Genomic DNA, 144,179 nt, shown 5'->3' with positions numbered 1-144,179 from the left:
GCTCAGTCACACACACGCACACACCTGTGCGCACACTCACACACACACACATGCACACACATGCACACATACATGCACACACATGCACACACATGCACACATACATGCACACACATGCACACATACATGCACACGTGCACACTCATGCATGCATACACACGTATGTGCACATATACATGCACACACGTGCACACACTTTCATACACAGATGCAGACACACATATGATGTGAAAATAAAAGTGAGCGACTGGCTGGCACGAGAAAGGAGGTTAACTGCTGTGGAAGGCGAACACGGTGAGGTGAATATGATTGACATGTATATACGTGTATGAAAATGTCATGATGATATGTACCCATTATAACGCATAATTACAATATGTGAATTAAAACGTCAGGACTAGGTCTGGAGGCCCATGCTGTGTGAGGCTCCCTGCATGGTTAGGACAGCACCGCACACTTACGTGTGTCTTTGTCACAGTAAAGATTCTCTATGGTGGTTGTTTAGGAACTACTGACCTCATAGCTTTGGGGGAAGGACACTGAGGACGCTCAGCCACCTTCTGTCCCTGACAGATCTTACCCTGCTGGGAAGTTCCACTTTCTCTCTCTCTGGGGGAGGGGCCAGGGAGTCTAATTAGTGAGAAAGTACAGAGAGCACAGTGGGTCTCTTCCAGCCGCGTCCTTGTCCACACTCGCAGCTGGCCTATGCTGGGTGTCATCGCTGCTGACGGTTTCCTGTACTGAAAACTGTTTGCAGAAACCATTTAGGGTTTGCTGAGGCAGTCATCCCTCAGCGTCCACCAGGCGTTCTCCATGCCTCACACTGTAGGAAGTCACACAAGGACCCAGTCCTTGGCAGTCTTCACTAGTCAGGGACTCCTGTGTGGCCCCAGTTTCCCCGCAAACACCCAGAGCCTCTGCTGCTGGCACAAGCCACACTTTGAACACTGGTGCCTTCCAAAGGCTGTGCTGTTTTCTCGTCTATAGTCCATCTGGAATGTTCCCCTGACAAAGTTGCCCTCTATTGTGACCTTGACTCCCACTAAGGGCCAGTATTGGGTAGGCCGTGTTTCTGGCTCCTTACAGACATTCCTCATGACCTCTGATCTCCAAGAGGTCATTCCTGGGTCAGAGGTCTGGAATCAGCTCAACATTTCCTAATGAAATGGTACACTCCTGGCAGATGGCGACAATTTTCTGTGACCATTTTTTTTCCTTACGCTTTCTGGAACTGAGATCCTCTTAATTTTTACTCAAAAAAAAAAAAAAAAAAAAAATCTTCAGATGCTTCTGTCGACTCAGCATAATTTCTCCTTTTTGCCACTTCATTTTATACTTTCATCTATTTTTTTTTTTTTTTTAAACTGGAGGCCTGGGGACATAGTGCATTTGGTAAAGTGCATGCCTGAGGTCTTGGACGTGAGCCCTGCAGGCTTGATGGAACACTACTATAATCTTAGTGCTAAGAGGTGGAGGCAGGAGGATTAGGAGTTCAATGGCTCCATGGTGAGTTTCAGGCCAGTCTAGGCTATATGAGACCCTGTCTCCAAATGAAAAATAACAAACCCTGAAGCACTGGGAGAGAACCCGGAGCCTCTCACTTGGGAACACGGGTCATTGAGCGAGCCACTTCTCTCTGCGGTGTGCGGAACTGAGCTGACATTTTTCCTAGGCGCGCTGCCTGCCTCTGGCTTCCGTCTCCAAGGATTTAGCTTCATCCTGGTTTATTTGCTCCAGCCGCACCCGAGAATGGGAGAGCAGGTTTCCCTCTGTGAGCTCCACCGCCCTTAATCGTGTTTTCATACCATGTCTTGTCTTTCCTACTTTCAAAGTAAACATGTGCTTATGGCAAAGTGAATGCGCAGTGGCTGCTTTAGACTTCATATTTAATTAGGGTACGCGCAGTCGCACGTGGACTATAAAGGGTCTTGGAGGTTAACGTTTTCACATCACAAAGATTGGAGTGAACTTTATCTGTGGCTGTTCTCCTGTCTCATGGGCACCTCTTCCCTTCAAGACATGGTGTGGGCTCGTGTGTGCTCAGCCTTCATTTCCCTCAGGCAGTTTCTAGAAACATCTAATTAATGTAGATCCAATCCTAGATATAGACTTACCAGGGCTAGTGAGGATGAGATGGGCGGGAGTTGTTAGCGGGGACAGGGGAAACTGACAGTTGTTTCCTAAGCGGTGTGGCCCTGGGTCCCTGTTTCCAAGGGGTTTGGTTCATCTCCGGGCTGTCTGCTTTCTGCCACTCCTCTGACTCCTCCATCCTCCAGCCACAGCCCAGAGGGAGAAGAGTTCCTTCCTAGGGACCCTCCTGTCGGCATCTGTGCTTATAAGGGACCACACCAGGCAGCTGCCTATGCCTCAACTCTAAGAGTCGCCGCATTCTGCCCCTTGGGATCTGCACCCCACCCCATAGTACCTTCCCTCATATAACCAAACAGCGTGCAGCTTATGTTCAGAACAGGAGTCCTCAATGTATTGTCATCTCATTTTCCTAAAATGAGTGAACGCATGGCTTTGCTCGGATCCCCAACGGCTTGCTTGTCTTATGGGTAGTTCCCTGAGTTGCTTCCCAACCCAAGATGCTGTCTTATAGTCAGGCCTTATATTGCTGTGATGAAACACCACGACCAAAAGCAAGTTGGAGAGGGAAGGATTTATTCGGCTTCCATAGTTTATTATTGAAGGATGTCAGGGCAGGAACCGGAGGCAGGAGCTGATGCAGAGGCCATGGAGGTGCTGCTTACTGGCTTGCCCCTCATGGCTTGCTCAGTCTGCTTTCTTAAAGATCTCAGGACCAGCAGCCCAGGGATGGCCCCACCCACAGCGGGCAGAGCCCTTGCCCAACAATCACTAATTAAGAAATTTTATTTTAGGCCTGCCTACAACCCAACCTTATGGAGGCAATGTCTTTCTTAGCTGAGGCTTACTCCTCTTAGAAGACCTTAGCTTGTATCAAGTTGACATAAAACTACCCAGCACAGGTGGGATCAGTGGAAGGACTGACAGACAGACTCTGGACCTTAGCTTGCTTTTTCTTCCCCCTTTGGCAATTGCAGAGAATTGATAGCAATGCATCCTGGGTGGATTTAACTACCTTCATGAATGCTCCCGTCCTCTTGGAGGAGAGAGAGCTACATGGCTGAGGTCAAGCGATGGCTTTTAGGAGGTAAAGCCAGTAAGATATTGGGTGTAATTTGAGAGTGGGGATTGGGGGTGACTGGTGGGGGAGACCTGTGTCTCACTTTTGTTTCCAAGAGGAAAGAAGGAACATCAGGGAGGCAGGAGGTGGAGGGAGCTTTGCTCCGACTGTTCCTGTTGCATTGAGAAGCAGTGGCCATCCAGAGATGCCAGCCGGGCTGCAGGGTACGGATGCCACAGAAGGAGTCAGTCTATAAGGGGAAAAGAAAACCAGGAGCCATGACATTGGCTTTGCACATGGCTGGATCTCACGGCAGAGATGTGGACCATGAGATCCAATCCAGAGAGGTGGTAGAGGGGCCCCAGGGGACATGGGGTATGATCTGCATGTCACAGTGGTAGGAAAGAGCCTCAAGAACCATCTGGGCCATCTCTACTCACCCACTTGTGTTCCCATCTTGTTTCTACAGTGGATATTCTGGTCTTGTGTAATGACAGCTGCTGTCTGTTCTGTGTGAAGCCTCACTCATTGCAAGAGCCACTTAATGCAATGTTGTTGTCAGCACTGGGTGATTCTTACCCTTTAAAAGCATACATTAATTATATTAAATAATAGGTTCACTATGGCATTTTCGTACAATGTGCCCTCTTTTTTGTGTTTTCTCTCTCTCCCTCTCCCTCCCCCCTTCCTCTTTCCAGGACAAAAACCAATCTGGATGTCCTTCCTGTCCGTGCCATTCTTTGAGACAGGGTCTCTCACTGCCCCGGAGTGTATTGATCTCACTAAGCTAGATGGACAGCAAGCTGAGCTCAAAGGATCTGCTGGTCTCCAAGCGTTGGGATTTTAATCATATGATAGCCTTTTTAAAAACCAAGGTTTTGAGGGTCGAAGGCAGGGTTTCTTGCTTGCAGGCTTAGCGTGTCGTGGACTGAGCTAAATCTTTAGTCCAGGGGGCGTATTCTTGGTTTGTGGCCAGTGGTCTCACTGCTGTATGACCTGATTCTGCATTTTTTGTAGGAAGCGTTGCCCACGGGGGCTGGAGGATTCTGGTGCCATGGTGTGCCAGTGGTCACTGCTGACCTTCCACCACCAAGAGGTCATCCTCTCCTCGTAGGCTTTTGAACCTTTCCCAAATAAAAGACACCGTTTCTGCATCAGGAAGCCCTCACCGTTAGCTCTTTAAATTGTTACACAGTTTCTGTCTACCTCAGGAAAGGAAAGCTCTGACTTCCTGGTTTTCAGTCGTATAGTATTTCATATAAGCTTTCCTGTACTTTATTTTAAACTTTCAGTGATATAGCTCACCCTACTTTTGAGCTAGAGCAGAAGTCAGTGGCCCACTCCTGTAGCTGACGCAGAGCAGCACCCACCTGAGGCCCAGTGAGTTACAGGGAGGGGGAGCCTGGCTCCTTGGTGCCTCCAGAGCCCCCTCATCCGAGAGCATCGGCAGAGATGTGTGTTGACTGTGTTCCAAGCAAGCCATGGCTGTATCACTTTTCCCTGTCTGGTGGTCGGCTCGCTGCTGCCACTTTGTGTCACATTTAAATTTATTCTCTGTTTATAGAAATCCAAGCCAGAAAGACTCATAGTATTGGCAGTTGATGAAGGCAATTCAAGCTTGATTTTTTGACACCAGGATTCAGTGTGAGTTCAAGTCAAACAGTGCGTTTCATCTCTCTTCCCAGCGGGCAGGGCTTTGTGGCTGGCGAAGTCACGGTCTAGCTTGGGTCAGGTCTCAGGGCTTCCAAAGAGAGCTTTGACTGAGAAATGATGGGGTTTGAAAGGCGCCATCCAAAATACAACTTTCAGAGGTATGAACTAAAAAATAAAATAAAATAAATGCAAGAAAATTGGATTAGTTCTTATAATTTTACCACTCTGATTCTAAGTTTACAAAAAGAAAACGCCCCTTAAAGAAAGCCAAGCCTTGACTCCAGACATGAAGACCAGGGGAAGCTTGAGGGGGCCGAGGGCCCTGAGGGGAGACCTATCTGAGAGACCTTCAGGCCCTAATAGTGATGGCTGGGCTCTGCGGAACTTTCCTTGTGAACTCCTTTGAAATTATGTTTTTTGAAACCAGATCTTGGCCCTGTCTGCTGTTGACTGTTTTCATGTGAAATAACATGGAAACCGAGTAGCGAGTCAGACTGAAACCCAACGTGTTTTCCCCATCGGTGATGAGTGTCGGCCTGAAAATTCCACTGGCACGTAGGGTGAGAACCAGAGCTCGGGTGTGCAGCTCAAGGACGAAGCTCAAGCCAGCAGTGCAAAGCGTCCAGGTTCCTGCTCCAGCTCGGCGCCTCCCTCTCTGACTCTGAGCAAAGGGCTTGGCCTGGAGGCTCAGCAAGCATCCTCACCGTGCGATGGGAGGAAAGACGCCAGCCAGGCTTGGTTAGTTTCTCTTGTCATCTGGACACACCCAAGAGTCACGTGGGTAGAAGAAATCTCACCTGAGGGATGGGCCTGTGGTCACGTCTGTGGAGAACCGTCCTGACTGTTGACTAATGATGAGAGTGCACGGCCCACAGTGGGCGGCGCCACCATGGGTGGGAATCCCTGGGTTGTCTACGATGGTTTTGTTCCTGATTGGGTTCCTGCTTTGACTTCACTTATTGACTGAAACCTGGAATGGGTGAGGAAACACACCCTTTACCCTACAGGTTGCATTTGATAAAATGTTTTATCATAGCAACGAAAAACAAATTGTGGTATGGCCTTGTGATGGGCACTGACCATCAGGCGTGTGCAACATATTGGCATGGCAGCAGGACACCTTCATCTACAAAGTTCCTGCCCGAGTTAAACCATGTGACAAAATTAAAGCAAAAACACCTCCAAGCACACACAAAAGCACACAATGCCAGTGTTTTACCCAAGTGTATACTTTCGTTTTGAGCCGTGTTCATAGCGTCATGTCGTTGGCAGTGCCTCATAGTTCATCAGGCATGTCCTGTGACTTCCAGCCCATGATAAACTAGAACAGGAAACCCCATAGCCACAGCCGGCAGGCAGCCTTCCTCCACACAGGAAATAGAGGAGAGATGATCTTACGCAGACACACGTGGTCACATGATCTGTAATGCGCTGCCTTCTGACGCCACAAGTGCTCCTCTGCTGGAGAATACCCTGCACTCCCATCCCTCATTCCACGCCTGTGATCAGAAAGGAGCCATGCCGAAGGCAGATGGGATGTGGGTGTGAGTCCGCATGGTTTGGGGCACGGTTTTCCCACCGCCCCAGCCCCGGGATTTTAAGGACTCTAGATTGTGGGGCAAAGGGTGGGATTCAGACAGGGAGCCGGGGTGTGTGTGTGATTCAGTGGCATTTATAAAAATGGTGTTGGGTGGAAATCTGGTCCTTTCTAGACACAAAGCTTTCTTTCTTTCTTTCTTTCTTTCTTTCTTTCTTTCTTTCTTTCTTTCTTTCAAGATGGGGTTCCTCTGTGTAGCCTTGGCTGTCCTAGATTCACTTTGTAGACCAGGCTGGCCTTGAACTCACAGCGATCGCCTGCCTCTACCTCCCGAGTGCTGGGATTAAAGGCGTGCGCCACCACGCCCGGCACAAAGCTTTCTTTTTATATTTTTGACTAGGTGTCTATGTGCATATGTGCACACAAGCATGGCGCCACCACGCCCGGCACAAAGCTTTCTTTTTATATTTTTGACTAGGTGTCTATGTGCATATGTGCACACAAGCATGGGGCCTGCAGAGGCCAGAGGCCGCGCATTCCACAGAAGCCACAGTTACAGACAGTTTTGAGCAGCTTGACAAGGGTGCTGGAGACAGAACACGGGTCCTCTGTGAGAGCAGTACATCTTCTCAGTTGAGTTGCCCCCGTGATTCCTTTTATAAACACTTTCACTTTCAGAGCCACATGAGAAATGAGTGTGCTGGTCCACAGGGAATGGCAGTGTGAGGCCCACGGAAGCTGGCTAGTGGAGCTTGGGCCTTGCTCTGTTTCGGTCCCTTAGTGGTCTGAGAAGAGTTGATGGAGCAGGGCTGCCCGGGTTTCACATCACAAGAAGCCAAAAGCCAGTCAAGACCGGTGTGAAAAATGATGAAATAAACAAGAACGTATTTTTGCCTTTGCCTTGTATGAAGCTGATTTATGAGATGGGGCCTGCATTGAACTTTGATAAATAACCAGAGTTCTTTGAGTCCAGTCTTCATGTTGCATTGTGAACCGATATGTAGGTAATTGCTTGCTCAGAAGGAAATATTTTCACATATACCGGTCGTGCTGTGCACTGCTCATTAAAGATAGAGTGTTTTGAACTTGGCCAGTAGAGCAGTTATGGCAGAACCAGCTTATAATTTAAACCCACTAACTGGTTGTGATTTTGCACAGCCATTTATCATATTGTAAATAAGATAATAGATTTGGCACCCAGATTTGAATTTATGATGTGTCTTCTTGAGGTTCTGATACATTCTATCTTTTCCAGTGTTAGGAAATCAAGATAAAACACCTTATTAATAAATTTATAGATGATAGGAAAAGTGGAAATGCATATCTTGTAAAAATGCGTTGCTTCAGACTTAAATCTTTCCCTGCATTTGAATAAAGGTACAAATCTTATACCTTTAAATTTTATTAATTTTTACCAAAATGTATATTTGAAGAAGCTCATGATTATACTGTGTCTTCAAAGCAATTTTTTTTCCAGGCAGTACAATCATTTGCTGGGAACATATAGAGAAAAATTACTGATTCTATCCTTAGTTCACATTCAGACAATTTTCCTATAATAGAAAATTTTCATTTTACAATGTTTTTATCTGTAGATGTTGCCAGTAAGAAGAAATTATGATCTCACACAATGGGAGTTTCTGCTGATATGAAGGATAATTGTCAATTTGCACTGAGATTCTTGAGTTTTTAAAACTTATCTTTCATTTAATTTATTATTATTATTATTATTATTATTATTATTATTATTATTATTATTATTATTATTATTTGTATGTGGGTGAAGGCAGGTACATATGCACGTAGAGGTCAGAGGAAACTTCGTTGTTGGAATCAGCTCTCTTCCTCCATCAGTGAGTCCCAGGTATGGATTCAGGCCATCAGGCTTTCATGGCAAGAACCTCGTCTCACCAAGCCACCAGCCTGAGATATCTGAATTTTATGGGCATTAATTATTTTATACTCTAAAGGGATGACATGGTGAGAAAGGCATTAACTGCACCAGGCTGATGAGAGGATTTAGGTCCCCAGAGCCTACGTAAAGGCTTAAAAAGCCAGATGCAGCACTGCACATCTGTAATACTGGATTCCTGCAGGGAGGTGACAGACAGGCAAGCGAATCATCTGGAAGCACTCAGCTCAGCTGGCCTGCAGCAGCAGCAACAGTAAACGAGACCCTTCCTCAAAAAGATGGAAGGAGAGTCGCCTTCTGAAGGCTGCCCTCTGACCTCATGCACCTAATGGTGTGAGGACACACAAATAAACCAAGCTTAAAAAAAAGCACGTTTTTCTTTTCTCAAAGATTTATTTTATTTGTAAATTATGTGAATGTATTATTTGCGTGAATGCAGCTGCTCTTAGAGGCCAGAGCAGACCATAAGACACCTGGAATTAACAGATGGTGGTGAGCTGCCCAACTTGGGTGCTGGGAACTGAACCCAGGTCCTTTGCAAGAGTAGTGCATGCTCTTGGCTGTTGAGTTACTTTTTATTCTTCCTACGTTAATTAGCACAGTAAATTATTAAGGCAGTAGTTTTCTTTAACCAGCTAGTTCCCAAAGGACAGACACAGTGGCTACGGTTTATTTTTAAGCTGCAAGCACTATGCTGGGCAGAATCTGAGCTACTCTAATCCTGATACCCTTAAAACCCGTATCTAAACCAACTTCCTTGCCAGTCTGACGACTCCAGGGCTGGCGGCTTCTACTTCAACAGTCTCTTGCTCCCGCCTGTTCCGCCACCCTCCTCCAGTTCCCCTCCCTTCTCCCCAGAAGCCCCGCCTTCCACTTCCTGTCCTTCTGCCCAGCTGATTGGCCAAAAAGCTCTTTATTGACAACTGCTACACCCACTCAAGGCATTCCTCCACGCTTGACCCCTGAGCCTTCTTTCTAGTCCCCCAAAGGCGCCTTATCATAGGCAGATAATTGAATTTTATTACTTATACGTCTTTTGCTTCAAATTATTTGAATTTTCTTTCGAATATCTGTTTGTCAATTTATCGTACACCGATTCAAACAACGTCTCATCTTTGATTAAATCCAATTTTGTCACAGAATAGATTTTCTGCTTCAGGCAGTGTTGGGCTTGCTTTTCTGTGTCACAGGATGACTCACCTGTGATGGTGGCCTGCACCTTCTTTCTAACCAAATGGTGGCGGTATTGTGGCCCTGTCTCTGTGTCAAACTCACTCCCTTTTCGCTGACTAAGTTGGCATCAGTTGTTTGTTAGATTTTAGGATTTGCCGATAAATAAAAGAGTGCTTTTTCTTTTCTCCTTTTCTTGTTGGCTTATTCCTTTAAGAGCAATTTAAAGGCATCCAACCTCGTTAGTAGTTAGAGGAGCACAGACTTTCCAGACTGTTTACTGGCTCAAAGAAGGAGAATGAGACAGGCTGAGCTGTGTTTAAATTAAGAAAAATCTGAGTTTTAAAAAGTGTGTGTGTGTGAGAGAGAGGGGGGGGGAGGGCAAGGGAGGGAGGGGGGAGAGACACACACACATACAGAGAGAGAGAGAGAGAGAGAGAACACAGAGAGATTTTGATTGATTCATAGTTTTACAGGAGGTCAATCTTACTTTTCTAAGAAATCTAGGCCAAGTGTGGTGGTGAACACCCAAAATTCTACCTCTTGGGAGGCCAAAGCAGGATTGTGAGTTCCAGGTCAGCTTGGGCTAATAAGTGAGAAAATGTCTCTAAGAAAATGAAAATGTGATTTCTTGTAGGCTTTTGCATTTGTAGATAGAGTGTTGAATAAAATGTGCTGCCAGTTAGCCATAACCTCTTCAATCTTCAACTTTGATTATTTTAATCCTCACTATTTAATTGTATTCAACAGTGGTTTCTAAATAATCTTTTAAAACAACCAGGTGTGTGTGTGTGTGTGTGTGTGTGTGTGTGTGTGTGTACACACATGCCATGCATGTGTGCACTCATACATGGGGTGCCAGGGATTTGAACTCATATTCTCAGGCTTGCACACCGATGTCTGTTACCCCCTGGACCATCTCTCTGGCTCAGATTTGGCAATGTTAACCTTCTCTGATGTACACTCATTTTCTAAAGGTTTTATTTTCCTGTTTCTTCCTTTGTGTTTTTCTACCTTTTTGATTTTGAAGCTGTTTCCCACGGGCGAGGGGTCAACTGCGTCCTGTCCTCTGAGCATGACCACTAAGAAGATCATCCTCCTGTTTTTTATTTCCTGAGTCATGTTTGTTTGAGTAAAAGCACAAACAATGGCTGCAGATGCAGAACATTCTCCAGGCAAATTGCTATGCATCTCTTCCTTTGAATTCTCCTGATCCAGAAGGAAGCCCTTGTCTGCGGATGTCAGTACTGCCCCAGTTGGTGAATCTTCCTGGGGCTGCCTCACTTGGGGCTTCTTTGTTCCTTTCATGTTGAACCAGATCCTTTGCCCAAGGCTTCCGAGTCCATCCTACTGACTGATCCTGGCGCTTCCCCTGCAGTCTGAGGGTCCTGCTTCTTTGATACCCAGCTCAAGTTTCGTTTTCCTCATGAGTCCTACTGATGTGTCTCATTTGCTGTTTACGATAGTGTGTTTCATAAGCTAGGTCTCAGTAAACACAAGTCTCCGGCTCTATTAATAGTTATTTGGTATTCCATAAAGTTTATATGATAGCTGGATATGTTTTAATGAATATGTCAGTAGACAAAATACAGTGTAAGGTTGTTTCTGTTATCACACTGATGATAGTAGCTTGTGCATTTCATCCAGTAATATATTTTCTTAAAATATGAATTATACCCAACTTTCCCAGTTGTATTTACAAATACTTGCTGACCATATCCCAAACTTTCCCCAAGCACTTGACTTAAAAGATGCCATTCGCCTCCTGATCTCAACCTCTAAGATGCAGTGGGGATTTCCAGGGATTTGCCATTGTACACGTGACAAACTTTCAAGCAGCTTGAGGTGTTGCCTATAAAGCCCATTTTCATCTGCCACATTCCTCTCATTTGCTCATTTCATACACTGTAGACTGAGCACAGGGCATAAGCAATATTCCCAATTCTGGTTTTGCTTTTAACCTTGAGACAGGGCCTCTCTGAGTTGTCCTGGCTGGCCTCGAGCTTGCAGCTCTCCTGCTGGAAGAGCTAATGTCGTCTGGTTGTTGTTGCAGTTTCTCTTCTTGTTGTGACAAAAGCAACGTCAGGGGCAGCAGGTTCATCCTGGCTGTTGTTCAAGTCCGCAGCAGGCAAAATAGCTGCTTTCTATTGTTAGGATAAACCATGGCCAAGGCAGGTTACAGTACAGTACGAGGGGCTTATTTGGGCTTATGGTTCCAGAGGGTGAAGAGCCCGTCACTATCATGGCATGAAGGTGTGGCAGCAGGCAGGCGTGTGTGTGTGTGTGTGTGTGTGTGTGTGTGTGTGTGTGTGTGTGCGCACATAGAGTATTCTCACCTCTTCACACTTCCTCACACATACATGCACATCTATGCCCCCACCCAAATCTCTACACCTACAACCCCTTCACATCTCTCCCTCCACCCACACCCAACCCTCCACGTCCACTCCCCCACAACCCTCCATCCTCACACCCCTCCCTCCATGCACGCATGTCCCATACCCTCATGTCCCCCATCCCCCATGCCTCCCCGCTCCCTCACCCCTACACATGCACACCCCTTGCATCTACCCCCAGGACCCCCCACATCTGTCCCCTTCACAACCTCCACCACATTTTCAGTTCCCAGCATACACTAATTGTACTGTGACACTGTCTAAGTCCACATCACCCTCTGCCTGTGGATATTCCCGGGACAGGTTTGCCTTTAACTGCAGACACGTGGCAGTGTCTAAAGACAGTTTTGTGTCAGTGTCGCTGAAACAGGGGGAGCAGGACTGATGTCCTGTTAGCAGAAGTCAAGAAGCTGCAGCATTGGTGTGCTCTGCAGTGTCCCCACAGCCAAGTGTACAAATGCTGAGTGTGGCGAGGCTGAGAAGTCTGTGGCGGTTCTGAGGACAGGTTTTTTTTTTTTTTTTTTTTTTTTCTCCCTTGATTTTACAACACTGTGTCAGTGAGAGAGAGTAGAACCTCTCACAACGGACTGGAAAGAGTTATGGTCAGTTCTGATCCGTAGAATTAGTATTTCTTAGAGACATGGGAAACCATGGCAGGCTTTTACCTCACTACCCACACTTGATTTGATGGACTAGGATAATATGGCTGCTGTGCCTTACCTGTTATCTGTTACCTTCACACACACACACACACACACACACACCTAGTTTCAGTCCAGGAAGAAGAAGAAGCCCATCCATGGGCTGTTGTCTGTGTAGTTGCTGTATTTGTGGTCATTAAAATCCAATCGGTGGCTTGTGAGAAAACGGTTCAACTGGGAAGGGAGGGAGCTTGCGGTGCAGCCTGGGTTTGAACTCTGGATGCAGGTAAGGGAAGAAGGGCAGAAAGAAGTCCACAGGGCTGTCTTCTGGCTTCCACACCATGTGTGCTCTAATAATAAAAGTTTAAAAAGGAAAGCAGTGTTTATATGTGTGTCTATCTGTATTTTACACATGTCGAAGGCAACATGTACTATTCAACATGTAATCTTCCTTTTGATTTTATTATAGTAGATAGATGTGCTATTGATGGAGTGGTGAAAACGGCCCCTAATTGATTTCTTCATTTGAGCCATTTCTGAATTTTTGGTTCTTCTCTTTTACTTATATTTATTCCATTGAAATTCAGGAAAATCGTTGCAAATTAAGCAGTTTTATTGCCAGAGACACATTCCTAGAGTCGTTAGAACCTTGCGGGGAGACGACCAGTGTTTTCTTAACTCATACAGTCTGACGGTCCAGAGAGCGCTGGGAAGAGGGCGTGACCAGGGCGTCTGATGTTCAGCATAACTTCTTCTAAATCTTGCTTCATTAAAGGTGATAACTACTTGTACCCCATCACAATCAGGCGGTAGTGGCGCAGCTTCCTGGAAAGGGCCTCAATTGCCGTTCTTATCAGACAGGATCTATCTATATGTGGTCAGATGGGAACAGACTCCAACGTGGGCTGTCAATTCTTGTTTGTAAGCGAGGGAAAAAAAAAAACCCTGAGATGGTTTAAGGGTGGCAGTTTTGAGTTGTTAAGAATGGCTGGATTGGCCTGAGCCTCCCTGGGTCATTCCAAGGTAGCGGCTGGTGCTACACATCTGGTTTTGGTTTGCACTAGCTGACAAAGGAGTGTTGTGTATCCACGGCCTCTTTGTTAATAGTCTCCGCTCTTTTAGGGACAAAGGGCTCCTTGCTCCAAAGGTAATAGAAATACTTTTAACTCCAATTTACAGATTAGGCAAAATCTCCTAGGTTAAAGGTCACCTAAAGAAGGTTGAAAATTGTCTTTGTGAACCTCCCCATTTTCTGGCTATTAAATAAAATAATAAAATAGCAAGCGTTCTCTGTCTAGGCATTCCATAGAAGAGAGAGGTGTGTGAGGCACACTAATGCTTTCCAGTCCCCATGAAGGCAGCTCTGAGTCACGTGATTTCAAACCCTGGCTCAGCCTGTGAGGAGAGAGTCAGGTGTCCGGCCACTACCTGTCTGGAATTGGGGCCTCACTGCTTCCCAACAACGATGACACTTGACAGTGTGGCATTGAGCTAGGCCCTCGGGGCGGCAAGCATCCGTGCTAGGGGCTGCTTGGAAGACCGAGGCAGGATGACTGCTTGAGTTCAGGAGTTCTAGGCCAGTTCAACAAACTTGCTCAAGAGGAACAAAAGGCAATGCAATCCTCTTCCAAGAAACCTCTAGGTTGGGCAGAGTCTTTCTGACTATTGCTAGGTTTGGCGAGATGGGGGCCTGCTGTGTGTAACTGAACATACTATCTTTGCTCACAGTGAGGTTGGACCCCACCACTAGTTTCCTTCAGACACCTCTCAGTATAGTCCAGTTGCCCGGTGGAGTCTCCACCACACCATGGGAACCTCGGAGACCACAGCGAGGAAGAGAGTCCCTGGTGTTTCAGAGAACAAAATGGCAGCCCCTCTGCCCACTCCGGAGTCCTTCCATATAATAATAGCGTAGAGCAATGGGTCGTCATGCCTTCTCTGGCTGCTCACTCAGCACCTCTGCCTCTGTGGATGCTGTGGGAAGAGTTTACTACCTCTGAGGACTGAGGACAATAAAGGTGTGACCCTTGGGGCCCTGTGCCATTGATGGGTAGAAGTGGAACAGAAAGAGTTAGTGATGGTCACTTCTGTCCCCTTTTCCTTGAGTCTAAATGCTGCTATGATATTGACACATTTTCTCTCAAACTGATAGGTAAGTTTTCACAAGAACAGCTTTCCTTACGGCCTGGCCCAATGCTTAGCATGTAGCTAATGCCAATAAGCATTCATAGGCAGATGAATGACCTCATGGGAGGGCTCCTTCTGCCTGAACAACCTGGCAAGCCAGACACTGTCCCATGGTGTTCTGAACACCTCTGGCTGCAAGGACTCCTCACGGCCACAGCGATCCCTCCGTGGTTTGTCTTCTTGCAGAAAGCAGGTCTGCACTCGCTGTCTTGCTAGTTTTGTGGTCAAGTGGCATTTGGGCCTGGAGTCCTCTGGGAGCCTCCTTCACTTACATCTGGGGTCAGCTGTCACGGCTGGCGCTAAGAACACTCACCCTCATCTCTCCATGTGGCCCCAGCTTTTTCCTGCTGTGGAGGCTGAGGCCTATGAATGGTTGTTACCAAGGAAACCAGCAGATACAGCTTTGGAGCTCTGGTAGCTGAACCTATGCCGTAGACACAAGCCCGCCAGATGTGAGGTGTGGGTACCTGGCCCCCACCATGGAGCAAAATCAATGTCAGCTTTCAGATGGGTCTGGGGTGGACCATCTTAGGCAGTGGAGTTGCCATGACGGTATGGCTAGTGTGTAGAAGGCAATGGATGCTCCGTGCTCTTGGTCTCTACGGACACGTAGAACCAGCTCTTATATGAAAACAGTGTGGCTGAGCATGGTTTTAGGCGCTGCAGAAAGTTGTAAGTTGCTTTCAGGGTGATGGCATTGAGACTTGGGGAAGGGAGGGAGGCACAGTGACAGACTGCTCCTCTGAACATGCCTACATGGGGCATGATGGGAGTGATGACTTTCCATAGACATCCAGGTGACTCTGCCACCAGCTCATCATGATACACAGAAAATGTAGGGGACTGTGTATATTCGTGTGTCATGCGTGTCCACTTGCAGCGGGGTGTGGTGTGGATACTGTGGGAGGTCTCATGTGATACAGAGTTGGAAGTCCTCACAGAGCCCACCAGAGATTCTTACTTGCAAATGCTTTGGTCAGAGTAGTTGCTCAAAAGGCTCCCACCAAAATGACCAAAGATCTGGAGGTCTGCAACTGAACACTCCCAGTGGAAAAAGGTTGTTGGGGGAATTATGGAGCAGGGGCCTTTCTCTTTGTTTCTGTCTTGTATATGTGTGTGCACACGCGTGTGCATGTGTGATGTGTATGTGTGTAACTGCTGTGTGTGTGCATGTGTGTCACGTGTGTGTGTATGAGTACATATGCATGCTTGTGTGGGGTGTGTGTGTGTGTGTGTGTGTGTGTGTGTGTGTGTGTGTGTATAGGACTATGGGTGATTCACAAACTTAGTTCCAGCTGTTGTCTTGTTTTTCAGTGAAAGCCTTAGCATGGGGTATGCTCAGACAGAAGCCAGACATGGTGAAGACACTGGGTATGTCCTACACAGATGTGGAGGAGGGATGGCCACCACTAGTCTTCCCTCAGGTGAACCGTAGCATCTCAGGCGTGAAGCATGTAAGGCCCTCTCGAGCCCTCCTCTGACCAGGGTGCTTCGCCCAGACCCTGGGGCCCCCACTCCTGTCAAGCTCTTGATCTTGAGCAGCCTGTCCTGACTAGATAGACACTGATTCCCATATTGCCCTCTGCTGATGCTCCTGAGATTTGATTAAATCGTGCATGCGCGCATGCGTGTATGTGTGCGTGCGTGCGTGTGTGCATGCGTTCATTCAGAACATGCTGTTTGAGAACACTGAGACTCGGGGATGAGACAGCGGCACAGTCGTAGAATCCTCCTCTGAACATATCTGCAGATATGTGCGTGGGTCATACGTGAGTTAAATGGTAGTTTGGAGTCACTGACCTGACCTGACCCACAGCCTCTGGGATGAGCGCAGTCTGGTCTCCTGCTCTTGTTCTGCAGCCTGCCTTGGAGGACCGGCTCCTGTAGCATGTTGGCACAGCGTCATTTGTGGAGGCAGAAGGTGGCTCTAGACTTGCTTTTCCCGGTCTCTGCTTAAGCCATGGGAATCCTGGGCTGGTGATTCGGTGCCTTGGTGCCTGCAGTTCTCCAGGCCTCTATGACACTCAGCTGTGTAGTGCTCACGCCCTATCCACTGTGTGATGCTGTTCACATGTTTCCCTGAACCAGTAACAGCTGAGGGAATAAAACCTTGCCTCAGCTACCTCACTGAGCAGCAAAAGCAGCCCTGGCCTCCGCAGGCAGATGGGGTGGAAAACACGCGGTAAGGGCTGCACCTGGGCCTCTTAGCGGCTGGTCAGAGCTGTCCACACTCACTCCACCCACAGGCTAGACCCAGACAAACATCCCTCACCCACTGACCTCACCAGTCCTTGGTATATACGCTCAAGTCGAAGCAGAAACAAAAATACTGCAGTTATTTTAAGTACAGCTGAACACAGGGTGAGTGGCAGAGGTCACGCCGTGTTTGGAGGACACTGCTGAGGCTCTTGTGTTTATGTTTAGTATTTTGCTGACCTCAAGGTCAGTGGGATTGCACATTAACATAATTTTCAGGAAAACTACCACATTTAGTTGCGTATAAAAGTTGTTTTTTTGTTTTGTTTTGTTTTTATGATTTGAAACACAGTCTTGTAGAGCTGAGTCTGTCCTCAGACTTACTACACAGCCGAGTCTGACCTTAAAAACCCTTGCTTTTCCTGTCTCCTGGGTGCTGGGATTTTAAAGATGTGAACCACCACATCTGGATTATGTTTAGTTTAAAAACTTCATTTACCGTCTCTCTATGTGTGTATCTAATAGCATTTTTAGGGAGTGTTGTAAGCATGACCCATAGTACTACGGTGCTCTGTGTGTGTGTGTGTGTGTGTGCATGCTGTGTGTGTGTGTGTACTGTGTGTGTGTGTACATGCACGCATGTGTGTGCATGTGTGTGCATGTGTGTGCTGTGTGAGTACATGTGTGTGCGTGTGTGTGTGTGTGCGTGTGCATGCTGTGTGTGTGTGTGTGTGTGTACTCTGTGTGTGTGTACATGCACGCATGTGTGTGCATGTGTGTGCTGTGTGAATACATGTGTGTGCTGTGTGTGCATGTATGTGTGCATGTGTGTGCTGTGTGAGTACATGTGTGTGCTGTGTGTGTGTGTGCGTGTGTGTGTGTGCATGTGTGTGCATGTGTGTGTGCATGTGTGTGCTGTGTGAGTACATGTGTGTGCGTGTGTGTGTGTGTGCGTGTGTGTGTGCATGTGTGTGCATGTGTGTGTGCATGTGTGTGCTGTGTGAGTACATGTGTGTGCTGTGTGTGCATGTATGTGTGCATGTGTGTGCTGTGTGAGTACATGTGTGTGCTGTGTGTGCATGTATGTGTGCATGTGTGTGCTGTGTGAGTACATGTGTGAGTACATGTGTGTGCTGTGTGTGTGTGTTAAATAGCTATAGCAAAGTACATCTACTTTTTACACTGAACATATTATGATATGTCCTTATACGTTCACATCTTGCAGCTGTGTGAAGAACTGCCAGAGGTTGGGGATTAGGTGGGATGCTCAGGCACAGGCACAGGCGCTCTAATATGCTGCTGCTGTTTTGGTCCAGCTCTGGCTAATCGTGGCCACATCTGAATTACTGTGAGCTAGACCCACCCAGGGCTCTAACTTCCCATAGTGCTGTAGAGCAGGTGTATAGCGCCCAGGGCTGCACCTGCTGCGGGCGGACGGACAGACACGCATGCTTGCTGCTCCAATGTATTTCCTTTTGTTCTGTAAATAATACTTGATTCAAAGTTTTTCTTTCTTAAACTTTATGAATGTTGGGTTTTCTTGTTGGTGAATAAAGCCAAGACAGCTTTGTGGGATAATAGCAGTTATTCCAGGAATTTCAAGGCAAGCCCTCTGCATATTGGTGTACTCTCCTCCGGCCCTTTACAGGGACACGTAGTGCCCTCTAGTGTCAAGGATTCCAGCCCTCGAAGGCCCTAGCTTCTGGGGAGCTGACAGCAGTGCCTTTTCTGGGGCTGTAGGTGGCTGCTTCCGCTTCCTGCAGTGCTCCAGGCAGGGCTGTTGTTACTATAAAGGAGGGTTAGAACGCAATCTGCCTTGGGACCTGTAGCTTTTCCTTCTCTTGGATCCCCATATCTGGCATATCAGAAAGGGGCAGGAAGATGGCTCAGTGGGTAGAGTGAGTACAGATGGGTACAGGAGTTCCAGGCCCCAGCCTTTACATTAAAAGCCAGTCATGGCGGTGCCCACAGCCCTGGTGGTGGGCTGGGAGGAGACAGGAGGACCCCTGGGCCTCAGCTCACCAATCCAGGATCATCTCTGGGGCCTGGGTTCACTGAGAGACCCTGTCACAAAAACAGATCTTCACCTGGGTCAGCGGGAAGAGAAACGGCCTACGTGGATTTCAAGCCATACTTGGGGGCCTTGTCTTTGCCCAGTGGGAGAAAATAGTGCTGAGGTAGTATGCTTCCTGGGGATGCTATGGCAGCTGCTACAGTGAAACCAACCCTGAGTACCCTGGAGTCCAAACCTGGCCTCGGTTTCTTTAAGTCTGTGGGTTGGGTGGTGGTGACGTGAGGAAACAGAGTGGGCTTTCTGTGTTGGCTTCAATACTGATTGCATTCATGATAGAAATGAATTAGCAAACAATGAACCAAACTAAGTGATGTCAAAGCAAAGTGAGGCTGTCTCAGCCATTTAAAAAAGCAAACGGGAGGGGCGACTCTTGCATAGATGTCTCCAAATTCTCAGGGATGGAGTGACACTGTTGTGCCATTGGTCACCATGCTTTAAGATAGTGTCTCTGCTTTTTGTTATACAAATAATTTGAGTCTAAAATTTTTTTTTACTCGTGTGGAGGTAGAGGAGTGTGTGTGTGTGTGTGTGTGTGTGTGTGTGTGTGTGTGTGTGTGTGTGTTCACTTGTGGAAGTCAGTGGACAACTCTGAGGATTAGATCCTTTCATCCCACCTTTACCTAGGTTCCAGGCATGGGACTGCCAAGGTCGCTCAGCAGGTGCCATTACCCACGAAGCCATTCCCCTCAAAGAAGCAGTTTACAAAGTAATGACAGATCAGCAGATGGTGATGTCTAGTCTCTTACAAGGGAGACAGATACACTTTAAAACATCAGTTAACATTCCTAATAGTGATAAAATTCAGAGTTAATCTTAGCGGTCCAAGGGTACTGACAAGGACAGTACCGTAACGGGAGACAGATGCCGATGAGGGTCAAACTGCATCACAGTCGCCACAAGTATGGCCAGGTGCCTCCGTGTACCCTCTGACGGCATGTCCGTCGTCGCAGACCAGGCCTCAGGGCAACTGCTAGCAAAGCAATGTCTCTAAATACCCCAGTCAGGTGTCCAGCATCCTTGAAGTGTTTTGTATAGAGGCCTAGTAATGCAACCAGGACATTTGAAAGTTACTTTCAGCTTAGCTGTTGTGTCAGAATAATTGTGTCTCTCTTAGTCTTTTTAAACATGAGTAATGCATTAACAGGTTTAGGGTCCCTGATGATGGCGTTGAGCTCCCAGGATTCAGGGATGAGGATGAACCGGTTTAGCATACCCTTGAGGACATGCTGGATGCTGAGGAAGTCAAGCTTATTGGAACTGTTGCTTCATTTGAACCCACAGAGCCGAGCCGGTACCTGCCTCACAGTGAAGGAAATTGCAGCATGGGTGTTGAAAGCTGAGGATTTAGTGTGTGATAACAATTTCCTTGCTTTAAATTCCTTCAAGTCAACCAAGAGGCTGAAGACCATATTAATACTCAGAGAAAGCAATAGTTAAGCAATAGTTACTTACATGGTAATTTGATTGTTTCTTAATGACCCGATGGAGGGTATGGTGAATACAAACATAAGACACACATGTGCACATATATACACAGACACATGCCTAGACACACATTTATATACATCTAAATACAGACAGATGCTTGGACATTCACACACGCACACACACTCATGTACACACACACAAACATATACATATACATAGACACAGACACACACTCACACATATAGACATACATACACATAGGCAAATATTCACACACATACACACACACACTCATGCACACACACATACACACACATAGACATAGAAGCAAGCATGCACATGCATGCTCATGTACATTCACATGGAGCTTTGCCTGACCAGGTAAAACCTAAGTGTGCTGCACACTCTAAAGAGAAAGAGGCTGTAGGCAGTGCTGACTGGGTGACCTGGCAACGACAGCATCTTATCACCCCGCCCTGTTCTCAGGGGAAGCCTCTCCCTGATGTAGAAGGGAAAGTTCCACAGTGCAGTGGAGTTTTCCACTGTGGGGACAGCTCCAGATGGTCGATTCTTATCTCTAATCTCAGGCACGTCCCTGGCAAAAATCCTTGGGACATCCTTCTTGCAGCATTTTTGTGAATAATCCAAACAGTGTGCATTTTAAGATTCATGTGTCATCCGGGAAACAATGCACAGCATTTCTTTGGCCTTAAAAAGCCTGCATTTCTTTCATGGATGAGCTCCAGGACTTGCAGGTGTGTGTGTGTGTGTGTGTGTGTGTGTGTGTGTGTGTGTGTGTGTGTGTGTGTTTGACTACTTTGACATGAGCTTCCTGAATGCTAAGATCACTAGTGGGTCAGAGCCCTGTCACCCTGGCTTTGTCAGTGCCCACTAGAGTTTCTGGTGTGAGAAATGTGTGTCCTCAATACCAGACCGATGAGCTGTGGACCAATGGCCGCCATAACACATTAAGACTTTCTTCTGGAGACTTGATACCCTAGCATCATCTTCAGGGGGAGAAGGTTCCCCTCAGTCACAGTCATAGGGAAGGGAATGGAGTGAGAGCAGGAGGGAGGGAGGAATGGGAGGATGCATGGGATGGGATAGCAAAGGAGATGTAATATGAATGATTTTATTTTTCAATTAAAAATACTTTGTTCTGGACTTTTTTTTACTAATACTATATTTTTTAAAATAATGATTCTTTTTGGTGTGTAGACATTTAAAAAGAAATGTGTGTATGTATGAGTGTGTGTGTGTGTGTGTGTGTGTGTGTGTGTGTGTGTGTGTGTGTGAGTGTAATGTGTACAGGAGCCCAAGGAGGCCAGAATAGGAGTCAAATCCCTGGAGTTGGATGCAGTTGGGAGGCTCCTGGCATGGGTGCTTTGAGCCACACTCAGATCCTCTGCAAGATCAGCCCGTGCTCTCAACCACTGAGCCGTCTCTCCAGCCCCAGCAGAAATATGCTCTGAATGCACACGGGTCTGCCAACCCTGTGTGTGTCAGACCTTTGTGTGTGTGTTGTGTGTGTACAGAGCTTGACTGCATTTCTCAGGTATTTGCAAAGCAGTAAGTTGCATATTACTTATTCATCCTAATGTAAAAGTTTAATACGCCTATTGCAGGTGTTTTAAAAATATAAACGAAACAAAGAAGATGGGCCGGGGGGAGGGGAGGGGAAGGAGTCAAATAAAGATTCTCCACACTGCCATTGCAATGCAGAGCTTGCTGCTATTTCTGTTCTTGTCTTTGCCTTTAAAAAACGAAGCACATCTGTGGAAAGTTCACATGGTGATTTCTACCAGGCAACAATCTTCCATATCAGTATTTGCACACTACATAATATTCCTACGGTGTTTGTGTGTATGCATATGTACACATGTGTTGCACATATACATGTGTGTGGAGGTGGAGGTGTCCTCGTCTGATGCTCAACATTTTATTCCCTTGAGACAGAGTCTCTCATTTAACCTGGCACTCACTGGTTTCTGTGAGCTACAGCACATCCTCAGCGCTGGGCTTGCGGGTGGGCGTGGCTTCACCTTGTTCCTTGTGGGTGGGTGTGGCTTCACCTAGTTCCTTATGGGGATCAGATCTCAGACCCTCATGCTTGCAGAGAGCGCTGTTACCCACCTAACCATCTCCACCCTATTCTGCCATGTGTTTGATGATGATGGGCATCCCACTCTTTATATGCCTGATACAGGGATAATTAATGAAGAAGCCACGCTTCTGCCACTGTGCCCCATTACAAGGTGTCCCATTCTTCTTCTTGCTATGGTCTTGTTTCGTTTGCAGAGCTCTGCTGCCCTCAGCCAAGGTGCTCTCTGGGGCTCTGACCCACGCACTGCGTACAGAGGATGAGAACACAAGGGTGAGACCATCAGAGAATCGGGGACGTGGCTTGGGGCCAAATAAATGATACTGTGTATTTGTTATTATGGTACATTTGTGCAGTTTTGTGTTTTGCACAGCTTACCACTTGCTTTGGAGCAAGCTAGGACGGAACTCATCAAAGGGACTCATTTTGTGGGCAAAGAACTCATGGTGGGACCCGAAGAGCGGGGTGTGCCATTTGTCCATCGTGTTGCTCTCCATGGCTACTGTGGGGTCTTCTGGTCCCGTGTGTGTGGGGGTGTTCCTGTGTTTTAAGGAGGGTTAAAAAGGACATGTCTCTGCCAGACTTATGTTGGGATGACCTCCACTAGCTGCTGGATTGTTCCCTGACAATTGCCTGGTGACAGTGTCTCTCAAAGTAACACCTTGGGGGAAGCCAGTTCTTAGCGAGCTGAGTGAGTGGGAGCTAACGTCATGTGAAAGCACAGGCTTAGGATCAGGGGAAGATGGGGTGAGCTCCCCCCGCACCCCACCCCCACCCCCATCTATACTCCCCAGGATAAGGTTTGGGAAATAGCACCTGGTTGTTCTAACTCATAGGAGTGCTTTCTGCTACCAGAAGTTAATTGAAGTTTACAGGAAAGACCATGCGTTCAGCCATCTGGGCGATCCAGCGTGAGTGCTGTTTTGCTGTTCTTGGCATCAGAAATTACTCTCTGAAGGTGAAAACCAGCTAAGCATTTTGTCATTAGAAACTGTGGATTTATAAAAGGGGAGATGGATACCATTTTAAAATTCCACGGCAAGTTTTACAACTCTGATCCTCAAATTATTATGCTCTCTGATCGTGGTTCAGATGTTTGTTCAAGTTCAAAAATCAGGCACCATAAGAGGTGCAGGTAGAATCTTTAGAAATTAGATCAGGTGATTCAATTGTCTGGTTTCTTTTTATATTTACCAAAGCAAAGAGTTTACTCTACTAAAATAATGTTTTATCAAATAATAAAGATGTGTATTATACGTAAATGCTGGAGGGTGGGCAAATGGTGGTGATTACAAACAGTTGAAGTGTGTAAGGAGGTCTCTCTGTATTGTGAATTATTTCAACGTCAAAGCTGAAAAGTTTGCTCTTGGCAATTTGGTTCGAACTAGACAGGCACAGGGTTGCTGTCCCTGCCACAGGCCACAGTCAGATGCTGGGTCAGAGTCTCGGTGGGTCCAGGAGGCAAGACCATTCGTGACTTTTTTTTTTTTCCCTTTGAGACAAGGTTTCTCTGTTATACAGAGCCCTGGCTGTCCTCAACTCACTTTGTAGACCAGGCTGGCCTTGAACTCACATCAATCCACTTGCCTCTGCCTTCCAAATGCTGGGATTAAAGGTATGTGCCACCATGCCTGGCTCGTTCATGGCTGTCTTATTGCAAAGAAGTCAGCCCTTTAAAAGCCTACGCCTGGTGAACCCACACTATGGGCCCTCTTACTGAAGCACAGCAGTGAACATTTCTTCTTAGGCAAGAAGGAAAAAAAAAATCCAAAACAAAACCCCACCAACATGTGGAACACCGAGGGCTTTCTTGACTCTGTTTCTTTTTCTCAGCACTTGTAGGAAGCTGCCGGAATAAACAACTCAGAACTTTGAAAATTTTCGGGGAAACACAGTTTTAATCAGCCTGCCATCTTATTCATTGTTCAGAGATAAAAAGAGCCTGAGATCAACATTCCCTGAGAAGCCTTCAGTCTCCAGAACCTGTACCAGGAATTAGTGTTTTTCTTCCTTGTCTTTTAACTCCACTGCTCCTGGTTGCACCTCCTCTTCCTGTCCCTCCTCCCTCCTTTCCCTCCTCCCTCCCAGTCCTCCTCCCTCCCTGTTCCCCATTTCTTTCTCCCCCCTCTCAGTTAGAACTGTTGGGACTTAAACCCAAAGCCACTGCCCGCCTGCGCGAGGCAAGTGTGGGGCTCCTGGGCTCCATCCCTGCATCTTATACCTCCTTTTCTTTTCTTTCTTCTTCTTCTTTTTTGTATCTTAATATAAGGGGTGGATGTGGACGAGGGGGAAAACAAGAGAAAGGAGCTAGTGTGTGGAGTCCGGCAGAGGTGACCTGGGACGTCTGAATGAGTCCAGCTCACTGCCTGTCTACCCCAGGAACCACGGCTTGCCTGTAACTCAGGCTCTCTGGCCCATTGTGCTCTGTGGGTCCCCGTGAGACCATCCTCTGTACTGATCCAGCTTTCATGTGCTTCAACTCAAAGCAAACTGTTGTTCCTTCCACAGAGCAAGTAATTTCCTGAGAGTGACTAATTGAAGGCCCCAAATCCTGTAAGGAATGTTCAGGACTGTGTCAACTCTACTTCCTTCGGGGTGGGGGTGGGGTGGGGAACAGAGCTATGGCCCTGAACCACCTGCAGGTTGGGTTTTACGCATTAATGAGAACTCGAGGCTCCTGTCTGTAGCTCATGGTCCACAGCGTAGGTGTCTGTCAGAGGGGCGTATGTTCTAGAAAGTAGAGATTATTTATTGGAGTGTGTGTATAAGCATTTCTAGTGGATATATGTATGCCTGTATATAAGGCATGTATGTTTGCTCAGGTGAACGCGTGTGTGTGGAGGCCAGTCGACCCTGATGTTAGTCTTCAGACTCTGGTCTGTAACTGGCCACTTGGCATAGGCTGGCCAGCTAGTGAGCTCAGGGCTCCCCAGGGTTGGAGTTGGAGGTGCATGCCACTATGCCCAGCTTTCTGTCTGTGGGCTCTGAGGATCAAACTCGGGTCCTCATGCCTGCATAGTAAACACTTTGCTGGCTGAGCCACTTCCCCAGCCCATTAAATAAGTGTTTGAAAACAGGATTTTGATATATTCTTTTTTCTTTAGTTTTCTTTGTTAATTTGGTTCCAGTGTCTGCATTTTCAACTCATTTCTTGGAGGAGCAAAGAGTGATTTTACATGTTTGGAAAGAGAACCCCTGAAGTAGTCTGGAGTGGTCTATGGAGGCGTTGAATAAACCAAGGTTTATTGATAGCTGGCCGGCAAATTGCCCACAAATTACCCTCATTAAAAGTGACAACGTAGTAACATCAAACAGGTTTAGTTAGCTTCAGCCCTCTGTCCAGGCTGGGTGGCACTCCTGGGGAGGGGGGAGCCGTGAAGGACAGGCACCCAGGCTGTGAGGTCACCTCCCATGGGCGGCCATGCGGAGCCCCGATCACATCTGTATCCTGCTTTGGTCTGGTGCAGCCTGTCACCCAGAGTCACACAGGTCACACCTGCTGTGACAGTCCCAGCCCCAGCCAATTGATGCCCCCCCCCATTTTTTTTTAAATTAAAAAAAAAAAAATCTCCTGGCTGCATATCATCAAGAAAAACAACATTGTTTTCAGGGTCTCTTATCTCTCCACTCCCAAATATCCTGTTTCTTTGGGCTGGGCAGCCAGGACCAATAGAACCCTCTTCCTGCCACTGGCTGACTTCACTTCCCAGACTTAGCACAATCTCATCCGCTCTAAACAACCTCATCAAAACTACTTTCTGGTCAGAGAGAAGCAATAATTATTATTAACATTTATTAACGATCAATAAACTTGATTGCATTATGGCCAGCACTATTAAGGTAAGGAGAGGGTTTCTCTACTTTTGACAAAATCTTGTTCTTCTTGTGCTCGCTCGGCTTCCTTTATCAAGGGCAGATAAGTCAGGGTTGGGCAACACCCCCCCTACCACAATAGAGGACAACAAGATTTCCTTTGCGCTGCCTAGTAAATTTCCTTTTTCCTACTCCGACCATCCGCAAGGCTTAAAAACTTCAAACTCAGAAAAAAATTGGGGTTTCTAAATTCACTGTTGAGCGCCGTGGATTACTTTTGCGATGGCTTTTCAGAGCGCCTTCTGAATTTTCCTGGCTCTTTACCTGTTCCTAACGGTGTCTGGATGTGGGTCTGATACAAGGCCACAGTCTCGGAGGTTGGAGGGCAGGGTCAAAGAGATGGTCTTGTCAATGGTGAATGTTTGGATGCACTTCAGGGAGTCTTTACCACCAGGCGTGCCAGCACGTCCCCATGGAAGTAAGGAGACTCTCCGTGGCTGTTGGTAACAGGATGGACAAATGTTGACTTGAGCTGTGGGACCTCCATGCTGAGAGGACGTCTCTAAACTCAAATGGTGGTAACTGGGTGTGTTGGTTTATGTGTCTGTCACAAATAAAACACCTGCCTCTCTACGCACTGTAAGCTTTTTTCCTAGCGATGTGTGGCCTGTGGGGACCGCAAAGCAGTGGGCGGCTGGCCTCCTCTCTGCTGTGTTTGGGTGGGTCTATTCGTTTTCTTGTAAATGTTTCTAGAAGAAAGCTGGTAGAGTGTAGTGTGGAGACAAAGCTGTGCGGATGGGAACTAAATGTGGGCTGGGTGGAAGCCGTTGTACTATGAGGCGGTGGGTCTGTTTGACTACATCCCAGGCCACCACGCTTTGGTGACATTTGTAGCCGACATAGGCAAAGACAGGAAGCCAAAGAGTGTGTGACTCGTTGCGTCTTTAGTTTTGTGGCACGAAAGATGAGACATGACCTGTCTGTCCAGTAAGAGTTCTGCTCAGCTTGAAAACCCATTTAAAAAATTGGGGTCTGCCCAGAACTGAGATGCGGCCTTAGAAAACCATCTTTGGTTTAATGTCCCTCACAACTGTCACGTAAACTCTGCTGCGGAGCTCCGTCCACTTTTCATATCTCAGGGTATATTCTGTAATCTAGTAAGGATCGTACCAAAGGCTGTCGCCTTAGAGTTTGCGTTCTCTGGCTTCAGGGATTACTGCCAGCTGCAATATGGTGACCTGGAGAGGAATTTTAACATCAGGTCTGATATACCCTACTTTTAGATAAATGAGTAGAAATGACTTGATTTTTATAACCCCCTAAATGCTGCCTTTTGGATTCTGCTTTAGACTCTTAATTTTATCCATATTTCAAAAACAATAAATCAAATAGTCTCTATAAATCTTAAAGAACTTGAGTAGAAGCTTATGTGGGTTCCTCCCCACTCCCCAAATCAATGCTTTTAAAGGGCCTAGGAAGAGCGGGCCGCCTTGTGCAAGGCGGAGAACATTTTGACAAACATTCCAGTGTGTTACTCTCCCTCATTTATGATCCACATTTATGAAAAAGTCACTTTTGGAGTCTGAATGCATTTTATTTCTTGAATACATTTGGGGACAATTGCTTGCTCTGCTGTAGGACTCTGGCCATGGGTAATTTCAGGATTACATGTATGTCCTGTATCTCCCTGCGATTGACTTCTTCAAGCCCCCTGCCCCCCCACCCCCCACCCCCCGCTTTAAAAGCAGTCTTTCCTGAGAGGTGATTTCCTTGAAGATGAGCTTTCCTGGATAAAGCAGTGAGATGCTTTTATGGCTTTATTCATGGGATAGGAAAAGAGGCCTTGAGTCTGTTGACTGCAACTTTGATTATGCTTATGGTGGCTGGAGCAAGCCTCAGGTTAGCATAGGGAAATGTCCCCTGAGGTTAAGAGACAGTCCCCTCAGGAGCACTTCCCCATGGCAAACATGCTCAAAGTTAGGTGTTTCAGTCAGCTCTGAGCTTGTGAAGGTGGCATGCCATCTCAGTGGGGTTATTTCCTTCAGTCATTCTGCCTAAAGCCCCGTGAGGCACTCTGTTGGTGTTCTTTCCTGGCTTTGACGATTTGGGGTTAGACAGCACGGTGGTGTTTCAGTGGGGAGAGGTAAAGGTGTTTTAGAAACTGGTATTTCTCTCTGCACTTATGGGCCTCAGAATGAGACTGAAGGTTCTGACAGGAGCAGGTTAGTAACCTAGCCAACGCCTGTGTGCAGGTAGCGGGAAGATGGCTGCGACCGCTGCAGCTGCTTGGACCCTGGAGCCCGTTGTCCCCAGCGTGACCTTCTATGCCTCAGTTAGGGCTTTAACTCAGCCCTCCAAAGGTTGTCTGACCTTGTTTATGGAAGCCCAGGATCTATACGTTGTGTCCTGCATTTAAAAACACTGGGCGGAAAACTTAATAAGGTTACGATAGAAACAGTCTGACCCTGAGCAAGTATGGCGGACGGGAAGCCTAGGTGGCAAGCCTTAATTCTAGAGTTGAACTTTGTACTCGCACGCATGTGCAGAGGAAGAGCTCGGAGGGAGCGTGTTCAAAAAGCACCTTGAGTGGAGGCAGCTTAGGAATCAGACAGGATGTGGAAATTTCCTAAGAGTCCCCAGGTGGGCCGGATCTGGACAGTTGGAAAGTTCCTGAGGAGGCTCACAACACTCTGCGCTGGGGATGATGCATGGGCTTTCAGTGGATGTGGCTAAGGATCCTGACAGCAGCTGTGTTCCTCCTCCACCTCCTGGCATCAGGGGAGTAGGCATGGCTTCCTCGCTGCTTTGTGGGGGGCTCTGTGACCATGGAAGAAACTCCAGGTGCCAAATGTTGTTGTTCTGCTGGGTAACTGCCACATCCCAGAGCAACCCCCCTTCCCATCCCCCTTCCCACTCCCCTTCCCCCCAGAGTAGCCCCACCCCCATGTCTGCTCTGGCTTAAGTGCACTGAAAAGACAGGGCTTCTCCAAGCAACATCCTGTGTGCATTGGGGCCACTCTCAGATCCCAGCTGCCCTCTGTGGCACAGCAGTATGCATATCCGTGAATGCACGTGTGAGTGAGTGTGTGCATGCTTGTGTGTACCTCTGCCCACCAGGTGTCCTGACTCGTGGCCCTGTTGAGCAGAGTTTGAAAATGGATGAACCTCATTTAACATGCTGCAGGACCCCCACGCTCAGAGAATGTTCCAGAACAAAATGATTCCTTCATCGTCTGTATCTCCTTTAAAATCGTTATTGGCTTTTTTTTTTCTCCCTTCTGGAAAACAGATCTCAATCTTTAAAGACATTATTCCCAAGCGCACGCGCATACACACACACACACACACACACACACACACACACACACACACACACAGACACTCACCAGTGTTTCTTTTAAAAGCACGCAAAGAAAATAAAATACGAGAATATTACTTGTGCGTTTAGAACGTCCAAGTGAGTTCCCTTCAGCCGAGAGGCATTGGTCTAGCCCTTGGTGTTCATGAGGCACCGTGGAGACCCGCCCGAGTCCCTGAAATGAGCAGTCTCAGCAGTGCAAATCTGCAGAGATGGGTTTGAAGACGTGCTGTCTCAACATTGCTCTGGTGAGCCTTGTCCTGTTGCTCTAGGGCCTTCTGCTGTGATAGGGTGACAGACACCGCTTCCTACTCTGCCCTGGGAACACCTTCAGATTACCTCAGATGCCACACACACACATACACATACGCGTGCGCGCACACACACATACACACACACACACACACACACGCAGGCACGCACATGCACGTATGCATGCACACGCACATGCATACATGCACACACGCACACACACACCTGAGTGTGCACACATTCACGCATGCACACGCGCACACACACACACACACACACACACACACACACACACAAACGAATGCCCATACTTGCATTTACGTCCTCAGCTGGCTTGTGTCTATGGGCAAGGCCCCTCAGACACCTGACCCCAGCTTTCTCACCGTCGCAATGGCGACTCTGCCTCATGCCGTGGAGCCTCTAGCAGGTACTCAGTAAGCGGCAGATGCCCGGCAGTCAGGTTATGGTCGCCTTCCATGACAAACTGCCATGCTTTCTGACGCTGCGTCGCCCTCCATGTGTTTCTTGTAAGCCTGCTTCAGGGGGGAAGCGCATGGCCACTGAAGGAGCAGCAGGGTGACTGCGGCAGTCATAAAGTAGCCACCACGGAGCCTGTGGCAGAGTGTGCTGGGCTGCGGGGATGGCGGGAGCTGGTGATCAGCACCCAGCTGCCCCAGGTGACAGTGTCCTGGGGTCAGGCTAGCCTGCTGCCTCACCTGGTTGCAGACAGCAGGAGGCCTAGGCTGTGTCTTGTTCCTTGGTAGCACAAAAGGGAAGGTCCCTGGGATCCTTCCCTGTACAGTTACCATCATAACTTTTAGGGGAAACATAATTTTGCTTTGTACAATTTACAGACAAAGAATGAAAGACAATTTTCTTTTTTTCTTTTTCTTTTCTTTTCTTTCTTTCTTTTCTTTTTTTTTTTTTTCCGAGACAGGGTTTCTCTGTGTAGACTTGGCTGTCCTGGACTCACTTTGTAGACCAGGCTGGCGTCAAACTCACAGCAATCCTCCTGCCTCTGCCTCCCGAGTGCTGGGATTAAAGGCGTGTGCCACCACTGCCCGACAATTTTCATTACAGGGAAAGCACAAAGATGTTATGAAATCAATTTAGATTTTCTTCATCCGAGGAGGCTACAGTGGCTACTGACCTCTGGTGTGGTCTTTCTGATTGTGTGTGTGTGTGTGTGTGTGTGTGTGTGTGTGTGTGTGTGTGTGTTCTTCTATACAGCTAACTGTTCTGCTTTTTGTCCTTGATACTAATTTGTATACATTCCACCACCATGACACGTATAAGCCTTCAATTAGCATAATTTTATGCTTCTTTTATTCTACATAAAATAGATGTCATCATTTTACAACCAATGCCTGCTGCGTTCTCTCCGTGATTAACTTTGTGAGCGTCATTGCTTAGAAAAGAAATTCCTGTGCCCCAAGTACGCCTGTCTTTGATGTCCTCGTCAACGTTAAGTGTCTTGCCAGGTCCGTAGACGTGTGCCCGCTCCCACCGAGAGGGCTTGAGTCACCCAGGGCTCCTCGGATATTTTGACCTAACCTCTGTTGTGGCCCTTCTCATTTTGACTTGAATTTGTGTGTGTCTTAGCATTTGCCCCCCCCCCCTTTTTCCTGAGAACCTGTCTCAGTTGTCCACTGCAACTTTCCTTTTTGCCCTTCCACGCCCTGTTTGATGCAGCGTGTTTCCCAGTGTGTCTCCCACGGACCTTGTCAGGGCCTGGGCTCTGTCATCTCTCTCTCCCCTCCCATGCGTTTCCTCCTGTTTCTTCTCCCTCTGCCTACTGCTCGCCTTGGTTTGTTTGTATCTCAGAAACCCACAGGGCCTCGTTCTTAGTAATAAATAACACACACACACACACACACACACACACACACACACACACACACACCTCTTCAGCAGTGTCAGCAGGGGCTGGCGAGCTGTTGGGCTGACAAGTATCTAAATAATGTATTTTTAACTAAAATCCGTTGCAATCGCTAGGGAGGAGGTAAGGGATCAAAAGCAAAGCAGTCCATTGTGAAGTCACGGCTCCTCAGTGGGTCTCTTTTCCCACTGAGATGAAGTGGAGTGTGCGTGCGTTTGAAGGCACATAAAACGCTTTAAAACATGAAGCTCTAGGACTTGGAGTTGGTGATTCCAGTTTGAGGCCATGCCGGAGCTGCCTGTCAGGCCTTGTGCTAAATAAACAAGCACCCTGTCTCAGATGCTCAGGGCAAGCTGGTGCTGTAGTGTCCTCACGGTAAGATGGAAGCTTTGAGAAGGAAACAGAGTGCATGGTCTCCTTTCTTGGCGTCCTCGGTGATCTCTCTAGGCCGGTTGTTCCCTGTCTCCCCAGTGCTAAGTTTTTCAGCAAAAAAAGGTGCGCTGAGTGCTCTGAAAAACAGCAAGACACTGGGTCATGAGAGTCCTTGTAACTGTCTACCCTGTCACCTGTTCTTATGTGAAAACAGCCCCACAGCAGCCATCCTGTCTGTCACAAGAGGCAGCTAGACAGTGGGCTGCTGGGAAACTTGAGGGTGGTGGCATCTTGCTGCTGCTTCTGTGTTTTCTTGGTGACAGGGACTGTTTTAGATTGTTTTACTTTTTGAATTTTTGAGATGGTCTCACTCTGTACCTACCCCCAGGATGGCAGAGAACTCATGGCAACCCTCCTGCCTCGGCCTCATCATTGTCAGGATTGTCTGGCTTAAAGGAATATATGCATCAAGTGATTTTTTCCCCTGCAGTAGTGGGGATGGAACCCAAGGCTTTGTGCGTGCCGGCAAGCTCTCTGTCCCAAGAATTCTTTCCTTATTTGGCAGTATCTAAGGGATTCAGGCCTGTTGGTGACTGGCTTATGTGTCCTCAGCCCAAGTGTCAACTTCCTTGCTCTGCCTCGGGCGTCAGTAATGAAAGCTGGGGTTGGAGTTTTCCGCTAGGCCCTGCTGAGTCTTTCAGTGGGGTGTTGGTGGAACTCAGGCCCGGGAGGAACAGGTGCCGTGCTGTTGTGTGCAGATAAGTGCTGAGGGTCTCAGAAAAGAAAAACACCAAAGCCAAGTAAAATCATGTATGTTTTCAAGTGCCATATCAAGCTCCAACCATAACATCAACACCAGGGCTGTTACTTCAAACACTTGCTGAAAACAATGCGTGCTTGCTTCTGGAAAATATGATGGGAAACATCAACCGGAGATGCTACAGGCTTGACTGGTGCACATTCAAGGATGTGCGTTGTGCGTGCTTGCGTGTGTGTGTGTGTGTGTGTGTGTGTGTGTGTGTGTGTGTGTGTGAGTCTACATGCACCTATGTGCACCGATGTGTGGTCACTAGAGGTCAGTGCTTGCTATCTTCCTCAGTTGCACTGATTTGGCTGGACCAGCTGTTCAGGGAGCCCCGCGCCCTTCTGTCTGGGAGCCCCAGTCTTCACCACTGCGGGGCTCCCAGAAGCACCTCCCGCTCGATTCAACCTTTACGTGAGTGCAGGGGAACCGAACTCAGGTCCTCATGCTTAAGTGTCAGGTCCTTCATGCGCTGCTCTGAACAGTCTCACTTTTGAGCCGCCCATGTCTGTGGTTCACCGTTTCTTTTGCTGTCTTGACATTGCAGTGTTACAAATAACACATGGGGCCTCTTCCTAACCCCTCCCCCCATCCTCTCATTCTGTCTCCCTCCTAACCCCATGCCCTCTTTGTTGCTGCAAATAACAAGTCCAGTTAATAAAGCCCATGTGGGCACAGGCGCGCAGCCACACTTGATGGCTCTTAAGCTTCACTCAGGAGGAGAAGAGACTGTTGAGAGAATACGTCGGAATTTGTCAACATGGCAAGTCCATGACTCAACCTGAGGCAAGGTTTCCTAAGACATTGCTTTAAGAACTTGTGGTTCCGTGTTGCCTGGCTCTCCTTGGTGGTCCCGTGTGTTTCTACAGCAGCCATCGGTAGCGGGGAAGGCCGTACAGGACGCCAAGCCCACAGTTAACTGCAAGAGGGCCTTGATGCTCTATTTCTTGGTCCTATCATTGCGATAGACTCTGTGGGAAAAGATTGGCTTTATCATTGCTACAGGGCAAGGCAGGCACAGACAGTAGTCACAGAAGGGCCAGGGAGAGGGGACTCCCTGGGAGGGGGATGGTGGCCAGATCTTCAGCCTGGCACAGTGGGACCTCAGCAGGAAGTTGGCCTCCTGTGGCCTTTGTTCTTTAGGGGTGGGGGGAGTGGAGCTGGGCTGCAAGTGCATCACACAGTGCTTCCTGAGGCCCCAGACAGTGGGGCCTAGCCAGATGCTCTCTGCAGGGTTGCAAATCATAGCCCTGGAGGAGCCCTGTTCACCTGGGAACACCACCATTCCTGCTTGTGTTGCTGTGGAGTGCACTGGGCGCAGGAGCTCGGAGCTCTGCATGACACGGAAGCTCCTTAGTGAATGGGAGCCACTTGCATCTGTATCCAGGCTCGCCTCCCACCCACTGCGTGCAACGGAGGGATACAATTGTATATCATTGTTTTTCTTTCAGTGTCAACACTGATGTGTGAGTTCAGCTTTTCCACATTCAAGGGGCTCGTTTGACCCTTTTCTCCAAGGGGCTCCCTTCTCTGTATTGTGAGACAAAAGCTCTGGCAGAAATAGCCACTTCCCAGGGTTCACAGCCGGAGATGACATGTCCAGTGCTGGGACATGCCTGATGGTGCACCTGACTGACCCTTTTCTGGATAGGCCCACCTCTGTCCCTCCCTCTCCCTGAACCTCTCTTCTCTTCATCCTCCTCTCTCCTTCCTCTTCTCTTCTCTTCTCTTCTCTTCTCCTTCTTCTTCCCCTCCCTCCTCCCTCCCTCTTCCCTCCTCCCTCCTTGCTCGCCTCTCTTCTCCTCCTCTTCCTCTTCCTTCTCCTCCTCCTCCTCTTCTTCTTCTCTCTCTGTCTCTCTGTCTCTCTGTCTCTCTGTTTCTCTCTCTCTCTGCAATTCCTGTGAACCCTACTACAGGGGCTTTGAAAAACATAAAAATCAGCAGCAGAGCAGAAGAAGCCCTGAGTGTCCAGCAGAGCAGCGGGGCCTAGTTAGGTCCGGTTCTCCTCACTGCTCTCATCCTGGGAACGTGGACAGAACAGTTCTGTGCATTCTCAGTCTTAAAAGTCAGAGAGAATACTGCCTTAGAGAGTTGTCCTGTGCAGAACTCATCAACACACGAGGCTTTGGCTTCTCCCGTGTCTCTTTATCCATGTGGACGATTAGGACTAAGAAAATGTATTTACAGCCACAGAAAATGAAAAATATTGCCAAAGGATAAATACAAGCAACTTTCAGAGTTATCTGACTCCAGGAATTATTCTTTTTAGCAACTTGAATTAACGCAGACAGTTGTGTAGACTTGGCCTCTTTTTTAAGGCAAAGAGGATGAACTGTGAAGCATCTAAAATAAATAAAATCTGCTTTGCTAGGGCCACCTTCCAGCCATTAAAAAATCCCCTCTTTGCTTCTTCATATCCCTGCGAGGAACTGCCTCCTGGACACTACCCCTGCCTCTACCCTTTTGGCTTGCTACTGAGGCATAAGCCCATGGTGGCCAGTTTTTAACGATAGTGATTATGAAGAAAGAATGCATAGATTTTTTTTAAGCCTTGTTCTCTGGTGATGGAAAACATCTTTTTTTAGACCCCGTGTTTACTGCTTTGGTAAACAGTAAAATGCTGCTGCAGCAATTACCTTGAGGACAAACGGTTTGTAGACAGATACTTCCTACACTTGCTTCCTGCCCTGATAGCCAGGCCAACCAGAGGCCTGGGTGGCAGGAAGGGCTCCTTCTGGAAGCTTCCTGCCCATGCACGACTCCTTCCTTATTCTTAATGTCTTCTCCAGTGGGATCAAGACCTGCTCCTGATTTTGAAGGGAGGAGCCTGTGCTTTCTAACAGGTGAAGAGAGGAAGCGTTAAAGTAAAGGCTTTTGTGTCTGTTTCTCAATCTTGGTGTTATCTCACAGGACTGTGCTATGTCGGGGGGGAGGGGAGTGGCTAGGTCTCTCCAGCCTTTTTGAGTCACTGAAAGAGATTTATGGCCCCACTGGTTCTCCCCCATGTTGGCTGAAATTGGCCAGATTTGGATCCAAAAAATTTCAGCTCTTGGTTTGTTCTCTGAGCTGAGTGTACAGCAGTCATTAAATCCCAGGGAACGCATTGTTTGGGGGCCTTTGAAGCAAAACAAATAAAACCACAAAGCCCAAGCAGTGAACAATAGAGAGCCAACTTTACCCATCTACAGGACGTGTCCTTAGCGACTGGCCCTTTTGTTGGGGGGAGGGGAATATCAAGTCAACTTTACCCATCTACAGGACGTGTCCTTAGCGACTGGCCCTTTTGTTGGGGGGGAAATATCAAGTCAACTTTACCCATCTACAGGACGTGTCCTTAGCGACTGGCCCTTTTGTCGGGGGGGAAATATATCAAGTCAACAAACAATAACACCGAACAATAAACTAAACAAAATAAATAGCCCCAAGAGCCCTGGGGCTCTATTCCTGGAAAAGCCCCAGAGAATGTTGCTCACAGGTTCAACACAGGGAAACCTGCTGCTACAACGAGCCTCCTGCAGAGGTCAGAAATAACCACATCCCAAGAAGCCTCTCACTGCAGGTGCCCCTCACTCCTGGCCCCTTTCAATGCAGGCCCCCCTCATTTCTGGCCAGCCTTCTCTGATGCCTCCCTGGGCCTTCCACAAGGCAAGTATCTCCTGTGAGTGTTGCAATGCAGTGAGAAGGACACCAGTGGGTAGGGGGCCCCTCTGGTCCTGCACACAAAGGGTCCATGCATATAACTGCCCTGTGGAAGCAGAGACTAGCGTTGCCTGGGGAAACTGTTGCATGTGGGTAGGTGAAGGATCCAGTGTGGCAAGTGGGTGCTTGTGTCCCCTCATGATTTTCTCTACACATCCACTTAACATACATATTTTGTGTTTGAAGTGAACAAAAACTGAAATGAAAAAAAAAAAATTGGCCCCAAGAGAATTTTCCCCGTAGCACCTCCCCAAACCCGTTTGCTAATCTTGAGGGCCTCGCAGTGTAGAGTCCTAGCATCCTGTTTGAGCACAGACAGGCTCTCTTCCTTTGCCCTTGCGCTGGGAGGTGTTGTCTGCACAACATTGTAACCTGAGAGTAAAGCTCCACCACTTGTCCCCCAGCACAGTTCCCCACAGATGCCACCTCTGCAGGTTTGCAAGATGCAGGATACCATGGATCCCGGTGGTGTGAATCTGGGATGGGGTCAGAGGGCAGGCATGTATGGATGGAGGGCCTCACCTGTGGGGGTCCCCTCAGAGACCACCTGGACTGTCTGAGGATGCTTGGTTTGTTCCCGTTACTTGGACTGATGTTCAAACGATCTGTTGAATAATATTGGCGAAGTAGCGACAATAAAAATCTTCTTCCTATTTTTACATTTCAAAACAATTACTATGGAGATTTAGAAAAGTAAAATTCAGAAAAGAAAATTAAAATATTTTATGTCACACCATCACGGGCGTGCTGGTGCTTGACTCTTTTCTGATGGTGTATATGTGGTTTGTTTTGGTTTTTTGCAGGTATAACATTTGAGAAATGAAACTCATTTTTAAAATAGCAATTTCCTACTCACTTCCTTTTTCATAGGCTCCTTGGGAAATACAGATCCCATGTTGTGTGTGTGTTTTTTCTTTCTTCTTCCCTCTTTTTTTCTTTTCAGGCTTAGGAACTGAACCCAGGGCACAGTGCGTGGGCTGTAAGCTCTCTATGCCCTGACCTGTGTCCACTCTTGGAAGCTATTTCCCTTATCTGATGGGGCAGTGGCACCTGTCTTGCAGTCCTGTGACTGAAAAGCTTGGAGCATGCATGACCTTGGAGCATCAGGGTGCTGGGGTGAGCCCTCTAGCCACTCACCCGAGCCTCTGTGCTTTGAAACTTTTAAAATGATTTTTAAAAATATTTACTTTTATTATTTAAAAGTGTGTGTGTGTGTGTGTGTGTGTGTGTGTGTGTGTGTGTGTGTGTGTACATAAATGCAGTTGCCTGCACAGGCTAGAGGAATCAGGTCTCCAAGAGCTCGAGTTATAGGCAATTGTAAACTGTGTCATATCAGAGTTAAATCTGAATATGGGCCATCTGCAGGAGCAGTGAATACTCTCTTAGCCACAGGCCGTGTTTTCACCCCCATTTCTTTGATTTTGTGACAGGGTCTCACTGTGTAGCTCAGGCTAGCCTTGGATCTGTGAGCCTTCTGCCTTTTCCAAGCTGTTTGGATTATGTTCCACCATATATAGCCCTTATCATCATCATCATCATCATCATCTCCTTCTTCTTCTTCTTCTTCTTCATCAGAACATATGTGCTATTTACTCTTTGGTAGTAAATCAATTATCTTTTCCAGTTGTAATTTTCATGTTTGTCTTCAAACCCAGTGCACTTTGGACCCTCAGAATTTTGTGTAAAGGGGCAAGTTGTGAGAAGTGAGGGACTCAACCATGTGACTATCTTCAAGTGAAGACCCAGGGTTGAGCAGTTGCATTTAGCTCTATTTTTGTAACCCTAGGAAAAGAGTCAAAGAGAAACCAAAATGGGCTCCTAAAGGCATCTCTTCTCCAGCCTTAGTCCCTGGGTGAGCTCTCTGCTGGGAGGTGCAGTTCTGCAAGGAGCAGCCATGGAGTTGAAGGCGACAGTTGAAGTTTTCACCAATTCTCCAGCATGGGGACCTTAGTGAGAGGAAGTGAGCAGGCGTCTAATGAATTATCATGGCAGAGCAGTTCCTATGAGTCAAAGTTTGTGAGGGAGAGGGCCACGGGTTCCTGACTATAACTTCTTCTCTTTAGGAGGCTGAGCCAAGAGAACTGCAAGTTCAAAGACCTGCGGAGGCTGCAGCGTGGGGCCCAGGACAGCCTGGGCAACTTTGATCCTGGGTTAAAATAGTTAAAAGTAGAAAGAGGGCCTAGGGTTGTAGTTTAATGGTAGAGTACCTGCCTCACAGGTACCCTAAGTCCAGGCCTTCAGTCAGCAGCCTGTTTCTGTTTCTCCCTCCTTCTGTCCATCTCTGTCTTCCTCTGTCTCTGTCTCTCTTTTTCTCCCTCTCTGTCTCAATCTCTGTCTCTGACTCCCCCCCCCACATGCACGCCCACACCCACGCACATTAGTTTATGTCACACCAGTCATGATCAGAAACCCCCAAATAAGGCCTGTGAAAACTAAGTGCTCTGAGCTGTGAGTGTTACGCCACTCCAGTGAGCAATGCATCCTGGGTAAATGTCTATCTGACGAATGGATAGCTGCTCCAGTGGTAAGTGTGCAAGTGTGCATTGGATCAACAGGAAGGCAGCACCAGTGCGTGACAAAGCAATGATAAAGAATCTGTTCCTTTTTTTCATGCTGTGTTTTTTTTTTCCTTCAACAAATTTACACTTTTTCCTCCAACATGGCTTAAATGACGACTCGCCATTTGCTTTAACGTTTGGTTGTGCATGTTTATGGCGCGAGTGTTCACGCTCATACAGGTAATGGCAAGGCTACTGTGCTCAAGAAGGGTCGTGTTTCTGCTCCCTTCTGTAGTTATCCAGTGTGCGTGTCAGGGGCGAGACTGCTCCGCCTCTGTATTCACCATGAGCAAAGTTGCAAGGTACAGCAGCGTGTTAGTGCAGCTCTGGGTAGCACATTGCCCTCTAGACCCGATCATCCTGTGTGACTGATGTTTTCTACCCTTCGGCCTCCATCTTAACTATTTCCTTCCCAACTCTTGGTCACTGTTTTCATTTCTGTTTGATTTCTGCCTATTTAACAGTTTTAGCTTGTGCCTGCAAGCGATGCTGTCCACTCTTCCCTCCTGTAACTAACCTGTTTTGTGCAGCATATTACCCTCAGGATTCCTCCACACTGCGCACGTGATAGAAAAATCTATCTCCATGCCCCCTTCCTTTTGATAGGAGTTTCATGTAGCTCAGGCTAGCCTGGAATTCTCTGTGTAGCTGATGATGACCTTGAACCTATGACCCTCTTCTCTCCATCTTTGAGGGCTGAGACTGTAGCTGTGTGAATCCACGTCAGGTTTGCAAGGCATTGAGCATGGAACCCAGGGCTTCATGAATGGCGGGCCGTCCCCAGCCTGGACTCTCATTGTTCAAGACAAGTACTACCTACACTGCACAGGTTCCGCATTCCTTCACCCACTGGGGCTGTCCCTGTGTCATGTGTCAGGCAAACAATGCTGCCATGACTTGTGGAGCTTGTGGGTATCTTTATTGGATGTAGACTGAATCGCCCAGGGACTTCTGGAACATACTGCAGTCATACAAATGTCCTTGAGAACCCCTGTTGGCCATTTTAGGCCTTCTTTGGGGGAAGGAAAATACCTTTCCACGGTCCTTTGTGCATGCCTGTGCTGGCTGACTACACAGGGCCATGCAGAGCCTGGTGGGGTTCGGAGTGTTTGGGGCCCTTCTCTTGTGACTGTGTCGTCTCTCCTCTGGGCTGTGGATGGAGATACTCCCGCTGGAAACCTAGAAGCAGAAAGGCATCTGCCTAGCAGCTGGGGGGCGGGGCACCTTCTTCCTTGACACTGGCCACGATGCAGCAGACAGCCTTTGAGTTCACTGAGGGACAACCCCCTCTACCCACTTGATACCAGGGGTCTGCACTGGGTCCTCTGGCTGGCTGTTTGCTGCAGCTCGTTAACCAAGTATTTTTAGACATGAATCAGTGAGAATCTGTACTAAGCGTGCTGTTGTAGGTACTGCTAACTTTTCTTCTGTGACTATAGTCACTCCTTTAAAATTTCAGTGGCTCTGTAATAATTTAACTTCTTAATTGTGGGTGCTGGCCTCTGTGTACTGTTTCACTCCCACAAGGTTTCATAACAACTGGGATTTGGCAGCTTACATGACTACAGTTTTCATCTACAACAACTGTAAGGCGTCATCTTTATTAGTAGCTAAGTTTCTGTTTTCAACTACAAAATAATCTGTTCACTGGTAGAGATAAATATCAATAACAGAGAATAAACAGTGTATTATGTCTTGAAAATGTACATTATTTAATTTGGTCAGTCTTACGGATTAAATGGTTATGTAGAAAATGATGGTAATAGGAGGCCAGGGCAGTGGCTCAGTGGTTAAGCATATTGCTGCTCTTCCAGAGGACCTGAGTTCAGGTCCCAGCACCCACATCAGGCAGCTCATGGCCCGAACACCTGTGACCTCTATCTCCAGGGCACGCAACACGTTCATCTCATTTCCGTGGTCACCTGCACACATGTGACACACACTCATACAGACACAGACACATATGCTCATAAATAAAAAAAAAAAGATGAACGAGGAAAATGGTGAAAATGTGATCTTCCATGGAACTTAAGGTTTTCTGTGAAGATGGTTCAAGGTCTCTACCAGATTAGTGTAGGTCCATGTAGTTCTTAGGAAAGATGCAGCGGGGCTCCTTGATTCTTTGCCTAGTTTCCCTGAAAGGTAAAATCTTTTTAAAAATGTATTTATTCCTTTATGATTTCCTACATATGTAACGTACTGCGACAGTATCCTCCTATTTTCTTTTCTTTTTCCTTTCTCCCACCGAACCCCTTCAAATCTCTCCCTTCCTACTTTCATGTCTTGGGGTTTTTTCCTTTTAGAACCCCTGCGTTCAGTGTTGCCCGTGTGAGCAGGCAGGGGCTCATGAAGTTGAGTCAGGGAGGAAGAGTGCCCAGTGGCTGACCACTGAGGCAACGGACCCATTTACACTTACATTTTTGTTTTTTGTTTTTTAATGAACATTCTTCAGTTGATTAGGAAATTGTCTTCCTAGCACATGTAAGACTGTAAATGTTTGCTGAAGGAATGAATACACGAAGAAATGATCCAATATGTATAAAATCTTTCTCAGGTGAACTGGATAACACAGGGTCCAGTTTGTAAGGAATCAAAGGAAAGGAAATGACCTTCACTTGGGATCAGAGGTTGGAAGAAGTTTTCACTGGCCACTGAGAGCCCATTGTGTCTTAGGCTAATTGCATTTCGGATGTGTACACTTAATTGTTCTTGGATAATTAAAAGAGAAGCAGGATTTTGATGGAGGACCAGGTATGCATGGACACACTCATGCATGGGCACACTCATGCGTGGACACACTCATGCATGGGCACACTCATGCATGGGCACACTCAGGCGTGCACACACTCAGGAGTGACACACTCATGCATGGGCATACTCATGTGGGGCACACTCATGGAGTAATTTGCTTGCAATTATTGGTTACAAAACATGCTAAGGAAATTATATTTTAACTTCCTTTTGTTGTTTCATTTCGACTTTTAACATAGTTTTAAAACAAACAGAGTTTTCAAAACTCTAAAGATGCTTGCACCATTTGCTCCCTGCAGAGTGGCGATGCCGGTTAGGATGTGAACTGGGTGCATCTCTCATTGGTCCAGGGCTAGATTCTCCCGCCCAGAGAACTGAAGGCTCCGTCAAGCTAGGGAGTTGACATGAAAAGGTTTATAAAGAAAAGGATGTGCAGTCCTCTGAGACATCATGGCTCGATTCTGGGAAAGTTTGGCTAAGACTACAAGACAAATGTCGGGTCACGTGATGCCGTAAACCAGGAAAGTGCTTGGTAGTTGTTACCAACAGCAGCCTCAGTAGGATATCAGTTTTACAACTTGTGACAAATTACCACCCCGCTACCCCAGACTGAGTTCCAAGCACCACAAGTCTCTTCTCTCACAATTAGGGAGACAGGTGTTCCAGCTGCACCTGCAGGGCAGGCTTGCCACGGAGGTTCTGAGGAACAGACCCAGGCCTCTCCTCTGGCCTCGCCTGCCTGCTCAGGAGGCGTGTGGTCCCCCTCATCCCGATTGGTGCCTCCTGTCTGCGTATGGTTCCGCCTCTAATAAGGATGCTCTCACTGCATCTAGGACCAACTTTAAATTAGTGTGACCTCGTGGCAGCCATTCATCACGTTGGCAAGCCCCAACCTCTAAGTAGACCGTACTCGAAGATCACAGGTGAGCACTGTTCAGCCACCACAAGTAAGGAGGAGGCAGTGAAGGCCACCGAGGCCCTCCTGCCCTACGCAGCCTCTCCTGTTTGAAAGAGCAGGGCTCAGGGCACCGACTGTGCCTATCAGGTAGAGCAAGGATGCCAGGGGTTTCACCTTCATGGCTCCATACCAATCAGTTTTCTGTGTGAGCAGCATTCTAGATGGTGGGACTGTGACTCGTGCCATTAGGGGAAACATGACACTTGCTGTGTGCCTGGCCACCACCACAGTTAAACCCTGTGTGATGATCAAAGCGAAATCACTGTAGAGCGAAGCGTTCACTCAGCGGCCAGCTCAGTTTCACAAGATACCCAAGTGATGTTGCGGTTTCTCTTATCACTTGACTTAGTAATAATAGCAAGAATGTAGCGCAAGGCAGCTCTGGGCTTTGGGCTTTGCTGCCGCAGCAGCCAGTCACGTTTCTCCTCCTTGTCCCCCCACCTTCCCGGGCAGATGAGTGTGCTAGTCGCCTCTTCACAGAAAGACTTCCAGTTTCATGTCCTCAGTGCAAAGATTGAACTCACAGAGACGGGCCTGCCTGCTGCAGCTACCAGGCACTGTCTCCTCCTTCTTGCTTCTGTGTCCTTGGTGTCGGCGGAGAGGCCACACATAGAAGATTCGAGGCTAGAGATGTGACCTGCCGTGACAGGAGCTATGTCTTCTGAGATAGCTCAGTTTCTGAGGTTCAGAACTTTATCTCGCCACTAACAGTGGACTTGGGTCACATACACATGTGGCATTGTCTGTATGCGCTTGCACAGTTCGTGTGCACGAGAGGGCTGCTCACGTGCAGCTGCCCACCTAACTGTGGTGCTGAGGAGCTTGTGGAGCTATGAGGAGAGGTGGGGGTCACCCAGTGGAACCCCTTTTCCTTGTAAGCTAGTGGCAACTACAGGGGTACGGCGGGTCCCTCAGATGTGCGATTAGACCATTCAATGCTTCTGCACGGATGGTCAGGGCTCTTCTCTCCAAAAGGCCGACAGGCAGCATTAAATTGTGTTTGCAGAGCAAGCCCCTGTTTCCGGGATACCTTTTCTCACCCAGTCTGTAGTAACACTTCTCAATGTGACAAACACCTGTGCCGTGCCATGCTCAGATCCTATTTTGGGGCTGGCCTATACCCAACAATGTGGGTGAGGTAACCGTGGAAATGTGTTTGTGTGCAAACATGTCGGTGTCTACAAGGCCTTGAGAGCCATGGCTCACCATAGGGTTCAAAGCGGCTATAAGAAGCCAGGGGCTGTTTCAAGAGCTGTGTTAGGGCAGTGTGATGGCTAGATAGGAAAACCCAGGTAGACACACTTGCCTAGGGCACATGGGATGCATGCTTTCAGATCTCCTCCTTTTTAAAACTAGGGTATAAAGTTGTGGTTCTGCGCACAGGGAACTGGTTCTGCCAATGTGTGGTCTCTCATACGCGCTTTGATATATATGTCTTGTCTGAATACTGGGTGTGGCCGGCACCCTTCATCTCATTTGTAACCAGTCACGAACTGTATCTATTTTACCTGTTTGCCTAAGCATCGTAAGTGTGGGCTCAGTATAAGCCAGTCCTAAAGAAAGCTACTGCCTGGGTGATAAGATAAGAGGAGCAGACCCTGCTCTGGGTTTTCAGAGGCTATTTTTAGCTGCAGCTTTCCCAGTAGATGCCCTAAACTTTTTGTTGCTTCTCGGGGGCCCCTTTGGTTAGCTCTGTCCTTACAGTGTGTGCTGATAACGATGTGCTCACAGGTTTGCTGCTGTGAAGCCAGTGGCTTCTCAGAGATCAACAGAACAGCCGCACTGGCCTCTAGGATCAGGGCTCCCACAGAGGCTCCGTGGTCCACAGGCAGGGACACAGAGCGAGACCACTTGGTATATTTCTCCTGATCCACAGAGGGGCAGGGAGCATCTCAAGCTGCCATCCAGTGGTGGACACAGCCCCTAAATCAGCTGTGTCTTGTTCTCCCAAAGCCGGGCAATTTGCTTCAAAACACCTAAATGGGGTTTTTTGCTCATGACCTCAGCTTGCTGGACCCAAGGGCAGGGGTTACCGGTGTGGTCATCTGGGCTCTGCTGTTCAATACTTTTTCCTGAGCTTGTCCGTTAGTGCACATCTGCGAAGGGGCCGTTGACGTGGAATTCAAATCTCGTTGTTTAGTCTACACGGAGCGGGAGAGGATTCTGTCTCTTTAATATTTATAACGGTTGGACAGAACTTGCCGGGTGAAGGTTAATTACCCTCCACTTTAAGCAGCTCCCTGCCCAGATGGGTTATCAGGGCTGAACACTCGTTACAAGATTAATCTCATTTCCGACAAGACTTCCCTTTCCTTCAACTGATTTTTGCCCAGCCATTGGAGCTGTCATCAGCCGTTAAAAGGAGGGTGGATCGCTCTGGGACAGAAGCGCTGGTATGCACAGAAACAATGCAGAGCCATGTCCTATCTCGGGAACATCTTTAGGAGAACGCATTTGGCCCTGTTATAAGGCCAAGGCTCATAAACAGCAGGGACAACTGGAGCTCCCTGAGCAGCGTGCCTGGTGACACATTTCCAAGGTGCTTACACCCCCCTTCCCTTGCTGTGGAGTCCTGTCCTGGGACGTGGAGCCACACACTGGGTGGCGTTGGTTTGGAGGCCTTCAGACAGTCATAGTGTGATCATCTCATTTCTGAGGACTCCACCTAGGCAGGGACAGGCTCCCACGTCATACCCTGTGCCATTGTTGTGAATGGGAGGCATAGCTCAGAGGAAGCAGTCTTCGGGGACTGTAGTCAGTGGTTCTAGGTGTCTGTGTGGCACTCCACATGCCTCCTCCTACTGTGCGCTGTGCACCTATTAGGCGCCTCCTTCAATCCCTGTGTATGTTCAGGTTTGTGATCAATCTCAGAGATTTTAATACACAGTGAATACACAGTGACTGCACATCTCAGTGAATACACAGTGAGTACACACCACAGTGAATACACAGTGTATACACACCTCAGTGAATACACAGTGAGTGCACACCACAGTGAATACACAGTAAGAACACACCACAGTGAATACACAGTGTATACACATCTCAGTGAATACACAGTGAGTGCACACCACAGTGAATACACAGTAAGAACACACCACAGTGAATACACAGTGAGTACACATCACAGTGAATATGCAGTGAGTGCACAGTGAGTACACACCACAGTGAATACACAGTGAGTGCACACCACAGTGAATACACAGTGAGTACACACCACAGTGAATACGCAGTAAGTGTGTACCACAGTGAGTACACAGTGAGTGCACACCACAGTGAATACACAGTGAGTGCACACCACAGTGAATACACAGTGAGTGCACACCACAGTGAATACACAGTGAGTGCACACCACAGTGAATACACAGTGAGTACACACTACAGTGAATACACAGTGAGTACACACCACAGTGAATACGCAGTAAGTGTGCACCACAGTGAATACACAGTGAATACACACCACAGTGAATACACAGTGGGTGCACACTACAGTGAATACACAGTGAGTGCACACCACAGTGGGTACACACCACAGTGAATACACATCACAGTGAATACACAGTGAGTGCACATCACAGTGAATATGTAGTGAGTGCACATCACAGTGAATATGCAGTGAGTGCACAGTGAGTACACACCACAGTGAATACACAGTGAGTGCACACCACAGTGAATACACAGTGAGTACACACCACAGTGAATACACAGTGAGTACACACCACAGTGAATACGCAGTAAGTGTGCACCACAGTGAATACACAGTGAGTGCACACCACAGTGAATACACAGTAAGTGTGCACCACAGTGAGTGCACAGTGAATACACAGTGAGTGTACAGTGGGTGCACAGTGAGTGCACAGTGAGTACACAGTGAGTACACGGTGAGTACATACTGAGTGCGCAATGAATACACAGTGAATATACAGTGAGTCCACAGTGAGTGCATAGTGAGTACACAGTGAGTGCACAGTGAGTGCACAGTGAATACACAGTGAGTACACAGTGAGTGCACAGTGAGTGCACGGTGAGTGCACGGTGAATACACGATGAGTGCACAGTGAGTACACAGTGAGTGCACAGTGAGTGCACAGTGAATACACAGTGAGTGCACAGTGAGTGCACAGTGAGTGTACAGTGAATACATGGTGAGTGCACAGTGAGTGCACGGTGAATACACAGTGAGTGCACAGTGAGTACACAGTGAGCACACAGTGAGTGCACAGTGAGCACACAGTGAACACACAGTGAGTGCACAGTGAATACACAGTGAGCACACAGTGAGTGCACAATGAATACACCACAGGCTGAGTTTTTCAAGACATTTTTCCAGAAACTTGGCAGTTGGCTCTGGGATTTGTTGTGTGGGCATGAGCTTGGTCACTTACTTAACAACTGTATCCATATGTCCTGTAGCTGGGGCTGCAGGTGCATCGCCAGGCTCCCAGTCCAGTGAAGACAGAGAAGGCAGCAGGACGGGCTGGGGTGTTGCACACAGAACCGGGAACACAGGTGTACCAAGGTGCCATACACCAGGAGGCCAGAGGCACAGGATGAGCCAGAGGGTAGAGCTTAGGGGCTCCTCTCAATCAAGGTGGCCAGAGTAGGTTGGCAGGCAGACTCACAGAGGAAACACGGCAACAAGCCTTATCAATGGAACAGTGAATGCCAAGGCCCTGGGGCAGGGACAGCCTTGAGGGTCTGAGGACAGTGATTCTCTTATCACCTGGCTCGCAGAGGAAACAGAAGGGCTGGGTACCCTGATAAAGTGTCCCTCTGCTTTGGTTGTGTCACACATGATGTTATAACCCAGAGTCCTCTCCCTACTGAGGAGCATACCCGAGGTGTGAGGAGCAACTTAAATGGAGGTACCACTGACAAGGCCAGAGTTAAGGGTGTAGAGGAAATTTAAATTGTTTGGGTTACACTCTCATGTCCTGCCTGCTTGACTCTCTGGGCCAGGCTGGTGTTTGGCATCTCAGGCATTCTTATACTGTGATATGGCTTTGGGTCCTTTCAGTTGTGGGCCACATGGCCTCTCTTGAGGGGTTGCACCCAGCTGCTCTGGAGCCAGGCAGTGCTAGAACCTCTGCACTCCCTGACACTAAGCTGAGCCTCAGCTGTGTTTAAAACAGGGGTGGGGTGGGGGGCTGGAGGGGGGGCACGGGCGAGCAGGTGTTGGTGTGGCTCCTACTTAAATGGTTGGCGTGTGGGTTATGCCTTCATCCCGCCGGGCGGGCATTTCCCATGGAACCCACCAAATGGCGCCTGTGCCATTGCAGTGAGCTGGTAACGTTACAGAGGTCCCATGCTGTTGGCATGGTTTCTTGATCTAGATCCCTACGTTTTCCTGAGCAAATTGTGATGGATTCCCGTTCAGCCAGGAGACATTTCCAGGCACATTGTCATGGAAGCACTTTGCTGTCTCACAAGCCATTACATGGTTTGGGTAGATCATGTGTGTGTGTGTGTGTGTGTGTGTGTGTGTGTGTATGTGTATGTACACATGTGCATGCATGTGTGCATGTGTGTATATGTGTATACATGCACATACGTGCATGTGCACTTGCACGAGTGTGTATACATTAAAGGTAGTAAACCCAGGACTAGGCTGCTGGTCCAAGTAAGCCCCAGTGTGTGACAGCCATGCCCCGCTCTTTTCCTGGGTGCTGGGAACTGAACTCCAGTCTTCTTCATGCTTGGCGAACGAGAGCTTTTCCCCACAGAGCCATCTCCCAGCCCTGCCTGAGGAGGTATTTGAACATGAGGTACTCAGAGGAAGAAGCCAGAGAAAGAGCGAGGGAGGGTTGGAGGCCCGAGGCTTGGGGTGACATCTCGGCTTGCCTCCGAGGCTCCGTGCCACCTGGTGCTATGATGACAGGTCCCGCCCAGCGTGCACTGATATGTCGCTGCCCAAGTCCAGATAGGGCGCTTTGTGCAGCAGAGGGTCTCCTCAGTGTCACCGGAGGCGAGCGTCTGTGGGTCAGTGTCACCGGAGGTGAGCGTCTGTGGGTCAGTGTCACCCGAGGTGAGCGTCTGTGGGGCTCAGGGCTCCTCACCCACTCTGACCGCTTGGCTTCTCTGTTGACATGTTCTCCTTTTCCGTTCTGAGAGTCCTTCTAGGGAGTGCACAGACTGGAACTACCTTGAAGAGGCTGAGTGGTGAGAGCCCACAGGAAGTTCTCAGACGTGACCAGCTTTGTTGGTGGAGTCATGAGTCAGCCAGAATCACCCCTCCCAGATTGCACTGCGATTTCTGGGAAATAAAGGCTTCTTACATGATATATTTCCTTGAGAGTAAACTTTGAACCAGCCTCTTCATCACCATATCATGCTGGCCGAGGAAAACATCAGTTGGCACAGTCATTCCAATCCCCCCCCCTCTCACACACACACACAAACGCACACATGTACACACACACACATGAATGAACATGCACCCACATACACCCCACATAATTAATATGTGTGCATGCATGCATATATGTGCATATATATGGATAGATAGATGGATATCTCACAGATTACTCATAAACATAGCACATATCATATCCTATTTATAGACACATTACATGCAGACATGGGTAATATATACTTATTTAAGTTCCAACCCCTCTAATTTGATAAAGGAGAACAGAAGTTAACTTTAACACAACAGCTGAATTATACAAGTGTGTATAACTTTACAATGTATAAATTTACTTCATAAAATTATAGCACCCCTAAGCTGTATCTTTGAAAAACGTCCTTTCTTCTCCTGGTTATTCCTCCTCACGTGCATAACAGCCCCAGATTTGAGTCAGTTTCTCACATGTCAACATAGGGATTACCCTTGAGTCAGCGCTCCCTCACCACTGCCTGGTGGTGACGATGACGGTCTCACCGAAACTGAGAGCAGCTGTCTAGAGAGCTGCATGGGTGATCACAGTGACAAAGAGAAAACAGGAACAGTGCAAGGCAAAGATGCTAAGAGCACACCTCCAGGGGGCTGGGGCCATTGCCAGCCTCCCAGAAGACAAGATTGTCATGTCTCACCCCTCAACGTGACCTTGCTATGGCTGTACTGCTCGGGGGACTTTGAAAATCTGAGAGGTAGCTGTCCTTTTCTTTCTAAACTCAGCAAGCTGAGGCAAACCTGCAGCTTCTTGGAGTTGTCAAGAAGGTTTGAGGTGACCTGGACAAGCAGTGTCCAGAAATGGTGTCCTTCCAGCTCTGCAGGACACACACACTTCTTTGAATCTACTCCCCTTTGTAGTGGTGACGGGGGGAGGGGGGTCATCCACAGATATGGCTGTGTCCCAGTGAAATTTTGTTTTTCCAGACAAGGGCTGGACTGGGTCTGGGCGCTAAGTTTCCCGAGTCCTCCTTAACAGCTATGAACCACTATTAGTATTTGGTCTTGCTATTGGGTCCCTGGTTTGGTTAAGATTCCAACACATGCCAGGTGTGGTGATGCACACCTTTAATCCCAGCACTTGGGAGGCAGAGGCAGGTGGATCTCTGTGAGTTCGAGGACAGCCTGGTCTACAAAGTGAGTCCAGGACAGCGAAGGCTACACAGAGAAACCCTGTCTCGAAAAAAAAAACAAAACAAAACAAAAACAAAACTTAAAAAAAAAAAAAAAAAGATCCCAACACACATAGACCCGTGCTAGATATATAGAAGTGCTCTGTGAAAACTATGTAACACTTCTATAAGTTTGAATCCTGCCCCAATAACTTGAAAAACAGAGAAGCAACAGTTTTGTGGTTGTTTGTCATCTGTGGATGCTGCTGCTCTGTACATACCCTGGCTGTATGTGTGCCCCTGCTGTGTGTGCCCCTGCTGTGTGTGTGCCCCTGCTGTGTGTGTGCCCCTGCTGTGTGTGTGCCCCTGCTGTGTGTGTGCCCCTGCTGTGTGTGTCTCTACTGTGTGTGTGCCCCTGCTGTGTGTGTGCCCCTGCTGTGTGTGTGCCCCTGCTGTGTGTGTGCCCCTGCTGTGTGCCCCTGCTGTGTGTGTGCCCCTGCTGTGTGTGTGCCCCTGCTGTGTGTGCCCCTGCTGTGTGTGCCCCTGCTGTGTGTGTGCCCCTGCTGTGTGTGTGCCCCTGCCGTGTGTGTGCCCCTGCTGTGTGTGTGTCTCTACTGTGTGTGTGCCCTTGATGTGTGTGTGCCCCTGCTGTGTGTGTGTCCCTGCTGTGTGTGTGCCCCTGCTGTGTGTGTGTTCCTGCTGTGTGTGTGCCCCTGCTGTGTGTGTGTTCCTGCTATGTGTGTGCCCCTGCTGTGTGTGTGTCCCTGCTATGTACCATTGGCCCCTGGTGCCTGGATGAAGTCATGAGGTGGCCATATAGAGTTACATATCTGGACTATAACCCCCTATGGCATGCTTCCTTGGATCTCATTCCACACTTGGGAGGTCGAGGGCCTGAGTTCATCCCCAGGGTTTGTAATCCCAGTACTGGGTCGGCAGTTACAGGAGCATGCATGGGGCTGGCTGACCTAGCCTAGCTGGGGCATTTCAGGCTGGTGAAAGACGCTGTTCAAAAAACAAGCAAAGAGTGGGCAGCTCCTGAGGGAGCCTCCCAAAGCTGAGTGTGGATCATACGGTACAGCACGCAGTCGCACGCGCGCACGCACACACACACGCTTAGACACACACACAGACACACGCACACACACATGCTCACACACACACACGCTCACACACACACACGCACAGATGCACACACAGATGCACGCACAGTCACACACACACACACACACAGACACACGTGCACACACACACGCACACACACACGCTCAGATGCACACACAGATGCACACACAGACACACACACAGACACACGCACACACACACACGCTCAGACGCACACACACACACGCTCAGACCCACACACAGACGCACACACACACACAGACACACGCACACACACACGCACAGATGCACGCACAGTCGCACACACAGACACACGCACAGACACACGCACACACTTCCAGGAAAGCAAAACCAAACATGCTCCTTGCTTTCCACTCCAGGGCTCTTCTTCTGGAATGGAGAACAGCCCTCTACTCAGGCTAAGGCAGCAGTTGTCACCTTGCAGTTTGAGTTAACAGAGGCCAAATAGTGGGAAGCTCAACATTCCTTTGGTCTCTGTGGCAAAATCAAATTTGTGTTATCAACGAGGGCACCAAGAGGAGTTGAGCTCTCCGGATGGAAGCTAACATTTGCCTTCGGAGAGAAGGAGTCGGTCTGGTCCTGCCTATCCTGGGCCTAAGACAGCTCACCCTTTCCTCTAGACCTTCTTAGTAGCAAGGGCCAGGATCCTGGCCGCTGAGCTGTGACTGTGGCCACTTTCTAAGTGGGTGGCAGGCCTGGCCCAGGTTTTCACTGCATCCTTTCTGCAACCCAAGCATCACAGTTCATTCTCTTGTTGTGTCGCCCTGGTCTCTGGATGGCTCAGCCCTTCCTTCTTTCTAGGACCTTGGCGCCAAAGAGCCTCGTGCAGCTATCCTTCTTCAGAAGACTGTCTCAGAGGGGGATGTGCTCACCTTGGGTCCTATCAGAGCATTAAGATGTCAGTCTGTGATTGGCGGGAGTGCTGACTGGGACAGCTTGGCAGAGGCGCCACGTGCCAGCTTCTCCCATAACAAAATTACTGCTTCTCTCTGTGCGTCCCCTCCACCCCCACCCAGAAGCATGTGAGTAGATGCACCCACACACCAGCGAAGGCCTTTAAGTTCTATCTTTGGCAAGGATGCTATGAAGGAGTTGTGGACAGCCCAGTGGTTTGTGTCCTTCATACTGCCCCACTGATTTCAGGACTGTGCAGTACACCATGTGCATGACAGTTATGGCTGGAAAGCTCTGGTGGGGGAGAGCTCTGGGGGAGGAGAGCTCTGGTGGGGGGAGAGCTCTGGGGGAGGGGAGCTCTGGGGGAGGAGAGCTCTGGGGGAGGGGAGCTCTGGTGGGAGAGAGCTCTGGGGCAGAGCTCTGGGGGAGGAGAGCTCTGGGGGAGGGGAGCTCTGGGGGAGGAGAGCTCTGGGGGAGGAGAGCTCTGGTGGGAGAGAGCTCTGGGGCAGAGCTCTGGGGGAGGAGAGCTCTGGTGGGGGAGAGCTCTGTGGAGGAGAGCTCTGGTGGGGGAGAGCTCTGGGGGAGAGCTCTGGGGAAGGAGAGCTCTGTGGGAGGAGAGCTCTGTGGGAGGAGAGCTCTGGGGGAAGAGAGCTCTGGGGGAGGAGAGCTCTGGGGGAAGAGAGCTCTGGGGGAGGAGAGCTCTGGGGGAGGAGAGCTCTGGGGGAGGAGAGCTCTGGGGGAGGAGAGCTCTGGGGGAGGAGAGCTCTGGAGAAGAGCTCAGGTGGCCTCATCCTTTTCCCCTCATTCTTTTGTACTTACTACTTTGAATTGTTTTCTAAAGAAGAATTCTCTCCAGGGCTGGAGAAGATGGCTCAGTTGGTATAGTGTATGCCACGCAAATGTGAGGACCTGAGTAAAAGGCAGGCATGCTGGTGCAAACATGTGGGGGATGGAGACAGGAAGATTGCTAGGGCTTAGTGGCCTCCCAGTCTATCCATCCAGTGAGTTCTAGGTTCAAGGAGAACCTGGCTGAAAAAATAAAGTGAAAATGTGATTGAGAAAGACACACAAAGTGAGCTATTAACTTTCACACACACACACACACACACACACACACACACACACACACATGAACACACACACGAACACTCTCCTATGTGTATACATGAATCCCGCCCCCCAGACATGAACACTCCCTACATACACATGAACACAGACTCTCCTATATGCACATATGAGCAACACCCCTCCACACACACAGATACGCACACACACACACAGATACGCACACACACACACACAGACACACACACAGTGTCTCTTCTTCCTGGCTGATTTGTTTTTAACTCTGTTGTGAATCCATCAGTACACACGTTTGTTTATATTTATCTTGTTACTTGTGTCCTAACATAGAACTATCTTGACTTATTTTCTTGCTCAGCATTAGCCTCCGAGAACATCTGCGTCCTTTTGACATGCTCCAAAGCTTTGGATTTACTTGTTTTGAGGAGCAGTGGTCTTCTACTTAAGGCACTGTGCGCTACTGATAGATATGGTACCCATTGCAGACGCGGGTCGGAGCATGCTCCCCACACACGGCCCGCCACACAGCGTGCTTAGAGGCTCCCGGCAGAGTGCCCATTGTTTGCGTTTGTTGTCTTCATCTTGTCTAGTTGTCTCGGGCTGTGGCTCACTCGTGCTGCCCAGCACCTTCAGAGAGCTCGTCACTGCAGGATGATTGGCTGAAAGAAGCCAAAGTCTGATACTTTCGGGTGTCTACTGACTGCACTGCACCGTCATAAAGCAAAAAGGTCGTGATATCAAGGTGGTTGGAGACACCCCCGGTACTTCCCTGTAGACTGATTCACATCACAGGAAGGTGCTGTTCTTGTTCAGAGGGCAGTAGGGGGCTGAAGGGTGCAGATTCTGGCATGTGCTAGCTCTCGGATGGAGCTGAGGTCAGCTGAGGATCTGAGAACAGGTGCAGCATGCAAAACAAGACCCACGGGCAAGTGTGGACACGGGCTGCCAGACTTGGGCAAGTGTGGACACGGGCTGCCAGACTTGGGCAAGTGTGGACACGGGCTGCCAGACTTGGGCAAGTGTGGACACAGCTGCCGGGTGCGTTTCCTTCAGGCCCTTCGGGGGCTCCTGGGAGTAGAAAAACAGGAAAGTTGGACAAGATGTCCCCTGAGTGCACAGTAGGCGAACTGGCAATGTGCATGCCAGAGGGTGACCCAAGTGCAGTGGCCCACTTCCCCCTAAGGTCATGGGTGTCACACCCACTTGAGTCTCCCTCCTTGGCTGTGGTTCGAGGATGAGTTTTGCAGACTTCTGATTTTTCTTTCCCTTCTTTCTTGACTCTCAGGGCTCCCACAACCTAAAACTCGGGCTGCTCTACCCAGCGATGCCCCCCGCCCCCATGCTGGTACCCTCTCTGGGAGCCCAGCCTGCTTTACTGCTGTCATGATGTGCTATGGTGGGAGAAGTCAGGCATTAGCTATCTCAGATATGGGACCCCAGCAAGCACTGAGGACACAGCTTTGTGTGGTGACCACAAGGCATCTGTACGCTGCATGCAGTGGCTCAGGGGATCAATTCGAGTAACGGTTGCACAGCATTTGTTAAGTATAGAATGTTACCAATAGTCCAGGCTACGAGCTTGCACAATAGCTAGTGGGGCATCTATTTTACAGACTGCTAGAAAGCAATATTTTACATGTGAACCTAAGGCTACCTATGAAAAGGTGTCATCCCTCCCTCCCTCCCCTCCTCCCTCCCTCCCTGCATCTAATCACCCATCCTACAGATTTCCTGGGTCTTAGAGTACCTTTTTATATTCTGGTGGCAGCCTCTATCCTAATGAGAGACTTAAGTATGGTTATGGTTTAATAGTTTCAAAACTAAAACACTATTTTTTAATTTTTAAAAAGTTTTATGTGCACTTATGTTTTGCCTGTATGCGTGTGTGAGGATGTCGGTTTCCCTGGAACTGTCATTGCAGGCAGGTGTGAGCTGCCATGTGGGTGCTGGGAATTGAACCCAAGTCCTCTGGAAGAGCAGCCATTGCTCTTAACCGCCGAGCCATGTCTCCAGCTTCTGAACACACTACACTATGATTCAGTTACTAATCAACTAAATTAATGAGCGTGTGTACTCACTCAGGTCACTGTATAGTGTGTAGGTCACACATATGTGCTATGTAACCAGATGGAACAGGATAAAGGGGCTGAGGGATAGGGGGCAGATTTTGGAGGAAGATTTCCAGTGGTCTGTGGTGTCTGTGAAGGCAGCTCACCTTCCTCACCGACCTCTGCACTCCACAGTGAGATGCAGACTGTTGATGACTCTGTGTGCAGTTAGGAAAGGAGTTGCTTCCCATGGCTGACAAATAGGTGGTGAGGACTTTTAATCATGTTCACACTTTCCTCCTAAGACCTTTGATCTTAATGGTCACGTTCAGATAGAAGGGAATTAAGCCCATAAAATTAAGCAACTGGAAAAAGCCTGCTTTCTTACTTAGAGCAAGCCAGCGAGAGTATGGCCACTGAGTCCTTACGTCATCTGTGGTGAGGTTTGGTGCCAGTGGGAATGTGGGGCCAGGGTAGCACGTTGGAGTAGAAAAGGAAGCTTACATGCTTAAATGCTGGTGGACACGGGACACAACTCAGGAAGGGTGGAGAGTTTGGGCTCAACTAACCCTCTCCCGGCGCGTGGTCCTTTTCTGATGATTTCGGTAGACACTGGTCACCCCTTCTCACAGAAGGATGGAGATTGCCGTGTGGGCACTTCCGCTGTCCTTCCCATTGTCACAGTGCCCTGTTCCTCAGGCCCCGAGTCTCAGCCCCACAAGACAGCCTTTGGTGTCATTCTTCAGGTGCTGGCCTGGATCGTGGTGAGCAGGCTGGGCTGGCTGGCCAGCAGCCCTGGATCCTGTCTTTGCTTACCCAGCACCGGGGTGAACTCCAAGAGGCCTTTTGCGCGTGAGCTCTGGGTATCAAGTCCTTTGCCTACTGAGCGCGTCCGTGCCTGGAAGTCTTTATGTTTAGAGATCTTCTCTGGATTTCCTTATTCTAACATTTAAATCACGTAACTAGACTGTTTGTCCCTTTTCATCACTGACCCTTGCCGTCTCATTTAGACTATGAGTGAATATGCCTCACTGCCTCCTCTAGTGTCCCTGTGTCATTCACCACAGCCTCTCTGGTAGACTAAGCAACAAGGCACCCATAAACCAGGGAAACCATGTCATGGTGCTCACCTGGTGGAGGAGGGTGCAGAGGCTACCAGCTTCAAGTTCTATAGGAAGACACAGAGCACTCAGTCACCTGGGCCCTCATCTGCCCTCTTCTGTCGCATGGTCAGCCCTATGGGGGGAAAATGCACAAGACTTCTTCCATTTTGTCTCTTTTTGGTCTGTTTCTTATTTGAGTCAAACTGTGAATTGTTTTATGCTGTTTCCTACATGGCAGTTTTCATAAACTCTATTTGATGAGCTATAAAAAGAGTCCCAGGACAGAACCTGAAAGTGTGGATGTGTGTAACACCCTGCACACACCAGAGGCATGCCCGTGCAATGCAAATGACACAATTAAAAGGACAAATTCCTTAGGAATGCAGTGTAGAAAACCAATGCGTGTGAATACTCACCACTTGTGAAGATAACATTGGAGTCAAATGGGGCTGTGCATGTGAGCACGTCTGAGCTGTGCACAGGAGAGAGCAGTGGGGCTGTGTGTGAGCACGTCTGAGCTGTGCACAGGAGAGAGCAGTGGGGCTGTGTGTGAGCACGTCTGAGCTGTGCACAGGAGAGAGCAGTGGGGCTGTGCGTGTGAGCACGTCTGAGCTGTGCACAGGAGAGAGCAGTGGGGCTGTGCGTGTGAGCAGGTCTGAGCTGTGCACAGGAGAGAGCAGTGGGGCTGTGCGTGTGAGCAGGTCTGAGCTGTGCACAGGAGAGAGCAGTGGGGCTGTGCGTGTGAGCACGTCTGAGCTGTGCACAGGAGAGAGCAGTGGGGCTGTGTGTGAGCACGTCTGAGCTGTGCACAGGAAAGAGCATTGGGGCTGTGCGTGTGAGCACGTCTGAGCTGTGCACAGGAGAGAGCAGTGGGGCTGTGCGTGTGAGCACGTCTGAGCTGTGCACAGGAGAGAGCAGTGGGGCTGTGTGTGAGCACGTCTGAGCTGTGCACAGGAGAGAGCAGTGGGGCTGTGTGTGAGCACGTCTGAGCTGTGCACAGGAAAGAGCATTGGGGCTGTGCGTGTGAGCACGTCTGAGCTGTGCACAGGAGAGAGCAGTGGGGCTGTGTGTGAGCACGTCTGAGCTGTGCACAGGAAAGAGCATTGGGGCTGTGCGTGTGAGCACGTCTGAGCTGTGCACAGGAGAGAGCAGTGGGGCTGTGCGTGTGAGCACGTCTGAGCTGTGCACAGGAGAGAGCAGTGGGGCTGTGCGTGTGAGCACGTCTGAGCTGTGCACAGGAGAGAGCAGTGGGGCTGTGTGTGAGCACGTCTGAGCTGTGCACAGGAAAGAGCATTGGGGCTGTGCGTGTGAGCACGTCTGAGCTGTGCACAGGAGAGAGCAGTGGGGCTGTGCGTGTGAGCACGTCTGAGCTGTGCACAGGAGAGAGCAGTGGGGCTGTGCGTGTGAGCACGTCTGAGCTGTGCACAGGAGAGAGCAGTGGGGCTGTGTGTGTGAGCACGTCTGAGCTGTGCACAGGAGAGAGCAGTGGGGCTGTGCGTGTGAGCACGTCTGAGCTGTGCACAGGAGAGAGCAGTGGGGCTGTGTGTGTGAGCACGTCTGAGCTGTGCACAGGAAAGAGCATTGGGGCTGTGCGTGTGAGCAGGTCTGAGCTGTGCACAGGAGAGAGCAGTGGGGCTATCATTCCTTCTCCTCTGTCACTTCACCATCACCAGCAGTCAAGCCATACACTTATGGATTTATGACCCAAGAGATAGTAGGTCTTGCTCAAGAGCTGTCTGCACCTTCTAATCTGTTAAATAACACTTTATTTGAAAGTAAAAATAACATGATATCATAAACTATGTTTGTTATGAATTAGTGTTGCCTTAGGAGAAAGAAGGAGAATAGGATAGAACAATTAATAAAATATCATGAGGGAAAGCAAAGCTCGGTTAGTCACGTCCCGTCGTTCATTCCTTAAGGAGTCAGGCTGTCCCCAGCATTAGTGCCCTGCTCACGTGCACAGTGGTTATGAGTGTTCATGACTGCGTCTGTCCAACTCATATCCTGATGGATGAGACTTTAAAAAAATTTTTTGTTAAATAATTTTTACATATACATTTATATTATTCGTACATATAAAATAAACTACCAGCAGCAAGAAGAACCATGAAACAACCAGGAATTATATATATATATATATATGTGTGTGTGTGTGTGTGTGTGTGTGTGTGTGTGTGTGTTACATTCATAGTGTTTTGGCTATTTGTATTTGGCAGCCTTGAAGAAAACATCTTCCCTATCTTGGTGGGTCTAAAATTCTGAATGTAAATCAATATCTATCATTATCAACTTAAAACATCTATCTGGACCTAAAAACATCTTAACCCCTAAACTGCTAAGCTTAATTGTAAAACTAAGCTACCTGGTCTTCAGCCCCATCAGAGACGTAAGGTGGCCACTGATGCTTGTTCGCCCACCCGTCTGCAGCCCTAGCACGAGCCACTGCTCTCGCATTGTAACATGGGTTCCGGGTATTGAACCAGGGTCCTTATGTGGTATGGAAGCTCCTTTCTTCCTGGGCTTGTGGAATTCAGTGCCGTATTTCACGCCTCACTAGAGCACCAGCCTCTAAGAGTTAACTGTAGGGCAGAACGAGAGAACTTCACACAGCCCTTGAGTGTGTCTGTTGTACGTGTAACTGCGTTTACACCGTTGTCGCATCAGTTAGGAAGCGTTAGTCTTAAGTGAGTAGGCCTAAAACACCTGTGGATTACAAGAGGAAAATGTCATTTTCTCATACAGTTCAGGTCAATGTCAAGGGCCATCCACAAGGAGAGAATGACCTCTAATCCTTACAGAGTGCTGGCCACATCCTAATGGCTCAGTTAGGTCTGGTGGCCAGCCGGCTGTAGGAGAGCTCTCTCGCCGTTCGCTGCGGTTGGCGCGGTGTTTGTCTTTGGTTGTATCCAGAAATGGCCCAGGGCATCCGTGAGACACACCAACTGGGCATGTCTCAAACTCACCGAGGGGAGTGCCAGCCTCGACCCTGAGTCCCCACACATCAGACAGTTCCTGAGTGTTTAGAGGAGGAAGGTCTGACAATGGGTCAAAATGATGCAGGGCTTCCCGTGCCAGCCCAGGCTTTCTCTCTTGGTCATAGGGGATTATCTTTACTGCTTTGGTCACATAACTGCCGGAGCAACAATCTCCAGCCACCTGTAGGGCCACCCAGGCCAGATGCAGAAAAATGGGATTTTATTATGGGAAAGGGTGAGATCGCAGATTTATCATTCCTGGTGAGAATTCCTGCTTTTCAGGTTGTTCGTGAACTTGCGTGCGAACACTGTTTGAGGCCCCCTCCATGCTCTGACTTTACAGTCACAGGGCAGAGCGTGAGCTGCAGTCTAATGAGAAAAATTCCTGTCACAAACTAGTGAAATCAGCGAGTGGATTGATAGTTTACCTGAATCAGCTCCTGGGTCTCGGGGGCCACCACACCCAGCTTTCACATGCAGCTTTTTGTTTCTTACCATGGCCTCTGAGGGTGGCACTCAAGTGTTTACAAGGCAGGCACTTTACTACCTGAGTTACAACCTTCCTAGTCCTCGGTTTACGGTCTTCTTGACACGGCCTCCTCCCGTCATGCCACAACAGTTGCTCGTTCGTGAGTGGGTGGAAGAAGGTGAGTAACCTGTCCTTTCAGTAGACTCTGCCCAGTGTTGGGCGTTAGAGAGTGAGGGGCTAGCACTTCACCCCGTTCCCTCATGCTTAGAAGTCGTGAAGTCACAGATTTAGTGGCACACACCCAGAGCCACCCCCCCAACACGTCCCAGTATCTAGCACTCAACTACTAAACCGTGGTCCATAAGACATCCTGGCTTGGCTCACTTTAGGCAGTGTAGACTGTCTCAGCCATGATTAATTCTCTAAATCGTAGGTCTCAAACTTTTAGTCTCAGGATCCTTTTATGTTCCTAAAAGCCAGAAGTGTGAAGCATAGTTTGTTTGTTTGTTTGTTTTTTTAATGTCAATTGTGTCTGTTGACACTCACAGGGTTAGATAGGGAGCCAGAATATTTGAAACCTCTACTTACAAACCCACTTATAAATGACAGCGATAAACCCCCATTTTAAACATAAACAGTATGCTTTTAAGAAAAATAACTATACGTAATAAGTGTTTAGAGAGAAAAGTATGTTAGTTACCTGTTTGACAAACCTCTTTAGTGCTCGGCCTGAAGTCTCAGTGGGCTCCCACGTGTTTACGGGAGTGTGCCTGGTCTGTTTTGCTCTGAGGCAATGCAGAGCCTTTGGCAAATGTCCTTGAACATCTGTGAGGGATGGGGACAGGAAAGGGAAACACTGCTTCATGTATCAGAAAGCACTATTGATCTGCACAGTCCCTGATGGGTCTTGGAACCCTAGGGTGCTCCTGGACTGTGCTTGGATAACCGTAGCATGGAGCCTACCGTTTTGCTGTGCAGAGGCGCCCAGCAGTGAGCTGAGGGCAAATACTCTGTCGTCCTTGAGCTGTCAACTGTCATGGTTGAACTGTGTCTCCATAGTCGTATGTCCTGACCCTAAAGACCTCAGAGTGTGACGTTTTTGCTAAAGTCTTCTCAGCAGTGATGAAGTTCAAGTGAGCTCTTTACGGTAGGCTCTATTCTATTGCGAGTGGGGTCCTGGTAAAAAGGCAGTTTAGACACAGAGACGGGCATGCGCAAAGGGGAGAAATGTGAAAATGCAGCAAGAAGATGGGCCTAGGACCAGAGCAGTCCATTTCCAAGGCAAGAAGATGGGTGTCAAGAGACAATCTGGCTGACACCTTGGCCTTAGATTTCAGCCCCCAGAGCTTTGAGGTGACGAGTTCTGTCTCTCCAGCCACCGAGCCAGTGACACTGTGTCTGTCGGCACCTCAGATGACCATGCCCCACACTGCCCAGCACTGACACTGGGCTCAAAGGCAGCTATGAGACCCAGTCTGCCAGCTTGCAGAAAGTCTTGAGAGCAGAGGAGGAGGTGCCCTTCCTTAGCGGGGAGCGAACAATCAGACCCTTGAGGATGCTCTGAGAACTGGAATTCTCCATGGGGCTGGCACAGTGTCCAGCAGCTATAAAAGCCCTTTCCTCAAACACGTTGATTCTTTTGTTTAAACAGGAAATAGCTGGTAATTTGCATGGCTGCTCAAGCCCAGTAATTCATGTTCCTGTGTGTGCACGTGAGGACCAGAGAGGGGGTCTCCAGGCCCGACTGACTGACTTCTGCCTTCCAGAACCAGCTCTTCCCCTGCACCGCCCTGCAGTCCTGAGGCAGTGATGTGAGGCAGGGGACTCCCCAGTGTGGTTTCCCCTCTCTGTTGTCACAGCTCAAGTCCCCTGACTGCTTTTCTTAAGGGAACAGGTAAGGGTGGTGTCATGGAGTGGTTCATATGTGCCTCGTCTTTGAAAAATTGTCACCGGCTTCCCGGATGAAAGTTCCTGAGGGTCCTGTGTGGGAGGACCGATGGAGGTTCCTGAAACATGTGGGGCAGGGATGGCAGTAACATTTTATTAGGCGTTGGCTTTTGGTGAGCACACACATGGCAGACACACCACACGTGTTCTGATCGTATTTCGTTTGGAAAATAATAAAACTTAAAAGATAGAACTTTCTGTATGGAGTTCTTATGAGGTGGAAGATATTAATCTGTCTGAAGAAAGGAAACAGTCTATGGCCTTTGGACAAGGCAGCTAGAGAGGCTCATGTTCTGCCCCTCCCCCCTTCCCCCAACCCTCCCCCCAATGCCCCGTCTTTCCTCAGCCTAGAGGTCGCTGACACATCTGCTCCCTCGCTGGCTTTAGCTCACTCCTTCACATGCATCTTCCAACCGCTCCCCCCCCCCAGCTTCCTCTCTTGCTCTTCCTACCCAAGCTCCCACCCGACCCCACCCCACCACCCTAACCCCCTCCATCCTCTCTCCTTCCCCTGGCCCCCCACTCCCCGCCAGGCTGTCACTCTGGTCACTCCCTGCCTGTGTGCTCAGACCTTACCTGAGGGTTCTGGCAGCTCTGTGTGAGAGATGCTCCCCACCTCCCGACCTGAGCTGCCTCCTGCCTTTCCTCTTATGCACCATCTTCCATCTTCTGTCCCAGTTCTTGCAAAGTGTGACATGGGTTTGATCTGCCTGCATCAGGAGTCCTGGGCTGGGATGGGATTCTGAACATCTACTGACGTCCTCAGTGTTGTGTCTTGCCCAGGAACAAAACAAGGTCTTAATTTCTTAATTTTCTCTATGAATCATTTGCTGATTGAGTAGGGGGTGGGGTGAGCATTTACTTGGTAGGTAGTGGACATCACCGAGAAGCATCTAGGAGCTTCCAGAGCTTGAAGGTTTAGTACGCCCTTGTTGAACTTATAAGAAATTTGTTCTTCTGAGTACAGTGTGTAAAAAGAAAAGGCCTCCCTACGAGGCAAAATTCTAACTTTTCTGAATGAAGTTATTTTGACTCTGGTCCCACCCATTGTGTGTGGAGTGAGCAGTCCTTACGGTGACAGAAAGCCTGTGTTGCCATTGAAGTCCTAATGGGAGGTTATCAGGCTAGCATAGGCAAGCATGCTTGCTCTGTCATGTGGGAAGATGTGTGCCCAGTTGATCTTCGGAGGACACCCTGGTGGTGACCACCCCTCTAGTGTTGTCTGATGAATACAGTCAAAGAATCAAGGCACCAGATGAAAAATGGTGACATGAAGAAAGTCTTCGCGTCTGAAGACTGCACCCTGGACCCTGACTAGATGTTCCCTTCCTCCCATGAGCCTCTGTGTTCTCCTAGTTGCATCGCTAGGGACCTGGGTATAACACAGCACGTTAGGGAAATCCCATCACGCAAGGGCGGTCCTTCCGGGACATTTTCAGCCTGGAAATTAAAGTGGCTGTGGTGGCCTGCGGATGGGGCAAGGGGACTGAGGCCACAGGGTGGACACACAGAGGGCGGCTTGAGGAAGGGATACCCACTGAGGGAAGTGTCCCAGGGGAGTGCTGAAGGGAAGCTGAAGTGTAGCGAAGCAAGCAAGCAAGAGACAAAGAGTAGAATAGAGGAGTGAGAGATAAGGTTGCCAGGGAGGCAGTGTGGAAGCCTTAGAGAGTCAGAAAATGGGCGGTGTGTGTGTGTGTGTGTGTGTGTGTGTGTGTGTGTGTGTGTGTGCGCGCGCGCGCACGGTAGCCAGACTGACTCACTCTGCTGGGCAGTTTGTGAAGGACCAGCTGGGAGGCAGATCTGACCGTGCTGCCCACAGCTCACTGCTCACCGTGGTGGCACAGTGGCAGAACAGCAGATTGTGTAAGGAAGATTCATTAAAGAGTTATAAACTATTTCAGTACTGACGTCCTGGTGGGGGTGGCTTGAGACCTTCCGTGGGTACCAAAGCTAAGGTGTGAGTGCTCCTGAGGTGAAATGGCTCTTTGTGTGCAGAGAGCCTATGCGTAGCTTCCTGTAGCTGGCGCTTGGCTGTTTGCAAGCTCCGATGCAATGTTACCGTTTCATGACTTCTCCCTATACTATATTGCTTAGGGGATAACGGTCAAGAAAATAAGATTCATTAAAGATAGTATTGTTGGGGCTGGAGAGGTGGCTCAGAGGTTAAGGGCACTGCCTGCTCTTCCAGAGGCCCTGAGTTCAATTCCCAGCGGCCACATGGTGGCTCACAACCATCTATAATGTGATCTGATGCCCTCTTCTGGCCTGCAGGTGTACATATAGATCACTGTATACATAATAAATAAATAAATAAATCTTTTTTTTTTTTAAAAGATAGGATTGTGCACTTCAGTACAGAGTTGGGGTTTTGTCTTAAATATTACTAGCTTGCTGTTCGCTAACTCTGTGGGTGGCCTGGAGAGCCGCCTGGCTGAAGGCTCGTCCCTGTAAGGTCAGCCGCTGTCCACCCCCTGACACTCACACACATTACTGTCTTTGGCTTGAAAGCAAACAAGGCGTGTTGAGAGACAGTGGCTGGAACGGAGAAAAAGGGCTTTGCTCTTAGGGAGATACTGCACGTGTTCGTTGGATAAATGCAGCTCGGGTAAACGCTGTGAAGAACAGTGTGGTTGTGGGCCTGTGTGGGTACAGGGTCGTCTGTTAGGAGAGCTCCAGCCTTCGATGCCAGGGCCTATGGCAGCCTGCCTGTGTGGGCATCGCGTGGTGAGAGCTTGTGATGGGTCAGTGTTGACGTCAGTCCAATCTGCCTGTCCTCCTGAGCTCGGAAGTTCAGTGGTTAGGGTCTGACAGTGGCCCAGGGGGGTTTTCTGACTTCCAAGGACAAAGCTCTTTATGTCTTCAAGATGATTATTTTTCTTTAATCATTTTACGGTATGTCCGTGATCACAAATAAGAAGAGATAGGTCAAGTTGGATACACCGAGAGAAGGGACATGTGACTTAGCTTGGCTTCCAGAGAAGCGGCTCTTTGATGTTGTCACCCGGCAGTGCACAAGGATGGCTGTGCACGTGGGTTGAAGAGGCAACTTTGAAAGACCTCTTCACCTAGAAGGGAAGTCGCCTCAGGCCGCAGGCCTCTCCCCCTCCCCTCACCCACTCCGTCTCCATCAGCAGGTATATTACGAGGTTCAGGACTCACATAACTATGTACCCCAAAACTTCCCATTCCTCCAACAGAGAAGGGGAGTAGGTAGGGATTTCTGTGGCATCCTCCTGCAGGAAACAAAGAGGCACCAGTAACCGTATAATCCTGAGACTCCTGTGGAGGCTGCCCTGAGAGGACACGTCACCTAGCTGGTATGGGGGCCGGCATGGTTTGGATGTGAACGAATCTTTGGGTTTTTAAAGAGCAGTTGAGACTTCCAAGGGAAATATATTTACTGAGGGGCTGAAGCCAGACGCCAGGAGAACCCCTGTTGAGTGTGATCAATGTGTGAGCAGTTAGGATTTATAATTCAACCATATGGGGGACTGATGTCAGCGCTCCCAGAGTTATAAAGACCCAGTCTCGCTGGCAAGCCCCTTTGCTGGGGGCCTTAAAAGTATAATGCCAACGGGGTGCACCCTGTCCCTCGGGCTACGTCATAGGAAAAGAATGAGCCCAGACCGGAGCCTGCATGCCTGCACAAAGGGGTTGGCACGCTGGCTGCTTGGTCCCCTTCCTGTGCAGCAACCTGGGGAGATTTATGTACTGGAAAATCTTCTGCAAAGCACAGGTTTAGCCTGATGGCCCCAGGGAAGGAGTCGACAGACACTGTTTACCCAGAGGAGATGCCCACCTTGGCAAGGCCTGGACCCTCACAGAGGGGATCAATGCCGCTTCCACGGTGGGTGTGAGTCTAAAGGAAAGGAAGGCCCGCAGCACTTATATCTATGTTACACTGTGTGTGGCCTGAGCCTGGAATTACGGGAGGAGAGGGATGAAAAGAAAGGAGATCTCGGGACCCCATGAAAATAGTGGCAACTATAGCTGTGGGCTCTTCTGCCAGCACCCCAGTTTCTGAATGACATTTCAATGGAGACACGTTCATTGTGAGTGGTGAATTTTACACATAGAACAGCTAGAATTTGCACACAGGCAGCAGAGTCACTGGAAGGCACAGAGCTAGCACTAGGGCACAAGATAACATATCTGAAAATTTAAAAGTGTGTATTATGTGTGTCTGCACACGTGTGTGTATGTGCATACGTGTTTGTGGCATCACTTCCATGTGCATTGCATGTGTGGGGTCCAGAGGTTGTGCTGGTATCTTCCTCAGTTATTCTCCACAGGTTTTGAGACAGTGCACCTCGGTAAACCGAAGGCTCTGTTTCGGCTAGACTGGTTGCCAGTGAGCCCCTGGGGGTCTCCTGTCTTCACACCTGAGGGTTGGGGGTTTAAACATGTGTCACCACGCTCGGCCTTTCTGTGCACGCTGAGATGAAGCTCAGGCCCACACCTCATGTAGAAGCCCTTCAGCCACTGAGCTCTCGCCACAGTCCCCAGGCTGGCATCCTGCTGTTAGCACAGACATGCCTAGAGAGACACAGAACATTAAGAGCTGGAGATCGCACAGAGGAACCTGGAGTTGTCTTCTAACCCAGGTTTGTGGAAACGTTTTAAACTGTTTCACCAGCAGTAAATGTGCATCTTACCCCATATCTGTGCAGATGGGGGAGGCCTTGTCTGTTGCATGTGGCAGGAAGAGAACGGTGCCAATTAAACAAATCAAGTTTTATTTGGGTGAGATGGGGCCTTAACAAATGTTAGGGGACCAGGGCCCTCATTGAGAAGACTGGAAGGTTAAACCCCAGGGGACACTGAGGCTCTACCTAGTGCCTGATAGCTGTTCCTGGTGTGACCCTCCTGACACCTGCATGTCAAATCCACTGTGACCTTCGTTTCAGGAAACTATGTCCATTCTTTAAAACTTGAAGGCTGTTGTAAAGCCTTCCTCTTATGGAAAGTTTTAGCGTGGCTGTTTGAAGGCGCAAGATAGACACCCAATGGGCATTAGCTGAGCTAAAGACAGAGCTGTGGGAAGAGGCCAGGGCATCTGTTCCTTCCATCTCCCCCTCGCCAAGGTTCTCCATGTGCCAGAATTTTCTCATGAATAAAATTCTTGGAATTCTGCAGAAAACAATGAGTCCATGTGTCAGAGATTCATGGAGGAGACCCATTCCAGATGTGTAATGTGCTGTATTTTTAGCATACGTGATTTCTGTAGAGGCCGAGCACACAGGGATGCCTGGTTTTTATGGGCCTCCCTCTGAAGACCAGAGGCATGCCAGCCTGTCCCCCCTTCAGAGAAGAGGTGCTGTAACAGAAGCAGGGTGCGGAAGGTACGGCAGGCTGGCCTGCTGTCACTTCTGTGCCTCTCACAGCCTCACTTGCCTGACTCTGCAAGACTCAGATCACGGGGGGGGGGGGGGGGGGTAGGGGGGATCATGGCGGTCTTCACAGGCCGCTGTGGAAACGCCGCTGTACTGCTATTGAAGACCCCAGCACGTTTTGGGGAAAGTTAAAAGGCATCACGTGGGGATGGGCTGGGGAGACGGCTCAGGGGGATAAGAGGGCCTCACCGTGCAAGCAGGAGTGTGGAGTTTGAATCCCCAGCACCCACATAAAAAGTGGGGCATGGCTGCGTGCGCCTGTCACTACAGCCTAGAAGAACAGTCAAGCAGTTCCTAGGAACTCTCTGGCCAGGTACTCTAGCCAAGACCGTGAGCTTCCAGTTCAGTGAGGGGCCCTGTCTCAAGGCAGTAAGTCACCTGATGTACAGGGGCATACATGATACCACACACATGTACTAGCGTGTGTGAGCGTCATGTGCATGTGCACACACAGCCATCCACAAGGCGTCATGAGTCCTACTTCTCAGGAGCTTGAGAAGCATCAGCTTCATGCTCTGTGCTAATCTAGAGAGATGTGCTGGGTCCCTTTCCTCTTTTCTGGTGCTGGAACCCTCAGTGCTGTGCCATTGAGCCACACTCCCTGGCTCTCGACTTATTCTGGAGAAGATGGTAAACACGCCAAGAGCACATCAGGCTCCTTTCTGGACACAGCTTGTACTGAATCCGTTATCAGCGAGGGATTATAACTGAAAACCAGCCAGAGAATGGGACTAGGGACGAGACAAGCGAAACCTCAGGGGCCCAGGGAGCCGCCGGAGTGCTCCTGCACAGAATAAAGATCCCGTGTTCCTTGCTGCCCTCATCAGACAGAGGGGTGATTTAAAATGCAGTGCGTCCTAAGGAGAAGTGACTAAGCACATGCAGGAGGTTGTGTAATCGTCCCCATATCCAGTTTATTAGAATAGTATGTCTGGAGATGGACAATTCTGCTTCCAGTGATGTGAGGGCTTTGAGTGCGTGACATCCGCCTTCTCAAATGGGATGCTAATTTGCATATGTGCAGGCTTATACATTTTTTACTCACTGAGAGCTGGGTGGCTGTGGTCTGCACTACCTTTGTAGTTGAAGAGTTGAGACTCAGAAAAGGCAAGGCTGAGCTTGGTGGACATGCCAGTAACTTCCTGGAGGGCTTTTTTTATAAAGGGGTTCTGACTAAGATGTTCCCAGACAATTCCCAGCAAGCTCGAATGTGGAGCAGGAAGGATTCGAGACTTGACAGAATGGGGCATGCCTATCTGGGTTGGGGTGTTTTCCTCCCCCAACCCAGGACTGTTCTACAAAGCCTGTTGCCCGTTTTCTGGTACTTGTCCAGATTTCTCCTAAGTTTAGTTATTTAAAGCGAAAAACAGGAGAAACCAAATAACGGGGCTAGGGATGTGGCCCCACTCTACCGTGCTTGCTGGCACGCAGGCAGTGCTGGGGATGTGGGTTTACTTTGGGGATGCGGCCCCTAAGAGCCAGCCCTTGCTTATGTAGATGGTCCTGTACCCCACCACTGTGCAGAGAGCACTAAGGAGACTCGGTGGGTTTAAAAACAGAGCACATGCTGTTGAGAAGAAGTAATGAGGGAAAGATACGATTAAAACACATTGTATGCACGTGTGAAATTCTTGGGTAGTTAATAAGAAAATGGTCATGGTGACGCAGGCCTGTAATCCTAACACTTGAGATGTGGAGGTGGGGTGGGGGTCGGGGAGCCGGGACAGAAGATCCTCTTCCCTCTGCCATGTAGTAAGTCTGTCAAGACTGCAGGAGACCCTGCTTCCAACAAAAACCACCATCTTTTCATCATCTAAAAGGAATTACTAGACACCAGACAGAAGCGAAGACTTCTATAAGGTTATTCTCTGGGTGGCCTGCTGACATTGACTAGAAAAACAAAACCAAGAGTCAGGTGGGAAGAGTCCAGACAGCCCTACGTGTGAACAGAGTTGGAGCCACAAGGCCCAATTCCTCACACTCATTCTGATTAATGTCCCACACACAGGGGGCAGTTGTTTAGGGAAAAAGGGAAAGAACTTATTAATATCAAGTACATTCATTTTTTAAATAGAGGGTGGTTTATTTTTGTTGTTTTGTATGTATTATATGTTTATGGCATTGCTCAGCATACCCCAAACCCCTCACTCACCCCTCCCATGAGGCCCTTTCATCCCCTATCCGCGTCAACTTTCATATCTATCATCTATGTATCATCTATCTCTCTATGTATCTTTCTATCTATCATCTATCTATCTACCTATCATATATATCTTAGCCTTTATGTGTATATATGCATATATATGGCTTTATTTACATATGTAAAATCTAGGACAACGACCGAGAGAAAACATAAGATGTTTGTCTTTTTTACACCAGCGTCATTCACTAACTATGGCTGTCATTGATTGTACCCATCTCCCCACTGATGTTACTTCTTTCTTCTAAATGGACGTTTCATTTCTATATTTTTCGAATTAGCCTTATTTTTAACTGAACTGTAAGACGCAGCAATTGCGGTGATAGTTGGGTACTGTGTGACGTTTCCATGCCTGTGTGCATTGTATAACCATGTTAAACGTGTGTGAGCACTCAGCCTTATCCTCCAAGGGGCTAACTGACCTTTGCTGAGCTTCTATCCCTGGCTTCTTCCATTCCCTGTAGATTTGAGGACACCCTGTGTGCCACTGAGCAAGCAAAGAGAAAATAATGACTTTAACATTGCGTTAGTCAGATTCTTTAACTTCCCAAGCTACACTGAAGTCTCTTTTCATGTTATGTGGACGCTTTGCAGGTTCTCTACGGAGTTCCAATTTTTCGTGTCTTTTAGGTCTTCTGCTTCCTGACGGATGCCTTCTCTGCTTGCTTAGGAAAATTTGTCTTCTCGGAAGCCATGTTCTCTTTGTAGACTTCTAGAGTTTAGAATTCTGAGCCTCAGCCTCCATGATGTCAGAGAGACATCACACATCCGTGGACTTGCCGGTGATCGGAGAAGGCAACATGCCGCTTCTAAACTCCACATCCAGCCTTCCCACGCATCACACTCTGGCCATGACAACTGTCTTTGGGCCCCTCTGACAACACGGTGATGGGGCCTTAGTACTGTGCCCTAACATTCCTATGTGAATAATATGAGAATCAGCTAATGGGAAATATCAGAAAGCTGTTTTGATGCTAGGATCAGACAGATGTGCGTGTCTGTGTGTGTTTGCTGAAAATGCTTATGTTTTATTTATTTATTTAGTTGTTCATTTATTTGTTTAATCAAGTCTTTTTGTGTAGCATAGGCTAGGGCCTTGGCAGTCACTATTCGCCTGCTTAGCCTCGCCAGTGCTGGAATTACAGGCATATGACAAAAACTTAGATCAAATATGAGTTGAAACCCATTGTATTTACAGCAAGGTAGGCCTGGATGTGGGCCTCCAAGAGGAAGGATCGTGTCTAGGTCTGCTCTGCAGATATGGGCAGAAGCAACGGGAAAACACGTCCTAGAGAGAGGGAGGAGTAAGTGGTGTGAAGAGGGAGAGTTCCGACTCTCTGTGTGAGTGAGGTGACGTCTGCGGGAGTGCCTGACCTACCAGTGCACATCATACAGCTGCAGAGCCCCTCTTCATGTGCCTGCATATACGCGTGGTGCGTTGCCGTGTAAGCCTGTGTGTGTGTGTGCGTGCGCGTGTTTCTATAGCAGTCCTGACGCTCATTCCCTTAGCACTGGGCCAGTGTTACAAGCTGTAAATTGTCGGATACCAACGCAATGCCATATTGAAGGAAAACACAGTTTACATGGACTTAGTTTTGCCTACATACATTTTCCCTTTGAGGTTAATCCAAATATATATGTGTGTATATATGACTAAAATAGCAACGTGTTAAATTAGAAAAACGTGAACAGAAAGCAAGATGCCTTGTTCAACACGTGGTGCTCCAGTCTCTTCTCCGAGGAAGGGAAAAAGGAGGAAATGTGATAGGGGAACAAGAGGACCGTGCCAAGCCTCTTTGCCACCCCCAACCCCATCTTAAAGAGCTCGGCTCTTGTTTGTTTATAGTTACATACATGAGTGGGAGGGACCTATTATCCAATCACGCTTTCCCGTAGCCCTTGAGGACACTGAAGACTGGTTTTGGAATCTGCTTCCCAGAGGTGGACAGCTGAGTGTCTTCCTAGTTTTCCAAACTTGTGGATGGTCATTTCCCACTGTCCTCACCACTCTGTCTGTGACAGAGAGCTGGTCATCCTGTGAGGTTTTCTGCCTGTCAACACTTCACCACTCCCAGATCTTCAAGAAAACTTAAGTATGGTGGATTCTCTGCCTGAGTAAGGGAGTATGCTCATGTACATTGGGGTCACAAATTAGAAACAAATTTCAGTGAAATGAGCCTGACAAAACAATCATTTGGTACAGAAAAGCATCGGGCTCATGACAGTCAGTCCCTGCCCCTGCCTCTGTGTGTGTGTGTGTAAGTGTGTGTGCATGTGTGTGAGTATGTGTGAGCATGTGTGTGTGAGTATGTGCATGTGCCTGTGTGAGTGTGCACATGTGTGTGCATGTGTGTGAGTGTCTGAGAGTATGTGTGAGTGTGCATGTGTGTGCATGAGTGTATGTGCACGGGTATGTGCATGTGTATGTAAGTGTGTGTGTGTGTGTGTGAGAGAGAGAGAGAGAGAGAGGGAGAGAGAGAGAGAGAGTGTGTGTGTGTGTGTGTGTGTGTGTGTGTGTGTGTGTTTGGCATGTGGAGGCCAGATGATCCTCTTTAATTGCTTCACTGGTCAGGAAGCCCCAGAGGTGCTCATATCCCCACATGCTGAGCATTGGGGGTTAGGGATGCACCTAGCAGCACCACACCTGGCTTTTTGTGCGGTATTAAGGATGCAGAGGCAGGTCTCCACGCTTGCATGGTAAGCACGTTACCCCCCACCCTCTGCCTACATCGCCCTGGAGCCTTTCCCTGGAAATGTCAGTAAGCATGCGAAGTGTAAAGGTTTCGCTTTTGTTTTTTTAATGGAACTATTTTGGAGGATTTTTAGTATCCAAATTTAGTTTCATATATATTCATTTTGATTTGGAGTATAAAATATAATCTGGTCAATCCTTTCCCATTTCTGAACTGTTCCTTGATTGTTACCCGAGGATCAGGGGCAAAATGAAGACGGTCCTGTGGCTGATACTGTCGGTGCTCAAACAAGACAATAAATGCTGGGGTGTCAGCACAGGGTCCCTCTTTTCTGGGGCTAGTTTGGTTAGAATTTATGTGCTTCTTTTAAGGTCATAAAGTGGCCTTGGGAGGCAGCCACTAGCCACATCAGACTACCCCAACTTTCCTGGAGCGACAGAACAAACACGCCCACACACTGGCACACACGGGTCTAAAGTGCACCCCCACATACTGGCACACACTGGTCTAAAGTGCAGGCCTTTTTATAGCAATGCAGAGGTGGGGATATTAAATTATTAGGCCACCTTTCTGCCAGGTTTTGACTGGTTTTGAATTTTGGGTTAAGAAGTAACCCCAGTCTCTGCCAAGCCCTGGGGCTGGCTGAAGGTTGCAAAGAAATAGCCCTACCCATGTTTTCTAAGGCTGTGCAGACACACTTCTGGGCAGGTAGGCAGGCAGGGTAGTGAGCAGGCGCAATGACCAGCCAAGAGGTAGGCAGCCAGGAAGCAGGAGAGCAGAGACACCCAAAGCCAAGGTCAGAAAGTCTCCCCGGGGCCAGAGGCCCCACTGTCCCCCTGCCCCCTGCCCCTCGGCTCGACTCAGCTCTCCTTTCTGGTGTCTGTCCCATCAAGCCCTCCTCCCTTTGAAGCGCTGGTCCTGGCAGGCAGTACACACTAATGGCTGTGTCTGACCATTCTCACTTGAAAAGGGGTTGGTGAGCCCTGGGTGTGTAGTTGAACTGGGAGCAAAGCGATGTTTGGGTCCGTGACTGCCTTTTCTCCAACAGCTAAGTTCAGTGGCACAGGGCTCAGAATTGGCCCGTTGGTAGATTTCTTTGTCTCCCTGTAGTGTTGTGTGTGTGTGTGTGTGTGTGCGCGCGCGCGTGTGTGACGTATGTTGCAGAGTGTGTATGTGTGTTATAGAGTGTGTGTGTGTTGTGATGTGTGTGCATGCATATTATTTGGGGGCATTTTGGACTTATATTTAGATTGAGTTTATATTTTGCCTCCTTTGGAGCATTTTTCCCCCAAAGCGTCAGTTGTTTGAGACCCCCTTCCTCTTGTGAAGTGCATGCAGCTCTGCCTCGGAGAAGAGCGATCTGAGGGAAGGCAGGACATGCACCCGTCTTTATCGCGAGCATTTTAAGGCTTTTGCCGCTTAAATCGATCTCAATTAACTTTGATTTCTTTCTTTAGAAAGCCATGTGTTGAGATTATCCTCTGCCAGATGTGGGAGGCTTTCCTCCCAGAGCGCACACGCGCACTTTGGCCTCATGTTAGCTGGGGCACTTTGGTCCTCCCCTCCAACCCTGCACCACATTTATTTTCCCAATGGCTTTGCTTGCAGGAATAATCTTACTTTATCTTGCCAAAAAAAAAAAAAAGAGCCCCAAAACAAAAAACCCTCACGTTACTATTTCTTTTGTTGCTATTGAAGACCTTTATTTTTTTAATACTTGACCTCTCATTTCTCCAGTCCCTTCTGTGTAGCCTGTTTTTGCCAGTTTCTGGTACAAATCACATGTTTATTCATGTACCTTCTCATCAGAGAGCCAAAGCTAACTGTGCACAGTATGCTAGTCTCCACAAGCCTTTGTGCCCAACACGGAGTGCGAGCAGCTGCCAGCCTTGCTCTCTGTTTTGCGTGTGTAAACCATCTTCATGGGCACAGGAAGGGGCCCCTCCCAGAGGAAAAGTTCAGGGTGCTTTAGCCCAGCTCCAGGGACCTGTCAGACCCCACGACTTTGAGATCAGAGTCCTTAAGTCCTACATCCACTGGGGCCAGGAAAGGCTGGCTTGTAACCGCGACTCCCTACCATCCGGGGCGCCACTGAGACACCGTCTTCAGGCCTGCACTTCACGGGCTGTGTGTGGATACAAATGTGTCGCATCATTAAGAAGCCCACCGCGTTGTGTGCTTACTTCCGGCACTCCGGCTGACGTAGTGCCTGTTTCTGTTTAAACTCCAGCCATGGTCTTTCCCAAAGTGTCACGGCGCCGTCACAGGCTGAAGCCAAGGCTGAGCTTTATGTACACACAGTCACCCGCTACCATGTCAAGAGGCAGGCAAGGAGTTCCTTACCCACTTTGTAGGCATTGGTCAGCAGTCAGTCAGAGGCCATGTACTTGGGAAACTGAATCTTGGTCCTCGGGTGATGAGACGGAGCAGTGAAACTCACGTGGACCGAGCCAGGGTGGAGGGTCTGTGCTTGTGGAATGGAGTGCTTCTGATATGTCTGGGCCTCATCTTCAGTAGGGTGCTGTGTAAAACCCTGCTCCTGTCGGGGAGCAGTTTTGCTCACTGTGAGGTCCATCTGAAGAATGAGACTAAGTGCCAATGTGAGCCCATTTCCAAGGGAGACAGAGAGTTGGTCATTTGTGTGTCCACACACAAGTGTACACCTTCACAAACAAACGGGTGTGACCACACACAAGTGTGCACCTTCACATACTCCCTGGCTTGCCTTGACCAGCTCAGCCCTGATGGTTCTAGGCCTTTCCTCAACTTCCCTGCTGGCTCCCAAGTTCAAGTTTAAAAACTGTGGACATCTCCCAGGGCTGGGGAGATGGCTAAGTGGGCAAAGTGCTAAGCATAGAAACATGAAGATGTGAGTTCAAATTTCCAGTGCCCGTGTAAAATCCAGGCATGATGGCACGCATCTACCATCTCTGCACTGAGGGGCAGAGGCAGGAACACTCCAACGTGCTTACACACTGGGAAATCAAGCTAACGAGTAGGTCCTGGGTTCAGGAGCCCCCAAAATAAGGTGAACAGTTTAGAAAAATGCCTTCCATCAGCCTATGTATGTATGTATGTGTATGCACAGATGTGAGCGTGTGAGTGAGTGCAGGCATGCATGTGTGTGCATGCATACATGCTCACACACACATGTTCACACTCTCTGGCCTTCTCACTAGTTGGTATGAGGATAGAGGATAGGGACACGTACAATGTGTCATTCAAGTAGCGAGACCTCACAGTCCCCTATGCCCCGGCTGATCTGCCCTTAGACTCTAAGCACAACGATGGGCTTGCCACTTGCTTAAGCACAGAAAAATGTCCCGTCCCCATCAGGACTATTTTCTATTTTCTTCTCACAAAATAATGAAAACATCAGAGATGGACAGAGTGCATGAGCTAGCATTTTACTGGCCCAGACCTTTTAAACGTCCTGGTATTTGAAGGCATCTGGGTAGTTCACAGCTTTTTTTTTTTTTTTTTTTTTTTTTTGCTTCATTTAACACCCAGATGTTCACCATCATGGAAGTGTTGTTTGAAACCCTATTCGGCTAATGACGGAGGGTGGAAAAAGCCGTGTCTTTGTCTGGCTATCCTTTGGTGTCACATCCCCCTTCACTCTTCCCAGGGCTTCTACCTCGGAGTCTCTGGGAACACGGGGGTTCCACCAGATGCCTAGGTGTCTGCCTTCACGCTTCTTTTTCTAATCTCTGTGACCATTCTGCGCCCTGTCTGCTTGAATTATAGATTGCATTTGTCAAATAATGACACATACAATTGGATGTTTTCTGAGACCTTTGAAATTCAACTTCCCTCTTGTTGAGATGAAAGTGGGTACTGTCTGCTCGGCACAGTCCGGGCTAGGGTGCTTGAGACCCTCAGGTAAGCACGTCTAGGCTGGGCAGCTCCAACCTTTGCGGTGTGCAGTGCAGAAACAAAAGCCATTCTGTTCTATGTTTTCTTGTGGAAGGCAGAAAGGCAAGCCTTTGAAGCTATGTAAACTCTGGTCCCCTGAATGTTGGAAATGACCCTGAGACACCACTGCCCTCTGGGATGTCCTGAACCTGTTTCTTCACCATCCAGGAGGCCTTATCAGTTGTGAGCGAGGACCAGTCACTATTTGAGTGTGCCTACGGAACGCCACACCTGGCTAAGACAGAGATGACTGCGTCCTCTTCCAGTGACTATGGCCAGACATCCAAGATGAGTCCTCGAGTCCCACAGCAGGACTGGCTGTCTCAACCCCCAGCCAGGGTCACCATCAAGATGGAATGCAACCCTAGCCAGGTGAACGGTTCCAGGTAAGCGATGCTGGCCCTGCCTCTCCCAAACCCTCGATTCTTCCGGTCTGCTGAGAAGTGTAGCTGCTTCCCTCTGCCTTGGGATTCTCAGAGAGTGAGGCCGCTAACTGCTAACAAGGGCACTTCTAAGAAAATGTACTCTCTAGTGGTTTGGGCTGAGGACAGAGGCTGCAAATCCAGTAGTGTATTTACCAAGAATTGTCTTTGAAGACCCACTGCTCCTCAATTCTGTTTCCCAGGTGTGAGCACTGGGTGGGAGAGTTCATTTCTGAGGTTTCTATGGAGACACAGTGTCAGCTAGTGGCCAAGCAGCAGAGCGTCTGCCCAAGCCGCTCGACTCTGCTTGTGGGTCCCCCCTTGTACGCTGTGCAGCCTCAGCATGCTCTCGCTGCCCTTGCCCTCCCCTTGTAATGCATGCTGCTCTGGTCTCAACTCAAGTTTCTCAAGTCTCCTGTAGCAGCTGCTTCTTGAGTTTGCCATGGGAATGTGGCCAGCAGTCGGAGTGTTTGTCAAATCATCCCTAGCAAGCCACAGCACTTCATTACACAGAAGTGTCAACAGCAGCACAAGGGCTAGGGAGATGCTCGGTGCTTGAAGTGTTGGCCACATGTGCTGAGGACCTGAGTTCGAATCCCCAGCACCTACGTAAAGCTAGGGATAGTGGCACACATCTGTAATAGCATTACCCCTGCCACAGGATGGGAGGCAGACGCTCAGAAGCTCGTGGGCCTGCTAATCTCACATTAACACTGTCAGACTACAAGAAGTTAGCTATAAGGTGAACATTGACTGTCAAAGTTGTCCTCAGATATGTGTGTAGCATAACACAGAGAGAGGAGGGGGTGGTGTTGCGGGGGGGGGGGGTGTTAGCATTAACTTCTATTATACTTCCCCATATACACCCAGGGGAATGAATGTAAAATCCTGTGAAAAATACAGGATGGTTTCATTTAAATCTCCTACAACCTCCCATTTGTACACAAAGATCCAAAGAGCAGTTTCCATTTTCTTGTCCTTCATGAATACAAAGCCCCTTTGTACCTAGTAGATCACTGATTCCCTGGTCAGCATGGGGTGGGGGGTGGGGGGGAGCCCTGCTCCCATCTGATGGGTGAGGAAACCGCTGAGAACGCACTGGCTGGCTAGCCCAGACACCACTTAAAAGGACTCAAGAGTTTGGACAGAAACCAAGAGTGCTGGGCTTGACACCCAGAACACTTTTCACCCTCCGGCTATGAGAGGGCCTCTTTGTTATATGCGTGTCTCCATGCTAAGTATGTTTAAAGTGTTGTGTTTCCTAAGCGCTGGAAATCATTGCGTCAGCTGCCAGTGCGGTGTTAACACAGGTGTCAATCATAGACCTTCCAAGGAAACGTTAGCAGCATGGCTGCTGGGCTGCGTGGGGGGCTGCGGGTGGGTAGGTGGTGCTGAACTGGCCCGCACTGACGAGGCGGCTGTTTCTGTGTCTCTGGCTTTAATCCCACCTTGATGTTTTTCTGAGTCCCACTACATAGCTCAGGCTGGCCTTGAATTCAGGATCTTTCAGTTTCTGCCTTCCAAGTACTGTACTGAGAATGTGGGGGTGTGCTACCACACCAAGACATGCTGGAGTGGAAGCTGGGGCTGGAAATGCCCATAGTCCACCGAGGGCCTCAGGACTTAGAAGCTGAGAGCTGAACATGGTTTGCCAGCAGATGAGGGAAACAAGAGGGCCGAGCGATCGTCTGTGTTGATCCCCTGCACCCTCCAGGTCTGCCAAGGGTGGGCTCATCTCCTGCTCCAGGCCCAGTGGCTTCTCCTGTCTATGGCCTGGGCTTTCGTGGAGTAGCTCTTCCTGCAGTGAGATGCCCTTTGAAGCCAAGTTTAAAAGCTGGACCCCGGCTATGGCATGTGGCCTAGGGCCTGCAGGGCCTCTGTCACTGTTTAAGTGGCTTTGTGAGGGGAGTGCATTTTGCAACCTTGTTCTCGCCAGAGTAAGAATCCAATTCTGTCCCCATGGGGCAGAACTCTTGGCTGTGGCTTTCTTTGTCCATCTCTGTCTGTCTGTCCATCCATCTCTGCATAGGAACCAGCGGAGGAGGGAGAGGAGAAGAGGAGGGAGGAGAGATGGACAGTGTGCTGGAACCCAGGCCCACCATGCTAACAAGCTTCCAGAATAAAACACAAGTGACAGGGTGCACACTGCTGCCATTCGCATCGTTCCTATAAAACACAGGAAACGGACAGCAGAGAGAAAGGAGCTGCTGATGTGGAAGCCAGAGGCTGTCTTTGTGGGGTTGGCTTGGCAGTGCAGGATTCTTGAAGACAGAAGCTAATTTCAGGTTGTCCTGTAGACACTGGCTATCGCTTCCCATCTTCAGAGTCCAGCGATAATCCTGTCTCGCCCCTTTCTTCACTCAGACCTCCCTCACAGGAAACCCCCTGGGGCTTGTACAATGGAGGGCTGGCAGCGTACAAAACTGAAACCAGCTGCTAGCACCATACACAAAGGGTCCCCTGAGGCACCAGCCACTCCCAGCTGCCAGCATTCCACAACTCCATTTGTGCGGTATCCGTGGCTCACCTAGGCTAGCCGCACAGGCCAGGGATCCTGTTCCCTAAGGCATGGCCACCCGAACTGCTTTCTGTTGCCAGGTGGTGGGGCTCGGCCTAGCAGGCTGCGTCCCCAGTTCTGTGCTCCCCTGGTCCAGGCACCCAGATCAAACAGCTGCCCTGGGCAGTGCCTTTGCCTTCCACCCACGATGACAATTCTTCTGCTTTTATTTTAAATTCCTATGCAGATGTATACTGTGTAGTGAGCACATGCCCCAGGGACCCCTCACTCCTTTGCTTGGCCCTCCCCTCTCTTTTGCCAATCTAGACATTTATACTAATAGTCTCATGTCCATGAATTCATACATGATTTATAACATGGTTTATATACATGATGAATGTAAAATCTATACACAGATGACAGAAAATGTGAAATTTGTCTTTCTGAGACAGACTTAATTCGCTTAATATGATTACTCCCAATTGTCGTATTTTCCTACAAACTATATAATTTTGCTCTTTTATGGCTCAAAAAATATTCCATGTGTTTACACACCATCTTTCCTTGATGGCCTGCCTAAGAACCTGTAGCCACTGGCACTTTATGAGCTGGGGTCCCAAGGTGAGTACCCTACTCCCAGGCCTGTCCCCAAACTTCTTGGAGCCGTGAACTCATCGATTCTGTCAGATGAGGGCCTCCTTGGGGTAGTGTTTCTTAAAGTGAAGTCCCGGGCTTGAACCTGGGGACAAGAGCTCAGTCTACACAGACCGCCCAGCTGTGGAATCACAAGAGACATGGGCTAAGTCCACAGGACAGTTGTAAAGAGCACCGGAGGGCACTCTCATAATCTGATGGCCTAGAAGCACCACTTTGGGCCACCACTGGGGGGGGGGGGGGTTAGAAATAAGAGGCCAGGATCTGTGTGCATTGCCAGTGAGCGGGGTCACCCCAGCAGGTAGGAGAAGCTGTGCTTGAGGGGCCTGTCCATCCCCAGGGGCAGCTTCTCCTGTAACTCACTTCAAGGACCCTGTGCCTGATGGTGTCTGAGAGAGAGGTGAGAAAGATATTCCCTGGGCCTTGTCTTGTGGTACAGCCTGGGTAGAGACATCACATGGGACCTGCCTCACTCTAGCCTGCGGTGGGATAGCAAGGTGCTTTTGATGTATTATTTTAAATTACTCATTTATTTGACTTGATCTAGGCTGGTGTGTATCCGAGGGCTAGCCTTGAACATGTGATGTAGCTAAGGATGGCCCTGTACTCTTGATAAACCTGCTTGCACCTTTGAAGTGGCGGGGATTGCAGGAAGTGCCACCGCACCTGACATATGTACTACTGGGTGCTGAGCCTCGCACCTCATGCGTGTTAGGCAAGCATGCTACAACTGAGCTAACCCGCCCCACCCTGTGATGCTTCGTGAAATGTGATGAAGGTCATCAAAATCAGAGTGAGTCACTTGGTTGACCCTTTGACCTCAGACATGAGGGCTATATGCAGAGTCAGTCTTTCAGCTGAGTTTATTAAGCACCTACTGTATGTAGTCACTGTTCTAATGTGGCAATTACATCCTTTGCTGGGGGCTGGAGAGATGGCTCAGTGGTTAAGAACATTGCCTGCTCTTCTAAAGGACCTGGGTTCAATTCCCAGCACCCACATAGCAGCTCACAACTGTCTGTAACTCCAAGATCTCACATTCTCACACCAACGCACACAAATTAAAGTTAAATAAAATGCTTTAAAAAAAAAAATCCTTTGCTGATGACTTTCTAAGGGAGGAAGGCAGCCATGAGATCAGTCAACTTGTTAAAATACCCAGCAGGCAAGGTCAGCGGAAGTGCTAAGGAGGAGAAGGCGGCAGTTCCAGGCAAGGTGGCTCAACAGGTCACCTCCTAGAAAGTGACATTTGGTTAAAGGCCCAATGACATTCTCTGTTGGTTACACAGTGGAAGACTATCCTAGTCAAGGGAACGCCCTGTGCAAATGATCAGCCTGAATTACCTGGGACCAGGAGAAGGCTATCTGTCCTACCTGACATGTAGTGACCAGGAGGAGAAGTCCCCAAGGCCGTGAGTCAGCAGAGAGCGCTGTAAGGGACATTGGCTTTACTGCAGAGCCAGCCAGGGCATTTGCAAGGGAAGGGGAGCTGTGAGTTTACCCAGACTCCTGTGCTGAGGCTGTGAGCTCTTGGGGGACACGGGGGTGTGTTGTTCTGGGGCTGTGCAGAGGAGTGGAGTGAGGAAGGCAGGGGGAGGCATTGCAGGCTGTGCGTTCACAGAGCTGGTGTGCTCTGCTACCCGGCTGAACAGCATGAGGAAGGAAGGAAGCGAGGACAGGATAGAGATTGTAAGGGAAACACACAGTGGACAAGTCAGAGCCGGGAAGCAACTTTGGCTCACAGCCCAGGCTCTTCGGTGACAGCCTTTACACTGGGACTTGGCTCCAACAAAGGCCAGGCAAAATGGCAGGCTCTCTGGCCTCCATTGGTGAAACAAGTGTCCCTCATTCCACCAGTGGGTCCCAGCAGAGGGATTTTTGCTTCTAGGTGGAGACTGGAAATGTCTGAAAGACACACGTGTGTGTGTGTGTGTGTGTGTGTGTGTGTGTGTGTGTGTGTGTGTGTGTGTGTGTTAACTGAGGGTTTCCTAGGTTTCTGGGAGTGGAGGCCAGTGGATACTGGTGTCATCCAGTACAGCACAGGATGGCGTGGGCCCCTCCCCACATCTCCTGACTCCATGTGCTCACAGGCTGTAAGTGGGACCCTGACTCCCCAGCGGGTCAGCCTCATTGATTGTGCTCAATGCCAGGAAGATGGAGCCACAGGAACACGTGGCCTGTCAAGGGGAACGAACAAGCATAGCTCAGTGGATTTCATTGGTAGAATGCTTGTCTCCCATGGACACAGCCCTGGGAGTCACCCCTAGAGCTGCATGCATGGTAGGTCCTGCCTGTAATCACAGCTCTCCTCAGGCAAAGGTGGTTGGATCAGGAGTTCAAGGCCAACCTTAGCTACATGGTGGATTCGAGACCCACCTGGGCTACAGGAGACCCTGCGTCAAACATAGAATTAGCGACAACGACGATGACGATGACAACAACGACGAAACATATCTCTAGAGATTGGCAGCAGGTACTCTAGACACAGAGAACACACAGGACCCGTGATGACAGAGCTAAGGATGGACTGGATCTGCTCCGGGGCCTGGAGGACGTAGCCGGAGAGAGCTACCATTGGTCAACATTTCCGCAATGCACTGTGATGACTTATAGAGTATTTTAGGATAAAGGATGCCCAGTATCCTCAGAGTACAAGATGGCGTGATTGCAATTAGACTCGTTTTGTTTCTGAGGAAGGCAGGTGTATACCCAGCTCAGCCCCCTGCTGTAGGCAGCTCATCCCCAGACCCACACCCCACTCCATTCCCTCAGGGCCTTCCCTCTTAGGTGGATGCTTTCCTTGCTGGCAGGGACAGCAAGGTCTCCAGGGAGTTGTGTGTGCTCCTGCCTCTCTCTGACACTTCATGTCTGTGTTGCGGGTTTTAATGTTTTGATCTGATCTGACCAGAGCTGCTGTTTTTACCTGTGTTCGTCTTTGCATCGATCCACTGCATCTCCCATGGGGAGTCTTAAGTGTGACAAGGAGCCTTCCTGTGGACCCTTTACAGTGGCCTTCCATGACTGCTCACTGCCCTGGACATACAACTTTAACAGTCTGTGTCAGGTGCCCACTCTTCACGGTTTCTTTTTGTCACTGTGTCAGAAGTGGTGCTTTGTGTGTCTGCTGCAAACCCTGACTTCCTAACAAGTTTTTAATGCCCAGAGTACTCTTTTTTTTTTTTTTTTTTTTTTTTTTTTTTTAATGTGCCACTAACTCATGTTGAGTATTTGAAGCTATTCACAGGCCTGGCTTTCCTTCCAGCTCAGGTTTGCTATACATATGCTTTCTTGTACTTAGGGAGCTTTAGGCATTATTTGGGGGTAGTGACACTCCCTGGACTAATTGCATTTGCTCCTTTCTGCCTCAGGGCTCTGACTTGAGTTGGCAAGCAAGTTGCCTCCTAATTAAGCTGGGCCGCCCTCCAGGCTGCAGCTGGCACAGCACTCGGAGACTTTCAAATGAGTGGTTTTTCCTAACAGTAATGGTGAGTGTCTTAGTCAGCTTGGGTTTCTATGACAAAAATACCCAAAGTTGGGTGCCTTATAAGTAACAGAAGTGTATTCCTTGTATCCCCAAAGGTCAAGAAACCCAACATCGGGGTACCAGCTGCTTTGGTGTCCGGTGCACACCTGCTTCCCGTTCAGTGAGGGTAGCGAGCTCCCTGCCGCATGCTTGCCTGGCAGAAGGGCAAACTCTCTGTCTCCTCTGTCTCCTCTGCCTCTCTGCTGTTTGCAGTCTGTGAGCACCACAGATTGATGCCAGGGTCTTCCTCCTCAAGTGTCTTCTCTTCAACTTTACGTACTAAGGCTGGCCTCTCACTGACCCCCGAACTTTCCAACTAGCTCACCCAGCTATCTGACCTACCTGGGGAACCCCCTGTCTCTGCCCCACGTGCCCGCCCCCCCACTCCCCCCAAGCTCTGGGATTGCAGGTAGGTGGCCACACCCACTCAGGTTCTGGGATCAGAACTCTAGCACCATAAGCATTTTATCTGCTGAGCCCTGGACTTTTCTTATATGAAGTCACAATCCCCTTCTGAGGTGATGGCTCCATTCTTACACCCCAGCACCCTCTCTAAGTTCACCTAACTTCATCACACTGGGTCTCTACCTACGAATCCAGCGAGCCTCCACCCACGCCCGCCACACTGAGGCCTGCTGCACTGGCTCCTTCTACGTTCATGGACCCCCATGTCCTGGTGAGGTCAGCTCACCATGCCACAAAGGTGGGTGCGCAGAGGACTAAGTTGGGAAGGGACGCAGAGACCCTGCTGTTTCCTGTTTCCCTCCCTCCCTTCTCCTCAGTGCCCTGCCATCCTTACTCCCTTAGAAGGTCAAGATCATGGACACCATTTTGTAAAAGAGGAGACACAAGGCTGTGTTCCTCCCCAGGGCTGAGCTGCTGCTGCTGGGGAGAAGGGCCTTGCTTTGGCATTTGTCTCGAAGGTGGAGTCTTTTCCAGTCATCAGAATTTACATAATTTTAAAACACAAATATTCAAAGGGTAGGGGTGGGGGAGGGAGTAGAGGCAGGGGAGGGGGTGGGGAGGGAGTTGGGGGAAGGGTCAGTAAAACTGCTTCCTTTGAAAGCATGTGGACCTGAGTTTGGGTCTTCAGCATCCATGTCAAAGCTGGGCATGGCAGCACATCTCTAATCTCATGCCTGGGGCGGGGCAGAGGCAGGGAGACCCTGCCTGGGTCTCCATGGCAAAGCAGCCTGACCTATCTGCCCGTCCTAACAAGAGGCCCCTGTCTCACAAAACAAGATGGAAGTAGAATGAGAAGTGACACTCGGCTTCCACATGCATGCAAACACATGTACACGGCATCACACACATACAAACACAGCCACACCGTATGTACACTGCGTGCGCACGCGCGCGCGCACACACACACACACACACACACACACACACACACACACAGAGCGTCCCTTAGAGCCCCCAGAATGATGACTTAGTGATTTCTTTCCTTTCTGGGAGAATGTCTTTCAAACAAAGCAAAAGGAACGCGCTCATGGTGGAGACGTCTGGTCTTCACTGTGGAACTCTCAGAGTCATATTCTGCAGAACATTCTAATCCCACATGACAACCCCTCCACAAAGTGGGGGATTCCCTCTAGTTTAAAGACCCAAACGAGGCGCCGTCTTGCTGATAACCATTTTCAGCTATAAATAGAGGCAGGTATTTAAATAATTAAACTCGTGGGGGAGGGGGCGATGTCAAGCCCCTTTTGGGAGACAAAGAACTAACTGTTGTGTTTAATTAGTTTTGCCCTCAACTGCTGCTTGAGTCAGGGTTGTTCAGAGGAGGCAGAGGCTCCAGGTGTAGGGAATATTTAGCTGGAGCAAAAATAACACGCAGCTGAGAAGACAGACATGTATGGTTCGGTCTGAGCCTGGAGTCGCACATGAGTCACACCAAGCCCCACCCGCTGCTCAGGCCGTGGGGTCTGAAGCGAGCTTTTCCACTGCATCTGATTCAGAAATAAAACAGACCCACAAATTACCCCGGAGCTGGCCAGACAATCCATTCCTTGTCTGGGGCCCTAAAAATACCTTTTGTGGGGACTTGCTTCCATTCACACTGCGAACCCTGGGTAGGGCAGTTGGGCTGATTTACACTAGGTGGGGGCTGTGAGGGGGTTACACTGAGTAACAGTCCGGGGGACCCTGAGTGCTCACCCCCGTTACAGTCCAGGGGGACCCTGAGAGCTCACCCCAGTTACAATTCAGGGGGACCCTGAGAGCTCACCCCCAGTTATAGTCCAGGGGACCCTGAGAGCTCACCCCAGTTACAGTCCAGGGGGACCCTGAGAAATCACCCCCATTATAGTCCAGGGGGATCCTGAGAGCTCACCCCTAGTTACAGTCCAGGGAATGTTGAGAGCTCACCTACAGTCATAGTCCAGGGGGACCCTGAGAGCTCACCCCCAGTTATAGTCCAGAGGGACCCTGAGAGCTCACCCCCAGTTACAGTCCAGGGGTACCCCAAGAGCTCACCCCCAGTTACAGTCCAGGGGGACCCTGAGAGCTCACCCCTAGTTATAGTCCAGGGGGACCCTGAGAGCTTACCCCTAGTTACAGTCCAGGGAATGTTGAGAGCTCACCTACAGTTACAGTCTAGGAGACCCCAAGAGCTCACCCCCAGTTACAGTCCAGGGGGACCCTGAGAGTTCACCCCCAGTTATAGTCCAGGGGGACTGTGAGAGCTCACCCCCAGTTACAGTCCAGGGGGACCCTGAGAGCTCACCCCTAGTTACAGTCCAGGGGGACCCCGAGAGCTCACTCCCAGTTATAGTCCAGGGGGACCCCAAGAGCTCACCCCCAGTTACAGTCCAGGGGGGGTGGGATGGAAAGCTCTCCCCCAGTTACAGCCCTGTGTGGAGTGAGGGTGGGAGGGAGTGTCCACTCATGGAGATTACCTTGTCTCCTTGGAGGAAGTTGAAAATCCAGCCTTTCTGTACCTCCACAAGTCTCTATTAACATGTGTGGGTTCTGAGTATCAAACCCCGGTTCTTGTGAGTACTTTACCACCTGAACCATCTCCCCAGCCCGCCAGTGCTGTGTTCTCCATATCACAGGATCCTAACAGTGCCAATAGTGCTTAAGGACCATGGCAATCTAATAAGCAGGTGCATGCAGGAGGCTGCATGCTGGAAAACTGAAGAACCAGGTGCCAGCAACACACATACACATACATGCACACACACACACCTCCTCATGCTAGTGTGTTAATTTTTACAGTGTTTCACAGTTTGTGCCATTACTTCATATGTTTCGTCCAAGAGATTTGTCACCAAAGCTTCAAGATGACATTCAGTCCTTTCTAGAAAGGAGGGTGACTCAATGGACGGAAACCAGGGTCATGGTCAGTTTTCTGGTTCTAAGATGAGGTCTCATAACTTGCCACAGTTGTAAGGGAAGGGCCCTGGGGTTCACCTGAAGAGATCTGCTCAGAAATGGACTCACCAGTCATCCATCTATTTCAAAGGCAGGGAGAAGACACGATTCTACAGGTGGGGACTCTAGAAGTGAGTTTGGAGGTGACTCGGCGGGGGCTGGGTGCATGCAGAAGCTAGGCGGCAGCCTTGAGCGTCATTCCTCAGGCACCAATCACCTGATCTGCCATGTGAGACGGGGCATCTCACTGGCCTGGGTCTCACCCATGAGACCAGCGAGTGCCAGGGAGTCCTCCCCTCTCTGCCCCTCCTGTGCTGGTGCTCTGCTTAGGCTCTGAGGATCCAGCTCAGCTTCCTCTTCCTTGCAAGGCCAGCGCTTTAGCGGCTGAGCAGACTCCTCAGGCCTAGTGTGCAGTCATTCTGGCAGATAAATTAAAGTAAGGGGCCCTCACCATGTCAATCTGGCCCCAGGAGGGCAGGGACACTGGTGTCCCCCAGCATCGGAGGGGGGCACCTGATATAGAGGGCTGCATGCACATCTGGGTGAAGAAAGGAGGGGCTCGCCAGCCTCTGCTTACTGAGAGTGCTGAGGACTGCGTGCTTGTCCAGTGGCTTAAGGACTAGGGTGGGTTGGACCTGGCCTACTTGGCTTTGTCTTTGGGAAGGAGACCCCTGTGGTAGCAGCAAGGACATTTTTGACAGCACAGCTGTGGGGACAAAGAACAAAGCTATGGGGAATTCCATTCTGTGCAGGGGAGCTCGAGAGAGCTAGGTGAAGGAGTGCGGGCCTTGACAGATCTGGTCACTTGTCACACCCAGGCCCACCTTGGCTGACCTTGGACATTGTATAGGGCCCAGCATCTCCTCTAGGGTGAAGGTGGCTAGAGAGCTCAGGTTTGTGCACGATGACACTCCTGGATGAAGGGCGGCCACTCACGTTCACAGGGGTGGTGGCTGGTAACACAGCATGCATGGAGGCCACACTTGTCAGGTGATGGCCGTGCCTCTCCATTTCACTGCGGGCTTGTTCTGTGATGGAATCTGCCCTGTTGGAAGTAGACCCCATGTGAGAAGACAGATTGCATATGCCAAGTTTATTTTGCTTTTCAAAGACCAAAAGGACCTCATTTTATATTTCTCAGTATGTTTTTCCAGGCTTATTACCTCTTCTTTAAAAAAAAAAAAAAAAAAAGGTATATATGGAAACAACTGAAAGAGGCTTTCTTCTTGGCCTATGCTCCACTCACTCTTAAAAATGCAGCCAACAGCTCCCAGCAGCCTGCTGTCTGTCCTGGTCCCTGACCATATATCTCTTCACGGGCTGGTGACCTGAGTCAGGGTCGCTCCCATTCAGCTTGGCCTGAAGCTTGCTGCCCTGACTTCCTTTCATGCTCACATGCATCCATCCATCCTGTCTGTGGAGCATGCACCCTGCAGGGCTGTTCCTGAACATTCTATGGAATAACATGTGGCATGCAGCTTCAGAGTAACGCGACTCTTTCCGGTCAACCTTGCAGATCACACGTAGGTCCACACAGGCACTGGCTTTGTAGAGCTTTCTCAGGGACTCTGCCTCACTCCCACATGGGCGCCCCTACCCAGTCAACAAAACAATGTGTCCTCACCAGCCTGCTCCACTCCGAGGAGAAGAGGTTTTGAAAAATATTCAATGCCAAAGAAAGAGAGTCATCTGAGAGTCCAGCCGATGGTGTCTCATATGTGTGGAGGTACCAGCAAAGTTGCTGTGTGAGCTCGGGAGAGCTTGGATCCAGGGCTTCAAACACTAGGCTCCCGCGCCACTTCTACCAGGACCGGCCTTGTAGCTTTGGGCAGGTCATCCAGTGTCACCATGCTTACTTAATCTGTGGCTCTTCTGTGTTCTAGCTCGGTCCCTCGGCACTTGGGACAGGATACACTCACCTGGAGAGCTGTGAGACTTTGTTTTTCAACATTTAATTTTTAATTTGTGTGTATGTGTGTCTGTATAGGTGTGTATGTGTGTGTATAACTGTGTATATGTGTCTGTATGTGTGTCTGTATGTGTGTGGTGTCTGTCTATGTGTGTATATGTGTATGGTGTGTGTGTGTGTGTGTGTGTGTGTGTGTGTGTGTGTGTGTGTATGTGTGTGCCCATGGAGGCCAGAAGAGGGTGTGAGACCCCAGGAGTTACACATGGCTATGATCTGCCTCATGTGCATGCAAAAAAAAAAAAAAAAAAGAGCTTGAGTCCTGTGGAAGAGCAGCCAGGGTTCCTACCCTGTGAGCCATCTCTCATCTCTCCAGCCTCGGTGGGATGTTTAAAGGAATACTTTCCTGTTTCTCGTCCTGATAAGGGTTCTTTTTCTTAAACAAAGTAATACCTGAATGGATGACTTTGAAATAGATTTTCTTTCGTCTGGTCCTGGTTTGTATGTGCATCTATGTTGCCCACGGGCTGTGCCATGGAGAGACTAGACCCCTAGGCTAGAGCAGCATGCCAGGGCTACAGTGCAGACTTTAAGCTACATAACACATGGCCTGGAAAGTTCTGGTCTTCCTCAAATTAAGATTTTTTTATTTTATTTTATTTTATTTTTTTGTCTTTCAAAGTAGAGTCTCTTCATCCTGTGCAGGCGTTCTCTGCAGGGGAAGAGGAGTGATGGAGTCCAGGCCACTCGGCCTTACATTCTAACCTGTCTCTTCAGGGCGTCTTTATCTCTCCACCCCATCTTATTTTATGTGGGTAGGTGTTCTGCACTGTGTGTGTGTTTGTGCACTGCTTGTGTGCCCAGCACCTAAGGAAGCTCGTGGTCATAGATCCCCAGGGCTGGAGTTACAGATGGCCGTGAGAAGCTGCCGCGTATATGGGGATTGACCCGGGGTCCTGTGGAAGAGCAGCCAGTGTTCTTAACCCTTCTAGCCTGTCTTAGCTTTTGTGCGCTTCCACCACCTTAGGATGCAGATGAACTCTGCTGAGCTGTTGTGAGAACTTTTTCCCACGAGGCAGGGCCCCACGCGTGTCGGTGGCAAGTCTTCCCTATGACAAGTTTGTAAGGGCTACAGAAGACAAGATGATAGCGAGAGCAGATCAGCTCCACCTGCTCAGTGCCGAGAAGCTGCTTCAGGGGACGCAGACGGGCGTCTCCTACGGAGTGAAGAGTTGCCTGAGCTATTGAAAAAATCGTAGTGGTCAATGTCAGGGCTTTATCCTGTTGTCCTCTGTCAAGGACTAACTGTCCTGTTACTTTTTGTTCTAGCAATGTCAGTTTGGGGGAGGGGTCTGATGGTTTCCTATGGTGGAGGGTAGGATTAGAAGCTCATTAACACAAATTATGCCTACAGGTTATGAAATGAAAACAAAATAACTTTGCTGGAGGCTGCCCATGCTTTGTTTGTTTGCTTGCTTGTTTAGAGACAGAGTTTCACTACATAGCCCAGGCTGGCCACAAACTCACTCTATTATAGCCCAGGCTGGCCTCAAACTTGTGATCCTTCTCTTTGAACCTCTCCCACCCCTTGCTTTGACTCTGTTTTAAACAGTCATATGTAGTTTGGGTGCACTCTGGCAAAATGCAACATGACAGCCCATTATATCCTGATTTGGTAAGGGGGTGTACTTCATTTCATAAAAAAGCTCCCACAATCCATGTCTGAAGTTCTTGACCTCAAATAGGAAAGTTGAACTGTCAATGATTAAATGTGGAAAGAGGGTGTGGCTCAGTGGGTGACGCGCTTGCTGCACAAATGTGAAGATCTGAGTTCAGATTCCCAGGACCCATGCAACGCCAGGAGGGGCAGCGAGTGTGTCCTAAACCAATGTGGAAGGACAAAATGTGAGAGTCCTAAGAAACTGCAGGGCCAGCTAGCATGGTGCACTCGAGGGTAAAGTCCAGGAGAGGCTATTTTATAAGGAAGTAGGTGAGGACCAGCACAGAGGGGGGTCGGGCCGCCTGCAGGGAGGGCAATCATAGGGCGACACACACACCAACACACACCACACCATACACACACACACACACCAGACACACACACACCACACACACACACACCATACACACACACACACCACACACACACACACACCATACACACACACACCATACACACACACACACCACACACACACACACCATACACACACACACCATACACACACACACCATACACACACACACCATACACACACACACACACACACACACCAAACACACACACACACAAACACACACACACCAGACACACCACCAACACACACCACCACACACACACCACACACACCACACACACACCACACACACACACACACACACACAACACCACACACCATACACCACACACCATACACACACACACCATACACACACACACACCATACACACACACACACCATACACACACACACACACCACACACACACACCCACCCACACCACACCAACACACACACACACAACACACAACACACACACACACCAGACACACACACACACACCACAACACACACCACACACACACCAACACACACACACACACACACACCATACACACACACACCAGACACACACACCACACACACACACACCATACACACACACCATACAACACAACACCAAACACAACACCATACACACACACACACCATACACCACACACACACCCACACACACACACCACACACACACACACACACACACACACACACCAACACACACACACCATACACACACACACACCAACACACACACACACCCATCACACCACACCAACACCACACCACCACACACACACACACACCATATACACAACACACCATACACACACACACCAACACACACACCACACACACACACACCATACACACACCACCCACACACACACACCAACACCACACACCACCCACAACAACACCACCCATACACACACACACACACCATACACACACACACCATACACACACACACCATACACACACACCATACACACACACACACCATACACACACACCACACACACACACACACCATACACACACACACACCATACACACACACACCATACACACACACACCATACACACACACCATACACACACACACCATACACACACACACACCACACACACACACACCACACACACACACACCATACACACACACACCATACACACACACACACCATACACATATACACACATAGACAGACACCACACACATAAAGACACACACATAGACACAGTTACATACACACGTGCACATACACACACACCACACACATGGATACCACACGAACACATAGAGACACACAGAGGCACACACACATACCACATAGAGAGAGAGACACACACCCCATACATATATACACACACATAGACAGATAGCACACACACACAGAGACACACTCACAGGCACACACATATACAAAGTTACACATTCATACACACATATACACACACGCATACACACATAGACACATACATACACACACCACACCACACACACACACACGCGCACACACACACATGAGCGCACACACACACACGCACACACACACATGAGCGCACACACACACACACACACACACACCACTTGGCCCACATACCTCATCATTAAGCCCCCAATGCCTCATCTCTCTGGTGATTGATTCCTTGGCAGGGTAAGAGGGAACTGTTAGTGCCTGGCATACAGTAGGCACTCAATAATTTCCCTAAATAAATGAGCAGATGATTAAGTTTAGACTTTTACAATCATTTCTGATGTTGCTCTCACACCCTGGCTGCCACCTACTGTCAAAAAGTTTCCTCCACAGGGAACCAAACCCTTAGCTTCTCTCCCGCAGGAGCCCTCTCTTTCTGAGACACACCAGAACGTCCACACAGCCCTTGGTTGACGGATTTTTTCCAAAGGATTAGGAGGAAATCATCTCAGGCAAAGATACTCTGTGGTTTGATATTAGGATGAGTCTTGTACAGATAAATGTTTGAAGCCAGGAAAATATTATAGCACCGAGTGGAAAGCGTGCGTGTGTGGACAGCACTGGGAGCACACAGGCGCTGCTCCATGGGAGTATGGCCAGTTATTTTTAAGTCGCCTCCATGTTAGTACAGCTGTGAGTGGTCTGTGAATAGGGTTCTACATCCCCAGGCTGTGGAAGGGACCTCAGCCCAGTGTAACCCCACCTATGACCGGCTCAGGGGGCTCCCTGGTGTCCTGCCATCTCTCTGGTGCCAGCTTGAGCTCCTCTGCGTTGGCAAATGATGCTGAGAAGAAATCTGTATTTCACAGCCCTTGGGTACCATAAAACTCTTCCTCGGGCACTGGGCCCTCAGCCAGCCCTCCCTGTCCACAGCCCTGTCAAGGCCTCTGGATGAGAAATGAATTTCTGTGTTCCATTTTAGTTCTGCCTTGCTAGAGGGTAGCCCTGCCCACCTGCCTTCTGTGGTTTGGCACTTCTCAAACTTGAAGGTCAAGTCCATAGCAAGCATGGGCCTCTGTGACTCTATAAGTTACTTGGAGAGCATTAGCTAACAAGGCTTGAAGGAGACATCCAAGCCTCAGGAGGAGGAACCAAAGTTTTCAACTGTGGAGTGAAAGTCTAAAGGCGAGATTCCACGTGGTGTCTTAAGATTTCCAGGGATACGGGGATTCAGGTGTGATGACTCACGTCTTTAATCCCAGCACTTCGGAGTGTAGGAGAATCACTGTGAGTTCGAGGCCAGCCTGGTCTACAAAAGCAAGTCTAAGACAGCCAAGGCTACACAAGAAACCCTGTCTCGAAAAACAAAAAACAAAAAAACAAACAAACAAAAAAGACGCCTTGGGATACAGAAAATGGAAACCAAATCACAGCAAACCCATGTGTTGGGTAGAGCTTGAGAGGTGTTTCCAGAATTCTTTTGATCATATCAGCAGGGTCAGTGGAGGGACAACCCACCTCACACACTGCCATCTTCAGGCCAGCTTCTGGATTCTCTCAGGCCACTGGTCTCTACTCTTCAGCTGCCTGCCTTTCCTCAGCCCCCTACCCCCACCCTCTCTGCCTTTCTGCCTGCACCCCCATCTCCACGAGTCCTCAGCACTCCAGGGCCTGTGTTTGGCACGGTATTGTGAGTCCAACAGGATTTCACTGAGATGTCCCAAAGGAAGCTTCGCTCCAGGCAAGCCCTGCTGAGCAGCACAGGCAGCCCCAGTGTCTGTCTGCTGCTGGCTCTGCTTCCTGTCACTCAGCAGGAGTGTCCCCAGTCAGCTGTCACAGAGGGAGTCCGGGCAGCACAGTTTCAGAAGGAGTTGGCTAGACAGCAGCTTGCCTTCCCGTCTATGTGCGTGGGCACCAGTGTCGTCTCAGAGCTGACCTGAAACAGCTGGAGCACTTTACTCCTGCATTTGAATATGCGACAGCCAAGGCCAGGTGTCACACAGCTTTCTCCTCAGGTTGTAGGTGGCTGCACACTCACACGGAGGGACTGAAGCAAGTGGGGGCCTCTTTTCCTCTTTCTTCATATTTGTGTGTCCTACACACATGTGTGTTTGTGTGTGTGTGTGTTTGTGTGTGTGTGTGTGTGTGTGTGTGTGTGTGCAGGTATGTACATGCGTGCATGCACCTGTGGAGGCCAAAGGTCAGTGTCTGGTGTGTTTCTCAATCACTTCCACCTTATTATTATTTTTTTAAAGATGAGGGCCCCTCCTGAACCATGGAGCTAACCAAGGGGCTAAACTGTCTGGGTAGCACTGGGAGTCCAGGTGCACACACCATCATCATGCTGGGCTGTTAGTGGGCACTGGGGCTCCAAGTCAGGTTTTTGTGTTTGCACAGGTGATATACCCACTGAGTCAACTCCCCCGTCCCCCATCTTCCTCCCGTCCTGTCATCACTGGCTCTGCCCTCATGACCTGAGCTAAGTCTGGTTACCTCTCTATACCATCACATGGGGCTTATAGCTTCAACATGTGATTCGGGGTACCACAATATTCTGACTTTTACTGTGCTTTCATGGTCTTTCCCATGCTGTCTCTCACTGGATGCCTCTGCATACCACAAGAGCACTGGGTTCTGCTCTTTGGGAACCACGCTAACAGAAGAATTTGTCTTATTACCCGACAGGAACTCACCTGATGAGTGCAGTGTGAGCAAAGGTGGAAAGATGGTGGGCAGCCCTGACACCGTGGGCATGAACTACAGCAGCTACATGGAGGAGAAGCACGTGCCGCCCCCTAATATGACCACAAATGAACGCAGAGTGATCGTCCCTGCAGGTCAGAGGTCTTGAAATTTTGTTCTGGTTAACAAGCCATGCCTCCCTGGAAAGACAAACCTCCTCACTGCTCTCTGCTCCATCGCCTGTCACTCAGCCCTCACCTGTCTCTCTCATTGTCCTTCCATTCACCCCATCGGGGGTCTTTATCGTCATCTTCCTGTTTAGAATGCAGGTACCATCTTCAGGGCCAAATGCACTGTGCGGTACAAGCCAGCTCCCTCTGGGTGTTAAGCAAGGGCAAGTAGAATAAAGAGTGTCTCACTGCCAGGCACGCGCCCTGTCAGGCGTGTCACTACAAGGCTCTCAGCAGACCAGGAAGATGGCTTGATGACGTCAGGGCACCGGGCATCCCTCCTTCAGGGATGTGCCTGCTTTGGTGCATGTAGTAAAATGCTCAGTCAGAGGCTGCAACTGTGACAGACTTCTGTGCCTTAGGGAGGGGCCAGAGTGCTCTAGATGCTTGGAGGAAGGCAGGTGGCGCCATTTGGGCTTACTCACCACCACAGAGCTGTGTGCTTTGAGGCCACCTTGCCTGCCACTGTACTTAGCATGCAGGATAGAAATGCAGACATCCTGGGCTCTGTCCTGATGAGCACTGGCTGCACCAGACACTGAGAGTGTGGATGGGAGGGAGGACGAGGAGCCATGGCTGGACACAAGTGTGTTTTGGAGAGAGGACGAGGAGCCACGGCTGGACATTGAGTGTGTTTTGGAGAGAGGACGAGGAGCCATGGTTGGACATGAGTGTTTTGGAGGGAGGACAAGGAGGCCTGGCCTGACATGAGGAGCAGGAAGTAGAAATGCAAGGGAAGCTGACCCCAGCCCACCTGCCCCATTGCTCTCCTCTTGAAGAACTTTAACTCTTTACCCATTATGTAAGACAGAGGACCCAGCTGAGAGAGCCTGTTTGAAGCAGCCATTCTGCCCTTGTGGATGGTGCTGCTTTGGGCCTTTTGTGTTTCTGAGGGATCGTCAGGATGGTTCTGTATCGTCCTCTGCAGTGAAGACAGACTTGAGTCTTTCCACAGAGCAACAAGAAGAAAAGGACCTTCCAGTCAGGCCAGAGTGCTGGCTGGACAGAGCAAAGGACGCATCTGCAGCTGGACTGCAGCTGGCACTGTCTAGAGGGCTGTTTCTTCATCCTGAGGGAAGCTTTCTTTCAGCTGCCGACTCCTTGGGTTGCTTCACGCTGGTGAAGGCAGTTTTTCAGTTAATGGCGTTGGTAAAGAGAGCAAGCTGGGCATGACTTTGCAAGTTGTGAGTTTTTCAGTTATTGGTCAAGGCCCAGGTATGTGTGTTCACACATTCACAGATGCACATGCACACACATACTGCTATGCAATTTGAATGGTCGTGCAGCACAGACATGGGATGGCAGGGTCCCAGGTAGTTATGGGCTGTTTCCTGCATCCCTTCCTCAGCGATCCCGTACTCCTCACCCAGGCACCCTTGGGGTGTGGAATGCTCCACACACACCAAAACCTTCAGACTGGAGTCTGCATGGCTCCTGGAATGCCTGCTGGCCAGATGTGGTACCTTGCACCCAACAATGCGAAACAGAAGCCGTAGTTACTCTCAAGTGTTTACTCTTTCTATCATTACACACTGACCTTCAAGTCCAGGTGGAGGTGGGCAGAGAAGGAGACAGGGATACCGAGACAGAGAAGGAGAGAGCGGGAGAGACAGAGAGATGCAGAGAAAGTGTGTGTGTGTGAGAGAGAGAGAGAGAGAGAGGGAGGGGGGCAGGAAACTTGGCAACTGTGTGCCTATGTACAACCTTTGGGCTTAAAGTTCATTTCGAAAAGTTATTCCATTAACTTTGATTTTGAGGGGCTAGAGAGATGACTCAGAGGTTTAGAGCACTGACTGCTTGCTCTTCCAGAGGTCCTGAGTTCAGTTCCCAGCAACCACATGGTGACTCTCAACCATCTATAATGTGACCTAATGCCCTCTTCTGGCGTCCAGGCATATAGCAGGCAGAACACTATATAAATAATAAATAAATAATTAAAAAAAAACTTTGATTTTGAGTCCCACTATCTTCAGTTAATTCAGGAGCTAAGAAACCTAGAAAATACTCATGAGGAGGAATCCTAAACATGCTCTTATGGGTGCATACGCCATAATCAGATATAATTACACTGCTTCCTATGAATTTAAGAAACACTGTATGTACAGACATACACAACTTTAGAGTAAAGAGATAAAGTCTGTGGACAACAGGAAGTGTGTAATAGGGAGGGAGGCCAACATGTGGTACACATCATATATGTGCAAAGGTGAATATATGTGCATTCCTCCACTTGCTGTGAAATTGCATACCACTCAGTCCATGGTAAATTGAGGTAGTGTTAGTCACACACACATTTACTACTCTCCTCTAGTAAGCATGCCTGCTTAGCCTCGCCAACTTTAGGCCTGTCTGGGACACCCGCAGTAGCCAAATGACCAAAACAAAGCCTTATAATAAAGTGCTAAGCGGCTCAGGTGAACGGTCCTTCCGGTAGTTTAGGGGTAGCTCACTGCTCAGCCTCATTTGGTGTCAGCTTGGACTTGCGTTGTGACGCGTAGTACCGAGCCCAAAGCCCGCACTGTGTCTCCTGTTCTGGGTTCCTAACCACAGCCCAAATGGAGGTGTAGGTTTAACTCGAAGGTCTGATTTCCAGCATTTTACAAGGCCGTGGCCACAGACCGGTGTAGAAGTGGTGGAGTCCACAGCACGGGGTGTGGGTTCTCTAAACAGCTAAGCATTTGCAGCTCACACGCGTCTGCCGTCAAGGACAGTGTCCTTTGTGTGCCGAGAGCCTCTCTGTTCTTACATGCATGTAGAGCCAAGGCTACTAGTTAGTTATTGATGGTGTCTAGCAGGGTGTGCTAACGGCGTGGGCTACTAAAGAGGCGGAATACTCAGTCTTCACTGACAAATACTGACCAAATACAGTGGGACCTCTGGGTTTAGCAGCTTAGATCAATTTTTGAAAGATGTTTGGTTTTTTTTCCCCCTAAAATGGGTGCTAAAATGTTGAGCTTTTAGAACAACTCTGTTTTCCCCACATTTTAGTTTTAGCTCAAACCCTTTGATGTCAGTATCTCAGAGACTGAGTGGCCACACCCATACCCTCCCTCGATCTGCGTTTTCTAAGCTTTCCCCTGTGTTCCGTCACCGTGGACAAAGGCTCCCAAGAGATGGACTCCTTCCTCCCCAGCCTCCGAGCACTCATGGTGGAAAGCCCTTGAGCTGGGTTTTACCCATCCCTCCATGTTGGATCGCCTAAGCAGTGTCCATGAACATCCATTACTCACATACCAATCTCTCTTGTAGGAGAGAGGCAAAGTGCTGAGGTCAACAAGTCCCACCCGTGTGGCATAAACGGGTGACAGGAGGATGAAAGTTCAAGCTAATGACTCTGATGAATGTTCTGGAATATCTGAGCAAAGGGAGCCAGTGGGGAGAAACAAACAGGTCACCAAGGTTTCGTTTATAGCTATCATGAGCCCTCTCCAGTCCCCACCATGTCCTCGGCTTCCTCGGTTTCTCTCAGCATCTGCCCTTTCCTCAGCCGCTCCTGGGCCTTCAGGCAAGCTGCTGTATACACCCTGCATCTTCAGCCCCAGTGCCTGTGCTGTTAGGGCAACTGTGGCTCACTTCTTCCTTTGCTGACAAGCTCCCCTGGGCCTTCGGGACCTTTGCAGCACTGCTCCTCGGGCCTCAGGCCTCTTGCAAATCAGCCAGAGCTCTTACGACATCTAACCGATCGATTCCTACCACCTTTTTGCATCGCCATATCTGCATAAGGCGTGCATATGCTTGCATAAATAGGGACATTAGGATTTAATTCTAAAATGAATCCAAGACACAGATATGTGATCCAAACTGCTGGTCGAATCAAAGTTTAGACTCAGTGCAAACAATCAGAGGCAACTGAAACTATGTGACGGGAGAGTGAAGTCATGCTGACAACAGGCTTGGTCAGGATGCTGCAGGTTAGCCTCTGCGGTGGCTTTGAGCTTTCTGGTAGTCAAGATAAAAAGTGCACTTGGGGGAAACGATTAAAAAGTTGTTTTATAGGAAAGGTAATGCTTATCTCATCACTGAATCCTGAAAGCAGTGTCCCCAGAGACCGCAGGCCCAGCCGCCTTCCTGCAGTGGTTGTGGCTGAGCATGTCAAAAGCCCAAGTCTCCTGATGCACTGTGAAAAGGCTGAGCGAGTTACAGTGGAGCCAGCCCACGGAAGTCAACGGCACGTACTGGAGACTCTTTGGTGGCTTCATGTGACAGAGTTTGGATTCTCAGAGCAATAGAGGACCAACGTGGCATTGCTGGGCTGGAAATGGATAGACAGACAGCAAGGGCTGGTGTCCCCCATCCCGGGCTCTGTTAGTTCAGCAGCGCGTTTTTCCCACACCAGCATTTATTGGGAGGTTGTGTGTGGCTACACTGTAAAGCATCTGAAGTGCCCACAGTGCTGGCAATAACTCTTGCTTATTAGCAGGAATCAGAGGATCAGGGGAGCTTCAGGGTGACTGTAAATTTCAGATCAATGTCTTCCTTTATAAACATGAGAAAACAAATATTCTAGAGATAAAAAATGCTGTCCAGGTGTCACGTGTACGGCCGAGTGGGGCCAGAGCCAATCTCGGGCTTGCAAAGCACCCACACGAGGGCCTGTAATCAGTCTTTCATCTTGCTTTGTCACCCCACGAAGCACTCCTGGTGACCCCGCCCATTAGGTCACGTTTCTGTACACTTCTGTTTGAACTCCTGCTGTTCCAACCACCAAGCTAGTGAGAACTGAAACCCTGAGGTCAGTGTTCATTTTTATCTGTCCAGCTATCAGCTGATGGTGGTTGAGGAAATTGCATGGGGTCATATGTAAGACTGAAAAGTCACAAAATGACATGATGACAGCTGACACCTGCTGCTTACACAGGACTGTTGGGTGCTAGGACACAGCATTTCTGGAAGTGGTGAGTCCCTGCCCAGACTCAAAGTGGGCAATAGTAACTGTTCCATTCTGCTGAGAGGCTGTAGCCAGTGTGGTGGGAAGTCGGAATTCTAACCCAGCCGGTGTGACTCCCGTGTAGACTCTTAATCCATGTGACACCAACACAAACACCCGAGAAAAGGTAGAGGAGAATGTGGGGGGGACTGTCGAATTACTCTGAGACTGCAGCAGCCCTCTCCACGTTCTGGATGAGGAAGAAAGTCACTATGGGAACACACAGGAATCTATAGACCGAGTCCACTTTATTATATAACTTGAGGGTAAATTTTAAATTTCAGGCAAAAGTGTGAGTCTGTTGCTAGCTGTCCCTCACTTCAGAACAACAACAACAAAAATGGACCTCAACCAAAAGTTGGTGAGGTAAAAATCTAAAGAGAAATGGCTACAAAGAAATAGCCTGAATCTCTGCCTAGTTTCACTTATGCCTTGGTGGCCAAAACACAACAGAAGAGAGAGAGGGTTTATTTCCTTTTCACAGTCCCAGGCTACGATTTTCCACCTTGGGGTGGTCACAGTGACAGGGGGGTAAGATGGCTATCACATCACACCACAGCCAGGAGCAGGGAGAAACGCTTATGGTCGGCTCTGTTTCTCCACTGTGTACAGTTCAGACCCTTCGCCTAGGGAATGGTGCCGCCTGCGGGGGGCTAGGACCTCTCCCATCGATAAGCTCACAAGCCGCCCCAACACAGAAAGCCCTTCATTGGGAGTCTCCTCCCACGTGATTGTAGGATGTGTCAATGTCCACCATGGCCTCCTAGGTAGAATAGGAGCAAAGTAAAAGGGCGGTGCTGCCGTGTAAGAGACGGGATTGCGAGTGAGGCCCTCCATGTTCCTGCTGTTACCTGAGAAAGAGAGAGCTCCGATGATAAAAACTTTTAGCTTATTTTAAACAATAGCAAGAAATAACATGAAAACGGCCAAAGCAGTAGGAGTCGGTGAAAAGAGATCAACCTGGGGCTGCAACAGTGGCTCACAGTGGTGAAGGGCACTGGCTGCTGTTGGAAAAGGTCTAAGTTCCATTCCCAGCACCACAGAGCCGCTCACAACTGCCCGTAGCTCTAAGTCCAGGGGATCCGATGCCCTCTGCTGGTCTCCACCGGCACTGCATGCTGCGGTGCAAAGCATGCCGAGGGGACACCTATACCGTAAAATAAGAGAAAAAGTAAATGAATTCCTAGGAAAGGATGGGGAAAAAAGAGCTAGCAAAGCAAGAGAAAGGATGAAATCTAGAGGGAATGATAAAATAACTCACCCAAAGCAATGATGTGGTGTTTATGAAAGCATTTTACACACACACACACACACACACACACACACACACACACACACACACTAAAATAATGGATAGTAAACAGCTGGAATGAGACATATTAATCAAAAGCTAATGAAAATCTGAAAAATAAAGCTTAAAATAAAACATGGACAACTAAGATTTTAGGCAGAGCTTTATCGGGAATGACATAGGTTTATTATGTAATGTTAAATTTATATAAAGGGCATAATGATGGTAAAATTATATTTACCTAGTAACGTAGCCTCAGAGTAAATACACAGTCATGAGGGAGACAGACAAATCCATTTCAGTGAGTGAGCTTGGTTCGCTTTTCTCAGTAATTGATAGGCCACTGACAAAATGCCACGTATGTATGCAATGTATGTGTCTATATGTTAATTCTAGAACTCTGCATGCAACAGGTAATATAAACTTTTAAACACTCAAGGGGACATTTACAGGTATTGCCGTGGTCTTGGCCATCACAAAGATCAGCGAACCAGAGTGTTAAATATCTATGCTGTAATAGTCCTTGCTCTCTGGCCAACCTGCAATAAAAGTAAACACTCGTACCAAGAGGGCAGATTAAAGCAAACCACAAGCAGCAGCTAGACTTCTGAGAGTTCCAGAAACAGCTTTGAGGAAGTCTTTCTATTGGAGTCAAATTTCAGTTTGTGACCTTGAGTGCTTCTGAAATCTGGCTCCCTCAGGGGCTTGCTTGGTAAACAGGGTTCTGCCCTCATCAGGAGGCCGGAAGTTGGCTCCTGTTTTCCTAGGCTAGTCTTAGATTCAGATAGCCTGACTTGTCTCAGCCTGGTTTAGTCAACAAAGCTCTTCTTCTGCTAGTCCTTTGGTATGGCCTGGGGGCACTTTTTTTTTTTTTTTTTTTTTTACTGTATATTCCACATTTTTCATAACCAAGAGTGACTTGTCTGTTGGGAAGGAACAGTATTTGTCACTGATATTTTTTCAGCAGTTCAGATCATGTTTAATCTTATTCACTAGAATGAGGTCTTTTGAATTGGAAGTGTTGGGCCCATGCAAGGGGCTGTTTCATCACAGTGCAGTATGCTATTGACAACACAGTACCTTTGTGCCTAATTTCAGTCAATATCTATTAAAACTTTCCTGGCAGCTGATAAACTCAACTGGACCAGAATCTTGTTTCATGGAAATAGAAGAAAGACTTTTTTTTTTTTTTTTTAATTACATGTTAATTCATTTACTGTGTAGGTAGATGTGGGCTCTCCACAGCTGGAGTGTGAAGGTCAGAGGACAATTTGGGCGTGTCATTTCTCTCCCACCACCATGTGGGCCCTGGGGAATCACACTTAGGTTGTCATCTCACCAGACACAGACTGTCCTTCCTCAGGTGTGTCTCTCCCACACAGTAAGACTAATGTAGCTCAGGAGCTCGCTCTGTATGGGGCTATACTGTAGGTGTTAAGATCCAGCTGGCTAAAATAGAGTTAATAAACATTTGGACTGCCAACCGTGCAATGTGAGATACAGACAACAGAGGAGGGTTTTCACTCCCTTGCTGTGGGTTCTTGCCCTATGCTGACCTTGGAAACCACCGTGACATGGCTGTTTCCCAAACAGTCCCACTTCCCAGGAGGAGGCTGGACACAAGTGTCTTATCTTCATTGGCTTGTGTTTTATTCAACAGAAGCACCTCCAAAAGGCTCTTAAAATAAGAGATAAATCAGGCTTTTGTGTACAGAGGAAGGGTCAGCCCCGGAAGTTAAACAGATTATTTCATTTTCACCGAGTCGACTTTGCAAGCCCTCTGGTGTGGGCGATTTCTTGCCTGCAGTCTGTTACTGTTGGCCAAGTGCTTTCACACACATTATCTCATTGGCTTTTCCAACTGCCCTGCCCCCTCAATGGTTCATTTAATTAGGCATAGGAAAATAAGACTAATTCTAGAGAAAGTAACATTTACACCCAGTAAGAGAGGGAACCGGAGCCCGAGCACGCATTGCTGACTCTCGAGAGAGTCTTCTGTCTTCGTCACTGAGTTCTCTATGCTTAGCGTAATTAAAGATGCCTTCCCATGCCTCACAAGTTCCCACTGACTCTGAAATTCCACATTGTAAAGTTTTACCTCCTCAGTGTCCCCTTCCCTGTGACCTGTCTGTGTCTGTCCCTCACCTCCATCACCCCTTGTGTCTTCTAGTTGTCTCCTCTATCTCTGCTCCCTGTCGCTGTCTCATTCTGTACCCTCCATCCTCATCTTCGTCTGTCTCCTTATTTCTGCCTCTCATGCCTCATCTTTATCTCCAGCTCCCATTTTCATTCCCCAGTCCTTTGACAAAACCCACTGATGGTTCTCTTTGAGCCACATTAGCTGTAGCAGGGTGGTTCTGAGTCACCTGTACTCGGTTTCACATTACCTGGCTAGGAGTTTGCACAAATATGATTATTGTTTTATTGTTGTGTGAGTGTACATGTGTACCCACACATTTCACTTTAGCAGAGCTGACTGTGCGTGTGGAGGCCAGAGGACTCCCAGGACTCATCAGATAGGCCAGGCTGACTAACCAGAGAGCCCCAGGATCTACCTTCCTCTGCTTTCAACTTCACTCTACTACACCCAGCTTTTTTCTTGAGTAGGTTCTGGGACTTGAACTCAGATCTTTGTGCTTGCAAAGCAGACACTTTAGCGACAGAGACATCTTCTCAGCCCTGTTCATATTCTTTTTGTAATCTGTAGTTAGCACTCTCTTTCAGGTAAACACACCAGTAGATTTTGAAGAGATGCCTCTTTAAATGAATGAGTGAAAGTGAAAACAATGGAAAAGAAACCCAGATCTCTCCAGGGCGCTGTCTGGGCCACAGTAGAGACAGGAGGATGAAGATCGGTGTGGGCCTGGGTTCTTTTTGTCATTCCCCAGGATGCAGCTTCTCTCGCTGTGGCTCACTAAGCTTGGCCACAGGCTTGTACTGTCTGGAGCTGTGGGGGAGGGTCCGCTGAGGCTGTGACTAGCATGTGGTCACACTGGGGTGCACTCTGCTTGGAGACTTGCCTTTAGATGCTGACTGAGTCTGTCCTAATTCCCTTCTAGACCCCACTCTGTGGAGCACAGACCACGTCCGGCAGTGGCTGGAGTGGGCGGTGAAAGAATACGGCCTTCTAGACGTGGACGTCTTGTTATTTCAGAGCATAGATGGGAAGGAGCTGTGCAAGATGACGAAGGACGACTTCCAGAGGCTCACTCCAAGCTACAACGCTGACATCCTTCTCTCACATCTCCACTACCTCAGAGAGAGTAAGCAGCCTGCCCTCAGGAGCCATGGCTGTTGCCGTGGCTGCAGACCCAACTTCAGTGGGCTCAGACAGGGTGGTCCCCAGCATCCTCTTGCTCTCACACAATGCCCGTGTCTGACCTGAGAGGGACCATGCAGTAGAACTTCGTGACTCAGCTGAACACTGCAGTCTCTCCTGGTGTTAAGGTGGCAACATCTCCGTCCTCCTGGGTTCCCAAGACCAGGAAGATGGAGTGTTGCAGAGAAGTGGCCATCCTTGCTAGTTTCCATGATGCTCCGAACTGGAAGGGGCAGAGAAGTCTCCTCCTTGACGGGAGTGTGAGTAGTCACCTTCCTGTAAGCAGTGAGAGCCCCTTCCTGTGAGCAGTGAGAGCCCCTTCCTGTGAGCGGTGTGAGCCACTTCCTGTGAGCGGTGTGAGCCCCTTCCTGGGAGCCGTGTGAGCCCCTTCCTGGGAGCGCTGTGAGCTCCTCCTCCCATCCAGTGTGAACACAGAGGGGAGGGTTTTCACTTTCTGTCAAGAGAGTAGGTGCATACTGGTCAGTAGTGGCACGAGCCTGAAGAACTGATGCAGGGCAACTCCGAGACTGGTCTGAAGGGATCCCGAGTGCAAGTGGGTGGAGTGACTCCCTTGGTGGCTTTGCCTGGCGTCCCATACACTTCTCTCCTGCGCGAAGTCTCCCCGTTTAGTATTTAGCATATTAACCAGTATCACAGGGTCTAGATGTTTCCAACAGCTCCTATTGCTATGGCGGGGAGGTGTGTTTTCCTTTCTTCTTGATCCTGTTTAGTTTCTAGGAAGGTCTTTCTCTCCCTCTGTTCACCTCAGTGTTGCTCTGTGTTTTGTTTTGTTTTTTTGTAGCTCCCCTTCCACATTTGACTTCCGATGACGTTGATAAGGCTTTACAAAACTCTCCGCGGTTAATGCATGCTAGAAACACAGGTAATGCTAGCCCCTCCCCGCCACAGGGACAAGTGTGGGCTCCTATCTGCAGGAGCATGCTTTCACCTGGAGCCCATGGTGGAGGCTAGAAGGCAGGTGCAGAGGTCAAGCGCTGGGTATTGGAGCACTTTCCATGATTTCCACCACAACCATGTTGGCCATGGAAGGATTTTTTTTCCCCAACCAACCGTACAAAACCACTTCAGTCCCCCAACATCTCCCACTGTTAGTCCCATTGCACCAGTGTCATTGCCATTGAAGATAAAAAGCTCCCTAATACAAAGGGCCACCCCATGGGTCTGTTGCTCTTTGTTTCCATGCTTTCTTAAAGCAGTATTTTCTAGGATACCCTGGTATTTCCCAGATAGTGTTGGGCCATTGGACTTGCATTGATTTAATCTTTTGGGCAGTAGAAAGAAAGTTTGCTACTTTACGCAAATCCTCCTTCTGTGGGGGGAAACTAAAGCTGGTCCCTGACCTGGCGCCTGCCTTCCGGTCTCTAACTGCAGGCTCTGCATTTGTGTCCGTGGCATGCCTGAGCCGAACAAGCAGAGCTTCTCAAGGCCCCTGGTCCTGACTAACCTTCCCCCCATCTCTCAGCACGTTTGGGGGTTCTCTGTGTATAAATGGCTTACTCATGTTCCACATGCTCACCTCCCTCCCGTCCTGATGGTGCCACTGGTGGATGCATGGCCACTTGCTGTTCGCCTACTGGGCTAGCCTAAGACTGCCCCCTGTGGGGTACCCTGGCAGCACCCAGCCAGGGGTGAAAGCTGCAAGAGCCAGAAACCTCTTGTCCCGACCCCTGGTCATCCTGCCTGAGCGGGATAGCAGCTTAGCAGTTACTCTCCTTTTATTTACAATGTCTGGTCATGCGAACTGAGCCTCGGCCTGCTTGTTCGTAGGACATAGCTGGTTCGTCTGTCTTGGTCTTCAATATCCAAAACCAGTGTGCTTTTAATGTGACGTAAAGGGCTCTAAGTTGCTCCCTTCTCAATCTGCATTTCACGTATCAACAGGCTGATGATCTTGTGGTCAGAATTAGCAAAGAACTTAGATAGAGTCACGTCCTCCCCCTACCCACACCCCAGGAAACACCTCCGAGCCACTCGGACTCTCACGTCACGCTCATTTAGAAATCTTAACAGCTCTTTTAACAGTAACTAGAAATTCCACAGAAGGTGTTAATTCATTGAGTGTATTCTAGCTAAGCACAGAGGCAGCCAAAGGGCTGAATGTCCAAGGGGAAATTTCCTCAACTGTGGAGATGACCCCTGACTGAAGGAAAGAAGAAGAATCATGTATTTGAACAGGGATGGGGACTGATTTTTGAATACACTCCACAGGGTCTTAGTCGAAGTATGTATGCTTCTTTCCAAGATCTGTTAAAATATTTTGTGAGTCATAGACAATTTATGGCAGATAAGTAGCTGTGCCACAAACAATTTTTAATAAAGTGAGATTGCTGGTGGGACGCAGGTGGGCTGGCTCTGCCAAGAAGCCGATGAAGAAATAATAAACAAAGTGTAATATTTCAAGCACAAGGGAGACCCATGTCTGATCAGGGTCTGTTTGCCAAGAGGTACCCCCAACATTATGGGGTGAGGCAGGTTGGCAGGGAGACTCATGTCTGATCAGGGTCTGTTTGCCGAGAGGCACCCCCAACATTACAGGGTGAGGCAGGTTGGCAGGGAGACTCATGTCTGATCAGGGTCTGTTTGCCGAGAGCCCCCCTTCCAACATTACAGGGTAAGGCAGGTTGGCAGGGAGACCCATGTCTGATCAGGGAATGTTTGCTGAGAGCTCCCCCCAACATTACGGGATGAGGCAGGTTGGCAGGGAGACCCATGTCTGATCAGGGAATGTTTGCCGAGAGCTCCCCCCAACATTACGGGATGAGGCAGGTTGGCACTGATGCTCAGGTCAACAAGTCACCGTGAAGGACCCTCACACTTTGTCTTTCCTTTTGTCTGCAGGGGGTGCAGCTTTTATTTTCCCAAATACTTCAGTATATCCCGAAGCTACGCAAAGAATTACAACTAGGCCAGGTACGCTAACACCCCTGTGTGATTGCTTCATTGAGAGACTCCCAGATGCCCCAATTAGACCCAGGACCTCAGCCCATGACCCCAGGAGCATGTCCTGGACCTGAAATGTAGTGCATTGCAATCAGTCTTTCCCTGCCCCTGTTGCTGGGCAACCAGGACTCAGTCCGATTGCTGCATCCAGAGACCACAGTAGAGGGTCCAAGCTGTGGGATCAGAGACAGACCAGGGCCTAAGTCGTAGTTTGGACCAATGCCTCGGAGGAGAACCCGCCCCCCCTGCCCCCGTCATGTGAAGGGAAGGGTTGATGTACAATCTGCCCTTTTTGTGGGGAGAGCAACTCCCAGACCATTTTTCAGAGGAGAAGCATCCAGTATATAACATTTACATCAGAGCCATACTTTATGCCTTTTCCGATGATTTAATCAGGTAATTAATTTACGCATCGTTCATGCAAAAATAAACATTTATCTAATGCCAAGCACGGAGTTAGCCTCTGGGAGTGGAAAGCTGGACCAGACTCCGAGTGCCGCCTGCCTTTGCTAGCACATTCCACTAGGCTGTGGGTTGGTTGCATGCCTTGTCTGCGTCTGGCATGGGTGAGCCACAGTGAGCTGGTTTAGCTCAAAGTTCTAGGAGATAATTTAATAGTGTTAACCTGGCACCAGAGACAGCCAGGGTCTGGTCAGTGTTTCATACGAAGCTCTAGGAGTGGCACTGCCGCGAATCCAGAGGCCGTGGAAGGAGTCGCGTCCACGTGAACGCAGCCCTCAGGGGACTGGCTGGATCCCAAAGGAGAAAGCAATACTTGTCAGGGAGAGGACACTGTGCGCTGGGGATGTGTGACCTCTGTGCCCTGCGCCCTCATGGGGATGTGTGACCTCTGTGCCCCACCCCCTCATGGGGATGTGTGACTTCTGTGCCCCGCACCCTCATGGGGACCATGACTACCCTGTAAGTCATAACTGCTCACGCCAGCTTGGACACTGAGGGGACTCACAGTTCCAGGCCGCGCAGCAGAGTTCACAGCCCAGCATGCATGTCTCTCCCGGCTCAGGCTGCCTCTTCGCGCGCCCAGCCATCTGAAGAATGGCTGACGCTGGTTCCAGGCTTGGAAACTCTTTCTTTTGAGGGAAGAAGACAGGCTAGGGCCGGGAACTGGTGGCAACGAGGACGCTTCCTTGGGCTCCTCATACCTCAGCTAGTGATTTCCCCCTCCTCCTCCTCCTCCTCCTCCTCCTCTTCTTCTTCTCTTTCTTGAGAGAGAAAGCTTACTTCTTTGTTCCCAGAAACCACGTGAAAATGCCCAAAGTCCTCTGTCATGTTAGAGGTCAGTAAAGTAACAGATCAGACCCAGGGTTTGCCTTAAGCTCAAACAGCCCCAAGAGCATTGAGAAGGAAGAGCAGAGGTGCCCCTCTCCCTGGCTCCCGGACTTTCTGAACTTGCTGCCTACAATTGCAGCCTGTGGTTCACAGGGAGGGTAGGAATGGGCATGAGTGACTTCGGAGGATTTTGTCTCTGTCTTTGTTTTTTTTTTTTTTTTTTTTAATGCTTCTATGCATAGTTAAAAATAAATTTATAAAAAGAAAGCTTCCTGCAGAACATTTGGCCTTTAAGATTAATTAGTCGATTTGTAAATTAGGGGTTTTTAAAAGCCACCTAAGGAATGCTGGGTGGGTTTTGAAGGGTCTGTGAGCCACTGTGGTTAAACTGGTTGGCGAGACAGGCCAGGGAGCCCTGCCGACACCACCCGTAGGGTGGAGGTGTCGCCTTCTAGGGTTTTTTCTGCACCAATTGTGAAATTAGAAGGAGGGAGGGCACCAGGTAGCAGCAGGGAAGTCTCAAAGACAGCAGACTGCATCAGCAGGAGAAGAAAGGCTTTTATTAGAGGTGAGGAAAGACAGGAGCCCGGCAAGGCACAGCGAGAAGGCCCCTCGGCAGGGCGGGGCAAGGGGCTCTCTTAGTCTGGTGGCAGAGACCCGTGTTCCTGTCCCTGTGTGTCCGTATCCACCCCATCTCTCTAACTTAGCACTAGGCACAGAAGCCTGCTAAGCACCAGCGTTAGCCCCAGAGCAGGCCAGGCTCCTAGGGAATGAGTCCGTTTGGATTCACACCCACCTTCCCTTATACTACAGCACGGCATTGCCAACCTTTCCACAGGACGCCTCCGCCCACGCTCGCCACCCTCTGAACCCTGCTGCCAGACTCGTGCTCGCTTACCCTGCCGCCTCCAGTCACCTACTTCCAAGCCGCTGCCCCAACCTACCTTTTCTTTCTTAAGAGCTGTGTGGCCATCACTCTGGCATCGGCTCAGGACTCAGCAAGGCTGTCTAGCCCAGAGACCCACAGACTCCATTCTCTCTCCCCCTTTCATGTCTCCCCCACCTCCCCCCAAGCTTATGGCTTTGCTTTCCATACTTCTAGATGGAGACCTCAGCTTCTTAAATTCATCTTTGTTGAGTGGACATCTAGACTGGTCCTCTGCTAGGATGCTGGCCCATCACCATGCGTTCTCTGGTTTGGAGACCACTCTTCTGTGATGCTGTCTGCACTTCCCAGCATCTGTACTTATCACCCCCAAACCCTTCTCCAAGCTCCCCTATACAAGCCATTCTCCTCTCCTGTCTCCTTTGTTTGAAGCCACAGGCCTTTGAGATCTCAGGTTAAAGTGTCAGAGACAGGCGCTGGTCCCGGAACCTCCTTAGGCAGCATGTGACCTTATGATGTGGCATCCAGCCTGTCTCCTTACGAGCTGGTCATGGAAAATCTACTCTGTTGCCTGGGAGACATCATGCGGGCCACCCATTTCCCCTTCCTTCACCATGATAGTCCCCGTACTATAGAGCCCATAGACGTGTGCGCTCCCCAGGGTGCTACCAGAAGTGCCTGGGGCTTGTGACCTCCACACACAGCTTTGAGCGGAGTGTGGCCTTGAAGCAGGTGCCTTTTGGGGGAATTCATCCATGGGACCCCAAACGTTGGTGCTTCTCAGCATGACTGAGCTAGGTGAGGCACAGCTGTTGCGCCCCCTCAGTCAGGTGCTGTGTAAGCCTCTGACCTTAGCAGCTGGCTTGCCGCATTCTGGGCTTGTCCCCAGTTCCTGCGCAGCCACATAGATCTGTAAGCATAGTTGAAAACCCCACAATCATTACCCACAGATGCGGGCTCCATGTGTTTGAATCAGGGTTGAAGAATCTAGAAAGATCTGGATGAAGAGAACACAGGCCTAATCTAAAAGTCCCTTTGTCTCCTGGAGGTTTGTAGTTACATTCTAAGCAGTGACTCTGGCTTGCTACTTTGTCTTCCTCTGTTAACTTCGAAAGAACGAGAAGGGAGGCTCACCCACTCTTTCCCACCCCTTCCTTCCTCCAAGGGTCACAAGGGACACTTTGCAGGCATGGTATGGGTTCTGAAGCAGGAGGGAGAATGTGCCAGAGCCAAGTCCTGGTCCTTTAAAATGCAAAGTGACTCTGTGGAGGCCCCTAGATCTGGAAAGCCCCATCCAGTGATCTGAGCCAAAGGAAAATGCTACTTGGTAGAAGTTACCCCTCACTGGGGAGGGGGGTGGCGCAGGGTGATCCTCTGATGTGGTGGGAAGGACGCATCCAGAATTAGAAACTGCTCCTAGCTCTCAGAAGACACACAAAGCTGCCATGTGGGGGTCTACCAGAAAGCTCACACAAAGCTGCCATGTGGGGGTCTACCAGAAAGCTCCCCCTTGTGTCTCCACGCTGTCGGTTTCGTGTGGACCATGGCACATACCATACTTATAAAGCTACCCTAAGATGCTCGTGAGACTGCTTTAATAAGGCTCAGGTTTTTCAATCATTTTTCAACAGCTACAATAGCAGAGTGGGTGCCAGAAAGCCGCCGTCCTGTGCACAAATGTGTGAAGAGGCTAATTACCTCGAAGAAAGAAAGCTCAAAGGAAGTGAAGTGGGCATTAGGCTGCTCACCAAAATTAAATGCAAGATACATTTTTTAATTAAAAAATCCTTTGCTCTTCTATCAGGATGAGTAGCAAAGGTTCATGGGTAGTGATTGTCTAAGCAGCCAGGGGGGTACCAGCATATCCTCAGTGCCAGTGCTGGTTCTGCCACCACCCCAATTGTCTCTCATCCCCAGAAATTTCCAAGGTCAGCATTTCCCAAGGTCACGTCCCACAGGAGGGGGCTTACTGCCACAGCGTGTGACCAGTAGCTGATAAGGAAATGCTGGCACAGACTCTGATGAAAGAAAACAAGAGCAGCATATCTGCCGTGGCGGTGTGTTTGTGAACGTGTTAATCACTGTCCGTGCAAACATCTCAACTACTTGGCTGAAAATTAGACTCAGCTTGGTGGTTGTTATTTCCAAGGAAGGGTGGGGCATGGCTATTCATCTTTCCAGTGATTTTATGAATAAAGAGCCTCCAAATATTAGTTCTAGTGTGACGTTTAGTGTTTTTTTCCAGTCACACTCCATGAGTAGTGCTTTTCTGGGTGGCAGTTGACAAACTGATAGCTCTCTGGTACTTCCGCCTCGGGTCTAGTAAGTCCCTCCAGAGCCTTCCATACTAGACTGTTACAGGGCTATGGTCATATTTGTCTAGTCTGGCTAGCATTCCTGAAGCCATCATCTTTGAGAATTCTTATGAGAGTAGCAGGAATTTTCTCGAGACGTCTTTCGCTCACCTTAGCATGCGTGTGAGCATCCTGGGCCTTGCCCAAACCCTGGCTTTACTCTGTACGTCCAGAGTAAGTGTGTCTTCGGCTGGTGATCCACAGAACACACTTTGAGAAGCAAGGGCCTAGGACACACTTCTGTGATACCCACACTTTTCCTTTTGTAAATAGGCCTCTGTTGGTCTGTCTGTCTGTCTGTCTGCCCCTGAACTAGATGGAGAAACTTACTTATTGATTATGCCTCCTAAAATGGTTTCTGTGCTAAATCTCTGGTTAACCAGTTTTTGAAAAATAAATATTATTACGTTTTATTTAGTGTGGGAGGGAGGGGTGTGTGCACGTGGCACACAAGTGGAAGTCCAAGGACGTCTTAGCAGAGTTTGTCTTAGCCTCTCCTTCTACCATGCAGGGTCTGGGAATCGAACTCACGCCCTAAGGCTTGGAAGCATGCACCTTTGTCCACTGAGCCATCTCGCTGAGTTCCCCTGCCCCCACTTTTTCCTTTCCATTTTAGAAAGAAAACTGCATCAGGTTGAGAATCTGTTTTTAGAATGTTCCCAGAGATGTAAGGCGAAATCTAGTTGTAGCAGATTGATCACAGCGACAGCAACAGGGGTCATTCCCACATGCCCCTCAGCTCTAGAAAAGCTGCGTGTCCAGGAATGTGAACTTGTTCCTGAGAGGGGAGTGAGCACTGGCTGACTCGCCCGAGCCCAGGAGGGTAGAATTTCACAGACCACACGAGTTGTGATGGTTCCATCCAAACAGACTGATTGAATTAAGATCTTTCTAAAGTGTTGGGTCTCGCATCGTTCTCTTTGGGATAGGACCCTAGGAGGGTGTGCAGCGTAGCGGGGGGACTTTGAAAGTGACTCATCAGACTGCTGGTTTTAAATAAGGCTAGCTGATTTGCTTAAAGAGGGGCCCCAAAACACTCTCTGTTCCCGACATGAGCATTTCTGTGGGTTTCAGGTGTTCTAGAATGCCACTTGAGACACTGAGCTGTACCCATCAGCCAAGGACATTTTGTTTTAAAATTCTTTTAACATTTTTCTTTTGTTCTGGGAAAGGGGCTGAGCGTGCAGCCCAGACTGGCCTTGAGCTTAGGGCAATCCTCCTGCCTCCGCCTCCCGCGTGCCTGTATTACAGTCATGAGCCACCGTGCTCTGGTTTGTTCTGAGACAGCGTCTCACATCATCCATAAGTGAGCAGGAGTCTGAGCTGATCCTCCTGCCTCCACAGCCCAAGAGCTGGAGTCGCCAGCGTGAGCTGCTGTGCCTGGATCACAGCTTCAAAACGGCTCCGTGATATGATTGCATGTAGCAGTAGCTTCCATAAATGCATGGTTAATCAGAGCAAGAAAAGTGCTTCTGGGATGTATCTGTGAGGAACGCTGAAGAGACTTAAAAGCTTGATGACCAGTAACAGAACCATCACTAAGAACACAGAGCTGCAGTTACTAAACTTGCAAATACAATGTGTAGTGAAGGTCCATGGCACGAGAGGAACAGTGTGTATAATTACTTAGGAATAATTGGCATAGCTGGGCATGGTGATGCACGCCTTAATCCCAGCACTCGGGAGGCAGAGGCAGGCGGATCACTGTGAGTTTGAGGCCAGCCTGGTCTACAGTGTGAGTCCAGGACAGGCAAAGCTACACGGAGAAACCCTGCCTTGATAAATAAATAAATAAATAAATAAATAAAAAGAAAGAAAGAAAGAATTGGCACGTATATATGCTCAGGGTCGCTGGTACTGTCTTGTAGGACAGTCATTTCAATCTTAACTTTTTTCATGCAATTCACTTTAGAAAGATACTAAATTCTCATAGAAAATGAGAAAGGAGGGCTTTCTTCCTAGAAAATGAACTAGGCCTCTTAAGACTGATGATGTAAACGGGTAAGGTCATGGGGGGGTGTGAGTGGAGAGATGTCCGTGCAGGCAGCTCACTGGAGGGTAAGAAAGCGTCTCATCTCCAGGAAGAGTGCATAAAACGGGGAGGGGGGGCGGGGGGGATCCCAGGCAACAGTCCATGGGTTCATGGTAGTCATGGGCTCTGCCTTGAATACGTTCTGAAGATGATGGAAGTGTGGATTCTGATCCTCCTGTGATAAGTCGGGCTGTGAGAGAGACACTGCCCTGTGACCCTGATTGCAGATCGAGGGGCCGGAGAGGTGGCTCAGCTGGCAAAGGGCTTGCTGTGCAAGCCTGGGGACCTGAGTTCGAGCCCCCCAGTTCTCATGTAGAAATCTGTACCCGGCGACATGTGCCTCATCAGCTGAGTTAAAGCTGTGAGCCCCAGATGAGCCCCAGTGTCCCAGTGACAAAAGCTGCTTCATACAACAGGGCGAATGGCACCTGAGGACAACATTCAAGATTGGCCTCTCTAGTCTCTATGTGCATGTGTACCTGACACATATATAATATAACACACACACACACACACACACACACACACAAGTCAGCAAGCAAGGTCTAGAAGAATCTACCAATGACAGTTTTCAGCTAAATGTAGGAGAGAATTTTTAGATCAACAAAACATGTATATAAATATATATTTATACATTTACATATACTATATAAAATGTGCAAAGTGCAATTTATAGGTAAAACTTAAGTAGATTTTTAAAATGCTTTTTAAATTTTATTGATTCTAAGACACAAAATAAATCTGTTATTTTTTTAAAAGTAGCTTTGTTTTTTAGTCCGTGTATCTGTGTTTTACAGATTTACCTTATGAACCTCCCAGGAGATCAGCCTGGACTGGCCACAGCCACCCCACCCCTCAGTCCAAAGGTACAAGGCTCAGTCCCCACTGCCTTGGTCTGCATGTCGCAAGGCAGGGGTGACCACAGCCAGGGTAAAAATCTAATTTCAGTGGTTGGTCTGTGGTCTTCCCAACGTGTAGACAGCTCCTTCCACTCCTGACAAAACACACGTGGTTGTTAGGCATGGCAAGTCTTTCTGTTTGAGATGTAACCTGCTTTCATAACAGAAAGAGACTGATGTGGACGAATGCGGGTTCCCGGGGGTGTTTACGCACTGATGAGCTAATGGCTGACTTCTCTCACTGTGGCTCTGCTTGGCTTTACTTCATCCCTGGCACCTTGCCCTATTTATTTTACACCATAGTTCATTTCATTCTTTTTTTGTAAGCCAGCTCAAATTTCTTTTTATTATGTTTGTAAGTAATGGCTACAGTAGATTGTTTAAATCATGGGAAATGTTTTAGAATGTTTATATTTGATTTCATTGGAGGGGCAGTTGTAGAGTTAGATAACTGTGCTGACAACACGGAAGATGCGCAGCCTGGTCTGAGTTGCGGCTAATTGTCTTTTTTTCCCCCCTTGGGTTTTTCAGCTGCTCAGCCATCTCCCTCCACAGTGCCCAAAACTGAAGACCAGCGCCCGCAGTTAGGTGCGTTTTGGAAACCGTACTGGGACCCTGACAAAGGTTATAAGGGTTGCTAAAGTGTGTCTCCTTTAAAATGAACTTTGCAACTGTCACATATGTAAAATGAGGTCTAGGTCGTTAGTTGCCCAGTTGGAAGGATTTTACTAAAATCTTGAGATTTTGCTAAAACTTCTCTAAGGCCTGTGAGTTGAACGTGGGCAAGCCATTCTCTTTGCAAGACTTGTCATGGTGTGTACTGGGATGCCAGCCTCTGTCATTGTCACGGTGTGTACTGGGATGCCTGCCTCTGTCACTGTCACGGTGTGTACCGGGATGCCTGTCTCTGTCGCTGTCACGGTGTGTACCGGGATGCCTGCCTCTGTCACTGTCACGGTGTGTACCGGGATGCCTGCCTCTGTCACTGTCACGGTGTGTACCGGGATGCCTGCCTCTGTCACTGTCACGGTGTATACCGGGATGCCTGTCTCTGTCGCTGTCACGGTGTGTACCGGGATGCCTGCCTCTGTCACTGTCACGGTGTATACCGGGATGCCTGTCTCTGTCGCTGTCACGGTGTGTACCGGGATGCCTGCCTCTGTCACTGTCACGGTGTGTACCGGGATGCCTGCCTCTGTCACTGTCACGGTGTGTACCGGGATGCCTGCCTCTGTCACTGTCACGGTGTGTACCGGGATGCCTGCCTCTGTCATTGTCACGGTGTGTACCGGGATGCCTGCCTCTGTCAGGTCTGAGGTAGAAAAACAGTGGAGTGTTGCCCCAGGTCCTGCTTTGTCCCACTTCGCTCCTGGGTTAATGCAGACTGTGGGTTGGTGGTGGGAATCTGGGATGTCGAGTTTGTCTACCAACTATGACGCTTCCAGCAAGAAAGTCTCCTGAGATCCTGTGTGGTATCTACTTCATGTAGGATGTGGAGGCAGGGACCTGGGGGACAGGGGACATTTTCACCTCTGTGAACACAGTTCTGTCAGCCTGACTCATGGTCTTCTATCCTAGATCCTTACCAGATCCTGGGGCCCACCAGTAGCCGCCTCGCTAATCCAGGTGAGTTACCACTTGTGATCCACCTACAGTTTTGAATCAGGGACAATCTCTGAAAGAAATTACAGGGGTGAGAAACTTCTCCAACTGATGAACTGTTTTATTTGCCTTCTTTGAGAAAATGGATCAGGTTGTAAATTAGGATTTTTAGCTCAGCTACGAGGATTATAACCTAACTGGGTTTCCACTGCCTCTCTAGGACGTTGTAACCAATCAAACAGCCTGAGTCTGCCTTGAGCATCAGTGCACTGGTGCAGAGGAGGCTGGGAGTCAGAGGCCGGGGGTTGGAGGCTTCTGAGGTGTGAGGACACCCTCTGCTCCCCGCCTTTCTCCTTGGCTTCTGGATCATCTCTGTGTTTATTGTTATTGTTTTTCCTCTCTATGATTCTGTGTCCAAACTTCCGTGTGTGTGTGTGTGTGTGTGTGTGTGTGTGTGTGTGTGTGTGCGCGCGCGCGCTTGTGTGCGTGTGTGTTTGTGTGTCTGTGTGTGTGCATGCATGTGTCTGTGTATATATGTGTGTGCATGTGCGTGCATGTGTGTGTGCAAGCGTGTGTGTGCATATGTGTGTCTGTGTGTGTGTGTGTGTGTGTGCGCGCGCGCTTGTGTGCGTGTGTGTTTGTGTGTCTGTGTGTGTGCATGCATGTGTCTGTGTATATATGTGTGTGCATGTGCGTGCATGTGTGTGTGCAAGCGTGTGTGTGCATATGTGTGTCTCTGTGTGTGTGTGTGTGTGAGCCTGTGCACACTCGCACGTGCAGGCACGTGATTGTAGAGGCTAAAGGAGAACATTTAGTGTATCAGGGTATCGACCACCCACAATATCGAACTGTCTACCTTTTTTTAGACAGGCTCTCTCTTGTAGGCTGGACCAGCTGCTGTGACATGCCATGGTGGTTGGTGCTTTAAAATCTAGGTTCTAAAGATCAGACTGAGAGCTATCTCAGTCTCTAAACTTTTCCTTTTTAAAAAGACACCAGTCACAGTGGAGTGTGAGCTGCTTCCGTGGCCCTAGTTTGCTGTGGTCACCTCTGTAAAATCCTTGTCTCTAAAACAAGGGTTACTGGGTGCTACGGAGGGGTGTGGTCAGAGTTCAATATATGAATTTTAGGAGGCAGGATCCAACCTGTCACCAAGCAGATGCAATAACTGGTGTCTTTAAAAGATAATCTTGGAGCCCGCAGACTCCAGCTGTGGTCACATGTGAGGATGTTTCCTAACCAGATGCAGTGAGAAAGCAGGTTCCTCACCAGTACCTGTCCTCACATCCTGGTGCCGGCTCGCTTGTTCTGTTTGTTTGTGTTCAGATCAGAACCAGCTGTGCAGGCATGACCCTGGGGTCCTGTGGCACATGTTTCATGGTCTCAGCTATAAATGCGATGCTGCCAGTGCAGGCTGGAATTTCTGTTTCACAAACCTTAAGCCAAACAGGGCTCGGAAAACACAACCATTCAGATGCCGTCATCACACACATGCCCACAAGAGAACCAAACTCCGAGAGTGTGAAATACCATTATTATTGAATGGCCGACTCTGCCATGAAGTTGTGACTCATGCCGATTAATTCAGTAAACATGTTCTAAGCAGCTCTGCAAACAGGGAGGCTGCTTTCTTGGTTGCTTTGTCCCAGTGCACACACAGACTGGTTGCCCGGCACTGGGTTTGCTTCCTTGTGCACCCCTGGGAACAGCAGATACAGTCGGCCCCAGGAGCCGTTACCTGGGGGAGAGATGGGCACAGTAGATACAATGCTCTGTAGCCCACGGAGTCGCAGCCCAGTAGCTATTCTGTGACCGGTCACGTAGTGGCCAGGACTTCCAAGCAGTCCCTTCTTGTGATCCTTCTAAGGCTCATAGTGGCTGTGTGGCTGTGGTGATGGTTCTATTGGCAAAGCATTTACAGTGCAACTGTGAAGACTGAATTTGAATCCCAACACACGTAAAAGTCAGATCTGTAGGATGCGTGTGTGTCTCCAGTCCTGTTGAAAGTGGGGAGGCGGAGATGGACGAGTCCTCAGGAGCTCACTGGGACCACTTGGCATATACAGCTGTGCACAGCAGCTGCCTCAGGCAAGCTGGACAGCAAGACGGAGACCCAAGGCTACTCTCTCACGCGTGCACGTGCTCCCACACCCAGGACTGCACACAGACGTGAAGGCTTTGCAGGGCTGTGTTTGGAGGTGATGATAACTAGGCTTCAGACAGGCTGGTCTGGCAGCACCGTTCAGGTTAGATTAGAAAGAAGATGCTCCTGGGGTCCCAGGCTCTGGGAATAGGAACACATACTGTGAAATAGCAAGCCAGAAGCTCCCACTCCATGCAGTGCTCACCCCATGGGGCATGTGTATTCCTGTGCTTCCCACCAGGCTTTCTGTGTCCCGGAACATTCTTATTTCCATCCCATAGACGAGGAACCCAAGGTCCTGAGGCATCATGGACCTTTCCCTGGGTCACAGCTGAACAGTCTAGATCCCAAGTGTCTCTGAAGTCTGATTTTATTTTCTTCCCCTGCGCTTTTGGAAGAGAGGTTTGAAGGGGCAGGGGGAGGGTAGCTTTTAAAAAACACGAGCCATGGGCAAGAAAGGAAACATTTTTATTTAGCCGGGCAGCTGTTAAGGTTCCAGGGATGAGCCCGAGGAAGGTAAGGAAGAGGAAAAGGAGGAGAACAAGGAGGAAGTAAAGGAAGAGGATGAGGGGAAGAGGATAAAGCTTAAGAGCAAGAAGAGGAAGAGAAGCCGGCATGGTGGCGCACGCCTTTAATCCCAGTACTCGGGAGGCAGAGGCAGGCGGATCGCTGTGAGTTCGAGGCCAGCCTGGTCTACAAAGTGAGTCCAGGACAGCCAGGGCTGCACAGACAAACCCTGTCTCGAAAAAAACAAAAACAAAGAAACAAAAAAGAAGAAGAGGGGAAGAGAAGGGAGGAAGGCCAGGAGGAGGAGCAGCAGCTGCATTAGGCAAGACCGTGCCAGCCTTTGCACTCACGTCCATGGCGTAAATGAAACTCCATGGTGTCCCTGTTGTCCCCACACAAAGGGACTGCTCAGCTTGCTTAGAGAACTGATCCATAGGGAATCTTTTTCCCCTAATCCAAGCGCCCTCTCTCAGAGCTCCCCTTCTCTTCCTGCGGGCGGTGGCTGGTGATGTTTTCTGTTCACAGAGATGCTATGTCAGAACCAGGAGATGGAAACGTACCCTAGACTCAGGAGCAGCACCCTGAGGCATCATAGGTCAGAACATCACCTAACACATTTATAGGAAATAACAGATGGCTCAGAGGTTAAGGGCACTCATTGCTCTTCCAGAGGTCCTGAGTTCAATTCCCAGCAACCACATGGTGGCTTACAACCATCTATAATGAGATCTGGTGCCCTCTTCTGCCCTGCAGATGGACATGTAGATCACTGTATAAATAATAAACAAATAAATCTAAAAAAAAAAAAAACCAACCAAATCCCTTTATATGTTTACCTTAAATGTGTATGAGCTCAATGCACACTAAAAGGATGCCAACTAATGGAATGACTTAAGAAGTAAGGACCTACTGTGTGCTGACCTCAAGAAACACACTTGTCAGCAAAGACACCTGAGAACGTGATATCAAAGGCTGGAAAACAAACTGCCTGGCACACATAAAACATAAAAAAGTAAGCAGGTGTATCCATCCTTACACTGACAAACCAAGCTTCAAAGTGAAACTAAATAGAGGAGAGTCAAAGGGGCACTACATATTAATAAATTGGGGAACAATTTTGTGCACCAAATATTGGAACCTTTAATTTCATAAAACAAACACTGAAAATCATAAACGACCACATAGGGCCTGACAGGATGACAGTGGGGAACCTCAGTACTCTACTCTCATATTTAGATAGTTCTCCCAAACTAAAACCAAGTAAAGACACTTCAGAATTAAAATGCACTGTGGACTAATTGGACTTAACACACACACACACACACACACACAGAAACACACACACACACACAGACACACACACACACACAGAAAGAGAGAGAGAGAGAGAGAGAGAGAGAGAAGGCCACCCAATAGAAAAAGACGACACCTCCCTCCCTCCATGAACATAACGTAGATCTTTCTTCAAAATCTTTTTGTCCATTTTTAATGGAAGGACTGTGCCATGCAGTGTAAGTGTATGAGCCCTGTGAGTTTATGGGCAACATATTTATGAAGGCACCCTCAAAAGCCAGAAGAGATAAACCTCCTTTACCTGAAGTTTACAGGTGGTTGTGAGCTGTTCCAACACTGTTGAGGGAGGACCAGCCAATCCTTTTGGCTGCTGAGTCATCCCTCAACACCTTGTCATGCATAAGACTGCACAAGATGACGTCAGTGCGTGCACATCCCAACATCTCCATCCCAAATACGCATCTGATGTGTGCTTCGAGCACTCATTCCTCCCGCTGAGAAAGGTGTGTCCTGATACCCTTACCTCATGAGCCCCTTTATATTCCATCAGGACTGTTGAGCGCTGAGCTTTTGTGATAGACTCCAGATTCCTTTCTGTGGGGGAGCTTTCCTTTCCTTGAGCTCTGTCTGGTTGCCAGGCATGTTGTAATGCTGGCTGTGAAGATGCACCCAGCCCCTTGTGAAGGGACAGAGCCGCTCCAGAGACGATTTGCCAGTTGTTAGGGTGTAGAAGCCCATTACATTAAGGCGAGTGCCCAACAGTTTGTAAGCCTGAAAGAGGACAGCCTGAGAAGGACCAGGAGGCCATGGAGACGTGCATTAACACCTGCCCACAGTTCTGCCCTTGTAGGACAAAGAGCATCGATCTCAAGTCTGACCTCTGCTGACCTTGGCCGTAAAGGTCAGTCCACCCACAGGCACTGCTGTTTTCTCAGCTCTCCTGTGGGTTAAACATAATTTTGCAGGGGTTAGACACCACGCTGTCCCATGTGAGCACTTACAGAAGTGCCTAGCCCCCAGTGAGTGTCAGAATGAATGTCCAGCCCTGAGAGAAAGCACAGTCCAAGCTTCTGCCTGGCCAGTGTGGTGGCCCTGGGCGGTCAGCTGTCTTTGGCTGCTTCCTGCCTGTTGGTGGGAGGGACGCTAGGATCACAGACGGGCAACTGTCCCTACCTGGTATCTACATGGTTTCTGGGCATCTGAACTCCAGTCCTCACAGTTGCGTGGAAGGAGCTTAAGGCACTGTGTTGTTTCCCAGCTGCAATCTGCCCTTTCTTGTTGGTTTGGCTGGTGAGGTCACACTTAGACCTTCCTGTACCCTCATTATACCTCTAGGGTCCTGTTCCACAGCGTGCCCCATCAGGCCGTGAGCATCAGCGTTCAGGTGGCAATAGTAATTTAACCAATTGCTTTTGAGTTCGAGGCCAGCCTGGTCTACAAAGCGAGTCCAGCACAGCCAAGGCTACACAAAGAAACCCTGTCTAGAAAAACCAAGAAACAAAACAAAACAAATTGCTTTTGAACTTTTGGCAAGCAGTGGCTCATTTAATCTACTTGGTACCCAATACCCCCATTGTATCCTTGAGAACTCCTGCTCAGTGTGAACATGTGTGGCCTGACAGATTTCGAGAGTGATAGACTGCCGCTGCCTATGGCATTTACCTCAGCGCTTACTGATTTTTTTCAGCTAGTTTCATTTTCAGGTTTGGAGGCTTCTGGAAGCTCTTCCAGGAGGCATGTCCTCAGCCCCAAGCCCTGTGTCTTCCTAGCTAATGAGTCAAGCACAACAGCCTAGGGCGAGGGGCTCATCTGCGCCCCCAGGTCTGAGCTTCCTGCCACGCATGTAAGGCTTGCATGTTGTCTGGCTCTTTAGAGGCCGGGGAGACAGGAGACTGCCCGCCCCCCCCCCCGCGCCTCACTCCTACACATGTTAATAAGGGAAGAGGTTGAGGGACAAGTTCCCAAAGACGATGCCAATGTTTGAACAGACACCGAGTGTTATTTGGCCTGTGTATTTATATGAGCTCTGCAGGGTGGCTCTCTCGCTATGGGAGGAAGTTGACACTAAATATTTATTTTCCAGCAACTGTCCATGTTTGGAGTGAGGCATATGTGAGTTAGACTGTTAAATCCAAAACCCACAGCTTCTCCTATTCCCAGGTCATCTGTGGAATTCTTTTTTTTTTTTTTTCAAGTTTTAATCCTTTGGTTACAATATATATACTAAAACCATATGGTTCTCTTGTTTCATCCTTTATATTTTTCAATGCATATTAATGAGATGTTGGCGGCAACAGCCCTTGGTTGAGAACAGTTTGTATGTGTAACTCTGAAACAGCCCAGGCTTCCATCTCGACAAGCTACAAGCTGTTAATACATTTCAAATGTGTCGCTTGACTGAAAACAACCCTTTCCAGAACACAGTGAAAGCAGGCTGACCTTTCTCACGAAGCTGTTGCCCGGGTGGATCCACGCACGTTCACATCCGTGTAGCCCCCATGGAGACAAGGGTTGGGCAGTGTTCAGAGGTGGGCTATTGGGGAGGGTTCAGAGAAAGCGGGTTTATAATTGACTTTTACGTTCCATCACCTCCCTGAGTGGGTGACAGGTCATTGGTCACATCGATTCACATCACTTATCATGTCGGAAAGGATTGTCTTTCTGGTAACGATCCCAAGGCAGTGCGCTGTCTGGGCTTTGGGAAGAAATATCTGCCTCCCACTCACTTTAAAACTAAAATCTGTGCCACATAATTTTCCCCTGGTTTCTCCTAGTACCCAACATAACTATCACCCAGAAAGTACAGGGCACAGACAGTAGAGGGAACCAGAGTGTCCCTCTGGCCGCCTGGCCTTCAGCATCTTGTCTAGCCAAGGCTTGCTCTCGGGAGAAGTGGGCAGCCATGGGCTAAGCCCAGAGCGAAGGAGCAGAGGACAGGCCTAGTCCACGGCCTGCTTGTTCCCTGTACAAAGCCAAGATCCCTTGGAGCAGGTGTGACGAGGCAGCCAGAACGGCATGCTTAGACTTTTCTCTGATTGAAAAGACTCGAGGGTCAGAGAGACGGCTCAGTCAGTCAAGTGCTTGTGTTATAAACAGGAACTGAGTTTGATCTCCAGAACCCTTGTAAAGGGAAGGAAAACAAACTAACAAACAAATACAAAAGTTTCAGTGTATGCAGGCAGGTGGATCTCCAGGCCTCACTGTCCAGAAAGCCTAAGCTAATAGGTAAACTCCGAGAGAGAGAGAGAGAGAGAGAGAGAGAGAGAGAGAGAGAGGGAGAGAAGGGGTGCGGGGGAGAGAACGCCTGTCTCACATAACAAGGTGGAACAACATCACCAAAGGTCTTTCATGCCTCTACATCCATACACATGAGCATGCATACACATGCACACTCATGCCCATGTCTTATACACACATGCACACACACACACACACACTCATGTACATGTGCTTACACATGTGTACACACTCTCACATGTATGTGCTTACACATATGCAAGTGCATATACTCACGTGCTTGTGCTCACACATGCATGCACACATACTCACGCACATGTGCTTATACACGTGCATGCACACACACACACACACTGAGCTCATTCTGACTGAGCCAGGGTCTCTTTGATTCCCAAGAGTGCTCCCATGGGCTGTCGTCCTTCAGAACCATCATGGCGCAGCAGCATAGTACATGTGGCACGTGGGTTTCTGTCACGGTACATTTGGCCCAGGACTGGAAATGGGTGATCTGGTTTGAACCAGACGTCTCTTTCCGGACTTCGTCATTTGAGGGGTTAATTCTGTGCTAGGAAACGTCCTGGCAGAGCTGCCCTCTGGGTGCCAGCCAGGTGTCACGTTAGAACTGATAGCGTCGGCTTCCACCTTCTGTTTGCTTTCCCATAACTTGTAGATGTTCGTTTCCTAAGTCTGACTTTTGTTATTTCCCCTGACCCAGCCAATATCAGTGGTGCTAAGCCATTGTCGCCACCCACAGAATGGCCTCCCCTATCTCACAAATGGGAAAAAGCAGCTCATTCATCCCCCCACCCCGCCCTGAAAACTGGGTTACCTGGTCGCTCTTTGAAGGACATGCACAGTGGAAGGGACCAACCTGAGCTTTGCCCTACGTGTGGTCTCCACTTTGTGCAGAAAGAACTTGGATCTATGAGGCCAACCTGAGGGTGGGCAGGGACTGCCACACAAGGTTGGGTTTCCTAGAAGTGGAGGCAGAGAGAAGGATGCCCAGGTAACGGCTCCTTCTCAGGAGGAAACAGCACTGGGCAGGAGGAATGCTGAGGAACCTCCCAGCCTTCTGGAAGCTGAGCCATCCATGCCAGCCTGGTTCCTAAGGAACTTTGGGACACAAGTGGTATTCAGAACCCTGTGGTTTCCCTTCATCAGTGCGGCCTGGAATATCCGGGTCTGGACTATCTCCTGTCCAGCCATGGTTTGCTCTCTTGAGCATCCAAGAGACAAAAGTAGCAGCAACCCAGAAGCAGAGATACAGGGTGTGGGGGAAGGGGCGGGAGATACGGGCCTGGGCAGGATACGGGGCTGGTGGGGAAATGGGGGAGACAGGGCTTGGCCTGGCCCTGGAAGTCTGCCACTCATGGGGTGACCCTCCAGGCGCTTGGTTCTCACTGGCTTTGTGTCCCTCCCCATCGTTAGGCAGTGGCCAGATCCAGCTGTGGCAGTTCCTGTTAGAGCTCCTGTCTGACAGCTCAAACTCCAGCTGCATCACCTGGGAAGGCACCAACGGGGAATTCAAGATGACAGACCCTGACGAGGTGGCGCGGCGCTGGGGGGAGCGGAAGAGCAAGCCCAACATGAACTACGACAAGCTCAGCCGCGCCCTCCGCTACTACTATGACAAGAACATCATGACCAAGGTCCACGGCAAGCGCTACGCCTACAAGTTCGACTTCCACGGCATCGCCCAGGCCCTCCAGCCTCACCCCCCCGAGTCGTCTCTGTACAAGTACCCCTCCGACCTCCCGTACATGGGCTCCTACCATGCCCACCCCCAGAAGATGAACTTTGTGGCTCCCCATCCTCCAGCCCTCCCAGTCACATCTTCTAGTTTTTTTGCTGCCCCAAACCCATACTGGAATTCGCCGACTGGGGGCATCTACCCGAACACTAGGCTCCCCGGCAGCCATATGCCCTCTCACCTGGGTACCTACTACTAGAGACCGGACGGAGGCCTTTCCCAACAGTGTACAATCACCAAGCAGCCGCCACAAACTCAGAGAACACACATCCAAAGTGCCTCACGAGGAATAGGAAAAGGCTGAGTGGAGCTGGGGAAGGCAGCCGGGAAAGAAAACCAAAGACTCACGGGGGAGGGTGGGCATCGCCTAAGTATTACTACAGAAATAGAGGGAGCTCAAAATTTAACGTACATGGACGTATAACCTGTGGTCCACCCTTGTCAAAGACATTGTATGTAGAAAGGCGCGACATTATTAGGACAACTGCCAAAGAAAGTGGCCTTAAGTAGTGTACAAACTGTAGAGTGTGGGACCTTGCTTGTGCCAACCAGGATTCAGTGACAGCAATAGAGATGACCCAAAAAAAAAAAAAAAAAAAAAAATCTTGGCCTAACCATGGATAATGCCATTTGAAGGGAAAACTACCTGTGTCTAAAAATAGAAACATACCAAAACCCAATAAGAAGAAAAGAAAGATGGCGGCCCTCTCCGCAGACCATGCTGGTTGTGGATTTTCCTGGCTGGCCTGTGCTATGTTGGCCGAGATCTAATTCGTTCCATTTGATAGAGAGCCACCGGCTCTGTCGAACTGTGAAGATGACCTGGAGTCTCATCTCCTTCTCAGTGTTACAGGAACTGTGAGCCACGAGGTGGACAGGGGATGTGTATGGCGTGTGAGTATTGTGACTATAGGAAGACTGAAGGGGAGGGAGAAGTGGAGGAGGACGGGTGGGAGGAGGGAGAAGTGGAGGAGGACGGGTGGGAGGAGGGAGAAGTGGAGGAGGAGGAAAGTGGTAGAAGGCAGCTGCTTGTGCTATCAAAGCTGAATTTAGGACCAAAGATCTTGAGTTGTCATACTTGATGCTGTCAGTATTGTAAGAGAGGACTCGGTTTTATGGAGGAACGGGAGGAGTAATATTCCGAACCAGAAAATATATCTCTCTGTGAAAGGAAAATCATAAGTGGAATTGTCTGATATTTAAAAAATGTTGAGGACCTCAGCATTCGGTGGAGGCGTTGTCCTTCACAGGGGTAGTGGAGAGGTGACCTCTGTGGCCGCCATGGCCAGAAACCACACGGCCATTGCGAGCAGGTGGGCTCCAGTTTCCCTTAATGAGTCGCGAACGCTGTGCGTTCGTCAGAACGAAGCCTACAAGTCAGTGAGTTCTTTTTTTCTTTTTATATAATAATTATATAACTTATGCATTTATACACTACGAGTTGACCTCGGCCAGCCAAAGACACACCACACACACACACACACACACACACACACACACACACACACACACACACATGAAGAGACAATCAGTGATATGATGTGGCCTTGACTTTAAACTCTGTAATGCTTAATGTTTACAATATGAAGTTACTAGTTCTTAGAATGCAGAATGTATGTAATAAAATGAGCTTGGCCTCTCATGGCGGACCAGAGCGCAGTGGACTCAGTTTGACTTCTTTGCTGATGAACCGTTGCCTGTTGGAACCTTGAGCTGAGCCTTAAGGGTTTGTGTTACAGTCTTACGTTTTCCCAGGTTGACAGGTGCGAGTCACACAGGTGGGCATTGCAGGCCCAAGCAGCATGGCCTCCTGACTCTTCTAACCCTTCCAGCACAAAAGTTTCTCCCTGGCAGACTCCATGGTTGTTCCTAGCAGGTAAAGTGGCAGAGGCTGCCACTGAGGATCCCAGCTATGCACCCGGGCTGTGGTCATGACCATGACGTCTGTGTTGAGTGAGGAGCAAGCCATTATGTGTTAAGCCACGCCTTGTCATCATTATTGGGAAATCAGCCGTGGGCAGCTGTAGTTTCTTGTGACGTATCAAGGGAGGGGCCCAGGAGGTGGGTTGGTCTCTGAAGCGCCTACCTTGCAGGCCTGGGATCCTGAGCCTGATTGCCAGAAGCTGTGTAAAACTCAGGTGTGGCGGCCCCCCCTTGTAACCCCATCTGTGGTGAGACAGCAGACACGTGGATCCCGGGAACTCGCTGGCCAGCTCGTGCAGCCTGCTCTGTGAGGTCCCAGGCCAGTGAGAGACCCTGTCTCCAAAAGGCTGTGGAAGGGACTCGAAGACTGATGCCCAAGGCTATCTATACTCCAACATCTTTGTGCATATATACTTGTGTAACACACACACACACACACACACACACACACACACACACACACACACACGCAGTAAAGCCCTGAGGCACAGCTTCTAAGCTTGCCACTTGGCTCCTCTGAGGACTCCCCAGCTAGACTGACGCTCTAACTTGTGAAATCCTCTGAAAACCTCAATTCGGGAACCCTCAGTCTTGGGGGTGACCTTCCCAACTCCCCTTCACACACACACTGTTTTCTATGACCTCACATCAGTTTCCCTGGCCATCTCCCGTCCCCTTCATGGCACAAATGTCACCCACCTGGGCCAAAGTGAAGTGGCATGGGATGTGGGCTCAAACCACCTGCTACGAGCAGCAGGCCCAGGCCCCTTCGAAGCCGGAGCCAAATTTTAAATTGGCTGTGTCCCTATACGCTGTTTCATGTCATAGCAGCTTCGGGACTCAGGGTTTGCACTTCATAATCTCTTCGCCATGAGTCCGTGAACTTGCCAACCCCCTGCACCGTGCGCCCTGGCAACGGTTTGTGAACCCAGCGGGATTTGATTACCAATGCTTCAGGCGGCCCCATTACCGGGATTGCGAGGAGTCCAGATGTCAGTCATCCTGCGGCAGCTCAGGAAAGGCCCACAGATGGCCTGCATTCTCCTTAGGAAAACAGACAGCAAACATGGGTGTTGGCTGCTGATGTGGTGGGGTGGGGGGGGCGCGTGGATCTGGGGAGGAGACGAGTGATTTGGTTTTGCAATGCAAAGCCGGGGCACACCTATGTTCTTCGTACGATGTACAAATTTATTTGAATAATCACTCCATTCCCCCCCTTTCAAGACTGCATTGTGAGTGAAAGAATAGAAACAAGCCTTTAGATTCAGTCCTAACAGATGTTTTCCCTTCGGTCCCTCACAGACTGCACACTTGGGTTATTAGCAAGCCCAGGGACTAGCCTGACCAACGCTGTAATTTTGAGGTAACATGGTAATGCTGTTTTTCTCGTATGAGTAAAGTTTTCAATCATCCTGAACTAATGGTAAAAGTTAAGGTCTCGGTCTGTGCTAATGAAATTCCAAGGCCTTCTACAGAGTGTTGGCAGGCCCCGCCTCCCATGAGTGCCCTGGTGTGCTCCCCATGTGAACCCTCCTGATGGCAAGATGTGTGTCAACCACAATCTTTAGGACTTTTTTACTGGACTCGGTCCCCACTCTCAGTCAAGACCTGAGCCTCAACCCATCCCCTCCTACCCCTCCCCACTCCATCATCTCTAGTCAGATACCCTGTTGCATATCGGAAGGTTCCAGATGGCATGCTTTGTCCTCTTGTTGAAGGGCTCTGTTTCCCTCTGAGTACCTCCCACCTCTGAAAGGTTGGTGTTGACTCACCGTGAGAGCCAGATCTCCAAACAGCTGCCTTTAGAGGGCTGGTGCTGTATCCATGGGAGAGGCAACTGAAGCCAGGCGAGCACAGGTGAGTGTAGGTCAAGCTAACCCTGTGGCTGTGCAGAGAACAAGGCAAGTTTCATGAATACCAGGTGAGGCAGAGAGACTAGGCTGTGAAGCATGACTGGCGGGCAGAGGCTGGTCATTGGTCAAGGCTTACAGTCCCATTGTTCTACTTCCTCTGGCTGCCTTGTCACCGTAGCAGACAGAGCCATTTCCTGGCAATTCCTCCCCCATAATGGACTGAAGGCCTAAGACCCAGTCCATCTTCCCCTCAAGCTGACTCTGTCAAGTGTAGATGTAGCTCGGTGGTGAACACTGGGCTAGTGTGCACAGGCTCTAGTTTCCAGACCACAGTCACAGGTAGATTAGAAATGTGCTGGATGCCACCCGTGTGACAAACACCTCAACTGCGCCTGAAGAGCAGCTTGTGGGGAGGATATGAGGGTCAGGGGGTGATGGCGGTGATGGGGGCAAGAACTAGAGCCAGCACGGAGGGATCCACCCATGGACCAGCCACAACCTGTGGGTCCTCGGTAGGTTTTTAGGCATTTGTTTTATGTTTATGGGTGTTTGTCTGAATATGTGTGTGTGTGTGCATCACATGTGTGCAGTGCCCGTGGAGTCTAGAAAAGGGTTTTCAATCCCCTGGAACTAGAGACCACTGTTAGAGACCATGTGGGTGCTAGGAGTTGAACCCCAGCCCTCTGCCAGAGCAGTGAGGCCTCTTAGCCCCTAAGCCGTCTCTCCAGTTCCTCTCCTAGTTTTAACTGTCGACTTAACACAGGCCAGAGTTGCTTGAGTTAATTAGCGGGCACACCGGTGGGAGGTCATCTTGATTGTTAATTGATATAGGCAGGCTCAGACCGCCCCTGGTCAGGTAGTCCTGGCCTGTGTGAGGAAGCTAGCCAGGCGTGACGCCACGAGCAAGCCAGCAGGCAGCCTGGTCCGTGGCTTCTGCTGTCCTGACTGGCTGCGAGTGAGTTCCCTGGTTGATGCTACAGTGCCTTACATAACAAGTGGCCCCAACTTCAGGTTCCGGCCTCGAGTTCCTGCCCTGGACTGTCCTGGATGGTGATGGACTGCGGCCTGAAAGTGAGTGTAATTAGAGCATGTGACCGGGCAACAGAAGGGACACTGGACACTGCGCGCTGTCCAGTTGCTTCTTTCAACTGTCTATGAGACTTGCCTTTACGTTCATTGTATTTTACTCTGTGTTTAGAATTTTATGAGTACTGTATTTGCTTAATTTCCACTCTGTCCTCTCTCCCAACTCCCGTCATGTCTTCCTCATTCCCTTTTGATGGCCTCTTACTTTTTAATATCACACACACACACACTCGCATGCATGCACACCACACACATCACATACCACAAACATACCACACACACTAATGACATGCAGACACACCACACACACTACACACACACCACATACCACACACACACACACACACACACCACACACACACACACCACACACACACACACCACACACACACCACACACACACCACACCACACCACACACACACACACACCACACCACACACACACACCACACACACACCACACCACACCACACACACCACACACACACCACACACACACACCACACCACACACACACACCACACACACACCACACACACCACACCACACACACCACACACACACCACACACACACACCACACCACACACACACACCACACCACACCACACCACACACACCCACACCCCACCACACCACACACACACACCACACACACCACACACACCACACACACACACCACACCACACACACACACCACACCACACACACACACCACACCACACCACACACACCACATACCACACACACACACACACACACTACACACACACCACACACCACACCACACACACCACACACCACACACACACCACACACCACACACCACACACACACACACACCACACACACACACACACACCACACACCACACACACACAAACACCACACACACCACCACACCACACACACACACCACACCACACACACCACACACACACCACACACACACACACCACACACCAACACACACACACACACACACACCACACACCACACACACACCACACCACACACCACACACACACCACACACAACACCACACACACACACACACACACCACACACACACACACACACACACCACACACACACCACACACACACCACACCAAACACACACACCACACCAAACACACACACCACACCACACACACACACCACACACCACACACACACCACACACACACCACACCACACACACACCACACCACACACACACCACACCACACACACAACCACACCACACACACACACACCACACACACACCACACACACACACACACACCACACACACCACACACACCACACACACACACACACCACACACACCACGACCACACACACACACACACACCACACATACACACACCACACCACACACACACACCACACACACACACACCACACATACACACACCACACCACACACACACACACCACACACCACACACCACACACACACACACCACACACCACACACACACACACACACACACACCACACACCACACACCACACACCACATACCACACCACACACACACACACACACACACCACACACACACACCACACACACACCACACCAAACACACACACCACACCAACACACACACCACACCACACACACACACCACACACACACCACACCACACACACACACACCACACACACCACACCACACACACACACCACACACACACACACACACCACACACCACACACACACCACACACACACACACACACACCACACACACACACACCACACATACACACACCACACCACACACACACACCACACACACACACACCACACATACACACACCACACACACCACACACCACACCACACACCACACACCACACCACACACACACACACACACACACACACCACACACCACACACACACACCACACCACACACACACACACCACACACACACACACCACACATACACACACCACACCACACACACACACCACACCACACACACACACACACACACACACACACACACACACACATACCCTACTGAGTCCATTTAGTTTTGCTTACATGTACATGTGTTTAATGCTGACTGCCTAGGATTAGATAACCTAACGGGGCTGTTGCTAGAGAAGACGGCGTCTCCCTCTCTCAGCAGCCATCCCTTGTCTATCCAGGCGTATCTAGGGGAGAGTCCTGTCCGATTTCCCCATCCATGTTGGCTTGTTAACTGATACAGTCATGGTGTAGGTTTTGTTTAGGCCGCCATATTGTTTGAACTTATTAGATGCAGTGCCCCTGTGATATTTAGAAGACACTACCTTGTGATATTTGGAAGACACTACCTCTCGGCGGATGTTCTGATCACCTGGCTCCTACAGTCTTTCTGCCCCCACTTCCTCCACATTTCCTGGGCCTTAGGTGTCTGGCTTGTGCCATAGACATAATCAAGTGTGTGGGGGTGGGGGTGGGAGGTCACCATCGGTTTCTCTCTGCATTTTGACTAGTTTTAGAGTTCCGTGATGGTCTTCCATGAGGTAATTATTTAAAACTGCTTAACAGGTCACGCCATTTATCTGGACCTCCCAAGGTCAAAGGCAAAATTAATGCATATTGCCACCTAGCTGTCACACTGGTCAGCGTCCTCCTGGGAGTAAGATCACAGGTGGCAACCACCCTCTCAGGACTGGTGCAGCCTGTGACAGTAGTAAGCTGTGTGCATGGCTGAACCAGAGGTTTAGATGTCAGAGATTCCAGAATGTTCCTAGGTGTGTGGTCCTGTGGTTCTATGTGCAAAATGACCTAAGCCCAGTCGGCCTGGAGATGAAGGTGTGAAGAGCACTCTGCCTGTTCAGGGGGGCAGCGGTGGGTATGGGGCAGAAGCGGTCAGGTACGGGACTGCTGAGCCCTCTCCCACATAGCAGGAAGCCTGCCTCGTGAGACACCCATGTGTAACAGCACATGCTGTGGGGGGTGGGGGTGTCAGTCACAGCCTGCTCAGCATTAGACACAGCTCAGCTAAGAGTGTCAGCCTGCCTCAGGGACCCTCAACCCTTCTCCAGACTAACCATTTCCACCTCGGAGTTGGCAGAGGTGGCTGGCTGCGAGTCAAGGCTGCCTTCCCGCTTTCTACATGGTCTCTCCAGAAGTGGAGAATAAGACAGGGGTGTGGGGGGGGCAGTGCAGGTCAGAAGTTGTGTAAAGGCTCTTGACTAGCAAGCTGTGAGAGGTTGACAGCTGTGTTGTGTGAGGTGTATGCACGTGTGCATGTGTGGGTGCGCACACGCGTGTGTACACTTGTCTATTCAGGTGCATGTGGAGGCCAGCTGTTGATGTGTCTGTCTCAGTCTCTTTTCCAGCTTACCTTTTGAGGAAGGTCACTCACTGTCCCCAAGGCTTGCCTTTGGGAGCTAGTTAGCTACCCAGAATGCCACAGGATCCTCTCTGTCTCTGCTACCCCCACCCTGAGTTACACATACCTTCCTGCCATGCCCAGCACTTACACACGGCTTCTGGGAATGTGCGTTCAGGTCTTGTGCTTGCACAGCAGGCATCTCAGCCATGGAGTCATTCCCTCAGGCCCTGACGGAAGTAAATAACATTTTAGTTAATCTCTTTCTTTCTTGGCAGGGATACAACTGAAAAGGTTGGAGGTGATTGGGAGGTGACTTCTAAGCTCTTTCCTGTTAAGGATAAAGGGAAAGGAAAAAGTGAGGTGTCACGTCTTTCCTGTGGTTCCAGGCCGTGGTTCCAGGTCACAGTTGCAGGCCGTGGTTCCAGGCTGTGATTCTAGGACATGGTTGCAAGTGATGGTTCTAGGTTGTGGTTCTTAGACTGTACCTCTAGGCCACGGTTCTCAGGGCGAGGCTGCGGGCCACGATTCTCAGGTCAGGATATCAGATCAGGGCTTTTAAACAGGGGACAGGCTGCTAGATCCATGAGAAGGCTGATCTCCAGTCTAAGGGTCAGGCCCAGAAAGGAACTTCTGTTTGTTTGTTTGTTTGTTTTTGTTGTTGTTTTTTGTTTTTGTTTTTGTTTTTTGAGGCTAAAAGGATTTTTATTATGTACTACAGCAATAACAAGCAGGGTGTCAGTATTTCTGTTGGTTCTCAAGCAGCAAACTCAATACAGTGAGGAAAAGGTGACTTGTGCATGCACAGTAAGTTGAGTTATAGGAGAGGTCTGTTCACCTTAGGAAAAAGTAATGCTCGCTAACAGACTGCAAGGCTGCCTGACCTTGTTCCGCTGGAGGATGTCGTCTTTAGTATTATACCATGCAGTAAATAAACACATCATTCGGAAAGGAACTTCTTGATGGAGGTAATTTTCTTCCTTTGAACTTTAAGACCAGTTGCTGCCATTTTTATGTTAACGTTAATACCAGAAAGATGGTCAAAACATACATAAATGAGCTTTTAATTTGACTTGCACAACAATGCTCTGCAATATTCTCATTTCTTGTCTCATGTGTGACCTTGAGGCTCCGAGACAATGTTAGAGATCAGTCCACCTCACGTGGGCCCCCTCCAGGCCTCAGAATTCCAACAGCCTCCCAAAGTCATCAGTTGGAGTCTTCTGGGCTGTCAGGCTAAGTACCCTCCCATGCCTTGGGATTCTGATCAGAAGCCTGCCTTGTGGTAGTTATCAACAGGAAATGAAACACAACCCTCCCATTTCCCCATCCACCCTTCAGTCTTAGCACTGGCCAGCGGCTGGCTGATGGTGCTGGGCATACTTGAGACCTCTGATGCAAACACACAGAGCGCATGCGTTGAAGGCTTGGGTCTCCAGCAGTGCTAGCTGCTGGACTTGTGCCCTGTGACAGTGAAGAGCCTTCTGCATGTAGCAGCTGGTGACATGGTGTCTTCCCCGATCTGCTCTTTGCTGCCAGAGATGGCAGTAAGACCAGCTAACACTGGGCAGGTCCCGCCTCTATTCCCATCCGCATTCATTGTGGAATCTAGGGAGTGGTTCCACCCATCGTGGCCTGGGTGTCCCCACATTAGGACAGTCCTACACAGATGTGCAGTCTGATGCAGATGGTCTCTTGCTGGCATTCTCTTCCTAGGTGACTTTTATGATGATAATTAAAACTACACACCACACCCCACCCCCTGGCTTAAAACTACACACCACAGCCCCATCCCCTGGCAGCCTGACTCACAAATGCATCATCTTTAAGAGATAACTTTCCTCTGGTGCCTCATATTTGACCATGTCCCCTGGAGGGGGAGACCTGATGGCACTCAGAGGAAGGATAGCAGGCTACCAAGAAGAGACTTGATACCCTATGAGCATATACAGGAGGAGGTAATCCCCCTGAGGAACAGTCATAGGGGAGGGGAGTAAGGGGAAAATGGGAGGGAGGGAGGAATGGGAGGATACAAGGGATGGGATAATCATTGAGATGTACCAAGAATAAATTAAAATAAAAATTTAAAAAAGGAGATAACCTTCCTTTCTTGTCCCCCTCAAGGTCTCAGTGATCTTAAAATGGAAAATACAGTCCAACTTCAAAAGGCCCCATGCTCTTTAAAAGTCCTGATACTTCAAAGTCCGAAGTCTCTTAACTGTGAATGCCTCTAAAATCAAAACCAAGGTGTACACATGTAACATGCAATGGTACTGAGTAAACAGTCTTATTCCAAAATCTCAGGAGCAGTGAGATTAAAGCCAAACTAAAACTTAGTATGGTATTACCAAATCCTGAAGCTCTATGCCCAGCATTTGGAAACGTGTGATGTGCCTCTGGGTAAGGTCTTGGACTCTCCCACCCCTGCAGCTCTGCCACATGCAGCACACAGTCTCTCTTAGATGGTGGTGGCTCAACTCCACACCCAGCATCCTTGGTGGATGCTCCTGGGTCTTGTTGCGACCAGGATCCTATAGTTTCCATTGCAGTTGAAGATTCACCGTCATAGCTTCATACAGAAGCCTCTAAGGCCACACAGTGCCCAGCCTCAGGGGTTCTCCCTGGCGCCCAGGCTTGTATCTTTGTATCTCAGTCCTGGAAGTTTGTGTATCAGGCTTGGAACTTTGTAGTTCAGTCTTAGGTCTTTGTATCCCATTGTTGGCTGGCCCCCTTGGACCACAACTTCTATGTGCTGACCCTGGAGGAAGCACTTTCCTAGGCAGTTGTTTTTGAGGAGCAGGGAACCCCTTCTTCAGTTTAGGCTTTCCTTAAGTGACTTCAGATCACTTCTTATGGGTGGGGTCTTACCCCCAGGACAGCCTTGGCATTGTCCCAGGGCTGTGCAAGAGTTTTTACTTCAGAGACACTGGTATCTTTAATAAGAAGCACAGCTGCTTTCTCAGCCTAAGTGCTCCCATATCCTGAATTTTTCTCAAGCAAACTAATCCATCACCCTTAAACATAATTCCACAGAAGCTCTTAGGGCACAGACAGAATGCAACCGGATTCTTGGCCAAAATATTTGCACAAAAGGCCCCATCTCAGTTCACAATAAAGTCAAGATCTTTGTCCCTTGTCTCCTCCGAAGCCTCATGATTCCAGCCTTTTTCTACTCTTAGGAAATTCAGAACTCAAATCTAGGGAATGGTGTCACCCATAGTGGCCTAAGTGTTCCCACATCAATTACTGTAGAGCAGTACTCCACAGATATGCCTGCAGGCCCATCTGATCTACACAGTGCATCCCTGCACCCTCAGAATTCCTGTCTTCCAAGCTCCTACCAGAACAGCCAACGCTTCCAGCACTTGGTGACTCTTCTGGCCCTGTGTACAAATGTGTCCCCAGCCCTCTCATATATTAGTTCAAGAGTGTAAAACCCACAGTCAGGTTTATGACATCAGCGGCCCCATTTCTTAGTTCTGTTTCCATTTCTGAAATAATATACCCTAACGAAAGCACCTTTAATGGAAGAGAGAGTTTATGTAGCCCACAGTTCCAGTTCATTATTTGGGGAAGTGGAGGCAGGAGCTCAAAGCAGCTGGACCCGTGACATCGATATATTCTTTGGGGGATGTTCAGTGGCTGTTTTTTGTTTGTTTGTTTGTTTGTTTGTTTTTTGTTTTTTTCTTTTTTAAAGGAAAGGATGGTTATTCCACAGTGGAGATGAGAGTCAGAGGGGTGGGCTCAGGGAGAAGTGGGGGCTTTGTCTGCTGTGCACAAGGCCTTGTGTTTAATCTACACCAGGGAGGAAGAGGGGTTCAGGAGGAAGAGAAGAGGAAGGGAAAGAGGGGAAAGAAAGGGGGAGGAGAGGGAAGGGAAGGTAGAAAAGCAACAGAGAAAAGGGATGAGGGAGGGAGGGGAAAGCAGAGAGGCAGGATGAAGACATACGTGTATATATATCAGTAATCAGCTTCCCTGTATAGGATTTGCATGTGAGCTACCTTCCTATGTTTTAAATGTGCTTTGCAAAAGGAGATTCGGCGATACACCTGCAGAGGAGCAAGCCCCATGGAGCACTGCTCAGTGACACTGCAGGAGGCGTAGCATTCTGGTGGCCTTCTGCATAGGAGGCTCCCCTTAACAGCAGGCCTGGATAAACAAGTTAAACAGTTCAGTATCCCCCAAGGAAATAGAAGCAGTCATCAAAAGTCTCTCAACCGTAAAAAGCCCAGGCCAGATGGTTTCCACACAGAACTCTACCAGACCTTTGGAGAAGAGCTAATACCAATCCTCCTCACACTGTTTCACAGCATAGAAACAGAAGGGACACTACCAAACTCATTGTATGCGGCCACAGTCACCTTGGTACCCAAACCACACAGAGACCCAGCAAGGAGAATTTCAGACCAATTTCTCTTATGAATATCGACACAAAAATACTCAAGAAAATACTTGCAAACTGAATCCAAGAACACATCAAAAATATCATCCACCATGACCAAGCAGGCTTCATCCCAGGGATGCAGGGACGGTTCAATATGCAGAAATCCATCAATGCCATCCACCATAAAAGCAAACTGAAAGAAAAAAAAAAAACACATAGATTCTGAAAAAGCATTTGACAAAATCCAACACCGGTTCATGTTAAAAGGCTTGGAGAGATCAGGGATACAAGGCACACACCTAAACACATTAAAGGCAATATACAGCAAGCCTGTAGCCACCATCAAATTAAATGGAGACAAACTTAAATAAATTTCACTGATATCAGGGACAAAACAAGGCTGTCACTCTCTCAGTATTTCTTCAATATAGAGCTTGAAGTTCTGGCCAGAGCAATAAGACAACTAAAGGAGATCATCCCAGCACTTGGGAGGCAGAGGCAGGCAGATCGCTGTGAGTTCGAGGCCAGCCTAGTCTACAAAGTGAGTCTAGGACAGCCAAGGCTACACAGAGAAACCCTGTCTCAAAAATACAACAAACAAACAAACAAACAAAAAACAAAGTGGAAAGGAAGAAGTCAAATTATCCCTATTTGCAGATGATATGATAGTGTACATAAGTGACCCCCAAAATTCCACCAGAGAACTCCTACAGCTCATAAACACCTTCAGCAAAGTGACTGGATAAAAAATTAACGTAAAAAAAATCAGCTCTGACTTAAAGCTAAGCTACAGAGCAATAGTAATAAAAAAATAGATTGGTTGATCAATAGAATCAAATAGAAGACCCAGAAATAAACCCACACACCTATGGACACTTGATTTTTGACAAAGAAGCCAAAACCATACATTGGAAAAAAGATAGCATCTCCAACAAATAGTGCTGGTCAAACTGGATGTCTGTATGTAGAAAATTGCAAATAGATCCATATTTATCACACTGCACAAAACTACAGTCCAAATGCATCAAAGACCTCAACATAAAACCAGAAACACTAAACCTGTTAGAAGAAAAAGTGGGGAAGAGCCTTGAACTCATTGGTACAGAAGACAACTTCCTGAACAGAACACAAACAGCTCAGGCTCTAAGGTCAACAATTAATAAATGAGATCTCATGAAACTGAAAAGCTTCTATAAGGCAAAGGATACTGTCAACAGAATAAAATAACAGCCTACAGACTGGGAAAAGATCTTCACCAACCCTACATCTGTCAGAGGGCTTATATCCTATATATTATATCACATATATATGTGTGTGTGTATTTATATATGTGTATTTATATATGTGTATATATATATATGTGTGTGTGTATATATATATTAAGCACCAAGGACCAAATAACCCAATTAAAAAATAGGATACAGAGCTAAACAAAATTCTCAGCATAAGAATATTGAAAGGCTTAGAAGCTCTTAAAGAAATGCTCAACGTCCTTAGTCATCAGGGAATGCAAATCAAAGCAACTCTAAGATTCCATCTTACACCTATCAGAATGCCTAAGATCAAAAACTCAAGTGACAGCACATGCTGGTGAGGATGTGGAGAAAGGGGAACACTCCTCAATCACTGGTGGGAGAACAAACTTGTACAACCACCTTAGAAATCAATCTGACATTTTCTCAGAAAATTGGGGATAGCTCTACCTCAAGACCCAGCTATTCCACACTGAGCACATACCCAAAAAATGCTCCACCATACTACAAGGGCATTTTCTTAACTATGTTCATAGCAAAGTTGGTCATAATAGCCAGAAACTGGAAACAACCTAGCTGTCCTTCAGCCAAAGAATGGATAAAGAAACTGGGGTACATCTACACAGTGGAATACTCTTCAGCTATTAAAAACAATTTGCAGGCAAATTGTTGGATCTGGAAAAGATAGCACTGAGTGAAGTAACCCAGACTCAGGACACACATGGCATATACTAACTTATGAGCAGATGTTAGCCACACAGTACAGGATGGCCACACTATAGTCCACAGACCTGAAGAAGCTAGGTAACAAGGAGAGCCTACGGAGCATCATTAACTCACTCAGAAGGGAGAATAGAACGGGCATTGGGAGCAGTTTGAGGGAAGGCACAGGGCAGAGCCAACCTTAGAGGTCCACTGAAAGGCATCACCCAACAGAGGATCGAAGCAGATGCTGAGACTCACAGCTAAACTTTAGGCAAAGTATAGTGAGTCTTACGGAAGAGTTGGGGGACAGAGTACATGGAGGGGACAGGAGCTCCACGAGAAGTCCAAAAGACCGAAAAAAAAAAAAATCTGGGCCCAGAGGGGGGAGCCTTTGGAGACTGATGCACCAATGATTATGCATGGAGAGGACCTAGGCCCCCTGCTGAGAGGTAGCTGATAGGCAGCTCAGTCTCCATGCGGGTCCCCTGGTGAGGGCATCAGGTCTGTCCCTGCCATAGACTCTGTTGCCTGCTCTTGGGTTGCTTCCCCCCCGCCCCCGCCCTGTCCCTGCCCTGGGTGGGGTGGCTTTGCCGTGACACAGAGGAAGAGGACACAGGCAGTCCTGATGAAACTTGATAGGTTGGGGTCATTTGGTTGGGGAGGAAGGCTCCCCACTTCTGAGGACTAGGGGAGGGGAAAGAGGGAGGGAGGGAGGGCGGGGCTACAATCGGGATGTAAAGTAAATACATTAAAAAATAATAAATTTATATTTTGCAAAGCAGGCCTGGAGCTCATGATGAGCCACAGGTTTCTGTATTCCTGAGAGAGTCTCCCTCTGCCAAGTGCCCTCTGCTGGTCATTGCTGGCTAGGGTCTGTAAAACTTGGCTTCCCTCCTGTGGGTCTCTGTGATTGTTTTTGTTGTTGTTGTTGTTTTGTTGTTGTTTGTTTGTTTTAATTTTAAGAGATGGAACTTAAGGATCTTAAGGGTCTAAAAAGGGCAGCAAGAGAAGGAGAAACAAAAAAATACTGTTTTCTCTCATTTGCAGAATTTAAATTTAGATATATATCAAACAAATATGAGAGTGGAAGGGGAAGCACTTGAAGGGAAGAAGGTGAGAGAGAGAAGGAGAGAGATACAGGAGGGCAGGGCGTAGGGGTGGCTGTGAGCAAAGCACACTGACACGTGTGGATGAAAATGCCGTGTAAAATCCTGGCATTTTGTTCAGTGGTTACCAAAAGAAAGAAAGAAAGAAAGATCACTAAAGGGCACAAGCCCTGCACCAGCTGCAAGCGTGGTGCTGAGGGCCCGGGTGCCTATGAGCCTCCGGAAACTCTGGGGCCAGGCTGAGGACAGAGCACCTCTGGGCCTCCAAGGATGTCTTCACAGCTTGCTGTTTCCCCACCTCTCACCTCCATTTCCCCCTTGTGGGCTTTAGGCTTGGGCAGGCTCATTGGCTGTAACAGCAGGGTAGCTGCTGCAACTAAACGTATGCTGTGTTTCTCAACCTCAGCGGTGGGCAATTTGGGGCCAAGTGCCTTTTGTGGGAGAGGGATACAGGCCCATGCTCTGCTGGGATACTCAGACATACCCCAGCATCCCCATAGTCTCTGCCGGTAGACATGCCTCGTGCTCAGCCATGGGCCTCTATGCGTGGTCCACTCTGCCTAAAAACACTTATTCTCTTCCCAGGGCTGGGGGATTCTTTTGGTAAACAGAAAGGCTCCTCCATGGTTGTTTCAGAGCCTGAGACCAACATTTGAGTAAGAGAGTGTGTGTGTGTGTCCTTAGCAACAGGTGAGAGGCCTGTGCCCCCCAGCCTGGAGATAAAGTGCCATTTGAAAACATGTTCCTGTGTGCTGTATGTTTGGAGATAAAAAACACTCTCCTCCTGACACTTGGAAGGTAATCGTAGGGGGAGGAGTCTGATCTTGGGACTTGGTGGCCATGCTACATGGACTCCGTGACCGAGGTGGCGTCTGGACCCTGTAAATAAAGCCCAATCCCAGATGCTTCTTTTCACACATGGGGGCTGTCACAGGACCACACGGAAGCTGTTCTGTTGTCCCTTCCCACCAGGGAGCTGCCAGGGACTTTTGATTCCGGAAGCTCCTATCAAGCTTAGAGTAAACGGGCATCTGTGCAGGATGTGGGCCAGCGGCTCCCTGTCTCCATGGCCCCACTCTTCCCAAGCCTTCCCATCTCTTACACCCAAGCTCTGCTGCACACTGTCCGGGGCCATTGCTGTTGCCTGGGCGCTTCTCCTACACTCAGCCCGGCTCTCTCTGTGCACATGCCCGAGCCCCCTTGAGATCCCATTACCCTCGTTAGCTGAGGGTTGCACATGGCCCCATCTGGCTGGACAACAGGCATAGATGCTTCCTGTTCTCACGGGCTGTCTTCACGATCTTTCTTCACCCCTCAGCCCCATTTCCTCCCTGTGAACTTCCATCTTGGGCTGGCTAATTGTGCAATGCCGAGATTGTTACCCAAACTCTACCTTGAGTGGGCTTTCGCAATCTCTGCTTGATTGACATGCTGAGCTGAAGACCAGTCTTTCACTGTGGTGCAGAAGGCCTGTTCTGCCCATCTTTGGAATGATCAACTGCATCCTTAGCTCCTGCCTGACCCCCTGCCAGTGGGGACAACCCAGATTGTCTGCAGACATTCCCTGATATCTTCTAGAGGCAAAACAAGCCCTGCTTGGCCATCACTGGCCGCTGTCACAGTGTCTCGGCCGCTCAGATGGGAGCTGCCCTCCAAAGACTCTCTGCCCAGGTGGTTTCAAGCCTTATCCCTTTATCCCTTCTCCATCTGCACATAGATCATTCTGGGAGCAGCATCATATCTCAGTGTGAGAACTGTATCTGTTTATTCAGTTTATCTCTGCATTGATAAGTGATTTGGCCATATCCAATGTACAGATGACGCAAATGATACAGGAATGAGTAGCCGTGGCCAGAGGGAGGAAAATTAGCAGAAGATGGAAGTGGCTGGCAGATTTACATTCCAAAGGAATCAATTTTTTTAAAAAAAATTCTGCAACAGATTTTTGTGTGCGTTGCTTGCAAAGTCACCTGGGATTTCCCCAGCCACAGCCCTGTCAGCTAGATTCAGATTTTTAAGGCAGGGTGCAAGAGTCAGTCCTCTGTAAAGCTTTTCATGTGCCCCTAACGGATGGCAGGGTCCCAAGCTTACAGTGTGAGAAGGGCCAGAGAGAACTCGTTAAGTGAAAACCGTGTTTTGGAAAGAGTGGAGACAGCCAAGGCAAGGCCAGGGGCTGCTGCCCGCCTCAGAGCCTTTAGCAAGGCATGTGGACAAAAGACATGTCCATCTTAGCACCTTTAACTGTAGTATGACGTGGACTCTCCCTTTCTTACTGGCTTCAAAGAACAATTAACAATCATTCACATTTTTCTAAGGCTGACACAGACTGGGCAGTGCAGAACCTGTGGCCCGTGAGCTGTCAGTCTTCACTGTGCAGGCGTGGACGAGCCCTCAGGCTCAGAGAGGCTCAGCGGCCTACCCAAGGCCCCGCAGCTCTGAGGTGTGAGACTCACCCTGAGGGCCTGCAGCAGGGGCTTACCCCCTCTCTGCCAGTTGTCAGGGCTCCCAGACCTGTTGCTTAATAATTGTGGTTCCTTTCTTGTCTTCATCTTTTCTAAGTCCTTTCCCCTCTGGCTCTGGGGATGAAGTCCCACCTCCCTGGGGTGAGGACTTTCCCTGGAACTCTAGGGAAGCCCAGCAGATAGGGCTTCTCCCCTCCCTGTGAGGGGGCAGTGAGCTGGGTCTCTAAGCTGCCACCTTTGCTGCATGCAGTCCCTGCCAGGAAAGCCCTCCCCTCCCCGACCCCGTAAGAGAGCTGCTGCTGCGTGTGTAGCAGACCACGGCCTTCCTTCCTCCCTGATAAGGCCAGCAGCTGGGGCTGGAATGTGAGCCACCCCTGCAGGGCAAGAAGCCAGTCCCACTGTTTCCTTTTGGGGACACCAGTGTAGTCTTAGTGGGGCTCCAAGAAGAGGGAACCCCGAAAAGGCAGCTTTGGCCAAAAGGATGATGTGAAGCATTCTGTCCAAGTCTGAAAAGTGGCAAGGGGCAGAGAAAGTGGGCACCT

The 144,179-nt window shown here is 49.1% G+C and overlaps 1 protein-coding gene across 1 annotated transcript; it reads left to right on the top strand.

Annotated features, from left to right (window-relative positions):
• The first annotated feature begins 26,306 nt into the window (after window positions 1-26,306).
• On the top strand, window positions 26,307-126,120 carry Erg (ETS transcription factor ERG). Its single transcript, XM_051150298.1, has 10 exons — window positions 26,307-26,734; window positions 76,426-76,643; window positions 94,806-94,957; window positions 104,310-104,513; window positions 105,372-105,452; window positions 107,429-107,500; window positions 114,890-114,958; window positions 115,523-115,579; window positions 116,570-116,617; window positions 125,202-126,120. Exons 1-10 carry the CDS (start codon window positions 26,675-26,677, stop codon window positions 125,720-125,722), a joined length of 1,482 nt encoding a protein of 493 aa, XP_051006255.1. The 5' UTR covers window positions 26,307-26,674; the 3' UTR covers window positions 125,723-126,120.
• Window positions 126,121-144,179: the final 18,059 nt, after the last annotated feature.

The sequence above is a fragment of the Acomys russatus genome, chromosome 8, assembly GCF_903995435.1.
Source record: "Acomys russatus chromosome 8, mAcoRus1.1, whole genome shotgun sequence".
NCBI lineage: Eukaryota > Metazoa > Chordata > Mammalia > Rodentia > Muridae > Acomys > Acomys russatus.
Note: the sequence above shows the minus strand (reverse complement) of the source record. Positions and strands in the feature narration are given on the sequence as shown.

Excerpts from the sequence above, each read along its gene's own strand:
- Erg (XM_051150298.1), top strand. The coding sequence starts at position 26,675 with ATGTTTGGATGCACTTCAGGGAGTCTTTACCACCAGGCGTGCCAGCAC. Across the intron at positions 26,735-76,425 it reads GCCAGCACGTCCCCATGGAA|GAGGCCTTATCAGTTGTGAG; the intron begins GTAAGGAGACTC and ends TTCACCATCCAG. Across the intron at positions 94,958-104,309 it reads CAGAGTGATCGTCCCTGCAG|ACCCCACTCTGTGGAGCACA; the intron begins GTCAGAGGTCTT and ends ATTCCCTTCTAG.